At 39.8% G+C, this 121896-nt stretch overlaps 1 protein-coding gene across 5 annotated transcripts; it reads right to left on the bottom strand.

The window, feature by feature from the left end:
- Positions 1 to 1740: 1740 nt before the first annotated feature.
- On the bottom strand, positions 1741 to 102968 carry GAB1 (GRB2 associated binding protein 1). 5 transcript variants are annotated; one of them, XM_074867386.1, is made up of 12 exons: positions 102251 to 102968; positions 45557 to 45851; positions 33987 to 34200; positions 30722 to 30802; positions 26226 to 26830; positions 23975 to 24060; positions 23466 to 23769; positions 9539 to 9628; positions 7320 to 7413; positions 6836 to 6959; positions 3884 to 4006; positions 1741 to 3632 (listed from the first exon to the last, which is right to left on the bottom strand). In XM_074867386.1, the coding sequence occupies exons 1-12, from the start codon at positions 102320 to 102322 to the stop codon at positions 3474 to 3476; spliced, it is 2247 nt and encodes a 748-aa protein (XP_074723487.1). In that variant the 5' UTR covers positions 102323 to 102968; the 3' UTR covers positions 1741 to 3473. The 5 variants fall into 5 exon arrangements, with proteins under 5 accessions (XP_074723487.1, XP_074723490.1, XP_074723489.1 ...); XM_074867389.1 differs by lacking the exon at positions 9539 to 9628 and having other exon boundaries at positions 102251 to 102963; XM_074867388.1 differs by lacking the exon at positions 30722 to 30802 and having other exon boundaries at positions 102251 to 102961.
- Positions 102969 to 121896: the final 18928 nt, after the last annotated feature.

The raw sequence follows: 121896 nt of genomic DNA, 5'->3' as shown, positions 1-121896 counted from the left end.
CCAGAAAACACGTTGTTCAGATTATAGCATGAAGTGATACTAAGTCATCTTTAGAGTCAATCTTAGTGCATGAGGCACTAAGTTTTTCTTTTGATTTTTGTGAGCAAAATTTTGTGTATTTCTAAAAGACCTATTACACATATATTATTTGCAGTTCAAAATGACTCGTTTACAACACATACAGCAATGAAAACTATATCCACAACTGGCAACGTGCTGTTTTAGTGAAACAAGAAAGAACTTACCTGTTCGAAAAAGAACACTTGACATATGCCACTCACAAACTACTTCTGCATCCGTATCTACTGGAGTTTCCACCACCACCCATCCCTCTAACTAGAGCATCCTCACAAAGCTAGTAACTAAAAGATATACAAGGTTAACATCAGTTTAGCTTTCTTTCTACCACCTATAATTTTAGGATTCACATTTTCAGTTTAATATTCACATCCTTAGACAATCCAAGAGCTCAGACAGACCTGCAGCATGAAGTCTCACTCTAGCTTTATAGGTGAAAATGAGATGTATCATCCAGAGTTAGTATCACAGCTCTGATTCTGAACATACATATAAGTAGAGAAAATGTATTACTGGAATTAGGGAAAGAAAACTGCTTAGAAGTCTAATTAAAGAGAAATTTTAGACTATTACTTAGAAAGCATTACATTGTCTGTACAGGCTAGAACCTGCTGTTTTCCTTAACAGAAGTAGGGGGAAAAAAAACTAGAAATTAAGAGTGGATTCTCAATCATAGTAACAATTAACATTGTGAATGCTGCCAAATTTAAAATGAAGAAAGAGTAAGTGTTGTCTGAAAACCAAGGACTGATATCAGCAAATTTAGAGGAAAACCAGCTCATATCACTAGCTCAACAAGAGAGGCCAGCCTAGGATACCAGTTTATACTTCATTACCAGAGATGCTCAAAACATCTGAAAAAAATAGTATAGATATCTAAATGTAAGTATCACTGCTTGATTACAAAAACCCAAATAATTTTAAAAATAATACATAGTTGTGTAGTTGGTAAATGTTTCAAGGACAGATAGGTTAAGGATAGGTAAAAGATGAGTAGCCCTTCCAAACCTTCTCCCTCAAATTCTCCCGTCTATTGAGAGAATATAGAAACACGAGTATGAAATATTCCAAGATCATCTTACTCCTTGGGTGCACACACGAGTACAGGAGGCCACAGCACAGATTCTTCTCCCCTATGGCAAGCACCAAAACAATTCTGTAGAATAAACAGCAGAGTGATTATCTAACCACATCTGTTAACGAATTACAGGCATCTCAGCAGTGGAGATGCACTGCTGTCACTGCACGGATAAAACGCTTAAAAGCCGGTGTCCTGAAACAAAACCATCATTACGTTAGTCACCAAGTACTCGCCATGCCGATGGGTGCTTCAACTGTAGCGTCAGTGAAGAAGAGGTTATCACTGGATAGGAAGGCCGTCACAGCAGAGTTGAGCTATGGCTCCAGAATCTTTATGGACTTGAGCTACTTTTGATTGAGCCATCATGGTCCCCTGGCTCAAATCACTTCTGACTCCCAAAAGACTGGGAATTCAGATTATTTAGCTGCTTGGTGCAGAGATGCATTCTGAAAATTGTTTAGCTGTACATTTTTTTTGAGAGGTATTAATACAATTTTGAAAAAGTGTCGTTCGTATCTAGGCACCTTCATAGACGCATCAACATCGGTTTGCCGTTTCACAGGACTGAGTTTACACATCAAAACTGAACAACTTGATTTATTTAAAATTCACCTCAAAATGCATTGTGTTTAGTTTCTTTTTTTTAAATGAACATTCAAAGCATCAAAATATTACTAATTTAAAAAGAACCTTTGTTAAGAATAAGATAATTTACATACTGTAGGTTGTGGCTGTGAGGGGAGAGGAACAACCAATGGTAGATTAGGCACAGTACTAAGGCCAACATGCCAGAAAACAACACAGCTCTATGCACAACTTTTAAATGATCTGGACAAAATAAAACGATGGGGCGGGAAAATAAAACCAAACGCTTACTTGAGGGTGTTTGTGTAAAACAAAAAAAAGTGTTAGTAAGTTTTCTACCTAGACCTAACTCATTCACGTATTTAAAGAACTCTATCTTCTTCCAAATAACAAAAAACATTTCTAAACCAAGGCAGATTATTATTTGGAACTGGCATAGTAAAATAAAGGATCACAGTATACAGAGCTTAAAATCCTGTACCAGGAAAGAGCAACAAGTGGTTTACAAGGGGATCATTTAAGTATATTATCTAATTTTTAAAAACAGAGATATAAAATATCAGTTGCATAGGGATTTAAACATAAGGCCAAGCAGGAGATTAAAGTAAAATAGAGATCATAAGAAGGGCACTATGGTGTCAAAACATAGTATTTCCATTTGAATTAATGTCTAATTCAAAAATCACAGTATTTTGCTAGTACTACAAACAGTGAATGTCAAACTGTCCCATTAATCTTGAACTGAAAACTGACATTAGAACTTCTAAACAGTAAAAAACTAAAGCTCATTGTCTAAACCTGATCAGTGTATTAGCACAATAGTGCTTGGTACGTACCTGATTTATATACTCTACCTTCTGTAAATAATATAAAGGTTATTTCTTGTTAATAAGTGTGAGATCACAATATTACTGCATGCCATCAGTGGTTTGCAGGCTTACTTGATATTTAATTATTCAGTCTTTAAAAGTGTAAGATCCCACCCTGCAGAATCTTCACCCATTGAACACAGAACACTGTCATTAATAAAATACAATAGAAGTTCCACCACTAACAACTAACATATAAGCCAGGATTGTAGGTCTAAACCCAGTACAGTTCATTATTATTAACTCACAGCAATTTTTGTTAGGAAGGTAACCTGTAGACTTCCAGATAATCTTGCGTGTATTAAATATAAACAAGTATGTAACTAACGGTCGTCTCTTGGCATTTCAAGTAGATTATTCAATTGTGAAAGTATTTCCGCAAAATCAATTTTAAGTTGTTAAAATGAAGTTCAAATATTAATTTCTGTATCTACATGTAGCTTAATTAACCTAAAATTGTAAGGAATAGTAGTGTAAGGAAAAAAAATTCTCCAGATGAATTAGGTGTTAAGGTACACTAACTGGGAATACCTGAACCAATGTTGTAACTGAAAAAGTGCATAAACATAGTAATACTACAAATGTGTTAACTACAGAACAAAAGGTTTTCTGAAAGCTAAGCGATACTATTTTACATGTTATTTACAGGTTGCAATTTTTCCAGAGACCACAGAGCCAATTTATGATCTTAAAATTCCTCTGATCTATTCAAAGTGTCCTTTGGCTTCCATCGTACTCAGTCAAGAACCTATTCACACACCAGTGAATCAGGTACTGTACGGACGAACAACACTGCCATTGTGGTTCTGTAATTCTTCAAAATTCACTCCTTTCTGTTCTTTGAAGAAAAAGCAGTATTTTCATTTCACGCTTTTTGTAGGTGTTTCAGATTCTGTAGACTGTCTCCCATCAGTCCATGCCTCTCGCGTGCTCTTCAGTGCTAGCGTTTTCTGCTGGTCGACTACAACGTAATCAACTCTTTCATCTGCCACGCTGCTGCCTGAACCACTGCTCTTTTTCTGGGCAAGGCAAGGGAGAGTGGAAAAAAAAAAAAGTGAAAATAAATTAACAACAAAAAGTAAGTAGCTGTCACAGACAGATCTACAACAAGCACAGGTTTCTCTGAAAGGCCCAGCATAGGTGCTCCGATTGACCATTTGACAAGCTAGTTAAGATGATCTTGCTGGAGGCTCCCTCTTTCCCAGCAACTATTTGTGAAGAAATTTTAAACTCTTGATGGAAGAAGTGCAAGAGTTGAAGATATGCTTACCTTACGAGGTGGGGTAGATTTTCCCGAATCTAGGTCCAGATCTAAATACTCTACTTGTTTATCTCCTTTAGGTTTTACCACAGGGCTGCTTCCTCCGTCAAGACTGTTGCTTCCAAATAAATTCTGAAAATATAATATAAATAACTTCAGCTACAAATGTACATGTTAATGGTCCACGCTATCAAATACACTTCATTATAAACTGCCAAAATATTAAAGGTTAAAGAACTGTCTGAGAGCTCTTACAGTCAGTTAAACCATGCAAATTTCATTATATTGTATAACAATATTGTATAACCAACCCCCCAAAACGTAAGGTTGCCACCAAGCCTTCCACCTAATGTCCCTTTCGTATCATGAGATAAGAATGGAGTGTGCTTTGCTCTTTTAAATGGTTACATCTCAAATTTAGCATTACTTAAGTACAAACTTTTTTATTTCCTTAAATTGCTCTTAAATACCTTACAAGAATTTCAGCCTTACAATAATGTCAAAACTTCAAATGAAACTTTCACATTTCATTCAAAAGCCATCATGATTAAGCTGAAAATCAAAAAGTATTATTCAATTGATAAGACCAAAAGATTAAAACTTTGGAAAATTTGTGTAGGGCTGCCTGAACTGAAGTTGCATTATATATACCTAAATTTCAATTAGCCCAGACTTTTACAACCTCACCTCCTCTGTCCTCTCCCAGCCTGATCCCTCCCTCTTAACAGGTGTTATAGGAACAGTACAATAGAAGGACTCTTCTCTAAAAGATAAAGAAAAAAAAGGAAGACAGAGGGCAGCAGTCAGCAAAAAATGAAGAGGAAGGCAGAAGGAAAGACAGAAGGGTAAGGCTGACAGCAACTTGAAAGAAAAAGCAGAATATTGCTGGTTTTATTAAATTAAACAGAAGTATGACATGTCCAAACAAGATGCTTCAAAGCTGATGACAGAAAAAGATGAAAAAGTATGGACTTCCTTCTAAGATGCAGTTGGAACAAATAAAAATTTCCAAAACATCCATGTAATTGGCACATTTTAAAACAAAGGCCTTCAGATATCTGGAAATGTTCAGGTTCTCTAGGAAATAAAATATTTTATGGGTTAAAGCTTCATGGGCTGGGCTTTTTAAATTGAAGTTATCCATTATATCTGTATCGTCCAACTCATTAAGTGATAACAAGGACAAACACAAACAACACAGACAAAGTTCATTTTTGTTGCCCAAATTCTCTAAACAAATTTCTCCATATTTAACATACAAAAATCAGGTTCTGTATCAATGTTTCCAGCATAAATAAAAAGCTGTTACTCTTTAAACAGAAAATAATTGTTATTTCAAGCAAACTAGACAGGCAGAACATATGCATTAGAAAACAGAAACTTTAAATATATGAAAGTGAAAGGAAATCTGTAGAACAACCTTAAAGAATGAACAGTGCAAGCAAACAGAAGATATTAATGACAGGCTGTCTGAGCTGTGATATTAATTATACCATCTTGGCACTGAAGTTAAGTCCCTGAAATGTCATTGTAAGAATCAACAGAAATCCCCAATTTCAACTGCAATTCTGCTGTGGGGAGGACTGTGGGCATAGGCGATTCTAAACCTTTGTGTAAAACGGGATGTTTCTTGCATCTGTAAAATGGGACATTACCGATTACTTACCAATGCCTCTTGCAAGAGAGGAGCTAAGTTTTTAGGTCATCAGCTCCTCACTGCTGAAGCACCCTTGACCTGGGAAGCGTGCCTGTGCTGCTGGCAGGTCAGAGCACGGGCCAGGATGCTCTGCGGGCTCCTGAGCTTGCACCCAGCCCGAGCTGCCGCAGAGAAGTCGGCGGGAGGGGCTTGCTCAGGGGGGACCTAAGAGGGAGCATCCAGAGGCAGCAATGGTGAGCTGGAGGGGAGAGAGGCTAGAGGAGATCGGGGAGGGTATCCAGAGCAGCAAGGGATGGGGAAGCAAGCAGCACTGCGAGAGGACGGGAGCCCAGGGCATAGTGAAATGGGCTAGCACATGCCATATAAAGAAGGCAGACAAACGAACAGAACAAAAAGGGTGCTAGACAGGCCCTCCCCAAAGGTCTTTCATCATGCTTTAAAGATGAAAAATGGTGCCGTATTCCCTACTAAGACGGGAAAATGTGGTGAATGAATTGAACTATACTGAAAAGCTGAGCTCAAGATACAGGTTTTCCTCCAGTGCTTCAGGGATATTCTGGACCACATTTCAGTTTAGGCCTAGGTCTACTGCTACTCTCTTACTTTAAAATACTATTATTGGTTCTTCTTCTTCTCTCTCTCCTTCCCCCCAAACCAAACAAAAAATGCAGCATGCACCATTAACTGTTCCTAACTATCTCTTCATCTACTGCACTGCAAGCTGAATCTCTGAAACTTTAGTATCTGAGAAAATTCTCCCCCAAAGAGGAAAAAATACAGATACTCAATACACAAAGACTGCTTCTACCCTCTTCTTTGAAAAAAGTCTAATAAAAGTACACATAGCTCAGTTTTTATAGAACGTAAACAACAAATATAAATCCTTTTTTTCCCCTGTTCCCTCCAAATTTCTTAGAAGACATCCTTTTCATAAAGGTTTTTAAGCATGTCTCAGAGGTCCTAAGACAGTTGATTTCCCTTGATGTCATAATATTGAACTGGTGCATAACCCAGGACAAGCAACTACAAAGAAGAGGCAGTTTCTAGGGAAGAAGAAAAAAGGCACGTATTGAACTGTTCTGTACAATAGATATGGATACTAACAATTCTCTTTATGTATGATTATGCTCTTAACTTCGGCAGTGAAATCTTACCAAAATTACAGTTTTTCTATGGAGATTTTTATTATTATTTTGATCTAGAATTATAAAGGGAGTGATGTTGAGTGGAAGGATCTGTGTTTGCATGATTTAAAAGTAAGGACTGCACAGGAAGAGAGTAGTTAAGATGTAGATTTTACATACTGGGTCTTCAGTGGACTGATTTGGATTCATGGATACATAATTCTCTTCACTGTCGTGCGAGTCACTGCTGGAAGTTGTGCTATGAACTGAATCCGGTCTGGGAGACATGGGAAACCTGGAGGAGCTAATTACCAGGAATTATTTTACAAACAATACATCTCGAATATCTTAAACCTCCTGGTAAACAACAAAAATAAGCATATTAGAGCTGAAATTTTCACGGAAGTTTACTAGAGTGTCACATTTTTTGGTTATACACAGTCTCTTATATTTAATATTACAAAATAACAATTCATATGGACACATTTTGTTTCAATGCACAGGAGCATACATACGTGCACACACACATATACACATTCACTTCCAAAGGAAACCTCAATTTGTATTACACAGGCTAAAAATATAGTACAGATGTACACACATTTACTAACACTCTAGTCAACAAAATCAATTAAACCAAATGAGGAAAAGCTAAGAAACTTACTCTCGTGCAAAGCTTCTGGTGATAGGAGATCTCACTGGGGCTTGTAATTCTTCCCATTCAGGCAGAGGTTTTATTTCTAGTGGAGCTGGTTTTGCTATATAAGAAACAGACAATTTTAAAGCACAGAACATTCCTAAACAAATTTAATAGCTTTTCAAAGTCTAAATACCAAAAAAATACTGGTTTTAAAATTACAAATACTAGTTAGGAAAAGATGACACTGTTCAGTTATCGAAAGTCATGATGTAGTAACTTATATTTTTAATCTTTCCAGGTACTGAAAAGGAACATCAATTAGAAAAAAAACCCCACAATTTAAGAATTTTGCAATATATACTTGTATGTAGTAATTCTGTTTTGAAAAGAGACTCTGAAAATGGCAAGCATCATGTTCTGTCTTTACTCTTCCACAATGACTTGTTGAACTGACAAGCCCAGGACAGGGTTGATAGACTGTTTCAGCAGAGCCAGCTCTGGGTCCTTTTCTTGGCTCAGGGACAATTATTATTATGCAAACTCTGCCCTCGCTGCATACATGCGCCCTTACTGATGAGGTTTCACTGCTCAAAGTGTGAGCAGAATCTGCAGCTAAGACTAAGTTTGCAAAAGTGAGAGATGAGCTAACACCCAGCTTCAATTCCAAGCGCTGCTCGGCTTGCTTCAGTGCTTACCAACAGACAAGCAGAGTAGCAGCGTGTCTGTGCCATTAATGACAGCTAACGTTGTTCTAGAAAAGGTGCCATTTTTAAATTCCATTTTCAGAACAGAATCACAAATAGCATATTAGTGAGAAACACATTATCCCTCCACCCCAGCTTGTAATAGTTCACCCCTCCTAAACGTTAGGAAAAAAAAGTATAAAAGGACTTGTGGAAAAAAAAAAAAAAAAAATCACATAGTCAAACTGCTGTCAGTTTGAATATCAACTTCACCCTCCCTAAAACTGATTTTAGAAAATAAAATGCAATGTCATTATAACAACACCCCTTCCTCTCCTCATCTTCCCCATCAGTTTGCTGCCTATTAGCAGATTTTCCAAGATCAAATGTCAGGCATGTAGCACTAGTTCATGTGGAGTAAGAACTGTCATAAGTGACCACATGAGGAACTGACAGAAATCAGTTGCTTAATCAGTGTAGTTGTCTCACAAGAAAAAAGCAGAACTGTATTCATTATACTTCCATTATATTCACTCTTCAGATTGAGTTTACTGAAAAGTCAGCTATCATATATTGAACATAAAGACTCCTGATTCAGATGTTCTGGGTAAGTATGTCTTTAGTATCCCAGTTTTCTCCTTTTCTCTGTTAAGAAGCCATAATTACACACTCTAAGCATATCAAGCCTACTCCACTAATTCTGCCACTTTAACTCATAAAAAGCTGTCACCACAGACTCAGAAGAGGAACTACAACTCATCTGTCTCAAGATATAAGGCATCATATGAGATAAGAGTGGCAGAACCAAACTTGACATAGGCAAGATGATACTAAAGCATGAGTGACAAAAATGATCAGCTTGGCTCAAGTCCTCTGTAAAGGCCTGAGACTACCTGGCAGGTATAAATGGTGGGCAAGGTACTGCTCCAGCAGAAATAGTCAGGACTTTGTCCAAAGCCCACTGAGAACAGCAGAAATATTTCACCCAGTTGCAATGGGCTTTAACAACCAAAAGTAATGATCAATGACGCTTCTGTGAGATTTTTAACATTGTAATCTCCTCTGCTTCTTGTGACTATATAAGGCATGAACTCAGCACCTTCAACAAAGCCCATCAGACTAATTGCAATGCTCATTAAGATGCATAAATAAATCTCTATACTAGTAAATGATCATAGGATCAATATTTTGCTTTATTTCAGTGTTGCCAACAGCAGGAGATCCAAGTAAACAAAAGTTACTTCAACGAACTTACAGGTAAGTCATATATACTTGCTTCTAAATAGACAAAAGTAAATCCAAAGTATGAACAGCTACAACTTAAGAGATCAGAACACCCATGTAAATGTCAAGGAAATGTTTCCATGAGCTGTTCAAGCCAGAAGGACCTTAATTCCTCATATAGGAAACTTTTTGCTTGGCAAGGAAAACACATCCATGATCTTAGATTATAACAGAAGACTATACAAGAGTTACAGTTATTCTAGAATAACAGTTGTCTTAATTTTGTTTTACTTATTTTTATAAAGCTCCATATACATACAGTGCTAAAGTACATACCCTTTCTTCTTGTAGTAAAGTCACCTATGGTTTGTGAATCAGTTCGCTCTAAACCATGTGGTTTAGGTCTTAAAATTTTAGGACTTTGACCTAATTGGTAAAAAGAAGACTCTCTTAATAATATTCTATTTGTAACTGGAAAATGGAATTTTGTAAATAAACAGCACAACCCCCTGCAGAAAGGTTAACGCCACAAGCATAAGCAAGCTGCTGAAGGAGAGTTTTACAGTCTAGCTAGGTCTCACACTAAGGGCTTAAGCACCAAACCAGAAACAAAGAAAACACTGCATGCAAGTAATTTGTTGAAGGCAAGCATAAAAGGTGTACAAAAAGGCTAAAAAGTGAATCAACAAATATTGTAACTGATCATTACTATTAACTGGTTTCAAATTGCATTACATAAAAAAATTCCATATTTGAGGAACAGCTAGTTTCAGATGCAAGTTAAGAAATTAAATCCTCTTTAGTCACAATATTATTCTGCAAATAGTGATACTCTTGGGACGTCTCCTACCCACCGTGCATCTCCCACTTGAGAAGCCCCAAGAATCTTTTTCCACACTGTATTTGTTAAACTTGTTCCCCAGAGGTCTTTATCTGTCTGTGCCAAAACCACCTCTGACCTTGCAGACACAGGGGGACTTTCTTTCCAAGCTCCCAGCCTGCATACTGTCCCCCTCCATGACACAACCCAACCTTCAACACAAATGACCCTGTCATAAAATCACCTCCTCTAAGCCTTTTTAAAATCGTATATACCTATATACAAGCGCAGTAGATGCACTAATCATTCCCCAATATGTTATGCTATCATGCTATTAGCATAACATTCCCCTATGTTATGCTATCACACAACGTTAACACTCTAGATGAATCTGGTAACAAGGTGGAGAGTACAAACTAAGAGAACAGTAGAGTCAATAAGCTCCTTACAGACAATAATATAACCCCTCTCCCAAAAAGGAAGTCCTTGGCCAACTTGACCAAACTCGAGTGTTTCAGGTCACACCATCTATTTTAAATAAATATGATCAATAATGCATAACAACCCTAACCTTTCATGAAAGTCTATCTGACAAAGTGTTGATATTAGAAAAGGCGAGTGCCTTCAAGCGGTACACCAAGAAGCCATATGAGAGGTAGATCTTTACAATAAGCCAAATGAAAAGCTTAAGTCTGATTATGTTAGAAAGTTGCCCTACAGCACAAAATGGAACAGGTCTGGTACAGACTCACATGTGGGCTGGTACTACCAGCAACGAGTGAGAATGCTTTGTGAGAAATAAACTTGGCAACAAACACCAGAAGTTTGCAAATCTCTACCCCAAGGGTTTTGCATATGAAGTGCTCTATTACTGTTATCACTGAAGTATTGGGAATAATCAAGTAACAACAAGAAAGGTAAACAGAAAGGTTTTTTTTACTGTATCTTAACTTCTACACAGTGCTTCTGAGATACCATGCAGGTTCCTTAAAAAGAAAAGGTACATGAAATTATTTTCACACAGACAGTTCTTTTCACTCTTTCAAAAATCAGATGCTCCCTTAAATGGCTCAAAGGGCCAATGAAAAGGCCAAGCAGTTGGGCAATGGTGACCAAAGACCCAGACTGTAAAGTGGTACAGAAAGCGTTTCTGTAAAGTATGCTGTTGACTGGAGCTAAGTCAAAAGCACGACCCAACATGTTGGCATAGCTCATTCTGAGCTGATTCAATATTAAGTACCTTGCCTACAACTCTATGATAAAAGCTTGCCTATATAAAAAGACCAAGATCTTAAAATCAATTGAACAAATGTAGAAGTTAAAATTAAAACACCTTTTATTAAGAACAACTTGATGCTTCATATAACTACCTCATCATATTAATTTTGTGTTCCACAGTTTTATAATCTGATTTAAAAGACATCTGTCCCAATACAACTCAATTTAAAATGCCGATCAACGCATTGACGTACAAGCACAGATAGAAAGTACGGTGAGAAATCTAGCAGAGGTAATAGGATTAATGAAATTATTTAACCAGTGTGTACTTTAAAACCTCTCTGCTCTTACAGCCAAACATAGGCTGAAGTGCCTGAAGCCCATAATACAGAAGATAAGCGCAAGGAACTCAGGGCTATGATTCATTATTTCTACTCCTGTTAATGATGCTACGTGGTCTTGTGCAGCTAACCTTCCTGAACTATGATTATCCCCATTTGAAAAATGTGGATATTATGTAACTGCCTGCCTCATACTTAATTTAGCACTTATAAACCATTCTGACACTTTCAGAGAAGCTATATAAATAAGGACAGTTCCCTACAATTTCTCTTCTGTATCAGACAAGAACATACAAAATGTTCCAGCATAAAATAAACTCACTGAGCTTTCATTTCTTCCTGCTGAATGACTGTTCAACCTAAATAAATTTGGTGGCAAAACAGCCAGCCACCGACCAGCCAGGATAATGCAATTCCTCTAGTTTAATATGTCACAGAGAATTAAAATGTTTGTGCAGGGTTTATTTTTTCTGCCCTAAAAAACAAAAAACAAAAGGCCTAATCTCTGTTGAGGGGCTTATTCTGTGCAACAGAAAAGACCCTGACACCAGGCAAAGGAGAAGGAGAGGGGGGATCACAATCACAAAACTGAGGTTACTTATTTGTGTCTGTAGTGCAGAATTCCTCCAGCCTGTTTTTGCCCATTTAAGAAGATAAAGTAACGCAAGCTAGGGCACAGAAAGTCCTTAATAATATCCCTCACTCCCTCAAGAGACATAATTTTAATAAATCCATCCGAAATTTCAGAAGTGCCATTCTTTATCTAAAAATTGACAGTTGTCACCATCTGAAGCCAAATCTGTGAAGAGAACTACGTATTTTTTAGAACTTTACAACTTAAGTATTGGGACTGAAATTCCTGAGTAACCTCACTAATTTTCTCCAAGAGCACGTCCTAGTACTTCTGAGAAGCAGCAACCTGAATACAATGCGGAGAATGAAGTGCCTCACACCTGTACAGCAGACTGGCCTCCAACATCTGTTCTATTCAGAAATAATCACTAAATGCAAGTGTCGCAGGGTGTGAAGCTCAGTGAAGGTGGAAGGACAGTAGTAGGTCTCTACGGAAAGCCTGGTTCCATACAGCATTCCAACGTCAGCAGTACTGAGGAACACATTTCATGTGGTTTAGGCTCACAGGCCCAAATTTCATAGAACCACAGATTGGTTTGGGTTGGAAGGGACCCTAAAGACCATCTAGTCCCATGCCCCCTCCCATGGGCAGGGACACCTTCCACTAGACCAGGTTGCTCAAAGCCCTGTCCAACCTGGCCTTGAACCCTTCCAGGGAGGGGGCAGCCACAGCTTCTCTGGGAAACCTGTGCCAGGGCCTCACCGTCGTCACAGGAAAGAGTTTCTTCCTTATATCTCATCTAAATCTGCCCTCTTTCAGTTTAAAGCCATTACCCCTTGTCCTATCACTACACGCCCTGATAAAGAGTCCCTCCCCATCTTTCCTGTAGCCCCTTTATGTACTGGGAGGCTGCTATAAGGTCTCCCCAGAGCCTTCTCTTCTCCAGGCTGAACACCCCCAACTCTCTCAGCCTGTCCTCACAGGGGAGGTGCTCCAGCCCCCTGATCATCTTTGTGGCCTCCTCTGGACCCGCTCGAGCAGGTCCGTGTCCTTCTGATGTTGGTGCCCCCAGAGCTAGACACAGCACTGCAGGGGGAGGGGGGGGGGTCTCACAAGAGCGGAGTAGAGGGGGAGAATCCCCTCCCTCAACCTGCTGCTCACACTTCTCTTGATGCAGCCCAGGACACGGTTGGCTTTCTGGTCTGTGAGCACACATTGCTGGCTCACAGTCAGTTTTCCATCCGCTAATACCCCCAAGTCCTTCTCCTCAGGGCTGCTCTCAATCCACTCTTTGCCCAGCCTGCATTTGTGCTTGGGATTGCCCCGACCCATGGGCAGGACCTTGCACGTGGCCTTGTTGAACTCCATGAGGTTTGCACGGGCCCACCTCCAGCCTGTCCAGGTCCCTCTGGATGGCACATCCCTTCCCTCCAGCATGTCGACCGCACCACACAGCTTGGTGTTGTCGGCAAATTTGCTGAGGGTGCACTCGACAAAATTAGTTTATCTAGTGTTTAGGCACTCAGATAAGACAACGCTTTTAACTTACAGGCCTATTCTTGGAAAGATAAATCTGGGTAAAAAAATATAGGGTTTATATATATATTTTTGAACTCTAAAGGAAGTAAGTTGTGTTGCAACACTACTGGATGCAAACCTACAAGGGAAAAAAACCCCAAATAAGTTATGGCAAGTGAAACCAACCAAACAAGAAGTGAAAATTAGATGTTTTCACTGTTCAGTCAAGTCACCACCTGTGAAATGCAAAGTGCTACAGCCAGGAGAGAGAAGCTCATCTTCTGCACGTTCTATCAGACAAATACTGTGCAAGAGCACTCTGAGCTGAAAAAATCACTAATGAAGTCTATTTTTCTAACAAATGGATGCTTGTAAAAACTGCCAAGCAGAACAAGTGATTATGGATCTAGCATTAGAGTGCACTCAAATGGCATGAATTCTGCTCCTGGCATTTCGGTGTGTGTCAATGCTGCCTTTGTCTGAGAAGACATCAGGAGAAGAGTCCATTTCACATGTTTGCTTTTGTTTCAAATAATGGTTTAAAGTGAAAAACCTTTTGGTTTTTCCATCGGCTAATGTATTCTTCTCTTTTTGTTTTCCATAAAACACTTGGAACATAATATTGGGGGGAAAAAGGGGGTCCCACTGCAGCAAATTCCTGCATCAGTGTAGGTGGGTCCTAACATTTTTGGCTTTGAGGATGTAAGCTACTCACTGAAGAGCCTCATTTGTTTTCAGGCTATCGCCTTGAAGCTCTAAGCACTAAACAAGATTTCTGTTAAGAACACTTCTTTTCTGACTGGCTGCTTGCTCCATGGCTTGCTGGCAAGGGATTTTACGTCAGGAAATTGCAAACATCCTCACGAAAGAGGCCAACGCTCTATTTAAATACCAGTTATTTAGGGCTTAAAATTTTAAGGTAAATCCACTAACGTGACATAAAATTTAAGAAATGCGTGATCTTTTAATGCCGTTTCCTGGCCAACAGGACTAATCCTCATGAGATGAGGAGATCAGCCATAGGAATGCTAGAGCAGTGCTTTACTTAGAATAGGAGGGGGAGAGCAAAAGGCAGAAACAGCCACATAAGTGCCCTGCATCCACAAAAGTACTTTCAGAGAAACATAACAACAGTTTCTTGTTTCCATTTAAAAATACGCATCTTTCCACCTTTTCTCTGCAATTAAAGGAAACTGAAATTCGCACTGAGGTCCAAGAATTCCAGTGCTCAGAACCACTGTAAATTTTCCCTTAAAAAACAAGGCTGAAGCTCACAGTCTTACTCCCACAGGGTTTATTATTTGGTTTTCAATTCTGCAGAATAACCTCCCCCTTTCCTCATCCTCCTCTTCCTCACCCCAGTGAACTCTGATTCCCGAGTATATGGTCTTCAGCACAGAGCTCTACAAATATCCTGAATTTGCTTTTTCATCTCTGTTTTTATTAAGACTATTTCCTGCCAAGGTACTTCTAATTAGAAACATGTATTTAGTTATACAACATTCACATCCATTTCCATACTAGTATCCAGCAACAAATAGGAATATCAATTGTGTGCTTAGTTCTGGTCAGTGATACCACATGGATGGGGATAACTAGTCTCTTTAGGACAGTAAAAACAAGCTGAAATCAACTTATTATTTCAATATTAAGAAATATAAAAAGCAGTCATCTAAAGAGAGGCTCTTCAGTTTTCTTAGCCATCTTTATCTTCTCAAAGTAACTTCTCTCAGAGCACTGGTTCTTAGAATGCTCCAGAAATTAAGAATGAATTGGAAAAAAAATCTGATTATAAAGAAGTCCAACTGCATCTGACAGCTAAAGTTCACTGGTATTTATAAAATATTTGCCAAATGCCATAAAAACTATTCAGAGAATACCAAAGCTATTAATCATCCAAATACTACTTGACTGCTCTAATTTGCAAGTAACTCTACATGTCTGTATTTAAAAACCCCCCAAAGCACAATGAACTAAAAGCATTCAATAACTAAGACAGTGTTTTAAGACCAAAGTACAATGTTCTGGTGTGTTTATTGATTAGTAGTTTAAAGCTGCAGTAAGATTCATTAAGTCCAAGGGATACTACTTGAGATCACTTTCCCTTTTTTTTTTTTTAAAAAACAAAGCACAAAAAACTAACAGTCTAACTTGTTCAGTGGAAAAATCAAGCCTATCATTAAGTCTATTAAAAAAGTCAATGCAATAGCAATAGGTATATCAAAAACTGTTTCCTTAAAAAGGCATTAAGCACACAGTAAAGAAAAGAAAAGTTGTATGGAGGGAATTAAAAATAGAGTATTATTACCTGGGTTGTCATCTTCCTGCTTTCCCTAGCATCCTTGGAGTTCAACACTACCATCTCTACTGCTAGTATCAGAGCCAGTCTTGCAGTTTGTCTTTGGAAAACTCAGATGTTAAATTTTTTTAAAACCATTACGTTCAGTAGACCATAGCTTCCTTTGCAGCTGTGATACAGCCATCCAAATGAAATCTTTTACTTGAAGTTATTTGTTGTTTCAAGTTTTGTAAGGCAAATCACAGCTGCAAGTTAAGGACTGGTGTCTCGTAGCAAAGAGCTATATAAATTTCATTTAAAGCTAGTAAGTAAAAACTAGCCTTGTAGAAGTAATTTAGTACAGCCATGGAGGAAGTGTAATTTTCAGCTAAATAAAAGTCTTTGGAGCTTGTGGGGAAAAAAAGAAGGAAAAAACCCCAATAAATTTGTATTCAGCCTGCTTTAGGAACTCTGAAGAAGCACCAAAACATCCCCCAAAATCTTATTTTTTTTTTTAATTCCTATATGGAATGAACAGGAGATGTAACTTCCGAGAGTAAATGGAAGGATTAAACGCATTGATTTCTTAAAAGTAAAATGAAGAGTACTTCTGCTCAGAAAAGTCATCATGAAAATTACAGTTTCCTTTTCAACAGATCTTCAGTTAAGTTCTTGTTGCTGATTAAAATCACCATTCACAATTTTTCAATGCCTACTTGTCCTAAAGCCTGAGAAAATGAGTGATTCTTTATTTAAGAATATGCAAGACAATCATGACAGTGTAGAACACTGCAGTGTTGCCAATTCTAATTATTATTATTTTAAAATAAATGTCAGCTCCTGTTGTCACAAATGCCTTAAGTGTTTCTCTGAAGTTTTATTTCAGGATTATGTGGTGCTCCTGCTATATCAGGATGTGCAATATGCTCACATTGTCCAACTCAGACGCTCAAACACGTAAATATTTAACAAGGGAACCGTTCACTAGGCTATTTATAACTAACTTCATGATTAATGAGGGTTCTTAATTTCCTTAACGACCACCTATTTTGCTTGGGATTTTTATAGCATCATACTACACTACAACAACGAGTGATTATGCCGGTCATCCAGAGCATCACAGTGGGTCCTATGGGGGCCAGAATGTGGCAGATGCTTCCTGCCACATGAAAGCTCTGTACACAATTACCTCTTCAAAGCAGGCCTATGCTCTTAAATAAAGAAAATCGGAATTTTCTATAAAGTTCATCTGTTTGGGAGATGCTCATGAGTAGTCATGGCAAAGATACAGCCATATTTTTATAAGCAGTCCACATATTTGCGGCTTAACCACACAAATTATGTCTTGTAACATCTTAAATGAGAAAAATCCATGAGAAAAAACAACCAGATAAAATTTTTACCATTTTTAAAACAATCTCAAGTCCCAACTCTATGAGAATTTTTTTCCTCTCCCTTGGTTTCTTTTGTTTGTTTGTTTTGTTGTTTTCAACGTGCAACTGGGTATTTTGTTGGCATGAAAAGAAATGGGTGCATCACCCGCTGTCTCTAAATCCTAGTTTACCACTTGCTGGGCTGAAAATTACCAGGGCCAAGCAGCAGTCTCTTTTAAAGGCAATCATATGGACTCAACTTGCATGAAGCATCTCAGACTAAATGTGGATATACTTTTGTTGAAAGAGAAGTCTTCTGTAAAAAACATAAAGGTGAAAATGCACTACACTAGCTATTGGTTATTTTTGTCATTAGCAAAATAATCTGTGCAATCCAACCCGAAACTAGGACTGAAAATCTTGTTTAAAATAGTCTTGAATGCAATTAACTTCTAACAGTATTCGGGCAAATACAATTGCTATTCAAGACAAACGGAGCCAAGTCCAGTACCATGTTGCAGGCTGAGAATCCCAAGTTTTTTACTGTCTCTGTCAGCATTCTCCTTAGTGATCCTGAGTGCATTGTACTATCACAGCTCCCATGACCCTGGACTAGGATCTGTGCTAAACTGAACACTCTCGTAAAGTGTTTTTAAGTACTATGGACCCAGAACATTACCAAAAATGGTAGTGTTACACTGTATTTATATGAATGAGATTTAACTTTTTCATTCTATCATGGTTGTGAATTGTTAATTCAGACATATTCCCACGGTTCATATATTTCTTTTCAGAACCTTGAAAAACCTACTTTGGTACAGAGACATGCTGCCCCTCAGAAAAGAGAAGTTACCAAGTTACAGTATGTAGGGCATCAAACCAAGAGTTTGAAGAAATAAATTCCTCCATCACCAATTCCATCATTGACTTAACTGTTTGATTCAGATATTGAAAAACTATGTTTTGTCACTCGAGATGGCAAGCACACATTTCTTACGAGCTTCAAACTTTACAGCTGAGATGTACACACACACTCTAAATGTTACATAGCTATAAGGAGTCCTTCTAGCGAGCTCCTAAATGAGTACTTTAAAACCCCATAAATCTTACTTTGGAGTTGTTTGGTCTCAAAAGTCTTCCTTCCTATCCCTGGAAATAAATCATGGGGCAGTAGGGGGTCATTATCATGTGCAGAGGCTCAGACACCTCTCATCTCTCAAATGCTGCTGCCTGACCTATAAAAACCAGTTCACACCCTACCCCTTTTATTTTCAACAATGCACTTGCCTTGATCTGACTTACATCACGTTTGTACTGAAGATTAAGATCGTCTAGACTCACAGACCTCTGTCAGGCCTTAAAACATTCTTGTGGACTGCCAGCACAGCCACCCTGGACCTGCCTTGCTACAGAGCGGTTCCCTGTGGAGCAGCAAAATGTTCACTAGAGTCCTGCAAGCTGTCAACAGGATGGAGATCACAGGATCCACTGCCTCGTATCACAACCCTTTTCAGATATTTTGAAGAGCCCCAGGGAAAGCACGAAGTGGAACAGAAGAGAACTTGGCAGTTCTTTGCTGCCTTAGCTGTCTAGGGAGTCTTTGCTTCACTGCATTTGGGCACCTTTAATTCTACCACTCCTTCTTGGATAAATAGTATTTTGAGGAAGGAACATGCGACCATCAAAACAAATGTCACCTAATCGCTCTGTGGCAGAACCAGTCACAGTCTTTGAACAATTCAGGGAATAAGACCCAACTGCATGGATGAATGCAATATTTCTTCTGCTTGAAGCCTTTTGCTAGCAACAATGCTTCTAATTTTGCATCACAGCTACATGCAACTGTGGCAAGCTAAAGCAGCCAAAAAGCAGAAACAAAATCAATATAGATAATGGTTCTTTATAATCAAAGAAATAGCACCCTGAAAAATTAAAAAAGATATTATTTTTGTCATTCAAATACAGGTGAATGCAGAAAAGCACCTGGGCAAATGCTCTCCATTTTGTCCCAAGCAATATATCACTTACCTTTTGGTATGCTTCTCTAAAGAAATAGTAAAGCACTTTGATTCAAGTTATTGGGGCAGGAAGCCAACACCATGTTTTGATATTACTTTCAAGACTTCCAGAAACTACTGGAAGCTCCCCGCACTTAAAGAAGCAGCTGTGAGCTAGAAAAATGAAACTACATGAAAATGTAGTGTAATCTCAAGGCTATATATTTACTTTTTTTAAAAAAAGTAGTTATTTTTTAACCCGTTTTCTAGAACGAAGCTCTTCTAGAAACCAGTGGAAGACAGACACAGTGTATCTCACAGCTCACCATGGCTCCTGGCCCAGGCTACTCCTTCAGGCAGGAAGACTAAAGAGCCTCAGGCTCTCACAGCAGGGCTGCGCAAATACCCTCCTCGGAAGAACATGCACATACTTTAGTGAATTTTAGACCTATTTATTACCTACATTTAGTTTACCCATGTTATTGATTTTTCATAACTCAGTCCTCTGTCACAGTTGCTACTTTTACGCATTCTATTCTTAAAAATTTGGAGGATTTTAACAATTTAGTAAGTTAACCGAACATCAGGTGCTTATATCAGAGCTGTGAAGACACAGACATTACAGTCACTGCTGCTGACAGACAGATTGCCAGATCCTTGCTGCCTGACACATTATTCTTCAAAGACAGCAGAATCAGAAGTAACTTGAGTATGTGCTTCATCTCAGGTTTACAAAACAGAAACAGCAGAGGGGAGAGCAGGCTATATGCAACAGAACGGCCACTGCCATCACCGAGCCCTCCATCTTCCACCCTTGTCAAACTATACTGCCTGTAAGCAGTAAGCCCTTAAACCAAAGAAAAATAGAGAAGATGCTAAGCGTACAGATTTGACAACAAAAGGCAGTGCATTCTTTATGGGCTAGTTTCACTGCATTATTTGTCAAATGCATTTTTAGCACTGAACATAACAAACTTGCCTGGCCCACACAGAAATTACCGAGCTAGAGCTAATGCTCACGTGAAAGGGGATGGTGATATTTCTCATAACAAGGATAGCTACCAAAAAGAAATTGTTACATGGAGGCAGTGCAAACACTATTGTTGCAGCCATCTGTAACCAATAAAAAAAGGATAGAGCTGCTTCTTCAGAGAGAAGATGAGATGGGCACTCATATAACTGAAGGCCTTATCACCAACACGTCTGATCTCTGCAATAATACCATCTTTTAGAGAAGCAGCAGTGGTTTTCAACAGAAATTCTTGAATCAATGGCACACTAAAAAACCCACAACATTTAAAATAGTAATAACCAGAAGGTAACTATTTTATGTACTATTTCCTCCCTTTCTGTGTCTGCCAAATTTTATTGAACATACTGCCCAAACTGATACTTCTTCCTATGCGCTAATTTGTAGCAGACCATTGTAGTACATTTATATTAGCAGGAATAACCTGATAATAGAAGTTGCTACAAGAACTTGAAAGCTCAAAAGGCAACATAGCAGAATATAAAGCACACACTCGTTTTAGTTAGGTAAGAGTCCGCTAAAGCAAGAGTTCTATCATATTTTAATTCAAAAACAACTGCAGTTTTGTTTTCCCAAAGGTATTTCTGGAAGGAGCTATTTGCATCGAGAGCTCAACTACTGAAATGGGAATATATTACCATCCTGATGTGTCATCGTATCTGCTCTTCACAACAATGGAAGACTCGCAGCAGTACGCTTGATAAACTTTGTGAAGATCTTGAGCTACCAAGAATAGTAATGATTCTGATTTATCACTGAGGGCTTTATCTTAGTAACACACACACACTGGCTCACTCAAATGTTTTTTTGAACCATAAGCATTTACTATACAATATTTACTTTTGGGGACAGTTTTACTTCATAATTACTTTATCTTCTAAATTATATTAAATAATCATATTCTTTTACAGCTTCTAAAAGTCTACAAACAAAAAATACAGCCAGTCAATCTACACTCATTAAGAGGCATGCCAGTACATCTAAAAATCCTTTTCCTGATATTAGCTAGGTCTTTCTAGCTGTAAAGCATTTGAAGACAAGAGCAAAGCAGGAGTCTTACATGTCATTTCTAGAAGGCAAAACACTAATTCAGTCACAAGAGAAGATGCAAGAGCAACAATGCTGCCCCAGCAGACATCTGTGTGACTGATTTGCACTGCCAACAGCAGAAGTGAGAAGCTTTTCAACATCAAAACTTACTACTTTTGAAGGTCAAACATTTTATCAGTAAAATACACAAACTGGCCAGTCAGGGAAAATATTTTAAAGCAGTTCAGTGCTTATTTTGAGAATATTTTCCAGTATCAGCTTTCATCAATCTGTTACTGTCCAGTATTTCTTAAGAACTAAACAAAACTACTGTCTAGTAACACAGAAACAACTAGACATAGCAGAGAGCCAAGGTCTTGAAAAAGGCCATGCCTCGTTTTCTGAAGATGGACAGCCAGAATGAGACATGGTACTTCCCATTTCACACTGAGATCATCTAGATCAAAATGATATTATCTACTTTGCTTAATTACAGGCTGTTTTCACTTAGGGTAAAAATACTAATTTAAAGGTTTAGTTAGCAAATATTTTGGATCATCTGAATATTTGACATCGAGTTTTCCCCAAAATGAAGTCAGCCATTCTCAATGTAAACAAGTAATTTTTCAAGTACATAGTTTAAAAATAGCAATTACTCGAATACAAAATAGTGCAGACATTTGACCTAACATTCTTTAGTTCCCACTTCTACAAGAAAGTTAGTTATTTTGTCTAAAAAACTGCGTAGTAGGGAAGTAAGTTCCTTAAGTATTTACCTCTATTTCTGATAGGCTGGCTGACAAAACATTTTAGATTAACTGGAAAATCTAAGCTATTTATTAGTGATTCTCTATACAAGTACCTCTTATAGACACCACAACAGTAGCATCTTCTTTGTTTCTTAAGAACACCGGTCACCCAAATAATCCTTATTTTAAGGAAGAATAAACCCAGTACACACCAGATTCAAGAGATTCATTTTTTCAGGATAGCTTTGAAGGGGCCCTCTAGAATTTCAGGGGTTTTTTTCAATTTTGTCCTCGAAGTTGTTGCAGTTTCCTCAGACTCCTAAAACAGACATCTTCCTCACATTCAGCAGTTTAAAATGTTTCCACATAAAGCTAGTTTTCCTTTTGCTTTATGACTGTTTATTCTACCACATATAAAGGTAAGGAAATTTTCACCTACTACAGTTTATACAAATTTCCATATAAGCATGGCACCCAGCTCCTGTGATAAAACAAACGTATCTTAAGAGCTGGCTTGAATTAGCAGTTTCCTCCTTCCATTTGGATCCCAAGGAAAATATATATGGTAGTTTCACAGCCCACATGTTAAACATCTTCCCATGACTGCCCCATGTGGCCCCTAACACTTAAGTATTAAGCAGCTCAAACATCAAATGGTTTTCATTGCTTTTACAGACTGAAATGAGGACTTAATGTTACCTACTTAGTAGTAAACACTGTTTCTTCTATCTAATTCTTCCTTCATTTGAACACATTTGTAAGCATTATTCTGTGTAGGAATTTGTAAGACCATTGTATACTTTTGGGAAGGACTAAAAAGCAGCACAATATACAACTCATTCTTGTAACAATTCATTTTCTCTAACAATGTTTATATCAAAAGTAAATACCTAAAATAGTTAAATAAGTTATTTTTAACTTTTATTTCATCCAATGAAAATGTGTACTGCTCCTCTACCAAGCACTGTTATGGCTATGAATTTGTATTCTATCCAATGCCTTGTGTGCACTCTCTCCATCACAAGTCTGCTAGTTGCCTTCTATGTATAAGGATTCAAACTCACACTTCTGACTGTTAGCAATTCTGTGTCATTTTTTTCATGAATAACTACAGCAATAAAATTTAAACCTGTGCTTGTATTTGGCATTGTTATTGTGATGTTTTAATACGGTTAAAAATAATCCCAGGATTCCTTTTTGCTATCACTATCTCATAGGATAGTAAAATATTTTGTTAGAATTTCTAAAAATATAATTTTCCACTAATCAGAAGTTGGGAGAGCTAAGTTATTTTCTTAAATGGTAAAAATCAACTTCTATTGGACATTTTCCTCACCTTTTCTGTCTGGTTTGAGGTTCCGATCCACTGGCGGTGGCTCACATTCTGCAACAGGTACTGACCGTCTGGGAGGGGTCTTTGGACTGGACCTGAAACCCATGTGAGCAGGAGGAGGGACTTGCTTTCCAAATAACGGAAAATCAAACGTGCCTGGTGTCATTGGTACATAATTTGTTTCCTGGATGGGTTCAGTGAAGCTGCTGGAATGCTGTCGTGGAGGAGAGTTGGGATTCATTGGGACATAATTTTCATCTAGTTCTTCACTTGAAACACTTCCCACTGTCAACATGCTTCTGTTTTTCTAGAATTAACATATATTTCCTTTAACAAAATAAGTTATGCAATCAGCTGTGAATCATATGAGTTTTTTTAACCTAATCTACTCAGATTAATATATTCTACTGAAACAGAAAAATCACAAACACTGTACAGCTTGCTTTTTTACATGGGAGCAAAGCATTCAAGCACAGTCACTGTCGCCTCTCATCAGATCAAGTCATACTTACAAAGTGGTTATGGAAGCCCTCCAATGAATTAGATCTGTCATTCGGAAACGTTCGTGGAATATCATAACAGTCTTGAGAACTAATTTCTAAAGAAACAAGAAGAGAAAGCAGCTATTTATCATCCCTGCTCCTGTCACTTGGCACCAAGCATCCAGAGTCTGTTGTTATTTATGTCTGCTTCTGAGAGCATACAAACACACCTCCCTGAAGCTGTGGCCCATAGATTTTATCTATATACTTGAGAGGACTATGTTCACAAACAAACTTAGCACTCATCAGTCACAACCTGAGGCTCTTATAGTGGCAGTTTTCCATGGTAAGAAAAAGAAATTTTTCCTTTTAAAGAAGCAGCAAAGTCTTCCTTTCAAATAGGCAGGTGTAAGAGTTTAGTGTAAGAGTGGGTTTTGAAATACTGGGCCCTCATGAAAAACCTATTCTAAAATAAACAAACAGCTGATGTAATTTAGAGTCTGGAGAAAGGTCTTCTGACTGAACACCCTTCCCTTGGGAAGTGCTGATTCAACAGGATTCAATCTGTTGCTCTCAGCTCCCCAGTGCGATCTCTGGGGGCCTTCAGTTTGAACAAACTGCTACAGAACCAAAGAGCTCTCCATTTTTAGGGTCCTGGCTCTTGGTAGTCTGCAGTAAGAAGGTCCTCAGCTTCACGGATGCTTCTCTGGTGGACAGGGGTGTTTGTGAGACATCTGGCTCCCGTGACCCATGTCCTGCTCACCCATGCAGGCGACAGGCGTGCCCCCTCCTCCTGATGCCAAGACAGAAACTGCGGGCAAACTCTGGGTTTTATCCCCGCCTTGCCCTGAAAAAAAGCTCCGTAGTTTTTTTTGAGATTTCCACCTCAGAGGAAAAAAACCACTCCTGATATTAAACACCAAATTAAAACAGTATTTTCAGAAAGGCTACTTTTCCTGAGGCTGACAATCTCAGCTTTAGTGAAGGAGTACTCACTTATAAACTTAGCAAAATGAGAGAAGATAAGCAAAGTGAAGCAAACAAGAGTCTTGCAGAGCGTTACTTCATAATTTTAAAACACTAACAACCACCAATATTATTATGCTTAGCCTACAAAATGAAGGACAAACAGGGTAATATTATCTGAGCGCCTGTATGATCACACTCATTCTGTATATTGCCTCCCTTAAAAGTCCTGTTTCCATTCCCTTCCTTATTTCAGCCTCCCATCCTGTACCTAGCCCAACTCAAATAATTCTCTTTTAAAATCCTCTCTAACATTAGCATCAACTCTAACCAGTTTAAAATTTCACTTTAAACATAACACTGTAATGCCCGCCTGCCTCAGGATCCTGAAAAAAAAAAAATGAAACTCTTAGCCCAAGAATGGTTAACAAGATTAGAACAACTGTTCTCTGTAACAATAAATATCAGCTTCTCAATCTCTACCTTGCGCTGCATTTCTTGATTTTAAATCTGAGAGAATAAGAACAGGAACAAAAAAACAGGCAGAAAAAACCCCAAGAAACACCAAATTCTTTGAGTAAAAGTAGCTCCACCAGATTTGCTAAGACTTGAAATAGACCCAAGCTGCTAAAGGAAAAACCAGTAAAAAAAATGCACTAGCACATCTGGAATACCAACATTTAGGTGACTATAAGGACAACTTTAATTTTACTTAAAAACTGCAGTATGCGTATCTATCATAAGGAGAGAAATAAAGGCTGGGGCAACAATGACCAGATCAGGGGTGACCTCAAAGCTCTGGGTATACACCAAGTCCCAATGACCTTCATGAAACGCTTTCTAGCTTCTGCAGATTTGGACCACTATACGCTAAACATTACTTTGGTTGTTCGGACAGACTGGTAATGACAGTATTGAACTGTCATTTTTTTATATATATAAAAAATAAGCTATGCGAGCTTATTAGCAAAAAACCAGATGATTAGTTCTTCCCTGATGTTTTCTGAAGACGAGTAACTATCAATATTTTTAGCTAAGACTGAATGCTACAGTGCAATATACATCCCTTATCGATGTTCTGTGCTTTGCTGTTTCGATGGTTTCCTTTAATAATCTTCACTTTTTCCTTTCTTACGTATTTTAAGCATTGTGACCAGCCTGCTTTGTGAAGGGCTACACACTTGTTTTTAAAGGCTAGAAACGCCCCTCATATCATTCAGTCCATTCGTATCATTCATATCACATCATTCATCACAAGATTACATCATTCAACACAAAAGTTCTCGAAGAGCAGGATAAAACATGGAATACTGACCTTTACGAAAGATATTCAAATCTACAGTTGAAATGGTATTACTGCGTGAGGGTGGCATTCCTGCTGTAGGGATGCAATAACTAGTATCAGTGTCTGAAGCAGTGCGACTAATGCTACATGTTTCCACAGGTGATCGATCTGCAGCATGGTGAGGTTTCGGTGGACGAGGAGGAGGAATATCTGGAATAGTCTCCAGTTTTGAAGTCTGAGACAACGTTCCCTCTGGAAAAGTTCGTGGAATCTGGTAAGTACCTCCAGGTGTGGGGGGAATGTCATAGCTAATAGAGATGTGTCTCATCTGTGCGTCTAATGAAGATACTGCTGATGGGGTATTGAAAACATGTTGCTCTCCTTCTGCATCAGTCCCAGATGGAGATGCTGCCTTCGGTAAAACATCCTGCGAGTAACTCCGAGGCAAGTTATAAAGGCTGCAGTCTGCCAGTGTCAGTCCAGTACGAGAAGGCGGAGAGTCATAGACACCTTGCTGCTGAAAAAAGCCATTCACAGCATGCTTGCTCGCTGATGGAGCAGGATTTTTGTGGGAGGGCACGTTATCATTGCAGTCTGTTTCAGAAGAGCTGGATTTTGCCGAGTCAGCATGAGATCTACACATAAGATTGTAAGATTGAAATGTTGATGAACATATACACAAGCATTACAAATAATAAACAGAATATTTAAAATGTAAACAACTAAAAAGTCTACCAGTCTCTTCCAATCTTTTTTTTAAATGAAATGCAGGAACTCAATTATTAAACAAAAGGTAGTACATAAGAAATATCCTAAGTAACTACATACATACAAATCCATGCGTGTCAAACAGATAACACAAGTGGGGAGCTTCAGCAGCAGCTAAACAACAAGTTGATGTTTCACAAAGCAAGTGATTTCCACCACATTGACTTGGAGCAGAGTTTGTTTGGGGACTGGAAATCTTTTTATTTTTTTAAACCCATGCTGCAAACCAACAGCACTTTAACAGCACTGTTAAAGGTAAAAATAATACACTCAATCCTTGGGTTTACAGTACTTACTAGTTCTAATCAGTATGAAAAAAACATTAGAGGAAAAAAATGTGACTGATTGTAACACCCTTAAGTGCATGCCTAAAGTTATCTACTGACCATATAAAACTGGTTTGAAATACATAAGGAGAAAGAAATAACAGATAAGAACAGAAATAGGAGGAAGATAGCATGCTCTCTGGGGGAAAAAAAAAAAAATCCATAGGATGTATCTGCAACAGAGTGCTTTTGTCTTGAACGCAAGTTAAGGCAGTGTTGTTACATAAAACTGCACAGTATTTTAACTTTGATTTCTTTGGAACTTCCATCTTTTCTGAGAATAGCACTCATTAATACTAGTACTAACTGGTACCAGTAAACTTACATGGAAAGTAAACACATTGCAACCTTTTTTTTTTTTTTGGGGTAAGCCTCCCCAGTTACCTTGCTCCAGGCAGAGAAATTCTGTTATCAGTCTGACTCCTTGCTTACATGAAAGTCAAGACAGTGGCAAAATACTAACACAGGTGGAGTTAATGCCATCCACTCTTTGATCAATCATTCCACGATATCTCCTCTTACCACAGTACCATACCATTGTGTTAATTTATACATATGTATGTAAATATTTCAGCATGCATGTGTATCAATGAATAGCTGCTATACTACTCTTACTAATCTCTATTAAGCAACTGGATCATGCAGTTTACAAAACTTCTGAGGAATAAAATACATAAAAATCAACAGCATGACTACCACAAGAAGCATTTTAAGAGGCTTTCTACATCAAAGTGATCACAACCAGAAGTTATTGTTCAAATTTCAACTTGTCACTTAGATCACACAAAACTTTCTTTCTTAAGGGACAGCTGGATTTGTCTCCTGGGGTTCTGGTAACCTGAGGAGAAAGGAATCCAGTTTAGCTATTCACTTAGGTTTCCTCTGCAGTCATTGGTGAAAGAGACTGTGTGAAACACAATCTGTTCTTCTTAGATATCCATCTAAACCCGATGAATCACTCCCGAAGTGCCTCTCTGCCAGCTATCAAGGGAACTGATGTGATTAGCTTAGACTGGACATCTGCAGTCAAGAAAAATGTTATTCACCTATCCAACTTGTTTTTGTTCTGTTCAATAGCAGAGATACAATCTTCCATCTGTCCGAGCAGCTTATGAGAGTTCTCCAGCCTTAATTATATCACCTTATTCTATTAGCTTGTTCTTAGTTTTTCTGGTGTGAGTTTTTTTCATTAGAAAAACTATACTAGCTCTGGCTAGTATTTTAAACGTAGATTTAAGTTCTGTCTCACTGGTTGGAATTGGTTTCTAGGTGACTCTGAACATTAACCTGCATTTAGTTTAATAGACCCAAAAAAAGAGAAGATAATGTTCTCATTAAGTATTTACCCTTGGCACAACCAAGGAAGTGAAACTTCCTATATTCCTTACGATGCTGACCATCAAAAACGTATCTCTTGTTTGCTAAGTTTACTTCCTTTGCCTCAGAGCTTCAGAAACCACTGGAAGTTTAACACACTCGCAAAAAAACAAAGCACGCAGAACTGAAGGAACGACATGAGGTTACAGTGCATGTTAAATTGTGAACATACTGTGTGACTAGTAATACTCGAGCTTAGCCCCTGTTGCAGCCCTTGCTCTTTACTTGAAGGATTCATTTAGTTCCTCACTTTCTAAACGCACTCTTCTAGTCCTGTGGTATTCATTCAGATCAAGGTCCCAGCAAGTGTCACGTGTATTTTACATGAGCAAGTATGGCAAGGATTGTGATCTGTATTTTATATGCTATAAAAATAAAGTGGGCAGTCTAGAGAAGCTGGACACTTACAATCACTGTGGAACCAAAATTATTAGTTCCAATTCACTAGGATATACTTTAAAATGAAAAAAAGCTACAGAAATAAAATACAAACACTACATTTATCTTACAAAAACATGCAAGAGTATAGAACCAAAGCTCAAAATGCAACAACAGCACATGTACGATGCCAGTGCTTAACGATTACCCATCATATGCAAGCAACAAATGCTATCATTTTTAAATTTAGGAGTTTTTCCTGGGTCTAACTGAATGCTGTTTCCTCTTTCTTGACCACAAGCGCTTGTGAAAACAGAAAACCTTCAAAAACCATGACATAAGGCAGCCAGGCCTGTCATTTGCTCAGCTGATGGCAACAACTTACATTTCTTGTTATAAGAGGGCATTTCTGATTTACTTCACGTTTTTAAAAGCAATCTTTTGGAATCAACTTCCTAGTCTATTGAAATAGATTTCAAAATATGAATGGGTTATAACCAGTCTGATTTTGTAAGACCAAAAGTTTGAAGACAGTCTGAAACACAGGCCAAGAAAGCGGTTTATGCCAAAACGAAGACAGGGAATTCAGCCTCTGAAGTTTAACTAGTTTTCAAAAGTCAGTATCAACCACTGATCATGATAAGAACAACATGTACAATTTTGAAAATCTACAAGGCATAGCTGATTCATGCTACCTCAAGGAAATTTAGGTTAGGACTAGCGTTCAGGAACAGACTTTACTCCCACCTTTTTTTTTAAAAAAAAAAAAAAAAAAAAGGATTTCAGATGCAGGATGCTTGATGACTTCTACACTTAAAAAGTTACCTGACATTTTTTTTTCCCCCATGCACTTCAGAACAGCTCAACAAAAAAAAATCAATTGGCTTAAGTATTTCATTAACAATGGATTAAGGTAAGTATTAATGGCTTTTTACACCTCGGTTTAAAATAATGGCAAAGTTGGATATAACACAATGAAAACTCCTCACTATTTATAAACAGAGGATGACTGTGACATGAATTCAGTGTTATCACATGTGGGCATCACATATCTGCAAATTACGCTAAGTGGCCAAACTATTCCTTACTCAGTGCTAGGACTGGACACATCTTTCCACATTTCAAGAAGAGATAACTGTACAGCCTGCTAATCTACAGAGACCGGACATTAAAATGCACAGAGAAGAGGTTGGGATATTGAGGCAGAGGGAGCCAAATAAAAAGCCTGCCTCCATATACTAAAAACTACTTGCTGACAGAGACCCAGAAAAAAGTTTTTAAATCATTTTAGTTGAAGGGTAATCACGCCATTTTTGAATATGCTGTATTCGGTCTGGCCTGACCACTCATCCTTTTGAGCTGATTCTTTTTCCAGCTTCAGGAATCGATATGACTGATTAACAGAATACTGTGAACAAAGTGGCAGCAAAACTGCTCTTGTGTGCCAGCAATCTGGGACAGAAAAAGCAAGCCTAGTAAAAATGTGGATAGGTAAATAAATAAATAATAAACCAGCTTTACTTCCAGAAAATGGAAGTCAAAATTACATAGTTTTTCTGTTAAAACTCACAGAACACCATGCAAGACGCATCTCAAACAAACAGTATTTTCAGGCAAGTTAATGACTCTGTGATTAATTTCTCACACATGTTCCAAGAATGGCTACTGTTCACTCACTGCAGTGGAATCTTTTTACTTTCAAAATCTTCTAATAGCAGGTATTCCTGCCCTTCTTCTGAGAGAAAGGGTGACCCTTGGCTGGTTCATAAACATAGAAAAGATGAGGAAGACAGCATTTAGTATTTCAATATCCCTACTGAATGAGCCAGAACAATAAGGGGTTTGGAAACAGTCTTGGGTTGCATTTTCTTATTTAGGAGTCAAATATGAACATTAAATTCTTACTAAACGGTACAGATGAACAATGCTCTTTCTCAAGTCAACAGTGATCAGAGCATGAAACTATTAGACAAAATACAGCTCAATAATTACAGCTCGAAGTGCTGCATCCAAGATATTCTCAAACAGTATGTGGTGCGTTGCATGACACCATAATGAAGCATTTCAAAATTATTTGTTAGTCTTGAAACACCACAGTTCTTAAAAATTTCGAAGAGGCACCTGGGATACTTCCTCTGTGTTTCACAGTTACCCGCCTCACCTGGCAAAGAACCCCAAATCCTTAAAATAAAATTCAGTAGTTCCCAGATTATCTATAAAGCACCATGCAAAATTAAAACAGAAAATGTTCCCTCTGCATATTGGCAACTTTAAAGTCTAAAGGGAAAACATCATAGAAACAAACCATTCAAGTAACAATACCTGCCGATTTAATTACATCGATTAAGCTTTGCACTTTACACTAAGGAAAAAGATTGCATGGAATACACAGGTAAATTGTTCCAAGTCTGGATATTAATAGGAAATTAATGCAGCCATTTAATTTTTTCTTCACCTGTAAGGATGTGGATTGGGGTAGTGCATGGAGTGCCCTCTAATTGATCATCTTATTAACATGCTACACGGAGACACAAAGCTCTAATTCCGCAGGAAAAGGTCTATATCCTTTACACTCAGGCCCAAATCCAGCAGAATACCTACTGTACCAGACATGTAACATAAGCAGTCCTTTTAGGTGGAACTAGAGCTCCAGCATAACTATTATTCTGAATTTTCATTATTACAGTCTTCTTAATAAAAGGCGATAGCTATTTAGTGAATTTAAATATAATACTCTAAGCCCATATAATTTCCAAGTAATCACAATGCCAATGTTTCACTGTCTTCAAATACTCCTATAAAAATGTCATTCATTTAAACATTCTCTACACTCCCAAAGATTTTGCTGAGTTCTTTCTCAGTTCCCTCATCATTTTATCTCCACTGGACCTTCTGCCTTGCCTACCACCCAAATACCTTCTCTCCTGTGTCACCAGTGTCTTCCTCAAGAAATTCTGCAGGCTATTCATAGACTCTGTACCTTGATGCATTTCATGCCCCCTTTTATGGTCTCCTCAGACTTTACTCCCTTTACTTAACCCACACATCACACAATGGTGGAAGTCAGGTCAGAAAGTCATTATATCTCAGTCTCAACCATGATCACTAGTAAAAACAGGATTCATATGGTGGTGTTAGACCCTGTGTCCACCCCTCGCAGAGGCCAACAGGCACTCACATTTCTGATGAGCCACAATGCTGAAAAGAGAAGTCAAGATTTCTCTGCCAAGCCGTTCTGGAAGCAGTACCAAATTTTTTGATAGTTTCTGGCAGGAAGGGTGGCATACCTCTTGGGCACCATCAACTTCTAAACATCACTAAACATTGAAATCTTTAACACTGAGAAAGCAGACAGTGCATTTCCCCTTCTCTTGCAGGAGGCTCTGGGCATGCCATGCTGACTGTAACCTGCACATTCCATACTCTGGGGGAACTGTAGGCTCATTCCTCCGTTTTATAAGAAAGATTGTAAAGGGTGGTTACTTTTCTACCATGTAATCATCAGTAAACGGAGCAGGAAACTCCTCAGGCACAACAGAGCAAGATAAAAATGCCAAGGGAGCGGAGAGCACATGGCACAGGTAAAACTGGCAGAGCATCAAGGGGTTGATGAAGAAGGCACCACCACTAAAAGGTATGGCCCTAAGGGAGTATGCAAAATACTCATGAAAACACTTTCAAAGGAAGCTTTTCTCAGCCTTCCATGTACTTGTCTGCAATCACAAAAAGAATATGACGTTTTGTTTATTTTTCTGGAAATACCCCTGCAGATTTTATTTTGAATTACCGCAGAAAAGAAGCTTGCCAGAGAGATTTATAAGATTCTCCCACAGAATACTCAAGGTTGGAAGGGACCTCTGGAGATTATCTGGTCCAGCTCTTCCAATAACTCTGAGCAAACCCAACTTCAAAGTCAGGGGAGGCTCCTTAGGAGCTTGTCCAGTCAAGTTCGGTTGTTTGTGGTTGTTTTTGTTGTGTTCTTTAATTTTTTTAAATCTCAGAGGACAGAGAATCCACTAAGTCCCTGGGCAGCCTGCTCCAAGGGATGGCCACTGTGATCCATTCTGAAAAACCACAGTGATATTTCCCAAGGAGCTCCCATAAACATCATATCCTCCTATGCAGGAGGAGCTGTACATCTATTTAAGTTACAAGTAGCAGTTGGAGAAATCAATATACATTTAATTCGGTAGAAGTTCTCAATTATTTCCTTAAAATTTCCTATTGCACACTTCTCTGGAGAACTGATTGTGTGGGTACTCTTTATTCAGTAAGAATTAAGGCTTATTTGAGGTTGTTTTTAAACATCTGTTATTTGGAAAAAGTTAAAATTCAGGATACAGAAATTGAGTGGTTTAAGTCTCCTGCACTCTTAGTTATCATAAAATAATTACCTTTTACTCTTGCTTGAGAGTCTGAACCATGATAGTAATAGTCAACAAATACCATTCAAGGATTCTATATTCAGTGATGTGGTAACCTGGCAGGTAATAATAAATATTAGCATGTTTTACTGAGTCCCTTCCATGCAAGCTTTATAACTGGCAAAACCAGAGCACCAAATAACCAGAGAGGAGAAAAGCTAAATTTCTCCATTTTTTTCTAGTCCTAGACTGAAATAAACACACGAAATTGTGGCTAAAGAAAGGGTATTTCTCTGCTCTGTGCCATGCATCACTCCAAGCTACAATGAAATGCTTGGATCACTGCATTTATCTGATACTTCACATTGGCAACTGCTGTCCATGCTTTTGAAGAACACAATATGGGTGTAGCGCTGATCAAACAACTTACTATTGCTGCAAAAATTCAAGCATAGAAAGAAAATCAGATTACGTACATCCAAACGTTCAATGACTCTGCAATAAAAAAAAGTACTTTTAGCACAAACATTCTTGGCCTGTAATACAAATAAGCGTTATTAAGAAAAACTGTCACTTACCTCATAGGTTCAGGTTTTTTACTTTGACAGTTTATTAGCAGTAGGTAGTCTTGAGGATCTTCTTGACCAGAGGAAGACTCCAGTGGGGGGATGTTAATAAGCTGATAAGGAGGAGGTAGGGAAGATTCTGCTTGCATGGAAGGCGGTGAAGTGTTGATGGGCAAGGGTAACTCAGCAGATGGCTGTAAAGAACTGACTGGTGGCTTCACAGCATCTGCAAACATAGAAGCAAAGCATTCTTTTTACAAGGACAAAATAGTCTTACAATACTATCAAAAAATTTATTAACAGAGGATGAGAAGAGTCAGGGGTTTTAATTCAAAATTTTAAAATCAGTGGACATTAGAATATCTGGATATTAACACTTGTTTCAGAGTATTTCTATATGAAATTTTATAATGTCTTTGTATTTTTTCAAACTGTAATCAATTTCTTAAGCATGCCTTGGAAACAGAGGTTATGCCTTATTTAATGACTTATTTAACCTGTTTTCTGGTCACAGAAAGAACAAAGATGCTGACAGCTGCAGTAAGACAGCTAAGAACACAAATCTGTTGTTTTCATCAAGAGCAAAGGCCCATAGGTTATTACTTGAATATGGTAACCTGAGTCAGCACTTGCATGTATTCATCCCTTTTTAACCAAGGTCACTTCGACATTTGAGATTAGTCACCAGTCAAGAACTGGCCCCTCTCAATATCTGAAAAGCAACAGGAAAAATACTGCCTGTGCAATGGAAGATTCCTTAACGACCATAAAAATAATGCAGTGCTACAACAGGTACCATGTTCCACTAAGCCCCCTCATTACATACCCCAACTTCTTTTAGTGCAATAAATGAGGTAGGTGTGGCTTGTTATTATTGTTCAGACAGGGTTTTTTGGAGGGGAAAGAGGTGATGCTGTGGGGCGTTTTTTTAAATAACCTTGTCTTTATAATTCTTATCCACTTCCCATTCATGTATATTCTATACTAACTTTTTTCCTTTCAAATCCATGTATCCTGACTATTAAATTATCTGGGAGACTGGAAAATATTGACACTGTCAAACATTAAACGATCATTTAACTTTTTCATTGTTTTAATGACACATTGACTAAGAACAACATAATTAACCAAATTGTTCCTCAATTATCAAGGCTCCCTTGTACTTGCAACTCATCGTACATTCCAACTTGCACATCCCAGGAATGGACGCTGATTATTAGCATTGTTTAAATGAACATATTATTATCCAGTGCAGACTGCTCCTGTTAGGCTTACAGGCCAGTAAAAGTAACTTACTCGAGCTTCTACTTCCCAGCACTATCCTGGGAAGAACAGATGAGCAGACCAGAACAGAGCCCTCCTGCTTCCAGTTCTGTGTACACTAGGTACAAGTGATTTAGACGTGGAAATAGGAACAACAGTACTTGCTTTGAACTCCCATGGCACTTACACAGGCTCACAAATTAAACCCCACCACACCCATGTGGGTGGAAGAAGTCTAGGTGTATGAAAATTCCTCAACTCAACCTACCTGAAAAGGTAGGATAACCTAAAAAAAAAAGTTTTTATACAAGGTTGTGCCTGACTTATCCATCAAACTAGTTAGCAGAACAAAGGCAAAACCAGACTGCACCCAGTGATCACACACACACACACAAATAAAATGCCTTCTTTATTACATGCTTAAGTATTAAAATATGAACAATTTTCTATCATATAGGAATTTCAAGAGCTTGAAGGAGCCTATTTGAGGCTCCTACTGATATTTCTTCATTCCCCTGATGTTGGGGTTCAATAGCAGGAACAGAGAGGTGCCTGAATAGACCTACCAGGCATATATTTCTTGCTCCTGGAAAAGATGTAGTCAGAGAAAGGACAAGTAGCTCTCTGTCCTATCCCCTCCAGAACTGAGGAATGCAAATAAATTTATACATGAGTAAGAGCAGAGAAGAAAGGTTTCCTGCCAGATACACTATCATACTTCAGCCACACTTACAGACAAGATCCTCAAGGGCTTCAGTGTACCACAGTCCCCACCCCTGTTCCTTGTCCCTGACTACACACGACCTTCATGTCATCAGATCTGCTTGGTGCCAAGTTTACACAAGGGGAAAAAAGAAATCAAACAGGACATCCCTGCAGCTTCCAGGGAAGATGGGTGTGTCCATTAGACGACAGGTAGTCAGGAGAGCTCAACAGGTATACAGTAAGATGCATGCCTACGTGAGGCTGATGCATCTAAACAAACCATGCACTAGCATTCCCAGGAAGAGTAACCAGACTCAAGGGTAACTTTCCAGAGAAAAATAGAATCAAGAAGCTTGGAAGAGGACCAGTGTATCCACCAAGTTTGGAGAAAGAGTTACTTCCCTGGTGGAGTAAGAAAAAAGTGTGTGTGCATGTGAGAGAAAGAAAAAGAAGTTAAAGGCTGTCTATAAATTGTAACTGGTGAAAAGAGACAAGGTGGTGAAAAACATTGGGCTGAATATACTGGCTCAGACCTCTAGTCTCTGAAGCCCACAATGCCACCTCTGATGGTGGCCTGCTGCAGACAGACTGAGCACAAGCAGCAAGGCAAGCGTGCCATACTGCCCCAGCTTCTGAGGCCCTACAGCTTCAGGGCACCCCAGTCCAGAGGCTGCATCCACAGTCTATGCTGACCAGCCTCTGACAAACTTTTATCTGGATTTGTCCTACCCCTTTTGAGTACATTTTATCTTTTTGACTTCTACTACCATCCTGTGGCAGGCAGCTCCACACCTTACTATGTATGGCACGAAAAAAACCACTTCCTTTTATTTTAAACCTGCTGCCTGATAGTTCCACTTGATATTCTTCAGCTCCCATCTTCAGAGAAACAGTGAACAATTGCCTCCTATTCACAGCCCCCATTCCTAACTTTACACAACTCTGTCACAGCTTTAGAGTTGGTGCTGCTTAATTTTTCTTGGCACAGAAGCCATTTCAGTGCAGATCTGGTTTCCCTTCACCCTCACCTTTCCTAGCTCTACTAATTCCTTCCTGAGAAGGGAAACTAACTGTTGCATAAGATGCGTAAAAAAGTCTGGGACACACTTACTGATTTACAAAGACATAACAATAATTCATTCTGTTCCTATCCTAAGCATTTACCTTGCGACTGAGTATTAAAGGTGACACTGTCCAACCTTCCATTAGGTTCATGATCTCTTCTCTGAGCAAGGATTTGGAGCCCATTAATGTCAATGGATTGTTAGGGATACCTTCCTTGTGATGAGCTGCCTTATTTATTTTGACACAGATACCACTTGACAAAACCTCTGCGTCCTCCTACAGATCTCTTGTGGGGGTTTTTCGTGTGGTTTGGTTGAGATTTTTTTTTTTTTTCCTAGTGGATAGAGCAATAAACTACTAAAATACCAACTTTCTGATCTGAAATTCATCCTCAATACAGGCATTCTGTATGTGTTAAATAGCGTAGGCTAATGCCTGGAGCAACTGAACTTTGTCTAAAGCACTTCACTGCTGGGCTATGTCTTATTTGCTTTACGCATTCAAGCTACTTCAAATATCACTACTAAGAAAACAGTAATGTTAACGACTTTCATCACTGAGCAAATGAATGCTGTTTGCCTATCTGTACCCTCTCAAACATTCTCTTTAGCCATGTACTTCAGAAGCTGATAATGAAGGAAAGAGTTTCTCCCAGCAGCCTGTTACGATTTCAAAGAGAACAATCATCAACTTGCTCCACTTTGGACTAGCAGATTTTTAGGGAAGGGGTCATCTGCACACCAAAGAGTGTTGTAAGTCATTTGATTTGTTCCCAGAGCTCAGACACTCGGACTGCTTTGAAATAACTGGGAGCTGGAAAAACATCCAGAATATTTAACATGCAAATGAACATAACAAGAATCCTGTTTTGTTTTTATAATTCCTGCATTCAGTACAGCTAGTACAAGCAGCTTTCTCAAAACAGGGCAAGAGTTTTATCATTTTTCAGTTGGTTTGTTAAGAGCAGTTACAGGCATCAGCTTTGCTAGAATTTATACTTTTTTCCTCATAAGCATTTCTGTGTTTGCCTCACTAATAAAACAATCATAAAACTAATGAGGTAAAAAGAACATTTACTGAACAAGAATAATAAAAGGCTCCCCTCTCTTCCTTCTTAACTACATAAAGCTTCTTTATTTCACATGTTCCTATATCTGTGCTTTATGAACAATCCAGAAGATTTGAGTGTGGGAGTTTGCATTTAGGATTGGTTTTGTGGTTTTCTGTGGGTTTTTTTTTTTTTTTTAATGTGCAAAAATCAAATTGTTTTCTACATTATGATATATAGACTCTTAATATTCTAATTATGTAAATACTTGAAATGTTCTCATAGTGAACAAAACACACAAGCCTCATTACAGCAAGCATTTCTTTAAATGTCAAAATTGCAATCAAAGAAAATGCATTCTTTGCAGATCATAGGTAGAAAGACTAAAATAGAAGCGGGCTTCTCCCATTGTAACAATGAATCAGCAACAGTAATATAATCGCATGACTCTACTACTCTTCTGAGATGTTTCATTCAATCCACTTACTATGAAGCAGATGTTATCATTAAAGCAACCAATGGCCAAAAGATATTGGAGTAATAGCCTCGAACAAAAATTTATAGATGCAGTGGGAGCCAAAATAAAAAAATTACTTCACTTTAATCCTTAAAATGACTTTTTTTTCTTTTTTTTTTTTATTAAATTAAGTCTGTTAAGTCATTATCTGTGCTGCTTAATGTAATGAGACACATTCTTAAATACGCTGCTGGAGTTTCCTCTAGTGTCAGCTTCTACACCATCTCAAGTGAAAGATCCTGTAATCAAAGGGCCGCATGTGTGCATGTGTACACTGATGCACACAAACAAGCACTTGCTCTGCTCACGTATTCAACTCAATAGACATGAGGCAGATCCAGCCCAGAAGATGCATGGACATGTTATGCTGAAAACCAAACCCAGACTAAGTGATCTGCTTACAATCGATATCAAAACTATGCAGTGAGCCTCAATTCTGAACCTTTCTGCTATACCCAGAGAAAATCCTTTAACTTTAATAAAAAGTTCCTGCGCATTTGGTAAGTTCGTTTTCTTAGTTTAATATAATCTGAAAGTATCTCTCTTTTTCTGAAGATAGATGATATCCTATTTAAAGAACACTAACAAAGAATGCATCAGTTGCTCAGGACAACGCTGCCTCCCACTTTCGAACTAGAAGCTTGACCTACTGTTCCTGGTTCCTATGACACACTGAAGTCTCTGGCTTTCAGAGCTCATATCTAACATTTAGTACTTACTATCTGCAGTTCATATGTAATTTTAAGCTGCACTTTTGGTCACCCATTTAAAATTTGAAAACACCAAAAGTATCTCCACTCAGAATTTCTTCCCCCTCTCCACCTGCAATTTTCTTTTGAAGACTATTCATTCAAAAGGGGGAAAAAAAAAAAAACAACCAAACATCTGTAGCCTGTTCTCTCAGTCTTCAGATGGTACACAGGCTGGGTGCCGCAGGAAAAATAATCAAGGAGTCCTGTTATAGACTAACTTCTGTAGGTGCTTGTGAAGAGAAACAGTGCAGCCCACCACATTAAAATGTTTGGGGTTTTTTCTTCACTAAAAGGGCCAGAACTCTCCTGGGCTGCAGCACGCTGTCTGAAGCCGTAGGGCCCTCTGCGCTTCAGAGAGGTTTTCAGTGCTCCACATACTGCCTCACAGCACCTCACAACTTCAGAACTAGCACTCTGCAGAAGTTTTCCAACCCACCCTCTCGCAGCCCCCTTCTCCTAGCAAGTCATCAGGTGACATTAATGCTACAGAAGGTGTCCAGCAGGAACCAGGGAAAATTAAGTTAATTACCTAGGCGTATTAGATTCAGTTTGTCTTTCCTCAAGGAAGAGTAGAATCATCTTCCATATGAATTTTTGTCACATGCAGCTGGCAGCTTAAGATAACCCCAACCACTTAAGATTCTGATCACAGTCCTGACAGTAAGTTCTATCTTTTAATATATACATATATATTTTTTTCCCCTCACATACTTGTAAGAGAAGACCTACTGTTGCAGATTTTGTGCTCTATTCATCTCAGCCACCCATCCCTTAATCACGTCATCTGAAGTTGAAGACATCTTTAGTCTTCTCTTTCTCCTTTGGATAATGGGCAACGATTATCTCAGCTTTGCCTCCCTTTACTCAACTCTTTAGTCACCAGCTACCACCTCTATCAAACCTGCTATAACAAATCTCAGGTCCTTCTCTGGTCCCACTTCTTCTAATTTTATTATTCCTCTGCAATTTTGCCAGATGAAATCTTGCAACTCTGACAACTTCCTTCACACTCTATCCTCACCTTCCTCTCAGCAATTCCACCAGCAAAAAAACTCATGTTTGTACATCTCAGTAGCCTTTACCCCCCACCGTTACTTCCTCAAAGCAACTAACCAAAAAAGCCTCCACAAAAAGAGATGTCCTCCTGCCACTATTCCCTCTAAACCTACTGCCTCACTTCTAAGACAGGAGACCCACAATCCTTATCTGGAGAACCTCTCTCCTAATGCTTAACTCAGTCCTTTCATGTTATTCTTTAGTGCACTCCAGGTCACCAGTTACTCATCCTCCTGGTATGTCATCTTTAACTAGAAAGTCAGCTCAATCGTACCCAAGAGACACAAAAAGTCTCAACTCATCATTAAGTACATCATCTCTATGGTGCTACTTTCTTACAAAGACTTTTTTAAAGCTTATTACTCTGTCATTACACTTCTCTCTATGATCCTTCAGAGTCTTCCTTCCTTCATCTAAAAGCTCATGCTATTTCTCCTCACTTTTGAGCCCTTTCATGACCAAGGTCTCTAACATTCATCGCGTGTTACCGAGACGGTGATTTTGATTTGCCAAGTGTGCCAGTCTCTATCATCCACTTGTTAAAGCTGTCAAAGGAGAACATTTTTATTCCTTACAGGCAGACCCTTCATGCAGGAAGGGCACTCTAAACACCACTAATGTCCACTATTTATTTATCAAACACCCCCTGAAAAATTCTCCTCAAAAATCCCAGAGTTCAACAACAGTCCAACAGCTGAAGCACTAAGACCACTTATCTGTCAATGGCCATAACCACCTTACTTGCTTTCACTTCTTCCCACGTCTCCCATCAACATGCTACGTTGATGTCTCTTACTGCAGATAGTAGTAAGTTCTTAGCGGCAGAGCATGTTTTCTGTTCCACGTTTGTGTTACAGGCAGCGCGGGGGTATCCTGATCTGACAGGGAGATCTCCAACACCGTGTAGCAGCAGGGATGCCTCACCACGCAGCATTAAAGAGAATACAAGGAGTCAGGATGGGAAGGTGAAGTTACATTCATCCTGCCAGTCACTCATATGGCACCCAAGCTACGAGCAACCCGCAGTGCAGGTATTATCAGAACACAATTTAAAAAAATTGTTATCTGAATATAATTTTACTACTCAAAATGCAGAAAGCATGAGGGGCATACACCATATAGCAGCTGCCTGAACAGAAATACTGCAAACTTTGAAAGTCTGCGTATGAAGTAAAGTAAGCTGCAGCTCTTTTGAAGTACGGTCCTTATGACGATAGAAACTTTCTCTACTACTGTAATTATTTGTGTAAATGTAATTTCAGATGTCAATGTCTTGTTCTTCTCTTTTCTGTTTTTCTTCTGTTTTACTTTGTTATTTCTTTTGGTTTACTTTGTTATTGCTATCTTTATTCAAATGAATACATTCAAGTAACATGTTTGCATATAGTAATTATTTCCTCCTTCCCCTGCTCTGCCAAGCACACAATTGACTAAATTACAGAAACACGGAGCTGGATCACATATAAAACATCCATCACAGATATCTAGTGAATTCTAGGGAAGGGCTTTCACAGCCTGCGCTTTTAATATCCTTAGAAGGTTTTTCTCTATCATTACATCACTCACTGAAAGAAACAAGTTACTTCTCTCTTCAGGTAACAATTGATGCACCTCTTGCTTATAACAGCTTTTTACACTTTGGAAGTCAGCTCTTCCCTCAGTATTTTCTTCCTGGGAAAAACAAATCCTTTAACTTTTCTCATCAATCTTTTAAAAAAATCCATTTCCTTTATTTCTACCATTCTTTGAATGTTTATCCCCACCCTTCTGGAAGCTCAGGCCACAGTGCATCATCTGAGGTCTCCACAGCACCAGGCAGAGGAGAACAGTCACTTCCAATGTCCATTTAGTCTCTCCGTCCCAGAACATGTCTTTTTAGCATTCAAAGCACATGAAATACTGGCAACACATTTTTGCTTATAGTTACATTTCAACCCCTAAATGACCTGTTATATTATGACTTTACAGAGAAAATATGAATGTTAAAAGTGCAGTATGAAACTCGGTGGTAAACTTTGCACATGCATTTTAAAAAGAAAGATGCTACAGAAACAAACGTTTCACAGCTTCCAGTAGAAAACATCAAGCATTAGCTGAAGAAAACATAAAAGGTACCCAGAAAATTCTTTACATAAGTATAAAAATTATTTAAAAAAAAAAAACTTCCTTCGTGTTTCTGTCTTGTTGTAAGTTTAAAAGACCTAAATCACTGTAAACCGTTCCTTAAAAGAAAGTCCCTATAAAAAGCCACATAATGTAATTGTAATGTAATCATTACACATTACACTATACTATGATGCAATCAGAAAGCTGAAGACTCAATGGCTTGTAAATATGACTAAAGAACAGAAATTTATCTACTCAGTCCAAATACAAATGTAACATTGCCAGTCTCCAGAATGAACAGATTTCATCTGCATAAATGAATTTCTAGGTGGAAGGTCACAACAAAACACTAGTTAGAAATTACTGTGAATACTAATTTTTAAGAAAAGGAATAAAAGAAAATAAAAACTTCGCATCATAGCAATTTCTGAAGAAGCAGCTCAGAGCTAGTCTAAAGTGATTTATTTTTTTGGTCTCTCCACAGCTATGATTAACTCTTTCTCCCTCATTCCTCCCAACACCAAAACAACAGTTCCATATTCATTTTCTAATAGCACTAACCACCACCATCTCATCTTTTTCTTTGTAAATCCAAGGAGGCAACTGGACTGAGCTTCCAAAGGAGCAGCAGCAGGAGCAACAGACCAGTGGTGCTGCCAGTCCTTGATTGAGCAAAGGATGGCAATGAGTCACGGAATTACAGAATGGTTTGGGTTGGAAAGACCATCTAGTTCCAGCCCCCCTGCCATGGCCTGGACCAGGTTGCTCAAAGTCCCGTCCAACCTGGCCTTGAACCCTTCCAGGGAGGGGGCAGCCACAGCTTCTCTGGGAAACCTGTGCCAGGGCCTCACCACCCTCACAGGAAAGAATTTCTTCCTTATACCTAATCTAAATCTACCCTCTTTCAGTCTAAAACCATTACCCCTCATCCTATCCCTACACTCCCTGATAAAGAGTCCCTCCCCATCTCTCCTGCAGCCCCCTTTAAGTACTGGAAGGCCACTATAAGGTCTCCCTGGAGCCTTCTCTTCTCCAGGCTGAACACCCCCAACTCTCTCAGCCTGTCCTCACCGGGGAGGTGCTCCAGCCCCCCCATCATCTTTGTGGCCTCCTCTGGACCTGCTCAAGAAGGTCCATTTTGTCTCAAAAGACCCTTAACCAGTCTGGCAAGAAACATTTAGTCCAGCTTCAAAGAAAACTATCTTCTGCTTCTCTAGGCTAAAGAGAATTTTGGTTATGTCCCATACAATCTCTTTGTTTAGTTCCATAATAAAATAATAGTGCTTTTTTACTGTCTGCAGTGAACTTCATCTATTTAACTCCTTAAAATAAACTGTAGGTTAACACAGATTTTATAAAGTATGTTTATGACTTGCTCTTCCATTAGTAGGAAGATTTATCTTGTGAAAATAAGAACTTGGCAATAAACAGACACTCAGCAACTGATTTTCCCATTTTCCTTTTTTAATTCTTCCTCAGTGCATTGCAAGACATCACTAAACCCATAAAACAGACAGTACTATCAACTCTGTTATGTAAAGGTGTTGGAATAATTCAGACAAAGCTAAAATGCCAAAGATGAAACATGCAATGTGAGTATAGCGGGGATAAGTTACTGATACAATTGCCTGTAGCAAAAACCATCTTTGGTCCAAAATGCCAGTGAGGGCATAGTTAGTGCTCTCCACATTCATAGCATTCTTCATCTTCAGTTCAACAGAAGATGTAACATCAACAGAAAATTAAGGACTAGCAATACACCAGCTCTCAGCAAGGAAAGGCCTCATGGTTTTGACCCTACCTCTCCATTCCACACAATGGGCACATGCTCCTTTGCACTCTCACATACACAAGAGCTGCCAGGGAAACACATTTCCTCCTTAATTCCCAGATTCCAAGTTTGTCCCAGAACCAATGATTCCTGAGCACCCCCTGCCTGTGACTACACTGGTACACTCGTGTATCACCCACTGAAAAGCAACCACCTGCCTATCTCTCGCCCGTACGTAACGGATGCCTGGCAGACTGAATACTGAATCACAATCGCTCTTAGAAGTGTGCTGTGGGTGGTCTTGGTTATATTCAGGATGTCATAAAAACATGCTGGAATTGTCAAAACAAGTACCCTTCACTGAATTTGCTATCAGAGTGGTAATTTGTAGACAAAGTTTTTGTGACAAAGTTTTAGTTCAAAACTGTAATAAGGAGAAAGAAAAGGGCCTCTCTTCAGAAAGCAACAATATTTTCCTATCATTTTTGAAGATCTGGCTGGAGTAGAAGAGATGCAAGCCTTCTTTTCCCCACCTTCCTGAATCCATAATCCTACAAAAAACAGGGATTTAACTCTAGCCCCTTCAGTCAGGCATGCTTTACTTATAACCCTCTTATGGCTCCTATTTAATCTTTTCGTGGGACTGTGCACAGAACTACAGCAAGTCATGCAACCCACTAATCTCCACAAGGAATGCAGAAATAATAAGTAAATAAATAAGGATGGATTCAGGACAAGCAATAGCCACAAGGTATTTGTAGGAATTAAACACACCATCCTATTTCCTACAAGCTGCCTTCACACAATGTCTATTTTGGTAGGATTAGAGCTGGATAGTGGAGAACTACAAGTTATTTTTTGTTTGTTTCGGCTGGTGAGGGGCGGATTTTTTTTTTTTTTCCAAGTTGCAAAGCAGACGGAGAAATGGTAATATTAGAAACCTGACATTTTGTACTCATTCCTGCTTGCATAACTGTATGTTTTTATACCAACTGGGATTCCTTTGATGATTGTGATGATCTTCTGTTTTGCATGATTTTACTTGAAGATTTTTCCTATACTCTCAAGACCTAACATCATGTAAAACAGGTGAGCATCATCCCAGTTCTATGGCACATTTAATTTGTAACAAATTCTTAATATCTCCTCTGTTCTGCTTACTGTTTTTCAGAGTAACAAGGAAACTTCATAGCCAATGCATACAAGTTTTAAAACATATGCCAAAGATAGTCATCTGATCTTTGAAGCATTGTTCGCATGTAGGCATCGCACTTTCTCAGAAAAACCAACAGAACTTACCCTCATCTGTAGGGTTGAACCCACAGATATCACAGATACATCGAACCCACTTATTCATCTCCTCCTCGCTGTCTGCTACCAAATAGAAAACTCTGTCTATAGTGTTGATATCAAAAATATAACTGTTTTCAAACTCTTTTTTGTTGAATGTCAATCCAGCATCTACTTGTTGACACAAATTTAAGTCAATAATACGGATAGGCTTCTTGGCATGGTCATTTTTGTAGTATTCCAATACATCTGGGTCCCCTGTTAAACGGCCGCTGCGAAGCACAAACCATCTCCTCTTCCATGCCTGAAAATCAGAGAGAGAGAAAAGGGAGAAAAATTAGAAGGAAGAAATCATACTTTAAGACTGTTACCTTTTGTGTATGGTTTCAACCTAGGCTGAACCGAGTAATAGTAAGTAGTTCAATTATAATTTTAAGAAATTACACACCAGTAACCTATATTTAACAAAATCTATTTATGTATTGTTACAGCAGTGGACTAGAGGATTAGTGAATTTGTATTTTAAAGTGTATTTCTTCTGTATTTATTTTTTAAGAAGGGGACATAATTAAATCACTGTTTACAAAATGAAAAAGGATGAATCCAATAAAGAAAAAGGAGGTGAGCAGACTAGGAGAGGGAAAAATGCACATAAAAAACTTCTGAAGAAAGCTGACATAGGCATGGTGAATACAAAATAAAAAATAAATATTTAAGTGCTCCACAGTGTCTTGTTTCCAATATGCTGCTTCGAGCTGATGCATTTTAACTCTGAATTTTTCACTGATACTCAACAATAGCGACCTGCATTTACAGAACAGACAATGCTCACGTCCTACATTCGCCTTGATATTAGGGGAACTCTGCACTCAGTGTCATAACATTTCTACAATAGTACTTCCCACAGAAAAAGAGCTACATTATTATTCTGGAAACAGAGAGATGGGGATGGAGGGAATGACCAAGCATTAGTTTTACTGCATAAAAAACAGTCTCTGTGGAAGGCACGTCCACAGAAGAAATACATTTCACTGTCTGACACCATGCTTGTTATACCAGCCTTCCCGCCACTGCAGGAATAAGCTGGTCCAGGACTAAAATGCCTCATCTTTCAACTAATCCTCAGCTGCCTTTCTTTTCCATGGGCCTCCGTCACCTGGCGTAATTCTCACCAAAGATGCTTACTGAAACCAAGAAACAAAGTTGTTTGCATACAACTGTCCTGGTGTTACCAACAGCATCTTTATTGCTCCACTTAGCTGCATTTTGGTTCCTCAGCTCCACCAGCAATACGGCATTCTATACTATAAGCTTCCTTACACGCACAAATTCCAGAATAATGGGCACAGTAGAAGGAACTAGACATACTGTCATTGCCCACTAGAAGAGCTGCACTGCATTCACAGTTAGAAATCTGGAAGTAGAGACTAGACACAGCGGGGAGCCATCACTGTTTTGTCCATTTGTTTTTACACTTCTCAGCAAAGTTGGAGACCAAGGCCGATCAATGCAGTAGTCAGGACACTGCGCTTACACCTCAGACTCACACCATGCCCCAAGGCACCCCATTTAAAACTTCATTAGGATATTCCAACAAGGTTGCCAGCAAGTCCTTTGGAAGGTCAAAAAAAACAACAGAAGAAATAAAAAAACCCGAAACAGGTGAGTTCTCCTTTCAGCCAGCCCTGGCTGCATGCTAACCAAGGAAAAGAATGAAATCAACAAGGATGGTCCCAGAAGAAGTCAAGACATGTGATGTCCTTTACACACTGAGATGTAGCTTTGAAAAACAAGAGTTTCTTACTATGTATTAGGAACGGATTCAGACCCATTTTCTTGAGGCAGATGAGTGTTTCCATTTGATTTTTATGTAGCTGTTACCTTCAAACAAAACTAGTGGAGGGAGGACATAAAGGACAAAGAGCGAGAACTGCACTGCTATCCTCCAGCTCCGAACTAGCGCCGTCAGCTTTGCACTAGAGACTCACAAAACCCTTATTGTCAAGTGGACATGCCTTTTTTGGGTATCAAGCTTAGGAAGCTATTATGAAAAGATAATACAGAAAACAGGAGAAAGGGAAGAACGCCAGACAGCTTAATTAAGGCTTGTGATCCATCCCCCAACTACTAAGCCTCTAAAAGTTATTTGATTTTAAGATAACTTTTATAATTTATAAAAGAAGTATACGTATTGTAGTTGTGAACACAGCATCTGCTTTTAAATGCTGAACTGTGTGAATGAAGTCAAGGTCTCGGGCAACTGTTTCCACGGTAGCAGTAAGTTTAACTGGGTGAACAGTAAAACATAAGTCCATGTAACACTGATGAAACCCCTTCAATTTATATTTCAAATGTGAGCATCTTCTAGTAGCACAGCTGATAAGCCCTGTTTGACAGCAACCCAAAGGCACTGGCAAAGTTTGTTTTGTTTCCTGTTTCCAAATCAAGCAGCAACTTAGATGCTGGGATAACAGGAAACTTCAATATCAGCAGCTCTCTCTCCAGACAAGGTCGATCTCAGATAACTGTTACGAACCAAACTGCAAAACTCTGTTGCTTCAGCTTTATCTTTAACCTCAGCCTTCAGTCATTCAGATGAAATTTTCAAAGCTTAAGTCAGGAGGAAAGAGATTAGAGATAGGAGAGGGACAAGAGCAATTGAGAAGCATAATGCATTTTTGTCTCACAATTTGTGTAACCAAAAAAAACAAAACCTCAACTATATTAATGAAGCGTGAGTCTTCTAGAAGGTAATTTCTAGCACTGTGCTAAGGAGTGAAAGATTCTTAGCAATCCTGACAATCTCTGTTGAGCATTAATGAGTAAATAGGAGTCCTAAAAATTCAGAGAATCAACCAGCTAAATGGAATTTGCTTTCAGCCCCTCAGGCTACAAAATAGCAACTAGAAAGTACTTAAAACATTGAATTTAGCCTACCAGCACCTGCTACTATTTTTGAAGAGTGTTCACATAGTGCATATGTGAACATTTATTTCAGTCATATAATGAGTCACACTTACTGAAACTGGCACAGATTATGTTCAAAAACAAAAGCAATTCCATAAACTACACACTAATAAGGCAGATACAAAGGTTCTCTGGATTACAGTACAAAGCACAATTTAGCAGCAGAATAAAGCTTAAAGCTAGACAAGCGAACTGACATCAGCACCCTTGCTAATCATAGTACAAAAGCGCCTCTATATTTTGTCAAAGTGCAAAATGAGCCCACATAAATCACTCTTTGTTATTTGAAAATATCTGGGATTCTTAAAGCTTGATCTATTTTTAACATTTCAGTATTTGTCGTTGTAACGAAAGCTGAATGCTGCCTCACTAAGTACAGAATAGTGTGCTATATGTGTAAGGAAGAGAGCTTCTTCAGTAACGGCTTTCCAAAAAGAAATCTCTAAAAGAGAGCATGCACGCGTACAAATACGTGTTTATGCAAATTTAATTTTTTTTTTACCCCCTTGGGCATTCTTATTTGCAAATTTTGCATCTTCTTTTACAGAGCATGTTACAGACTATTTCTTATAATCACCAAAAAAGATGCAACTGGATTGAGTCACAGAAAATTACAGGTACTAATCATCTGTCACTTTACTGATGTTATCAGCCATACATTATCAAACACTGGTTTTCTGTGCTAAAAGTCAACTGCATTAAGTTTAAGAAGTCAAAAAAACCAACCAGTATGGGATTTAAACGTTTTCTCCCAATACCAGTATCATTCAAATCTGGAAAGATAATTTGAGCAGATAGAGAAAAGGTGAGTTTTTAAAATGAAGGATTTTCTCATATATATAAAATGTGTGTTATTAATATAAATAGGGTTTTAGATATATATTTTATAAATATACTAACACCTAAGTACAAAACACCGCATGCAGATCAAATACCTAATTGTTCCTTTAAAAGTGTAGTATGGCAAACGTCATGGGAATCAAGTTCACCAAAAGCCTGTGTAGGCTTTGTAAATTATTACAAAACGAGGTTTAACGAGGTTTGCTGCTTTTGTTTCAGACTAAGAAAGGCCTTGTGTGCCTCTCAGCTTGTTTTCTCCTTTGAGCTGCAAAGCGTATCAGCTGGCCTAACATAGGACATCACCATTCTTGCCAAACATTGTCCTGTTTGTATCATGAGACCATCGTATCATGAGACCTTCATAACTATAGAAACAAGCTTGTTTGCTTGTTTTTGAAGTAGTCTAAAATGTGACAAGCTGCTCACCCACAGAGCATCAAATGATCAAAGGAATAGTGGAATTCTGTATTTTTCACACAGCATTTTGAGTAGGTTACAAAGCAAAACCAAGAAATTCCTACGATTAGTTTTTCCACTCACATATATGCAAAACTTCTGATTTTAAAGCCAGTGAATCAGCTAAGAAATTGGCAGAAAGAATCATTTAGCACTGTTAGGGTTTGTGGGTTTTGGGGGTTGTTTTCGTTGTTTTGTTGGGGGTTTTTTTGTTTTTTTTTAATGAAAGACTGTAGCTAAACCTGTATGCAGTACACAGGATTTAGGATATAATCTCCTTACAAGAGGTATCTATTGAAGAATTTTTAGGTATACCTCCCTTAATATTTACATTTATGGATTTTTTTTTTTCCCCCCAGTCATATATATTGGAGATGTACCTCATTCAACTGCTGGCTGTAGTTCAAAGATGTAGGAAATAGGGGATGCATGTGTAAATGGAGAGGGAAAGGAAGGAGGAAGGGGCAGGAAAGAGTAGATAATTTACCTTTATATTTTTGAAAGAATTTAACTTTCCATTTGGATCCCCTCAAGCTTTTACTCAAGAGGCCAAAATAATTAAACAAAATGCTTAAAAAAAAAAAGCTTAGAAATGTTAAGTCAAAGACAACTTTTTCTGGTCAATTTTTTTACAGCATTTGCTCTCACATGGTCAAGTAACTGCTTACTGATAAACTGGTCAATTGTCCTTCTTTAGTTTGCTAAGTATTATTACCCATAATCCTCATGTCATTGAAAGCTGATTTTCCTCTTTTAGCATACTTACCACCTTTTTTCTCTTGGTTAGCATCCAGTCAAAAAACCTCCGCAACTGTTGAGCACTGGCTAAGCCAAAGAGGGTATCACTTACAGCCCGCTTCAGTAATACCACTAATAAATCTTTCCCCCATGTATGACCAGTAGACCCAGGAATAAATTTACAAATCTCAGATCTTCCTTCTCATCTCTCAAGCGTGCAGACATTTGTGCTTACGCTTTCATCTCCGTATGCCACAGAGTACTTTAAAAGGGCAGTATTCAGCATCCTCCCTTCCCAGAGAAGTCAACTAAGAGTTGGAAGAAGTGACTTACCCAGGGACACAGGGAAGGATCCAAAAGAACACTTGATGTTTTACGAACACATGAGAAAACATTTCCTTGCTCCAAAAGAACTTATAAAGTTTGTAAGTAAAAGACATACAGAGCATTAACCAGAAAGAAGTAGAGGGAAAAAAAAAAAAAAAAGACAGCTTAAGGTCACTTCAGAATGCTGTCCTGGACATTTAAGTCCTAAACACACTGTTGAGGTCTTTTCACTTCTCTGGTGAAATCAAGATTTCATTTTCTTTATGCTTTTTGCTCCCATCTATCCCTCCCCCTTTACATTTTTTCCAGTGCAAAGGTTAGACAATAGTGAAACATGTCTGACAAACAACTGGAAGACAGATCACAAACAGAAGTTGAGTATTTCTTCTCCTTTTTGCCTCCACATTTCTAGTGTCCAGATGTTCTGTTCATCACAGGAGACAAACACACCTCCGGCACAGCTTCACTGAGCAGCAGACTTGTGCTCTGCAACCCATTAGAAACTCAAATGAAATAAAAGTAAGTGTTCCTTCACACTATGATTTTTTTTAAACCCTGTTTGAGGTAGGCATAGACTAGTGACAACTGTCACTGATGAGCTTCATCCCACAAGGCACATATCTGGGAGGACTGCCGGGAAGTAGCCAAAAGAGGTCACATTAGGTAACGGTACTTCAAGTACAAAACTTTACTTTTTCCACTTGCTACCTTCTGGCTTGCAGAACTACCTCCAATGTGGTGAAATTTCAAAATTTCAGCTGATGTCTTCCCTGAAAAATTAACACTTGTATATGTCTACATGGAAATAAATTAAGGGGTGTTTTTCAGAAAGCACAGTCTGGAATCTTTTAATTTTTTTTTTTTTTTTTTTTAAAAGGCCATATCATTAGCACCAGAACAAGAATATGTGATTACTAGCTACTTCTGAAAACCATTATCATAACACCTACTGGCAACTGCCATCCTCTTACATTTCAAAAAAAAAAAGGGCATAATTTTTATGGAAGACAGAACAACTAAACTGCACACAAAAAAGCATGTTTAGTGTCTTAATTCTAACAGCAGAAACAGCAGAATCTGCATTTCCAAGATCTGACAATAGTCCAAACATTCTACTTTTAGTAGCGTTAAATACTAAGAAGCGTAAACAGATTCCTGCAAAATAAACAAATGTGATAAGAGGAAAATACTGAATACATTACAACTTTCTTTAAATACTTAAGGCTTGTTTTCCAGGAAGCACCATCCTTTCTCACTGAGCAAAATAAGGAAAAAACAGTCTCAGTGGAAGTTTCCACTCTCCTGGCCATCATCCTGATCATCTGTTCCGAATACACACAAGGCCAAAATTTCCTGTTTTCAAACTATTGTCACCATTTTCTAGTCTTGTGCTGTCGATTCTAACTTTAGCTTGTTAAATAAACAAAAGAAAACACTGAAAATACAGCAGAACAATACTTCCACACAATTTACTGTGAGCACTGTTTCATAACTGACGTTTCAGCATGTGAATTGGTCTTCCAGCATTACACCGCTAACTAAAGCATCAAAAAGGCACAAAATATAATTCAGACAATGTAGCACTAACCGCTGCTTTGTTTTGTGAATCTAAAACTAACTGAATATTTTCATAGTCCTTTTCATTTAGCATGGGGCTTCTTACTGTTTTCTTTTTCCCACCTTCTCTTCTTTAAAGCCTTATGTCTATTCCCAGTGTAAGTGTGCAGCCAGGTCTGTACCATCTAATTCATATTAAATTGATCCTTATTATGACTGATAGCATCAGTAACTTCAATAAATACTTAACTTTTACAACGTGTGTCAGAAGTTTTCTAATGTCAAGCACAAATTTCTCTCTGCCAGACTCCTGCATACCAGAGAATTATCATCATCTCTTCATCAAAGGAGAACTGATTCAGAGAGCTATATAGAGCAATAAAGCAGGAAATCTGCAGCAGAGCCAGGACCTGAGCCCTCATTTCACTGTCTCCAAGTTAAGACCAGTGACCAAATCATCCCTCTGTCTTCCTACATCTTCTTATCCACTCCTTGTGCCTATAAATACTCTGCCACTTCTGATCACTTGCAAACTTACCTTTTCACTTCTAGTTGTTCTACTTCACACCACCCACCCTATGTGGCTAAAATATAAGTCCCTAACAGTCTTGCCAGCAACATGTTCCCTATCACAGCTATTAGTTTTGCCATCTCCTCTCACTGCTTTGTCAGCAACATAACACTTGTCGTGGCATGACGCTTGTCACGGCATAAGAAGTATATGTGTTGCAGGTTCCTTACCCACACATCTACGTGGTCTTCTGTTTGCCACCCTGTTTCTCAGAGCATTTCCAAAATTTGATCTTTTTCTCTGTGATCATGAGCATCATGAGCAGCATCATCTCCCTCTCTAGTCTTTCTCATACCCATTCCATTTCAAATAATACTGTCAGGACAATCTCCCTCCTCCTCTCATTCTGCATCTCGATCTCATCATCACCTGTTTTAAAGTTCTCCATTTATTGACTTGCTTTATTGCAGTTTTGAGCTTCTTTTCCTATTTTTAGGCTTTTTCTTCTTTGGAAAGTCAATGCACTTACTTGACTCCCTCCCTCTTGCAAGTCACCTCCTACTCCTTTGCTCTACCAACAATACCAGATTCAGCTCATTTTTCCTCCTCTCCCGTGTCGCTCATCTTTCTTCAACTTCTGATGGCTCGCCGAATCAATAAGCAAGGGCACAACATCTCCTTCCTTCAGATTCCTCCTAAAGATCAACCACTGTGATAGTACATAGAATCAACCAGCGAGATTAAAATTTGGCTTCACATCAGATGGATGTATTTAAAAAGTAATGTTTTTGTGTATTCATCAGACAAAGGTTTGTTTGTTGTTTTTTTCTAAAGTTGCTTCAGCCTTTTCATCAGTTCTTAATTAAAAGTCACTTCCCCCCACAAGTCTTAATCTAAGAAAGCAAAACATTCAAGGTAGGTTCTGCCCTTTCTTTTAAAGTGTCTGTATGTTACTTATCACAAGGATTACTTCAGTGCTGACAAGACCCCCTTAACAAGGCAAGTCAGAGAAGACACCAGCCGCACTGTGTTTGACTTGAGTTCCACTATCCTGAGCTCATGAGTGTACGTTGTGACAAGTGGCGTGAGGACAATGCACAGAAAAATTTAAAAAAACCATAGCATTAATAAAGACACAATAAATCTAAAGCTGAAACGTCTCCATCGATATCAACAGTTGCTTTGTCACTAATGGCCAGGGCTTAAATATTTCACGATATATTTTGGGCTATTCACTTCTCATTTCCTAGCAGGACAGTCATTTTGAAGTGGTGTTTGTAACAAGGTGTGAAAAATCCCCATTCTTCCAGATCAGAAGCCTGTGCTTTTTGTAGTATTTGGTACAGCTTTACAGTTTTCCTTCCCCCCCCCCCCCCCCCCTTACTTGTCTGTGTAGACACCTATTGTCATCATCTTTGAAAGGCTTATATAAAAGGAAAACCAAGACACTAGAACTGTTTAAAAACATGTAATTCCTGACACTACTTTGGATCCTTTAAAGGACATTGCAGTTTCAACAAACATACAACACATGCTTCACTGCTTCATGCTTGGATCACTCAAGCATGCTCATGCTGCATACAAAATAGATTTCTACAGATGACAACAGAAGCCAGGTATGGTGCACATCAAGTCTTCAACAAAATATTCATAGGCTTAAATACTGTGTTTTGTACTCCCCATAAAAGGGATTTGCGCTACGAAAGAAGCGGTTTCTCCAATTTCAAGAGGGAATGATGAATTAAGGGGGATTTAGCAATGAATTAAGGAGGACAGTACAAAGATAACCCATAATTTCTACAAATTGCCTCCCAACTAAATAGCGTGGTTTAAACTACTAGTTGTGTGCATAATGAAAGAAGCTCCTACACATGCATTAACACACATGGAAAAGTCTCCAAAGGAAATTCCAGACAATGTTTTAAATAATACCTACAAATTAAATTTAGGACATGTTGACACTCCATCCTTATCCATTCCTTGTGAGAGCAAGGCTGTACACTAGCTGGCATTTTTGCAAATCAAGTATCTGTAGACCAAAGCAGAAGTCTCTTTTGTAAATGAGTCAGCCACTATTACAGCAATGAAAGGACTGATACTTATTCAAGCCATTTTAGTCAGACACAGTAAAGGGAAAGCTAAGGGAAATCTATTGTTCTCCCAAGGTATTACAGGGAAAAACAACACAGTACTTCTTCAATACTGTGGGGCACTGCAAGGAATTCCTTATTCTAGGAAAGGGGAAGAATTAGGAAGGGCATGCTCAGTGCTTACATTTTAGGACCAAAATTATTAGCTTTTCCATTACAAATCATCAGATCTGCAATATGCATGAACCAACTGTGCAGATATGGCAGGAAGAGCTGCTAAGAAAAGTAAAGGCTGAGGTAAAAGTCAGCATTGTGTCTCACTTGACTGAGACTATTTACCAACTAGCCTCAGCAGAGCTTTTTCTGAACAAAAACACTGACCTGAAGAACTCCAGAAAAAAAATAATTTTCAAAATAAACAAGCACAAAGTCAAAATTCTTTGCAAGACATTATGATATATAAATTGCTTTTGCTATGCTAATTAAACAGAGTTTCTATTATAACAAAAATATTGTTTTTCCAATGCTACAAACGATATACTTTTAGATTCAAATAACTTACTGGTAGTAACAAAATGGTTAAGAAATTTAAAAACCAGCTACATCACATACCAACAGCAAATTTAACTACATACCAGCATACCTGAGAATTAAGATGCTTCAGTATAATTACTTTGATTAGCTTACAAAATGCTCCTCTTGCTCTCATCAACTCACATAAAAATGTTTGCTACTGTTTCCTAGACTGTAATAGTACCCTCATGCCATATATTATTAGGATCAACAACTTCGTAGAATTTAATCACCACAGCCAATTAATTTTTTTTTTTTTTCCCCCAACCCCAGAGCAATCTTCTGCATCAAGATTTGTTCCGAAGGCAAATCCTTCGGACGGTGTTGCCGGGATTGCTTACCACGAAGGTGGCACTGCCCCGACGGAGGAACCTGAGCCGGCCAGCCAGCCTCTGCTCACCGCAACGCGCTGCAAGCCGCCCTGTTGACAAAACTGAAGTACTCTCACTAGTGCTTTAACAGCCAAGAAATTACAGATGGTTCTTGAATAACGATACAAATATGAAGATAAACTGAGTGTTTTAGAGGGCTCTATTAACACACCTCCGTGCACCCATGTATGCCTGTAATGTAACAAAGTGATACGTGCCAGAGCTTTTACTAGCACTTCGTGACATAAAACTTACTTTTAAGTTAGTGATACAAGTGAATAAACAGGTAGAAGTTTAGGCTCGTGCTTCAGAATTTACCAAGCCAACTTGTAAATCAAAACAAAAGCTACACCTCTTTTTGAATAAAAAAAGATTTTTCAAGTAAAAGAGATAACATTCTTTAAGGAAATCCCTGTTTACTTACTCCAATTCTCTCTCCATATACCTAAGTTACAAAGCAGAAAAGTAAACAACATTGAGAATAGGGGGTTTTTTTGTAATTTACCTCTTCAAGTCTTCAGAAAATTTAAGCAATCTCCTGTCCATTTCTGCAGTTGTGTCTACCCCAAAATAAGCAAAGCTTTCTTTTTCCTGCTGGCTTCCCACCTCACTCTACACCACCCTATCCTCATAACCTTTGACCAACAGGAAGCAGACACAATGGACTGAAAATAACAGCAATTGTAAGATTTCAAATGATTTAATATGTGAGGGGTGGGCTTACGATTTGAAAAACTTCCCTTGCTTTGGTTTTTCAACAGTTGCTTAAAACATGTTATGTACACAGACTTGCAATACATGTTAGAGATCCTAGGTTGAACAAGGCTAAAAAAAAAAAACCTATGAAACACTATTAAGAGCACAGAGGTACAAATTCTTGCATATGTTGAGATTCTGCATTTAAGTCACAGTCATAAGGCTATTATATACAATGAACTTAATTTTCTGACAGTGTAAACAAGAGCAGTAGAAGTTTCTTATAGCATTATGTCTTTTCAGTCAAATATTTTTGTTTATCTGGCCTTTTAGATCAGTAACAGGTATAACTGTATGTCCCATAGAATAATATGGCATTCTGGTAAGAAACGTAACCCGCAGTCTATTTAAACACTGAAGTTAAAGCTATAAAAAAATGTGGTGATGAAAGTCACAGAACAACCTGCTAATATGAAAAGGACCTTTGCTAATTCTAAGTAGCTGAGGTGCACTTTGTGGTGTAGAAGGAATGATCTTTATCTTCTCCTCACGTGAAAGCCCAAGCAACAACCCCACAGATATCTTCACTACCGGTAAAAAATTCATGTGCTTTAAACTGTACTAACATCTTGGCATGAACACTTGAGAGTTACAGATTCCAAAGTCCAGATAGGCAATTAAAGCATTTCTTTTTATTAGTTTTAATGATTTTTGTCTTGCACCCCAAGTACAAGCTGATGATTATTTTGCAAACCCACAATCACATCCTGTCTCTGTCATCCCTCCCCAAAGCCCTCAGGTTCCTCCTTTGCGGTTACACCACAACACATATAGGTCACGATGAACTAACTCAGAGAGGGACTCACCTCTTATATAAGAGCTATACTCTTGTTTTCTGAAGAAGGGAATGGGGGGCGGGATAAAGAGTCAGTGTCATTTTTACCCAGGCTCCTTGTCCCGAACACAAGCCAACTAATTCAAAGGCTCTTCCACAATCACAAAAGCTGGTGACGTCCTCTGCCTTGTAAACACCAAGAAAAATTTCAAGCTAGGAGTATTATAGTCGAATAGTTACAAGCATGTCTAAATGAAAGGTCATAACAATGTTCCAACATAATTTTGAGTACGTTTGCTACCCCATACACATACTTTATCAAGCATTCACTGCACCTCTATTGCACATTAAATGCTGCTTGGTTTTAGAGGCATTTTCATCAAGGAATTACACTAGAAACATTTTTTTCTTAGCAGGGGAAGCTCAGGCACTGCATTTCTGCAGGATAAGACTGGATCTAGCTTGTCAACGCAGTATTTCATTAAGGTCTGCAAGTGCTCAAAATAACTACAGAGAAGCCCCTCATGATATATTTCAGCACGGTATCCACAACATTTCCAAATATAAGACGTCCATATTGCACACGAGCAAACTTTTGAGCATAGCAGCAGAAGCCACCGCTGATGCGTTATAATATTAGATTGAAACACAAATGGTTCAACAAGGGGAATAAATACAAGGTTCTCTCCAAGCCTGCAGTTTAAGAGTCCCTTGAAACCACTTTGTCTGCTAGTAGGATCCTCCTTTTCCCTTCCCCCATTTTAAGACACAACCTGGTGCCATCACACCAAGGAATAACAGAGAAAGGATATCCTGCCTAGATTTTCCATTATACAGATCAAATCATCAATCCAGAGAGGTCTTTGCTTAGCCATAGGATAAAAAGAAGATGCTTCCAACTGATAAACCCTGAGAGGAAGCAAGGTTGGCTCCATGACTATTTTTAAGTAGTTAGCATTCACACAATGGCCTAAAATTAATGGCCAACCCCAAGGGTCCATGAAGCCTTCATTTAAAAAAAAAAAAAATTAAGGAGTTAGCATATTTTTGAGAGGGGGGAACAAAAGAACTAAAAGGTGGCAGATATAATCACACTTCTTCCCAGACTCACCTTGAACTAAGTTTGTATGCCTACTTTAAGTGAAAAGATAGAAAGCTTTACGCTGTTTTCTCTAAAAACGGAGCACTTCCTTCAACAATTGCTGTCAGAAATCTTACTTCACAGCTCTTCTCATTTTCACTAATACTCTTTTGCTGAAAGTATCATATGACAAAATGTAAGTAAACACAGAAAAAATAATATCTTTATGTAGCTGTATCATGAAAGAAGGAACTTGTTTCTCAGCCCTAATTTCCAAGGCCAGCTACCACAGCTGTGCTGCAGCTCCCAGCTGAACAGTTCCCTACATCTCGCCACCTAATAGACAAAGGGCATTTAGTTTACCAAATGGCCAGTGTTTCACATTTAGCTCAGTTAAAAGCATCCCACATCTAAGGCTTCATCTAAGCATGATAAGAAAAGTCATACTTTGTGCATCTGGACAGATGATGAATACAAATATCTTTGGTACCAGCTAAAGATAAATAATTTAAATGGCATAATTTCAACATTAAATGCACTGAAAATGAGATTCTCATGCCAGGCATTTCTTTGGATAAAGAATAAGATGAGGCAAACGGCCCTTTAAGATCACCTTAGTAATCTAGGAAATGTCCAGAAACTCGAGACATCTTAAATATTGCCATTCATCTCCACCTTTTAGTGCTAAGAAGGATTTCTTCCTATAAGCATTTATGCTTTTGGAGTTTTTGTTGTTGTTCTTTTTAGTAACAGCATCCTTCTGATGAGTAACTAAGAGAATCATGGAAAATAAAAATCGCCTAGAATTTCTGATCTCATCACAAACTATTCCCCTCCTCCTCTATGCACTAGATAGAGTGAACAATTAGCTGCTGTTTGCTCAGTATAGTGAGATTGTTCATTTCTCCATTTGTATCAGATCACATCACGGACTAGAGAAAAAACATTAAAAAGAGATTAAACAAAACAAAAATCTATCATTAAACCGCCAGCACTGCTATGACAACTTAAACCCTATCAGATTTATTGTTTATTTATTTTGTAATTTTGAGCAGATTCAAGCATTACAGTCCCTTTATCTTATCTGGCTTGCAAAGTACCTCACATTTTTAAGCTTTGCTCTTTGACATGAAAAGCAAGCACTGCAGTATCCAACAGCTTTTTACACCTTTTTTGTGAGAGTTTCATAACTAGTTTCACTTACTATAAAAATGTTTAATTTTTAACTTACAGGCAAAGGAACTCTAAAACTGGATGCCTCGTTACTTTATTTATTGGCTCCCTATACATCTAAATGGCATCTACTTTGTTTACTGACTGGAAGCTCTTACTACTGCCAGCACTTCAGGAACAATGTAACCGTGGAAAGGGGAAAACATGTTTTTCTACATTTTGTTTGTCATCTAACAGAATTATAAGGTACACATGTACCAGTTTGAAAATATTTTTAATAGCTGGTAACCTCAAATGGACAAAACAACCTACCTCAGCAGGTACTTTGTCTGAACTCATAACTTAACCCTTTTCATTCTGGAGCTATTTATGAGTAATAATGGCCAGTCAGATTTGCTATAACACTAAGTATTTTTCAGTGTCTTTATCATGACACTGAAAAAGCATATTCTATTTCTAAAGATGACCGTTTTTTAATCCTTAAAATGGGAAGAGCTTTGGGGCAACAGCAAGAGGCATGAAATCAGAAATAAGATTTAATACCTTGTACAAAATTTTCCAACTCTTAAAAATATGTATCACAACACCATTTATATGAACCTGGTAAGATAGGCAACTGATTTAATCTGAGATATACCACTATAACAACATATCAAACTTCAAGTAAATAACGGAGTTTCTCATTTTTCCCACCACTTACAGTGGCATCCAGAGTCTCTCCTCCCCTAGGGAATTCTGGTGCCACCTGTACAAGGTTGTGTGACATGGATCCACTTGCAGTGGGATACAGCGAGGTGAAAGGGATGCTGCTAGCCACTCACCAGGTCCTCCAAGCATGCCTCCCTCCTGCTCACCAGCACTGCCAGCCATCCTGACATGAGAGTGGCCACAGTGTTCAGAGATTTGGCAAGAGGAGTGGACTTTTACATTCAATGTCAGGTCTCACAAGGTTTCCTAAGCTGTCGTTTACCCTCAACGCTAAACAGATGTAAGACACATACTGAGGTCTCCAAGTGGATGGTTCCCCTACTTCCACAGACAATCGTCTACCCTCCCTCACAGACCTGAAAGGCTAACAAAAATACAGAAAAAAAATTAAATAGCTACTCTAAGCAATACTCAGCTGACCTTCACGTTTGATCACGTTGGTTTTGCCTCTGCTGCAAGCCTCTTTCTTCTAGAAAGCTGCAGAGCTGAAGCTGCTTATTCACCACATGAATCGTGACAGAAGGACTGGTAAGACCAACAACAACAATGTCAAACCATAATTTTAGAAACTGCTGATGTAGAATGATTATATCTTCACTGTCACCGACTGCAAAGACAAGACACCTACTAACATCACATTATTTGTACTGCTGCAGTCAGCTCCCTACCAGGCAGGTGCCACTTTACTGAAGCTACTACACAATTTGAGAACACTTGTTCTTCTTGATAGGCAGGGAGGCCAAAGACTGAGCGATATGGAAACAAATACTCTCACTTTTGATAACAGGCTGACATGTCAGAGTGGCAGGAACGTCCATTCTTACTCTCCATTATAAAATTTTTCAGAGAAAATAAGACAAATTTCAGCAGATTGGGCAAGTCAACTCAGATTTTACTAAAGCAAAATTATCTCACTGCACAGTGAAGATCAGAACATCTTGAGGATGGTATAATAAAGTGAGAGTGTTTAAATTTTATTATCACTTCATTTTGATTCAACATGCATTACCTTTTTTTTTCTTTCCAGAAACTACAAACTTTAAAATACGAGTCCCCATGGTATGTGAAGAGTCTAAATACTGCTAGGACCACTCACATCAGCTACTGATGGACACCATCCAAATTGTTTCAATTCAGACGAATATTTGGCCATCAAAGTAACAATAAAGAGTACTTATACCAAAGTCTTGGCACCTTAACCAAAATATGCTGATCAATCAACTTGTTACTTACTTTGTGGCTAATATGTAAGTGTAATCAGTATTAACTGTGTGTTTTCCGCCTTTTACAACTATGCTCAAATACTGCAATAAAAACACAGGCGAACAGTTTGTTTGCTATACTATGACTGCCCTCCCCACAGCTGCAGGGATAGATGATTTTCTGCAATAACATGTGCTTGAAGTAGATATACAAATTAAACACCTTCTCCCTGAGCAAGGTGATGACAGCATGTGATGCTGCTTCAAGGAACAGCTATAGTTGAACTTCTCTGAGCATTTAGAAGAGGTATCACATCATACTGACAGAATTGATAAAATTCCCACAGAACGTCAGAGAAGTTTCAGTGATTTTATCAGACACAACAGAAATGAGCTGGCAGGGTAGAGAAGTGTATCCAAATGACTGCTTTCTCTTTGATTCACAATATTTAGTTTGTTATTTCCAGCCCAGGTTAAACAAATTGGTGTTATGATACTATTGTTAGGCTAGATGTATAAACACGCTCATGCACTTCTGGAGGCAGGCCAGCCAGCTCCACAAACAGGTTACAAAAGAAACAGCAAAGAGGTAGAACATGAGCTGCTGCCTGGGTTCACCCACCAGGCTGTTATGGAGACAGAGCAGGGGGTGGGAAGGAAGAAAACAGCTCAGAACAAAAGTGGAGCAAAATATGTTGTGAACACGCTATTTTAAGAAGTGTAGAAGGTTTCTTAAAAAACAAAAAAAAACCAAAACAAAACTCAAGAGTTGGTTCATACTCAGCAAAATAACTCCTGAACATTTCATACAGAGACATACAGCAAGCAGTTTCAAACATCATGCTTAACTCAAGGCAAAAGAAACAAAGAAACACTGGATATAGATTTCCTACAGTGAAAGGAAAATTAGTGCTCAAAGCACAAATCACTGACAGCAAAATTTTACTCAATAGAGAAGACTGTTGGTTTTCTTTATGAACAAAGGATAAGGCCAAAATATTCTTTCTGGGTAGTCCAGATCTCCCATTTAGTCTCTAATGAGAAGGGCTCAGCCTTATCCCCCCTCTCTTCCGCAACAGCTCACGCACTTGACCCCAATTCTTCATTCTACTCGACAGTTATGTAAAAATTGACATTAAAAAAACCCTTCTTTTTCCTCATTTCAATCAAAGAAGAGGTGTTTTGAGATGGGTTATTTACAGTTGTTTACCAGGGCACTCAGTTTACACATACAAAGTTGAAAGCAAGTATATATGAACCAACAGAGATTATGGATTTTTCAAATATTACAACCAGCCTATGTAAGCAGAAAAGGAGTTACATTTCGACATAGCGCTTAGGGATATGGTGTAGTTGGGAACTGTCAGGGCTAGATTAACGGTTGGACTAGATGATCTTCAAGGTCCTTTCCAACCTAGACGATTCTGTGATTTAAATAAGAAGGGCCAAGTAACAAACACAATCATGGATTAATCTCCCTAGTTTACACTCTGCTTGGGGAACCTGAAGTCACTTACCTGTTCCAACAGCCAACAGGGCCGAGATACCATCCCTGAGAGTTCATTTTCTAAGTGGACACAACGTGAAGAAGAAAACCGCATGAAGAAGTAAAGACAGTAACTTATCACTTTTGAAAAGGGCCTTGTGAAATTTCTCATTTATGATTTGCTCTCCTCTGTTCATAGCAGACACTATGGAAAGAGTGAGTTGGGTTGCAGTCATATCAAAAGAGATTTCTATTTTCATAATCAAAACACTTGTCTTGTTCCACTGGAAGTACTCCATAATTTTAAATTCTATTCAGAGGAACAGGTCCTTTGCCAGCAAAATACAACTGCGTACCAAGGCCTTTCTTTGCCCATAAAGTAAAAGGTAACTGCAAAGTAGTGGCATGAACTGAGTACCCTCAAACATCTCAGGCAATGTCAGGACTTGATCAAGGTGTCTGAATAAGAGATCTTGAGATACTTCAACTCAGGCAGCACACTTGGAGAGCAAGTTAAAGCTGAAATGGAAAAACATATCCATACCTATACATAACACACATTGTAATAGTCAAGTAATTCGCTTCAGTCTACTATAAAGATATACTTAACTACACAAAAACAACACTTTGTGACCAGTTTAAAAGAGGAAAAAATACAATATTTTTAATGCTTGCCGGTTCATTTACTTTCTTAAGTGTTTAGTATATGATGAAACTCAACTTGATTTTTGCATATAAATTACTGGCATATCACTGATATCCAGTATAAACTTGAATTTTGAAATCAGTCACACGAGATGATGTCTCCTATCATCAAGTTATGCCATTTTTACTAAACTAGAAAAATTAAACCTGAAAACTTGCTGTGTGCTTGCTCTGCGGATCACATTTCACTGACTACTGTTGTCTATAACCTGTTAGTAAATACACATGAAACATCAAAAACACATGAAAGAACATTCTCCTCGCAGTGTGCATATTTCCCCACTTCTTCACATGCTGGAACAGGTTGTAGTTGTGGGTTTTGGTTTTCGGGTTGTTTTTTTGTTGGTGGTGTTTTGGGGTTTTTTTTTGACACCAGATCCTAAATAGCTCTTAGACAAAGATCACTTCCTTGCAGAACTGCTGAATAAATAGACCATATCTGACAACAGAGTGCAGAAGGTATTACATTACTGGGGTTCCTCCCTTGCCAAAACAATAGAGTACCTGTGTTTTTGTCTCGCTGGATGTGCACATGTGCTTATTAATGTCATACAGTACTTTCTCTAAGCAACAGAAATGGATCAACTGCTCACAACACGCAATGGAAGTTAGAAACGTTTCTTCTGTTTGTGTGTTGTTGTCCCCCAACAGATTAACTGGGCTATTCTTTAATACAGAAGAATCCAACTATACCGCAAGAGTGGTTACTCTGCCAGTCTCAGAACAGTAGTCTTGACCTTCCAAAATTCTGTTCTAGCAACCCTCGCATTATAAATACTGTAACACTAGAGTCCCAGAATAGAAACATTTGTTTTTCATTTTAGCTTGCTACCAAAAACAAAGCTCAAGTATACCACTAGACAAGTATACCACTTTTCATTTGAAATTCCATGTTTTTCTATGAGCTCCTTAAGCAGCATACCGCCAGGTTCCAGTATGAGCATGTGCTGCCTGCCACACTATTTGTAAATGGGACAGACAAGAGGATAAGGAGTGCCGCTTATACTACACCTCATCCTAGGTCAAGACAAAGGCGACCTTCAGAAAAAACACACTTACTTTATAAAAACAGAGCTGTAATATGCACTGTAACATTCCCCTTTGCTGTAGGAACATAGGAAGTGACACAAAACAGAAACATATTCTTTTAACACTAATACTGCAGAATTTCACAAAGAACAGCAAAGCATGATAAAACCAAATCAGCACAAGCCTGACACTGACTTTAAAAGAAAATTACATCATCATCTGGAATCTTACTTTAAACCACAGAAAGATGGAACAGCCTTCATCAGCCTCCAGCTGCTGCGACTTTTATCCAGGAGAAAACCCCAGAAAAATCTCCATTTCAGCATCACTCCAAGGAGAGCAGTACACTTATTTAGCATCAGTTCCCAACAGCAATACAACTGAAAGCTCTGCAATCTGGTAGACTCAATGAAGGTTTTAATCATCTAATGAGATTACCTCATCCGTGTGTGGTTTCACAATGCAGTCTCAATGGTAGCCCATTATGCCAGTCCCCTGACATGCAGTATCAATCATGCTAATCGGCTTACCCTGCTATCACTCCTACAGCTAGATGACTGCCACGCACAGAAACCAAAACCGTAGAGTTTCTACCTCACAGGAGAAAAAGAAATTGTGAACTAAGTGCTGCCACAACAGTACAGAAAACACTGCTGGCTCCAATCCTAAAATTAATGTCATTTCTATCAAACAGGTTATGAGCCACGTTCCATTTTTAAATCTTATGCACGTTCTGTGCAAAGTACAACAGCTCCCTTATGGAGAACATGAAGTTTACATATAACAATTTGCATGTTTACAGTTAATAAATTTCACATTGGAAAAATCATAAAGCTTCACAGACCAGTAGCTGCCTTTTCTGAAATACAAGCTTCCCCAATTATCATCAAATGGAGCTCACAAAGCACAGCACAGTGGGTGTCTTACTGTTACCAATATAAAAATGTTATAGTAATTAATGCCATTCATTTACCAAAGCAAGAAGCATCCAACCTCAAAGTAACATAAGGCATGTACAAATAAAACTTGTTCTATTTGACAGATAAGGCTAATGAGAAAATCTAAATATTAAAACTAAACTTAGCCTATATTTTGCTCTCTGATTGCAATAGAAAAAAAAACAGCCCCAGGTTCTGATTCTTCTTAGGTAACACAGGGATCCAGTTGTTGCACACAGTTAAAGAAAAAACTGGCCACAGTACACAGCTTGAAAAAAACAAAACAAGGCCCTCTAGTATCATCATTTTATACAAAAGAGATTAAGCAGCTTGCCAAAGAAGCACAAGAATCGTAGGCAAAAACCTAAGACAGACCTGTGAAATTAGTACTACCTTATCACAGCTGCCTTTACCTCTTACACTTTTCCCACAGCACTTGAAAATATTAGTTCTAACAATTTCAAAACATCTTCATTCAATGCAAGAAAAAAAATACACACAAGCATAAGCACAGGTATTAACACATAGTTAATGTTTGGCTTTTTAAAGGCTACGCATATCTAGACTTGACTGGGGACTCTAAAACAGGTCTCCCTAACCCGAAACACCTTCTCTAGTGTATCCTTTCACCATTAGCTGCTTTCAATAACATGAAGGAAAGAGAAGGGAAATTAAAGGAGACCAGATGAGTACACAAGGCTATAATCCTGTCATATTTCATAAGGCTATAATCTTGTCATATTTAGATTGGAAATACAAAGAACCACTTAAAACTTAACACAACCTGTAAAAAGCAAGAATCTCAAAATAAAAAACCCAACCAAAAAGACAGAAAAACAAAACCCACAACTAGTACAGAGCAGCTTTAGGCCTTTACAACACTGTTGCTGATTATCAGCCCGTTTTCTTAGACAAAGTATCCCCAAACTCTTCTGAAAGCATCTCAATCCACTGCCAGGATACTCATTTAAATGTAAAAAGGGAAAACCATCACGGCAGTGTGGGGGAAAAAAAGTCTTTTGATCTTGTTATCCAAAATTAACTGCCTTGTAAGCCACTGACTCAGTTGGCTCAACTGAAGCCGGGATCTGACTTGGGACTCTGGCCTTGCTGAACAATAACTTATCCCTGCTACCTAAATGCATACTAACCCTCCAGAATAGAATATACAAGTGGGTCATGCTGATTCTCTCACCCGGACTTGATTACTCTTATACTGAATTAACACTTTTGATTTCTCAAACTTCCAAACAAATGAAGGACAAGACTATGATCAAGAGTAGTCAGTATGGATTTATGAAAGGAAAATCACGCCTGACCAACCTGATTAAATGACTGGATTAGGGGATTACGGGCGAGCAGTGAATTTTAATTATCTTGACTTCAGGAAGGCTTTCAGCACTGTCTCCTATGACATCCTCATAGACAAACCCAGTGATATATGGGCTAGGTAAGTAGACAGAAAGGTGGACTGAAGAGTGGCTGAACTTCCAGGCTCAGAGGCTTGCAGTCAGCAGCATGAAGTCCAGGTGGAGGTCAGTTACTGGTGATGTACCCCAGGCATCAATACCAGACCCAATATTGTTGTATATCTTCACTAACGATGGGACAGCGTGCACCCTCAGCAAGTCTGCAGATGATACAAAACTAAGAGGAGCAATTGATACACCAGACAGCTGTTCTAGCACTCAGAGGGACCTCAACAGGGTAGAAAAATGGGCCAGCGAGAACTTCATGAAGTTCAACAATGGGAAATATAAAGTCCTACACCTGGGAGGAATAACAGCAGACATCAGTGCAGGCTAGGGGACAGCCAGCTGGGCAGCAGCTGCATAGGGAAGGCCATGGTAGACAAACTGACTGTAAGTCAGCAATGTACCCTCACGGCCAAGGAAGCCAACAGCTTCCTGGGCCAAGGCAGAGCATTGCCAGCACATCAAGAGAGGCATCCTTCCTCTCTACTCAGGCTGGTAAGACACAGCCTTCTAAAACCACTATGTTCCTTCCCACCCCCCATAAAAAGTTCCTGTTGAAAAATACTGAAATGTCTCTCAGGGTCTCTCAGCCTTGCTGCTGAAAGAATTTAACAGGGGGGAGAGAGCAGGGAAGGACATCTTCCTTAAACAAACCAATAATTACTTAATTTTCACTCCTTTTCTCACGCACAGTCAGCTTACGACAGATATCCAGGACAAAAAGTCATTAGCACAACCAGTTAAAACATGATTTAACTAAGACAATACTATAATGGGAGATATTAAGCAACCTAAAACTTTGGAATTCATTGGTTGGTCTATCTTTAATAAGATTCCTGATGTTATTACGTTAGTTTCCATAGGGATCCAAAATACTAACTAAATGAAGTCAAAAAAGTATGAGTACTCTCAGTGTGGAAGAAATACCAAAAAGAGACCAACTTAATATGAAGCTTATTTTACCATGCATCCCAAGTTTGCTTAATGCCTCTGATGTTCTATAAAATTGTCATTTAGATTAAAATAATTCTAAGCCCAGGTAGGAGAGTCACATAAAGCCTAGGGAAGCTGCATTAGGATGCAAGAATTCATTTCTAATAGTAGAGTGCAGACTTTATTGGGTTTCTGTCACTCATTTATCAGTAGTACCATTATTTTCGCACAATCGTTTTTGTTATTCACAGCAGAAAGGCACACACTCTCAAACAAGCACACTGCATTGCTGACTAAACCCAGTCTGAGCATCATACAGATATCCAAGTACTTGTTCATAATGGTAAAACACCAGTGAATCACCAAGGGTGCTCAGAGGACAAAGAAGGAAAAGAAAAATATGTTGCCCTGGAAAAAAAAAAAATGAACATATCAAGTCATTATTCACCTTCTGCCCATTTTTCTTGAGGATTTGGAATGGGGGGGGCAGGATGGGGGAAGAGCAGTAGGTAAGAATTCATTCCGCAGGTGACCTACCATTCAGATTAAACTAAGACTAAACCAAGAAATAGCCTTTTTGATAGAAACTAAGTAACAGATCCATTCAATTCCTGAATTTGCTTATTTTTAATGATCTCCTAGTTCCTAAAATACTTTTCCTACTGCAAGGTATTCTATAAGTATGCTGAAACTGCACAAACACATAAGTAACCACCAAATGGGAAAGCGTGAAAGACAGAAACTGATTTGCAGCACAGGACAAGCAGGAAACAGGGATTTGTGAACTGCAGCTTTAAAAATAATTAAAAAGAGTTTTCCAATTACTACCATATATCAAGAAATTATTATCTCAAGCTTGGTATGTAAGACCATAATAATGCTTGATGTTTGAAGTCATTTTGGGTCATAAAAACATGTTATTTCTGACACATTTCTTGTTGGTCAGAACATACAGATTGCTCCACACTTCTAACCAAGGCATTGCAATAGGCACAAATGTTGAAAGAAGGTTTTAAGAAATATCTTCCCACCTGACAGTAATTTCTTTCTGACTCCATTATGATGAAGCAGAGTGTGAAGCTGTACTGGAACTTACACCCACAGAAGACTTTAAAGATGAGAAAATGCTTCTGGAGATGGACATTTGACCACATTACGTATGGGATTGGGGTTGTTTGGGTGTTTTTGTAATTTTGCATATTTAAAAGAGTCTGTCCTGGGAAAGTGCAGGTGCTCCTTAGGCCAGCATGCTTTCAAACCTCACCTACAGGATTTACAATGGATGTAGTTCAGAACCACAAACCTCAACATATATGCTGTATGGCACCGCCAAGACCACGTCTGTAAAAAGGCGTATCTCAGCCTGCCCTTGCAGTTAGTTCCTGTCTAGTGTACTGAAAAACCTAAATGTTTTTCTAGACAAGATACACACGCACACATATATAGGGAGGCTGATAAATACACTGTATTCAAACAGCTCAGAGCAAGGAAGCCTGATCACTTCTACTGATATTATTCCCTGACCAACTCTCTCAGACAGCCTAGCAGTGAACAACCATTATCAGGGGACAGACCATCTGAAGAGTAACAAGCTCCAGGGTGTTTTACTAATAGTCAAAATAAAAAGCTGGCCTAGACAAGTCTTCAGAAGCAGCAGAGCTCTAGCAGAATGAACCCTACCTAGACCTAAGACACTGCTAATAAGCAACCTGTGATATCTTCTAATCTCTGTAGTGCAGATTCAGGTCTGAAAAAGAAGGATAACATCTCTTTTTGGACTCTGCCTCCTGCCCCTAATTTCTGCTATACATTATTACATACAGAGATACGGTATGCATACATCAGAAACAACATGACTTTACAATTATAAATTACCAACATTTGGTAAGACAGTGATTTCAACCTTTGTTCCACGAATACCAAGTAGTCATTTATTAACATATGAATTGAAAGTACATAAGATTTTATGGTATAAGTTTATAATCAAAAAACAAAACAGAACAGTCTCACTAATTTAACTTGATTAAAAGCACACTTGAAATATTTCACAAAGTACAGTGGGTTTTGTGGAAGAGGGGGAAGTACTGAAGCACACACATGAAACAAGAGACAAGGCATATGTATTGGTAAGCTGTTCCAGGTGCAAAGTATCATGGAAGAAACAGACCTGCAAGAAGCAGGAAAACCAATTAATGAGCCCCAAGAAAGACCCGATGAAATAACTTAGCATTAGCAAGCAGTAATACACCCTGTGCATTTGTGCAAAGCCCTGCCTACACAGGACCAGCTTTGTGCCCTCTCCTGCTCTGGAGGGAGATATGCTGCAGCACACACCCTGCCACTTACTTCTAGGGCCGCAGTTTTCAGAGGCCATCTGTCGGAAAGCTCTCTGTATAGATAGCACTAGGCTATACCTTTGATACTGTGTCTTCATGATTCTGTCTTTAAGGGAAAGCCAGTTGTATTTATTCATACTTGATCAGAGGCACCTCTTAAGATCACAAAGAAAACAACTCTTGTTCATCCGTCAAGAATCTCCCGGCAGCTGTGGATGGGTGCACACATGCTTGCAAACATGTATTTTGAAAGGAGAGGGAGAACAACAATTGGTTTCCTGCAAGTGTAACATCCTGTTGTTTTTCCGAGGTGATCTAGAGAATTATCACAATCCCAGATGTTTACAAGGGGAAAGAAAAACTGTATTAACTTTGCACAGGTTGAGACAGTTGACTGCCTAAGCACAATATTCTAAATGCAAATTCAAAGCTTCACTACTTCTTCTATAGGGGGTCTCTGATCCAAATCCTGGAATTGCAAGCTGTAGGACATTAACAAGCATACATTTGAGTTTCCAGCCTCTTCAACTGTGTATGAGGCAACGAACTTATACAAAGTATTTTTAGACTTCCTGCAATCAACTGTCCTCCCAGCATTGCTCAATATGACGCACAGTTGTCTGAATTATGCAGTTGTGCTAACATACACTCTAATTTTAAAGTTTCATTTCTGTGTTTTCCATAAAATAAGTACTGTCAAATTTGCTCATGCAAGAAGTTGAATCACAAGTGATTAAGGGTCATCTAAGCTAAACCATATTGTGTAAATGCTTATTACATTATACTTATAAAAAGTAATTTGTTTTATCTACATAATTGTGTAAACTGAACAAAACACTAGTAATGATTGGGTGTGTATAGAAAAAGAGGTGGCTAAATTCTGCACAGTAAGTTTTGCCATTACAGAGTCACACAAGCCTAAGGTTAGTCTTGCTTGGAGATAACATACATCTACTGTAAAGGAAAATAAAAAAGAAAATGTTGCTTCAACTTTACAGATCCTGCAAGATAGAATGGCCAAACTCTTTAAGAATTGTCCTACTTCCTGGCATAGTTTGGAAAATATTGAATTGTTTTGTGGAGTCGTCAGGAAACAGGGTGACTGTATCATCTATGCATCTCATGTATCCATGAAAGGATCAAGTTATAGCTACATCAGTGCATGTATGACAAGCCAGACAGCAGTATTCCAATACAAGATGTTCTTGCAAGAAATAACGATGGACAGGGTGATTACTGGAACAACCTAATTATTCAGCAGAATTGAGTAACAAATCACTATTTGATGCAGCTCCAGACTATACACTATTATAATAAATACTGTCATTAACTATGATTATGCATTATCTCTAATGAAGAAGCTTCAAATGAAGAAGCCTGCAAATTAGCTGCAACCTACATCTCAGAGCCAACAAAGGAATCTTAGAAGTCTTCTGCTACCAATTTGCAGAAATGGGTGAATAAGACTGGTCCAATAAGATGCTGATGACACTTCTTCCATTAAGGGAACAAAAGATGCCATCAAGATGTGGTGCTGTTATTTTAAACTGTTACTGATGTGTTTCTTTTGGACTATGACTGTTCTTGGTGTACTTTAACACCATGACTGTCATTTACAGAAGAAACTGATAGCTACTTTTGGCAACTGCCTCAATTCATCATCCCTCTCATTACTACCATTATTATTAGAATACTAAGTCATAGAAAAATTGATCACACTGTCCCAACTATTCAGAAAAAAATGAGAATAAGTTTCAGACTAAAGCTGATGCAGACTGAACTGAACTGCTTTTGCTTCAAGGCCCAGTGAAATTGCAATGCAAAAAAAAAAAAAAGTACTTAAAGAGTAAGTTTTCACAGTCATGTCCTGTTAGAAGGAAATTTGAATTCTTTCTGAGGAATGAAATTACAATAATCTCAGTTTCATGTTAATAAGGATGACTGTTTTCCTCAGACTAAATGATAACAGACTAAGAATTTAGATGAAGGAAACTGTCTCTGGAGGGGTGTCCTCTAAAAATGGTGAAGAACTAATCAAAACAATCAGAATTACACTGACTGATTCAATCTGCTGAGGCTTACTACAGTATGTGCCAGTGACAGTAGATCTTCATATTCCTTTTTTCCAGTTACAATCTTGGTCTTGATAAAACCAAGAATAGTTCAAGGACCTAAAAATTAAACCACATAAAGTTAAGGATCCTCTTTTTAGTAAGCACAGAAAACATTTCTGGTTGAAATAAAAAGGCATTGGATTAACTGTGTAAGTAAAAAAAAGGCTTTTTTGCCATTTGAGTTTTTAGAACTGCTCTCCTCTTCTGTGCAGCACAACCAGCAGTTCCACAAATGGATTATCCAAAAAGAAGCTTTGCTCATTTGAACAAGTTTCAAACATTTGGTAAAGTGTAGATGGCTCTTCATTGGGCAACACATATGCAGAAACATTCAAAGAACTTTTTTTTTTTTTTTTAAACACACTATTCTTTCCCTTTTGCGTCACACGCAAAGAATTTTCCTGAAATGTCCTCTGAATGCAAGACTATTCTTGCTATCACCTGCAGGTCCAAAAGTAGCTTGGTAATTTCAAAGAGCTCTTGCCCACACCTGTGAATTCCAAAATTTTGGTTATAGGCCACTGCTTTTACCACAGACTTGGTCCGTTTTTAGACATTCAGCAGCCCAAACAGCAGTAGCTCCAAGAACAAAGTTCTGAGCTTTTCAGAAGTCAAAAAAAAAAAAAAAGGAGCAGAAAAAAAAGTCAACAGGCAAAAATTCAGCTGCCATATTGGCTTTGGGTTGGCACGTGTGGAATATCAACAGTGACAACAAAAGGTGACACACAGAGTCCAAACTGTAACACCTCGTGCATTTGGATAGATACTTCTCAGCTGTCATGGTATTAGCCAAGTGACTCACTTCAATCGCTAGGAAACACACATCTAATTTACTAGAGATGCATTAGGAAAGACGGAACCCATCTTGACACTGTAATGCTGTCAATGTGGAATAAAACCAAGTTTGTAGATCAAACAACTGAAAGGAGTCAATATGAGGAGAAAGTATTGGTTCCCGAAGAAAAAGCACCAAGTCCTGTCATGCATCACATTTCCTTTGTCTTTAGATCATGAAAGAACGAGAAGAAATACCTCAATAGGAATTATGTAAGTGTTTTAACAGGAAATTATAATCTGAGAGCTACAAATAATTAATCTAAGAACTATGGATAAAAGCAGAGCATAAATAAATTTTTGTTGATGACAAATCCATATTGGGGTGAAGCAATGAGGTTGGTTTTTATGCCAAGAGTACATAGACTCTTTGTAATAAAGCACAAGAGATATTCCTGGTACTCCTAAGAACTATTATAAAAAAAATATATATATATACACACAAGCAGAAGCATGCACACAGAAAATGTTTAAAAGCACAAGAGAGCTCAAACATTCAGTTTTATGATATCTGGTCTGACAGATTGAGAAGGTGAAACGCCTTGCCATCTCCCCAGTCCCCTCTGCTTTGCCATTTAATACTCTGTATTTCTTTTTATTAAGCATACAGGAAGACTGAGTCACACTGAAATAAGTGACTGGAAACTATTTCACTTCTCTCTACAGATATTCCCATTTTATATTACTATCAGATCCTGACACCTGAATAAGAAAGCCTAGTTATATTTCATATGGCCTTCGAGAGACCTACTACTCAGAACATACTTTTTAAATTATTCACCTGTGCTTTTAACTGGATAATTAAATGCAGCCAGAGGGAAATGTTTGTTCAAGCCTTATAGGAAAAAAAGGCAGTTACAGGTAAAAACTGTATGTATAAAATACAGAAGTTTACACAAATCAGGTAATATCTCAGATCCCAATCTTACAAGCACATATCCAAAAGTCTACAGTTAGAAAACAAGCAAATAAAAACCAAAACAAACACACACACCAAAATCCCACACAGCTTTTCACATGAGTGTTACTGATAGGCAATTTGTTGGGTGAATTTGAAGGCACAGTCAGAGCAAAGTTCCTCCTTCAAAGCAAAGTCAGTACAATTACTCCTAAAAGCAGAAATAGTGCAACAGTTAAGTTTATTTTTAGTATGAGAATACCAGTACCTGGAACATGACAGCAGCCAAGGTTAGTTTTACCTTTCCTCACTCAAGGAGTGAGCACATGGTAACTCTGGACAATACATTATCTCACAGTGGTTTCTTTAACACAGGTGCTGAATAAGGGGAAAAAGAAGTCTGTTCTTCACAGGGAGAGACACAAAGTGTGCAGGACATCTCCAAAACATATCTTCCTTCCTCTTTGTCTATCGCAGGGTTTTTCTTAAAAGCACAGAGTCACTTGACAGATACATCTATCTAATGCACTAGGAAGAAACAAAATGTTTTGCAATAGTCTTGGTAAACTAGTAGTCACAGATTTAAACACAAATCACTGCGGTATCATACAAGTTTAAAAAAGTTACTTTAAAAGCAAAGACTGTATTTTAATTATTAGGCTTTTTCAGATAGTTATGAGAATCTAGATGGTTACCAAACCCCCAATAGGATTTTTTTTCCCTCCAAGCTAAATGTTCTAAGGAAGCATAACCCATTGGGGTTTTTTCATTAGCTTTCTGTGGTATGTTTTCAAACATTCTTCCTTTTTACTATTATAGTTCTTGTGGAGAGCTCATAAAAAGATTATGAGGAACTGCTGCCTCTAAAAGTTGACCAACATTGTTTCAAGGAAAAGCATATTAAACACCATAGTAAATCCAGTTAGTGTTTCACCTCACATTTAAAGTCTCATTACATCCAAGTAAAAAGTCACTGAGATTACAAGCAAAGAGAAATACCAAGTTCTAGGCTTGTGAAATGGGTTTACTGAATTATGACACAAAATCCCTGTCAACATGACTTCAGTTTTCACATGATTGTTTCACCCGTTTAGTAACCTATACAATATTTTAGGCAAAAAGCTTGACTCTTTCCAAAAGAAAAAGTAAATAAAGAGACTTTCAAGATGAACCGAGTTGCTACTTCTATTTATTTTACCCGTAGCTGTAATGTGCAAAGGAACTCTTGCTACGATTTTAAAAGATTTGGCTTGTATGATATGCTTATAGCTGCACACCTGCCCTTTTGTTACACAGAGATACTCCACTGACCTTAAACGCCAAGTCTGTTGAACGAGACTTTCATCAATGAAACGCAGTTGCTTAATGACTTAATGGAGACAGACCATTAGCTTACAAAACAGCGTCCGTTTGTCTAACCAGAAAGTAAAATTATCCCAGTGGGATGGAAAGGCAGGCTAGTAAGGAGAAGAAAGGAAATGTCAAGCGCATGAGCAGGATTTGGATACGCCAAAGACAACAGGACAGAAAGACAAGACATACCTTTCCCTCGGCGCTGCCCCTCTCTATCTCTGACTCACATCACCACTCTGCGCATTAGAGTGGTCTTCACAAGAAGCTGCACATACAGCACTGGCTGGCCCACAGCCAACTGAGTGACTTCAACTGCTCCATATTAATACAGCCACAGAAGCAATAGGCAGGGGACAGCGAGAGAAAATGGAGGGGGTCACACCCTCTGCTCAGCCCCCCCCCCACCACCACTGCCAGAAGGCAGCCGAGCAAGGAACCCACTCGCTCTCATGGGACCAGCACTGGAGTGTTATCAACACCAGCACCTGCTGTGCCACCTAACGCAGGCCAAAGTTTGGTTCAAATTAAGAAAAACAGACAGACAGACATCCTCCCTCCCTGCTGGGTAGCTGTCACTGTTCAAACACTAAGGTATTTACAAGGCAACCGGACCCAGCCTCCTCAGTCTCACCACAGTAAGCATGCTGAGGCACACCAGCCACATGATCGAGCACCTCGAACGGACACTTGACAAGCAGAACTTCATGGTAAACAGTAAGATTAAAGACATGGGTTTTAAAAACGGCCTTGGAAGTCTCAAGGAGTGATAAAATGCACTAAATTCCTGCAATAAATTATCTTGCACATTCTGAGCTATTTCCTGATACACGAGCTGTTCAGTCAAAAACTTAAAAGGTCAAATTTGCATCGATAGCCTCGCCAAGAAGTTTTCTACAGAGAAAAAGAGGGGAGGAGGAAAGACCAGAGAAGCAGACATGACATTAAGAAACCAATATCTATATTTTACACAAGTCACATTCAGTGCAGAATCAGCCTGAAGAGATGAGTTATTAGTCTTGTTTTAACCAATATTCTTTCTCTTATCCTTATGTCTTTCTAATTAGTGATATTTGTTCTTTTCTCCAGTGTTACTTGGAAAGCCTTATCTCTTTAAAAAGAGGGGAGGGGGGTTACTGTCTCAGTTTTAATCCTTCCTCACCCTCCCACACAGAACTTTTTTTCCTTAAGGACACTTCACAAGCACTTCATTATGTCAGAATTTTTTTTCTTTTTGCCCAGTATATATAAAACAGCTCTCACCATTTTTAACTCATTCAAGCTGCAGCCAAGCACCCTGTCACAGAAGTTTAAAACTGCATTGCTGTTACGAGAAAGATCTCTGAATGCTTAAGTTATAATAGGATGCTTAAGGAAGCACACACAGGTAAGAAATTACATTTGGCATTTTCATACGTCACTTGCAGATTTCTAATGAGCCCACATGGGTTTGGGTTTTTTGGTCTACACTTCCTTTTAATGAGGGAGAAATGCAAGCACCTGTATCTTCTAGGACCAACAACACATACCAATAAGAAAACTTAAAATCTTAATTACTCAAACCTGTCTAGTTCACAACTAATCAAGAATGCATTACATTAAAAGGTCCCACACTCAACCAGCTGCTATTTTAGCGAGATCATATTCATATTAGAGCTGATATGCTACTACACTCAGATGGGGAAGGAAAAAAGCACAGCCACATGCATGCCTTATTTTCACACCTCATACTGTCAATAAAGCCTGTCAAGAACAAAACACTGAAAAAGGAAAACCCTGCCTCTTAATGCAACCTGGTACTGTGATTTGCAAAGTAAACAGAACAGCATTTAAAGCTGTTACAGCTTGGTACTAGTTTTGCAGTGATCAAACCATAGTGAGCCATGCACACCTAATACCCAAGAAGGAAGACTTCTCAGAGGCCCAGCTTCCAGGCTGCCAATCCATCCCCTTCAGCTTCTCCACCTGAGAAAAGCTGCAAGGTATGTACCCAGAATCACTTATGCCTGTCATACACCAGTGCAGCTGTGCTGTCTGGTACACGAGGCACAGAGAGCCTTAACTCCATCCAGCTCTTCCCTCATCACTGCAGAAGTAAGGGAAGACCAAGAACCCAGCACCTCTTCCACAACTTGCTTCAGCTTTCCCCTGCAAGGTCACCATTTTAGCTCTGAAAAAAATCCTTGTTACCATCAGGTGCTATGACCCACCAGAAAGTACTACTGAAATTCCCCAAGAGAACAGATTCAGCCCAGCTGACAGCAACTGTAGGTCTGAATGACATATTAAAAAGCAATCAAGCTGATTACATTATGCATGAAAACATTGTTAAGTGGTACAGTTTTGCTGCAACATTAAAAGAACATCTGATCTTCCTCTGAAGAAATACGGTTTAATTGTCAAGATACAGGCAAGAAAGAGAGATAAAGACTGCAAAGGAAGAAAGTGTTTCTCTTCAGTAGTTTCTGGATTATAATGCTGAGGCTTCCCATACCAAGTGAAAGCTTTATGGAAGCGAAGGGTGAATTTAGTGACCTTGACTTTGGCAGATGAAGAGACTGTAACCTTACTAAGTTCTCCTATTCCTTTGGGGGGTTTTCTGTTTGTTTTCTTAGGTGCAAGTTATTCCTGCCACTCCCTTCTCACCAGGTGTAGGTTCACTTCTAAAGCTCCTTGTAAACCACCTCTCCTCTCAAGCACAGTCTTTTTGCTGTTGTAGGCCAGCTACTCTCCAAGTTTCTATACTGAGAGACCAAAATATGAACAAAAGCATCTGTCTGAAGGAGAAACATTCATCAAGTCAAGAGAAGAGGAACCCAGCAGAGATAAGCAACAAAGGAGAAAGAAGTCCCTCTGCATATCTTGTTCTACAAACCCATCTTTTCTTAAAATGTCATTCAACAAGATAGCAAAAAGCTCCACTGTGGATGTGCTATATTTCTGCTGCACACAAAAAAATACATACACACACTCCCCCACAGCAACTATAAACTCTGGGTGGGGACAGACTTGTAGAAGGACCCATTTGCTCCAGAAAAGTGAGGAGAAGCTTACGAAGAAACGACACTGTCAGAACTCCACCTGCCCTTCCGAATGCACTAGACCAAGTAACAAATTTTTGAGCTCTGGTAAGTTCAACCTAATAGAGAAGCATCTGCTGGAGATTCCAGCCAGCCACCAACAAGATGTCCTGAGTTCCACAGCATGTTGTGGGTATTGTCACTGTTGCTGAGAAAGACCTTAGATAGCTCTTGCTTATCCAGTTTGACAGTATAGTGTAGTGATTTCAAAAGGGAGCTCTCCTGTTATTTTTAATTGAAGACTTTCCACTTCAAGTTTCCTCCAAGTTTTGGATGTTTGACTAAGGGAGACAGTATTCATTTAAGTCAAAACAGCTGCAGAGAGAGACACACACATTACAAGTTTGTACACACTTCTGCATACCTTTGCATTAGTACTTTTAACTTGGTATGGCTTTTTTTCTTTGAAGGCCTAGCAAAACTTACAGAGTAATATTGTGAATGTTAAATTTATGCTTGGATTCAATGCAGGGTAAAGATTAATTAGGAATATAAAAGTATGCTTTGCTGGACCACCACCAAGTCTATCTGGGAACCTCACAAAGCTCCAGAACTGTACTTCTGAGGCTCCACTATTGTAGCCCAAGGGACAAATGAAGTGGCCCTCAGGTGGTTGGCAGCCACACATTAAACAGTACATCCATCATTCACATGGCATTTCGACCAATGAGCATTCACCAGCCCACAGTCTACTTTTAGAACTACATTTTTTTTTTTTTTGGCCTGTTTTTAACCCAAAAGGGTTTTGCTGATTCCTCTTATGAAGAATGTCACAAGACAATTCCCAAGACTAAGGCACTCTCTCATAAGCACTGCAATTCCAAAATGCAGTTCATAGATAGCCAAAAAGATACAACAGCAATGAAACAGATGGAACAGTTAACATAAGACTTTTCTCCCAACATACTGTTATCACTCTGTGGGTCCTATCAGAGCCTTGCATCACATCTGTGGAATAAAAAGCAAAGAAGTAATTTTCCAAGGAAAAAATATTATGTCCTGCAAAGCTCACTGCAGACAGTAGAGGAGTGGATGTCTCCTCTTCCTACACAAAGAGAAAGAGACTACCAAAGAAGCGGTTAAGTCAGTCAGCATGCCAACAGGAAAGGTTTCACATTTCAGCATTGCAAAAAAAAAAAACCCAAACAAACACAACAAAAAAGGAAATTCTGCTTCCATGCATCAGGCCCGAGCAGGAATATCCACTAATGAAGGCTTCTGAGTCAAGTAATAACTTCAACAGAAAACTTCTTCCAAGTGAGTTTTTGAGTTATTCAGTCAAAAGTCTTTGCATTTTATATCACGATCCAACTAATGAAATTCCTTCCAAAACCCCACCCTTCCCTCCATGCCAAAAGTTCACAAATTTGAAATTCTAGCCCCATCCTGGATTCACTGCTCTATCACCAAGTCATATTACGCAACCAGCCTTTAATGTACTTGTAGCAAGAACCGTCTATAAAATTCTAAACGGCCAAGACCTGCTCTGATGTTCGCACTCCACTTGCTCCCGCTCTCATTCAAGTCTCCAGTGCAGTCTGAAGGCAGAGACACTGGGAAGGGCATCTCTGCCAGGAGTCCCGGTATTTTTCTGCTATAGTTGCTGAGGTATCTATTGATTTAAATTGAAAGATTCACAATGTGTAAGTCTGAAACGGAATCAATAAAGTTATTTGTCTCATTTCATTCTTCCCTCATGAATTAAGGAAAAGGAACAACTATTAATCAGAGATCATTCCACCAGGATACTACTGTAAGATGCTGGAGATCATGTAACTTTTGGTGTATACACTGATAATAAATGAAGAAATCTTCCAGAGCATAGCACTCACGGTTAAAAAAAATACATAGTTTCTCTATTCTAAGCATGTGCTAGTGTCTATATGTTCTTAAATACTTCTAATTTTATTTCTGTAGATAAGTTTTTTCTGAAAAGGTTTGTCAATAGTAAAATTGATTTCTGAACATGAGGAGAGAAAGCTGTAAACAATCTGAAATGTAAAGACTAATAAAGAGCATTTGTTTTTAGGATTTCTAATTATTTTTTACATGATCGTATGAAATTCAAAGACAAAAAATTTTAAATAGCAAAGCTGTCTAGAAGCAAAGCTCTTAGGAAACAACATGACAAAGGAAGTGTATTTATAGGTCTGCAAATGGAGGGGGGAATCACTGAAGCAGCTGCACAGTTCTTGCACAGCAAACAAAAAAACAATTGAAAAGGAGGAAAAGGCAAGCAGGGAAGAAAGTAGTTTAAAACAAAGGCTCCAGTACTTAACTTATTTCTGTCTCAGGTTATTGTGAAAGTGGTGGTTTTGTTTTGTTTGGGGTTTTGGTTTGGGTTTTTTTGGTTTTTTGGTTTTTTTTTTTTTTTTTACTTTAAAACTAGTGCTTTTTTTTTTCCCCTACCTGATCCAGTTTTCATAAGTGCCTTTCCCAGTTTTCATAATTAAACCCATTAAATAAATAATTATACGGCTATGACGCATGTTGCTATGGCAAGGATTGCGATAGCAAAGATTCAAGCTTTTATGACTTCACTACAAGGTCACACAGAAGCCTGTGAGCAAGAAAAACGTGTGGCGAAAAAGGTTACTTCCATTAACATCAACTGCAAGGAAAGATACTAAGATGAAGTATGTGTCCGCATTCTGTAGAGTGGTCTGAAGCACAAGCGTTTCATTTTTCACTCCAGGCTCTGCAACAAGTCACAGAAGGAAGAGAAATGTGACTACTGACTATCTCATCCTTCTGGTTTTGTCTGAAAGGTATGTTAGCACAACCCTCAAACAGCGCACAAGGCCCCAGGGCCACATACATTTATTTGCCCGCTAACCCAGTTGAACGCTCTTTTGCCTTTCAAAGTGTCCATAAAAATACTACAAGACTATGATCTTGAAAGAGCGTGCATTCCTTGCCAGCTACCTTTAAAGTGGTGTTCAAGGAAGACAAACACCACAGCCTGCCTTCCCATAGGAACACGGGCATCTTCCACGCCCGCCGTTCCCACCAGCCAAGCGCAAGTCCAGCCCAGGTGGGAAAGACACAAAGTGCCTGAGCAAACCAGCGGTGCCAGCCCAAAGCGGGTGGGCAGGCACATCCAGGGGACTCGGGACAGCCGGCTGCACTCAGTAGCTGTGCGGCGGTCTCCTCGGAAGGTGACATCCAGGGTAAGACAGAGCCCCATCGAAACCTTAGCTGGGGAGGGAGGAGCAAGGAGCAGCCTTCAGCCCTACACTGGACAGGGTTTAGGGAGAAGAAGAAAACCAGCCCTCAGATTACTAACCCCATTTCCTCGCAGAACAGTTAGAAAACCCTGTGCTTCACTGCCAGTGAAGGCCGCAGCTTATATGACAAGAAAGTTGCCCATTGGCCAGCGGCTATTCACAGCACGGTGCTGCTGGCCCAGCATCGGCCCTTTGGGTGACAAACGCTGCCACGCCTCACAGATGCACAAATGCCAGTTTCGAATGAAAAGCATAACTAAGCCAAAGCAAGGTGTCTCTATCTTGTTACTATTTTTACCAGTAAATCTTGCCCTAAAAATATTTACGTGGGGGAGGAGAAAAAAGGGAGGATTTAGTGGGGTGTCAACTAAAAAGTCTAATCAAATACATACATGTATTTGAAGGCAAATAAACCGCTTTGATGCTGCTCCATGGTGAAGTCTACAACTTAGCATAGAGGACGAGGCAAACAGACTTTTACATTAAGAGAAGAAGGTGGGAGATTTAAAATTACAGATGAAGAAAGCACACACTTGTACTGAACTTTCAAAACAAGTTATTCCAGTTTAACATTTTTCTTCCTGAACTGACGTAGCATAAATAAGAACCAATGAACTAATGAAATGCAAAGCTTATCCTGAAGCATGAAAGTATTATAATTGTGCTGTGCTTTGCTAATTTTAGAAGACGAAGAAGAATGACTATACTATAATAAGTCAAATGTAAATATACAAGGCCATCTAATCACCTGTAGTGCACTTGGCCCACATTATTCAGTTCTTCTCTGCGTCTTCTGAATTCAAGGCAGCAAGAACAACAAGGAATTCCTCTACGACCTCCAGTTTGCTAAACAGATGTATTCTATCTCCAGAGAAAAGATCACCAGTCACAGTCTCCTTTACTTCAATGCTGAACTTCTGCCTGTAGCTTTCTCCACCCAAGACACGCAGAAATGTCAGAGAGCGCAATAAAGAAGTGTGAAGCATAGCATCTCCACAGTGCTCCAAGACTCTAGTTGGCTCCATCATCATCTCTGGATTCCAGGGGAAAGCCAAATTTTCATCACTATGGTACCCACACACTGGGCTAAAATCAGTGTAGTCTGAAAACTGCAGTTTCTTACATGACACTCGAAACAACTGGACTGAAAATGGAAATAATGAAAAAAACACGTTACTGGGAAGTTTCAAACAAGGGAACATCTTCCCTTCTAACCACTATTTCCAGATAAAAATCACTATGGTTCATGGCCTCTCCTGTTATAAAAGCCAGCGTTTTCCACAAACCTTCTTCCAGTAACACAGATTAAGGTGGCCAGATAACTACGCCGAAAAACTGAGTTTAAGCCACAGCATAAGCAATACATGAGCATGCTTACTATCTCTGCTTTAAGTTACCCTGAAAAACTGTGGACAGTCTAGTCTAAGCAAACCATGACATGCACATTAGGAAGGTATCAAAATAGGAAAAAATCAGGAATTCCCAGGATTATGAAGCTGCATTTCCTTCCAACATTCTGGGAGAGTGGGGAGAGCAGAAGGGAAAAAATAATCTGGAAATATTTTGTTTCAGTGGAGCTGTATTTCCAGTCTCATGAAGGAATATTATTGTTTTCATGTTAACATTAAAATATCTAGTTTTTCACTGTGACAGGAGTAACAGTTAAATATTTCTATTTTATCAAAACAGTTTTCTACAAAGGTCATTAAATCAATGGGCTATAATGAAATACTTCATCTAGATAGCATTTCTGATATGACTCTCTTGTTGGAAACTTCAAGTTTCTTGTTTGAGAAACTTCAGGTTCTTAGAAACACACAGATGTTACCTTCTAGTGTTCAAAAGAGACAACAAAAAGCAATTTTAAGCATAAAACCAAACCTTTTACAACAACCCAGATTCTGTAGCTGAAGCAGTTCTCATTAACAAAACTGGCAAAAAAAATGTTAACTGCAGAACTTGGTTCAAACAACAGACTTATTCCATGTTATTCTGTTTAACAGATCAATTTACAGTAGCTCTGATTAACTGGCTTACTTGAAAAATTCTTTACTAGTTTTTGCTTAGTATTAACTCATTAAGCTTAGTCCAAGAGGAAAAAAATAAAACACAAAAACACATAACTGGAACAACTTTCCTTAGCATAGAAAGTGTTATGCTGAATGACTATTACATTCTTTTCACACTAGATCTTCTCAGTGAAAGAAGTTGTTCATAGTAGCTATATTATATGAAATACCAAAAATATTCCTATGACGAACTCCAACAGCTCACCAAAAGTTCAAGGCAGCAGTGAGCTTGGGGGCAGAGAGGGGAGAGTTTAAAAAAAAAATAAAATAAAATCACCTCACTTGATACAAAGTGTCCATCAATACAGACATTTTCAATTCATTTCAGAACAAGCCTAAAGACCACTGATAAGAAAAACATGAACTTCCATTCACCTTCCTTGGGAACTCATGTTCCTGCCTCCCCATCACCTTTGGTTTATTTTTTTAAATACATAAGGACGGTTACAATATTTTTTGAGTATGTCTGATTTCCCATAATCTGCAAAAAAGTGATATCACCATTATGAGGTGTGTCTCAAAAGCATATAGATTTCACATGCCATTAATGTGTCATACCACAGGGGCATATTTTGTTAGTGCTATGTAAGATATTACAGTACATTCACTTAGCTCTGCAGATTTTAACCACACTCACCCAACAAGACAGGCAAGTTTGGCTTATACAATACGTAAACAAGCCTTAGAGCAAACATGCAGTAGAACAAGTTGAAACATTGGTTACATTAGTTAAACCTCATTACACCTGAGTAGCCTCTTCATTTCCAGTTATTCCCATTAAGAACACTGCAGGTTAGCAAGATCAGAAAATAACAAGTCATCATCTCCTCCATCCCCCCGTTCCAGGAATGCCATGCACAGAGAGATGCAGCAGAACAACTGTGAGAGTGCACAAACAGCTCTGGACCACTGCCAGGTTACTTTCACATCTATACGCAGACAGCTCTATCTTCTTCCCCCAAGCACTGTCATTGCAAAACTCAAACATACATGCTGATCAGTTTTAACTCCAGCAGCAGCAGCCATTGGTACCTTGAACTATGTCAGTACGTGAGGGACCCTGGGGAGGTGGCTCATTTGAACTACTTTTGCTTGGACAGCAACAGGCTTGGATCACATTATGGCATTTGGGATACAGAAATTCCCTCCTGTGCAGTAATTAAGTCTATTTTGTCACACATCATCTTTAGAGCATTTTTAAAGACTTGTGAAAACAGAAAGCAGTAGTCCCAGTGGTCATATCACCCCTCTAAAAGTATCTCCCAGCTCCAAATCACTTCAGACTTGCCTGACACAGGCTGGGAGAAGAGTATCTGACAGGGGCTGTGTCCAGGGAAGACAAGACTGGTGCTGTAGGAAGCACTCGAAGACTCCAAAGCTTTTTACCCGCTTCAGATGAGGGACTGCATGTGGTAGATTCTGCTGGCTTCAGGTTGGTTGGTTTGTTGTTGGTTTTTGCGTTTTGGGTTTGTTTGGTTTTTTTTTTTTTTTGGGGGGGGGGGGGGAATTATATATTTATTTTATTAGTAGTGAGATCATCAAACAAGAAAATTTGGCTTTATAGTTAAAATTGCATTCTTTCAGGGGTCAGCTTTCATATTTGTGTTTGCTTTTGTATCTCAATGGAATTTGAGTCATGTACACTATTTGGGGCTTTACTGAAGGATGACCACAAAGAAACTTTACAGCTGATACAGAAGACAGTTTATCTTGGCAGTGCTCCTAACAGAGCACAGATAATTCTCATGCTCTCCACTATGTATTCTGTGAATTGTTTCTATGCACAAATTCAAGCCATTTCAGCCTTAATGGATATAGGCAAAGTCCTAGCTACAAAGGAATCTCTCACTCTACCCACATTAGACTAAAAATGAGCATTTAAAGCCTGCTATATGCTTTCCAAGCAAAGAGAGAGATGGGATCATTTCTCTGCATGAACTCTCCCGAAAATATCATCCACAGTTCCTTCCCTCCACGATGTACAATCTCAGAAAGACGGAAGACAGAAGAAAACGGGAAAAATAGTTATTTTGGTTATTTTGCTCTATAAGGCATTCACATCCATTGGGGGAGGGGGCAGGGAATTATAATTGTAATTTTTAAACATGACAAATAACACATCAAAAAATAACATGCCCAGAGTAACAGGTATCTTCACCGCTAACATCTTCTTTGTCCAAAACCAAACCTTACTGTTCTAGACACGGGAGCATTTCACAAAAATAAACAGATGAATAGAATAACCTACAAATCTTTTGTACACGTGATAGAAGAAATTAGCCTTAATTAAGAACTGAATGAAAAAAGCTCTGAAGTTCTAATATTTCAGAAAACAGTTTAATCAGTTTGCTGCAAACTTAGCACAGAGTTTAAAAACAAAGAGATAAATCTGTTAAAGCAGACAGGATAAATAATGAGATATAAGTCTCCATTGAGCTACAGTGCAGTTATGAAAGGCTTTAAATACAACTAATCAAGTAGTCCAAATTCAGTGAATTTATGAAGAAAATAGCTGTTGCATTTAGGGACCTACAATACGGTTAGCAAGCCTGACCACCAGCTGTAGTTGGTTCTGTCTGGAAAAAGTCTACATGCCCACCCAATGGCGAACGTGGGCCATGTCATCTGCATGTTCCTGGAATAGGCAACTCTAGTGGTCAAGAGATTTAATCGTTAGGAAAATGTGGGTGTATTTTAAAGGAATAGAGAACGCAAACTGCAAAGGCAACTTCCAAGAAAACAGAAGATATACCTCATTTGGTAGTGAAACATTAATCACAGCAGTATACAGAAGACAAGTCAGAGAGGAAGAGGCAGCAGCATTTAGGAGCAGAGAGGCTGAAGCATGTGCCATTGATGTAAAACTTACATAAAGTGAGCGTGGGAAGTCATCCATGGACAGGGTTGATGGCAAGAAAGAGCAAAGATGAAGGGATACAAGCTAACACAGAAGTGCAGATCCCCAAGGCAAAGTGAGACCAAAAGGAAATGGGGGGGGGGGGAAAGAGAGAGAAAGAAGAAAGTAGTAGAGACATGAATCAAGTTACCAGAGTAGCAGGGTATAGTGTCACAAGGCTAAATACAAGAGCTCAAGCATGGAGTTATTGATTGTTTCTAAAGTGAATAAAGATGAAAGGGGAAAAATTATAAAAAATGAATGAACTATTACCACAAGAATCAGCTTGGAAAAGGTCACTTGGAGGCCTCTGCAGACATCTCTACAAGTCATGAGGAAAGACTGAACCAGGCAGAAGCCAAGGCTTCCCAAACGTGGAGATGTACCAGTAGATAGTTTTCTGTGAAGGCTCTCGGCTCCGAGTTTTACACCCTCCTCCCCCTTACAGATGACCTTCCAGGTATACTGCAAGACTTATTTATTTACCCAGGTTTTTGCCTGAAGGATACAGGGATGGCTGTGAAAATTTTCCTACTAGGAAGGCAAAAAGATATCTTATGTTTCCACGTCACTAATTTCTAAGCTGTTTAAATTGTTTTAATTACTACATACACACCAAGAGGTTATGGTAAAAGCTGAAAAATATACATTGTGCTTTAGTATATGTAGAATGTATATTGTTGCGACATTGAGGTAAGTTTTACCACACTCAATGGAAGTTCAACATGTTCTTTCAAACCATTTCATTAACAATACTTAAAATTTAATCCTGAACTATAAAAAAACAACTTAGGGGACTCTCTCATTTTGTCTTTTTGTGTTCAGAGATAATGCGTGACTAACAATAGCTAGGGTTCAAGCAATATGTCCTTGTTATCACATACAATAATTACATGAAACAAAGTTTCTGAATTATGCTATTGTAACCTTAAAGATTGGTTGGGTTCTGCCTAATCTTCACAATATGCCCTTGGGCAAACCTGTGAAATTATCCTTGTAAATCAAAAACTACAATCCTGCAATTACATCTGGGGACCTTCTGCAGATGAATAAGAAGTTGTTTGAATGCTACTGGGGGATAACTGCAGTTCAGAGGAACTACATCTAATGACCTCAATGAACCTTCTTTCAATCAGTCTCTTTTTACCTATGTAGCTGGTAGTTTAGGGATCTGTTAAAAAAAATAATTAATCAGTGTGGGATGCTGCACTTCTTCATGAAAAGCCAGGATTAACACATTGAGTCAACAACTTCTATTTTGAAATATTTTAATTCTCTAAGGAGATGACTGCTTTCCCAAAATGATGCAGACGTGTCTGCTGTTGTCTGGGCCAATTCAGAGGCTTGTTATTCACTACTCGGCTGATTTCAAAATCAGACTACCCCTTCAGAAAGTTACAAAGACTATGACATCACATTTATGATAATTTATTGCACAATTACAGTGGCTACATCCCTGTATTTTATTTCGTGGGAAAGCATGTTTCTACTACAGTCTCAACCATTTTCTTGGCTTACTCCTGCTCACAGAGTTACAAGTTTTGGTATAAAGCTCAGCGAGACTTTTTTCATAACACTATAAAGGTGTTTTATAGCAACTTAAGGCTGTGTAGTCCAATTGCCTAGAGAAGTATTTGCACTTTAAATTGAGACTTACTGGCATTTCACAAGCAACTCACAAAAGCACTGCTTAACTATTTGCTAGAAATCATACAACTCTCCACCAGATTTGACTTTACTACTACTTATACCTTCTTAATGAAACAAAAAGCCTAACATCCTTTGAGGCGGCAAGACTGTCATCACCTTAGATGAATGACAATAATGCAATCACTGAAATTAAATGCAAGAGTACAATTTAATAACCTCAAGTTCAAATTAAAAGATTTGCATACCAATGTGATATTTATTGACTAGAACCGATAAAATAATACTGTGAAACATCACAAAACAACTTAAAGTAATGCAAATGATTGAAAAATTGGGTTTCATTATACTTTGGTCAATGTTATCTTCATTCTAACCAGAAATACTTTATATTACAAGCTTAAATTAAAAGGCAATAGTAGACAGATCCTGTAATACTATAATTACAGGACCCAACCCTTAAATTTTTGCTTCTGATTCAGCAAAACTTTCACCATACAGTGTACAAAGGACACAAAAGTATTTTCTACATTATTTAACACAGCATTTATTTGAATGCACTATTTAGTTTCAAGAATTCCAAAATGCATGTAACAAACTGATAAAATAAAAGTATTTTCATATAGTTGTTTCCACATTCAGTTCCCACATGGTATACTGTTATGAAGAAACAGGTTGCCATCACTTTAGACTAGATTATATTATAAACAGGATACCGTCTTCTATCACACTTCTCCCCAATTCCCTAGCACTGATCATTACGCAAATCACACCCCCAAGAAAATGACTTTCATACTCCAAATACAGAAAACTCATTTCAACCCCAACCATAGGAATCAGTAACTCCTCCCATATTGTGGAAAGAAATGTAAACTCTTTCCTTACACACAGGTAAATAGCGTAAGTAGGTGATGATGACAGAAAGGGTATCCAATCCATTCACAACTTCTAAGATCAGCGACCAGGTCCAAAATCTCTCAAACTTATCTTTCTGAGGAACTCCATCCTTTCCCTTACTGACCGAATGAGAATAAAGGCACAAAGGAAAACCCTGTTCCCCTGTGCATATGCAACCTCAGCCAGGAGAAACTGGAACATGAGGCATTCCTATGGCATGTAACAGCAAGGTTCTTTTGCACTTCAACTGTCTTTTCTGAAATTGGTATTAAACTAGGCTAGAGTAATATTCTGTTGCTTTGTTTTATTGGCACAACCTGCCAAATTTTTTTTTTTTAATCATCTGCATGGAGAATATGCTTCCCATTGCTATACGCAACACAGTCAAAAATCAAGGTAAGTTGTAACTGCTGAAATGAAGGCGCTCGCTCTCTCTCTTTTACAAGAAAGCACAATTAAGAAGTCGGTATGTTCAGGGTGTTCTTATCTCATCTAGCCTGTCCTAAATACATTTGATTTAGTCTCACCTTCTTCCCATCTTAGTAGGAGGAATCAGAGAGGGAAGTGAGGATGCACAGATGGATGGGAAGGTACAAACAAAAAGGTACCAGAACAAGGACCGGATCTTTCCTCTGCTGTCTCCATTTACCAAGTTAAGCCCACTTAAGCGTTCCACATGTAGTTGCAATGTAGGGGCTGTCGTGTTCAGCACACTGTGAGGCTGGTCTGTCACAGTTCAAGATGAATTTTCCCCATAAAGGACAGAAACCAGCAAAGAGAGACTGCAAGCAAGTCAGGAGAGGTGGGGAATCCCCATGGGTGTTAGCTGTGTCTTCTATGCATCATTCTGGAGTCACAGTCAATTCAAAAATAAAATGAAGGATTTTCAAAGCTTAGAAATAAGAGTAATAATAGCAACAGTGAGGATACAACATTCATATTTTGCAGGTTTTACAAATATGGCCTAAGAGGTCCAGAAGGCTGATGGAGGCAGACCACGTGCCCCAAAACGCCCTGTGTTATCTTCTTGCCTTGCAGTGAAAGAATCCAAAACATGAGCAAAGCCCTAACGTTAGGCCAGGGAGCGCTTATCACAAGCGATGACTGGTTAAATGGCAGACACTGTGTATCTCAGCAGCGTACATACATGCAAGGTATGAGAGAGAGGAGAGGCAACACCAACAGCAGGAAGACTTCAGGCAACCTTAGTTGCTGATGTCACCAACTTCAGAAGCTTGTAAACCACTGTTTATACTCTGTTTTTATCATTTGCTACCATTCACCTGCTTGTCCTGATCAGCCAAGCAGCTACATCAGTTCAGAAGATTGGAAAGACAAGGGAATCAGTTGGCCACAGAAGCGTGCAGTAAGCAGCTTATCCAAGCTGTACACAAGTGAATTAGCTTCCCAAGCACATTGCCAGAGGGACCCCCCCACCTTCATAAATACGATTTCAACGTTTGGAAAGGTGCCAGGAATAAAATGTTTGTTTACTGCAGGCAGGAAGAGCTACCTATGATTCAGACATTAGGAAGTGACACGAAGGACTAAATTATGCAATTTAAAAGTAGGAAAATAAACACAAAATAGCTGCAACGAGAGGAAGGAGGAGCAGGAAAGGACATGAGACACAGAAGTTTTGGATCTTCTCTCTCACTTGTGCAGGGCTGAAGCGATCATCGCGGCAGGAAGCCCCCATAGGATTTCTTCCCCTTTTAACCCTCATCCTAGAGCCCCTAGCCAGGGACTTTCCTCCTTAGCACTGAGTAAGAAACATCTGTCCAGCTCAGTCTCCCATTTGGAAAGGACAGATCATGGTCTTCCTTATTCCCTATTTTGTTTAAGCAGAGATTTCAGAGAGAAGCACTCCATCTGCCCTCCCTTTAAACAACAGCTACCAGAAGTAAAGGATCGAAAGGCGCACAGAAAGAAGGCTCATTTTTCCAGCCAGCTAAGGGAGGTAGGAACATACTTCAGCTCTGTCAGATGCCGGTTGCAGAGATTGATAAGAAAACCTCTTCCCGTAAGCAGAAAGCAGGAGAAGCACCCCGATGGGAATAGCACTGCCTTCCCAACAGTTCTTGGAAGCAATCAGGCATCTCAGCAGTGTTGCTTAGGACTCTGCACCTCCCCTCCACAGTTCGTTAGATCAACCCTCAGCAGTACGTATCTAGCAAAAGTTGTAAGTTTCTTAAATCGCAGTAACAGTCTGCATAATTAACGTGCCCTTTCCAAGGCTAAAACAGCAAACAAGAAGATTTGAGTCACAGTCAGTTATGGCTGCACTGTAAAACACCACCAAAGAACACTATCAAATTTATGTAATGGTGATGGTGCCTCCCTTATACAATCAGTAGATATTCCTGCCACTCTCTTTATAAATCAGACAATAAATTCCTCTTTTTTTTTTTTTCCTGGAGCTGTAGAGATTCAAAGACAGAGCCGGCAGATCAAGGAAAAACGCAAAGGAGTGTGAATAGCACTGAAGTACACACCATAGCAGAAAACTCTGTAGTTACTTGTCTGAGGACAAAATTACCCTGGGATGAAACCAGGGTTAAGTTTCCCAATTTACACTAGTGAGTCATTTGAATGCTACTCTTCACTTTACATCTTCCCCCTGCCCCATTTCTCCCTTCCCTCCCCAAAACTCCAGAGAGGCAAAAACCGGTTTTATCTTAGTACCGACTGACTCCTGAGAGCATATAACTGTGTTCTGCCTGCTGACAGACCTTCAGTAGTTAAGAGTAACAAGTTATTTTTCATAGTGCTGACAAGCTTATGCAATTTAACTTCATTTGTGCACAAAGACAACTGTATTAGATAGGTCATAACTACAAGCATGACATGACCTCAGCTTTGAGCTTTAAGGGCATTATTTCACACTGAGTAACAAGTCATTAGACTGCAAAACTTATCCACGTAGCATGATGCAAATAATTTCAGCAATAATTGTGTAGAAACAGTAAATGGGAATGCATTAGAACACGCAAGATACAGGAAGATACACTTACTGTTATACCTTATACCTACTCTTGCACTTCTTTACGTTATCTCCCTTAGCAACAGGATTTTGTAAACAAAAAGTTTATCTAATGCCACCATGTATAACACATAACTGGATGAAACATGTCTTAAACGAAGAGCACCACAAGAAATCATGGGATTGTATGACAAGTTATATATTCAACAGGGATAAGTTTTTGTCAGTTTGTGGCTTGTATCTCTGATCAAGTTCATATAGATCACTACCTTCTAGGAAAGCAGAATTGCCAGATTAGGTCACATCCATAGCCCACCTCTGACACTTCCCGCACATCAGCAGAACTAGGAAAAGACTGGATCGCATAGGCGAACCAAAGGAACCGGTTACAACATGACATTTTAGAAGTCTCCTCTTATCACACCCCAGACCTCCAAGCACTCACGCTTACAGCTGGGGGATTCTCTCCAAGCCCCCTGGAATCTCCTGCATTCCCGACGTGGACACCACATGGCAGAGTGCTGCCTCATCTATCCTGGGAAACTCCAGCCGCTCCTGTTTCAAACTGCACTCCATACCCTCCCCTCTTCCCCACTTTTTTAAAATAAAATTGAACTACACAAGGACAAATTGCCGATTGACCTCAAGTCCATGCGTTACTTTGACATCCTCCTTCTTAGCTGTTTCTTGATAAAAAGAACACAATAACAATCCTTACAATAACCACTGTGAGCATCAGAGAAATTATCCCCACCACTTCTTTCCTAATTTTCAGTGTTTGCTGGGAAGGGGCAGGCTTTCTGTCAGTATTTCACCATATTTTTAAGGATCACAAATATTTATATGCTTTTTTTAAAAAAATCATAACTGTTTGCTAGATTCTGTGTATAGACTTCAGAGTTCATCAAGATTAACAATTGCTCACATGCTCTACACAAACTGGTTTCAAAAAGCAGTCCTTCCAAAGCATCAATCCTGCCCTGCAGCATCCCAAAGCCAGGCGCAGCTTCTTTACCACATCTGATCCTGCTTAAGAATCTACATGGAAACACAAACGTCAGAAAACTATAAAAGAAGCATGCATTAAGTGTGAATGGGAACATTTGTCTAGCACATTACGTGACTCAGTGCAGTTATTCTTCATACAAAAGGAAAACGACAAACTGACACATTTTCAGAATTGCTTTTTTTATATATATGGGTATCATTCCGTTTTGATACTTAAAATCAATTTTTCATCTGATATCATGTGTATTTACCCTTTTAATAACTCTCCCAAATGGACTGTAATTCTTGTGTGTTGATTGCATCAAAGGTCTATTTGAAGGCAGGGGTATTAACTGTGTTTGAATAGCTTCCTGTATTCTTATTCCATACCCCAAATCTAATCCTGTGAACTCCTACTGTCAGCAATAAACACCTACAGAACGTTTATTTTGTTTTTAAATCCCAAGCCCCAGACAACATCGAAAAACAAACGTTGGTTTTCCTTTTTTTTCCCCCCTTTTCTTTTGAGGCAGAAGTCCTGAAGAGCTTGGCGGTAACTCTAACCCAAGAGAGAGGAACGTGCTGGCCTGCACCACTGAAACCCATCGCATTCCTCCTGGGGTGGAGACAGGCTTACCCCGGAGGAAGGCAGGCAGCAGATCTGCCATCACCCTGCCCCAAGGCTGGCTGTGCTGGAAAGTGGGTGGGGAAGCAGATTTAGCGTGTGACAGCCACTATCTCCACTGTCACGAAGGGTTTATCTGGCCTTGTTTTCACTTATAAAGCAGCAGGACAACCCACACATGACCAGTTAGCTGGCTGGAAAACAAGCAAAGAGACAAGGTGGCTTTTCTCCTGCTCGGCAAGGTCACCCCAATACCGTGCCGCCAGCCACAGCCACGGGCCTTGCCTGCACATAGCCCAACGTGGAGGCTCCTCATCTGAGCTAGCCAGCATGTGGCAGAAGACAAAAATTACCTCCTTTTTAAAAGCAGAGAAGGCAAAGCTTTCTTCTGGCTTCCTAGAAATTCTCAGAGAAAAGAACAAGGACAGCTCCTGAAAAAAGCATCTTTTTTTAAAAAAATCACTCCACCAATAAATTGCTGTACAAAATAAGAACAAACAAAACCTTTTCATTTAATTCACTTCTTGACGTGAGACCTAAACTCAGCTGTCCAGAATTGACAAGCTGGTATACTAATTTGGCAGAGTTTTATAGCAGAAGTATCAACTCTTTTTCATGGTATGTTTTTACACAAAATTATTTGTATTATTATGTACAGTAATACACAAGTCATATGGACATAACTGCCTGACTTTTTTTAATTATATGTTGTTATAACAACAGTTTCAAGAAAGACAACTATCATGTTGTCACTTACCCCAAATAGCTGCCTGAAATAAAAAAGGAAAAATGTGTCACCATAGCCTCAGGGAGTTTAATCCTAAAGTTATAATTTTGGTGCATAAAATGCAATGAAATATATTCCTTCTCCTCAGTTGAAGAAAAAAAAAAAAAGATATGGCTAGAGAGGTCAACACTTAATTCAGTCTCATCTCACAGAAAGTTACCTTACAAACATTTCCCTACTAGATACTGCTAAGGAGAGAGTCAGATACTACATAACATGAGATTACTTTTTATAATTAAAAGCTGTGTGGCATGTTCCAAAGAGCCTCAAAAGTTAATAATGAGAAACAAAACTTTTGTCAACAGCTGGAAGCAAGACCAGGCACAAAAAACAGACTACGTAACCTTTTATTGGAAGCCAGTTTTGGGTGTTTTTTTTAAAAAAAGATCAAAAATACAACTAGCATATTGCACTGTGCAATATTTACAAAGCTAACACTGTTTGTACAACTATGAACACTTTTCCTAAAGCAAACAAGACAGGGAATTCATAAAAGAGTAACTGCAATAGCCTAATCAAGAATTGATAAAGGGGGAATTGAGAATAAACAATACTTTATTTCAGTCTGGAGATGGCAGAATCCCCTCCCCCCCCACTCCCCACTCCCCCCCCCCCAAAAAAAAGAAAAATGTAGTACTGCCTTAGAAATACTTGTTTGTACATACGAGGAGCTAAAATCACATTGGAGTCACTAAACCAGCAGCAAATTACATCGGACTAACAATATTCACCTGTACACAACACGTACCTGCCTTGACAAGATTATCCCTTTCTGTCTGATCTTTCTGTCTGCCTTGCTCAAGTAATTTGCATGACATAAGGTCTGTCCCTCCTAATGAAATACTGCAATTAAATTGCAACAGTTGAAATTGCTTCTATTGGCAATAAAATGATTAGTCATTGAAGCATGGAAAATTTTAAGGTCATTTTGAAAAAGTCTGAAGAAGTGTGTTACTGCAACATTACAAAAGAAGTTGGAATGAAAAAAACTAAGGAGGAGCATCTTTGCTTTATGTTTACTTGCTCTATGTTGAAACAAAACTTGCACCTCATCAGCTGTATTCCCCTTCTTAATTTAAGAGAATATTTCACCCAATATAGTTTGGTGACATCTATTTTTAGACTAGAAAAAGGTGATAGCAAGGCTTAAGATGCATGAGATACCCAAACCAGAGCTACCTACAATACACAGAATTACTCTCTCCCTTAAAATTACTACATTTTGAATCACTAATGTTCCTTTCACTTTTTGCCAAGAGTTTTGTCAAAGTCGTGAGCTAAATGTAATGGGAAATAAACGTGTTCTAAATGTCCATATGAGATTACATTTGATTCTAATCATGCGATCCAAAAGTCATGTCCAAAAAAAAAAAAAAAAAACCCCAACCCCATCCCTCAGAAGTGTCCAAACCATCATTCCAAGGACTTTTAAATTTTAAAGAGAAAGAAAATTACACTGGAAACAGTTTTATGTCTGACACTTTCCTCTCTCTAAATAAGGAACTGTTGAATAGAAAAAAAGATGAATGAAAATGAAAGGATTATCTCTCATTTGAAAGACCGATCTGGTCAACCAAAGGCCTCCAGAATTAATGCTCATTTTGACAGTCAAGGCCTATACGTTTGTTGGGTAGTTGGTTTTTTTAAGCTAAACCGTCCAATAAAAACATTCTTTTCTCAATATATTTTCAAACAGCTGCTTTGGGCTCACGATTAAGAGGCATGCCAAACAGGGTCATCTGCGCATAACTGGAAGTTAAATTCACGGTATTTCATTATTTCCTCTGGTTAGTACATGTGTTGCTTATACTGAATGTTCAATGCTGCAAGACTTTGTGCATACATGGAGGAGCAGCCACTATGCAGCATCAAGGAAGTGGGAGACATTAATCTTTTTCCCACTTCCTCACCCTGCTCCCTGTTAGTTCTTCAATGAATTGTAATCCCTCATGATTAGCTGCACCAAACCTTATTAACGCACCTACTAAAAGACAGAAGCATAGTGAAAGGGTATCCGCGAGCTGCTATACATCCAACTGAGAATGATCTTCACCATCACAAAAAGTCAAAATTTGACTATTTCCTCACCTCTCAGCTATTATGGTACCAAATGAAGGGTTGTTATTTTACAGCTGTTAAGAAAAATTGTTCACATCAAGAAACATCTTTAGAATACCTGGCTTATTTCGTACGTCCAGTACTTTACCTGCACTTCAAGAGGAACGGGACAATTTCTGTTACTTGAGTCTCCAACTCTCCTATGTACACTAAGAAAAAAAGAATTCAAGCAGTTCAGGCACTGTCTGACCATCCAAGCTCGGAAACATTTAAATTAACAGTGTACATCAGCGTGGTATACTACATGAAAATTAGAATAACTAGCGGAAGATACTTCTCTTATTTAGTATATGTATATTAGACTTCTTAATCTGTTTTATATACTGTCATCTGCTCTTACCCTCTGAAACCATCCACTGGTAGTTAATTCAGAGCGTACACTATAGGTCAAGCACTTGGAATGCTGTAGCTTTTGCAGCAAAGTCAACACCAGCTGCTAATGTCCTGTCAAAGATGATAAATACTTGTACAATGAGTTCCATGCTCCCCAAGCAAGACTCACAAACAGCAAGCTTAGGAGGTAGGTATACACCCAATGTCATACCCAAGATCGTTTGAGCATCTTCAGTCGGCACACAAAACAACGCAACTTCCTTCAACAAAAACATTAAGTTCAGTCATGCTTTCAAATTCATGGTTCAGGGTTTACTAACCCATGCTTAAAAATATCAAAATTCAAAATACTGGTTCCTGAACAGTGCATAGCAGGAGGGAAGGGACAGACTTCCTTCCAGAAGGAACGGTTTCTGCACAAACACCAACTCCTGCAAGGTCTTCAGCAACTCCTGGAGGAGCACAAGCACAACCAAGTTCAGAATATTAAGATGTCACATAATGTTACTTGATTACACTCATCTGTCTTGAGTTAACTTGACCCAGCTCTACAGGGACAGCACTGAATGATGTCAAACAAGCTCATCTTGTTTTTTTTCTGTAAACCAACTGGCTTCTTGAATTTGCTCACTACGCTGATGCAAGATCACAAAAAAGCTTTAACACAAACAGGTGCCTTCCAGAAAAAGGGCTTTTGTCAGGCACTGCAGCTTTTACCAGATTACAACTATTCTGCTGAATAAAACATTTCTTAACACCATTACATATCTTAGCACGTTTAAGTATTACTCAAGACAGAAGAGGCACCTATGTGATTAGTGCCAAAGAGCAACTGCCAAATAAAACCACAGTAAAATATTCCACTTCTATTACTTTTGTACCTATACCGCCTGAGCCTATAGTCCAAACATCAATAACTAGCTATTTAATAGTCTGGCACTTCTTTAGCACCATCTACAATTGGGAACATTAGAATAAGTAAGAGGATGCCATATGTAGCCTTGTCTGAATTTTATCAGTGACCCTTATGTCCTGGAGAGATCAAGCCTATTTCTCATTTTTAAACTCTTTGTTTTTAAATAATTAAACACACAATCAATAGGAACAGTCAAACAACCACGGGAATTTTAGTAATAATGACATCAAAGTGAAGGTTTCCTAAATTACTTTCAAAATCATCTTATGAACTCTCCTAAGTACAGGGAAGCCTAACAGATGCAGAAAAATCTGAACCAACTTACCCCAAAAAGTGTTTTCTCCTTTACCAATATCGTTTATGCAAGAAGGTTTTGATGAAGTCTTTTATCAAATAAAATGTATTTCACTCTAAGTGGGACATGTTAGAATACTGAGAATTACTATATTACATCAATAGACTTTCTACAGACCAGTTCCATAAACCAACCCTCAATGCTAAAATCCCGATTTTAAGCACATCCAGTTGTCATGCTGAGCCCTAGCCATCCCCCAGACAAAAGCGTAGTAGTTCTAGGAGGGAATTTAGAAGACTTATTCCCATTCCCTCAAGCTTTTCTCCGTTGCTTTACCAAGGACAGCTGTGTTTAAATATCTGGTGGTTTCTTAGTATAATGGCAGTAAAAAATCCTATATGCTGCTACCACAAAGAATCAGCTATTTTAACTGGCACGTGCACAGCAGAGCTGCAGCGTAGCAGAAAGCCATGAAGCCAAGGTTTACTACGACTTTTTAAAAGACAGATGGGGAGAAAGGGGCTTTCCAATCACATCTTTAAAAATAAGGGGACCAGAGCAGTCAAAGTACAGTAAGTTAAGGTAAGGGCATAAACATTTGCAGAGTTGAAGGCAACAGAACAAGTGAGGGAAAAAAACAATAAGGAGGGTAGCAGAAGCTGAGAAATTGAGCAGTCCTCCACCCTTATGCACAAACGAGTTCTTTCATGTACTCGTGCAGCCACAGCATGGGCTGCGGAGTCCTGTGCAGGTTTTAGCCCCAGCTCCTTTCCCATTCTCCTCTACTAAATCCACATCCTCATCTTGGAACCCCAGCTGACACCAAAAGTTACTTGTATTTTCCTGAGACCTGCTGCTGGAAACGACCAGTCTATTCCAGCAAACAAACTGTTCTGAATACCAGCTCCAGGGAACCAACAACAGGTGCCAGTGGTTATCAGAAAGTTTCTTTCGTACCAAAACCACATGAACAAGACATGAAAACAGGATTCCTTTTAAGGGGGGGAAAAAAGACACCCATGGCAATAAGGCATATATTCAAGGAAATCTGATTTTTCCACCTGCAGGACAGGGTTATTGGGTTTTCTTCTTTTTTTAGCCTCAAAATGATTGTAAGATAGCTTTAATACCGTGTCCAACTGTTTCAAACTAAAAATTGAAGTCCCTGTGAAACACATGTCTACGTACTAGCTTCAAAGTGCTCCTTTTCACCCTTCCTAAGAACTGAAACCATATTTAACTGCAATTTCAGACTTTTTATCTCCCTTCCCAGATGGTAACCTGGGTTTGCCCCAACACTTGCATGCAAAAAGTAATAGAGCGTGAAGTTACAATTTTCCATATATATATGTGAAAAGTATGCGTTGCAGAAAAGCAGTTTCCTACTGAAATCACTTTCCCATCTTTTCGTCTGATGCAGCCTCTTGAAATATCACCAGTATAAAATACAGCTTTAAAAAACACAGCTCTTCTGCGCCTTCGCCTGAGTGTGGAATTACAGAGAGCATAAGCCAACACTTCAATCAGTGCACTCAGTTAAAGTTCACCGTCTTAAGTACGTCAACTTTTTGTTTGCTTGAAGATGGCGATCACGATGTCAAGGTCACTTTTAGGTCTTTGAAGTGAGCGCGAACCTTCAGCCTACAACTGATCAGGCACTACAGACAAGCAGGAGGAATTTTACTTTACATCCTCCTTTTATACAAGCAGAAAACAGTCTAAAACAGCAGGCAAGACTTAAACTTACGGCCTTATGGCCTACAGTGCATGAAGATGCTAAACCAAGTCATGCTCATACAAGCTTGCCGGACTACCACTCCGATACTCTGCCTCCTCAAAAAGCAGATCCCCCTTTCAAGTAAAAATTAAGGAATTACTTCGTTAGGACGGGGAAACCACTTGATCAACGCTGCAGTCAGGGTTCTCCCCTCAACAATTCTGATGTTATTCCAATATGGAAGTAGAGCTATAAATACACTGACGGGGCAGTTACGTGGAAAAAAGCTAGCACATTTAGGGACTGCTTTATGGTATCGATTTAGGAGGGCAAACTCTTGATTACAACTCTGTCCATTAACAGACAGCGTCACTGCACGCAATTTAGAGTTTGAGTGGGAAACTTATTCAAACTTTAAAAATACTAATACTGCTCTTAATTCCTACACATGGGTAAAGCAGCATCCTGTGAATATACCCATACACACAGAGGATCAGACAAAGATACAGCCCACATCCAGTTCAGCAGGGAAGCACAGCCCTGCCATGACCCATCAGGACATTCTCTTTGCAAGTCTGATCCTGCGCCCTTCGCACGAACAGGATTTTTGCCATTGGGAACCAGAGAACGGGCTATCCCAAATATTATTTTTTCATTTAAGAAGAGTCTCATTTCACCGATTTCCTGGCATTTATAAAATTGTCTGTAACAGCAACAGCTCTTCGAGAAGCGGTTGTTAATCGCTAACAGATGAAAATAACACGGTCACATTAAGACACACTCACAGACTCTTAAACGAATCTGAAGGTTTGGCTGCTTAAAAGAAAAAAAAGAAAAAAACCACTGATAACTGCAAAGGCCGTTTCTATTTAAATACCACTTAACTGGCTAAATGAAGATTAAGGAAAAAAAAAAAAAAGAAAAATAAAAAACCAGCAGGCCCAACATTTTGTACCAATGACACAGATGCAGTGAAGCGGCCCCGGGTGCCAACGGGTAAGGGCTCAGCAGAGATGACTCCTGGCATCACCCCTTCCTCCTACGTGACCTGACAGCCTCTCCGCCAGCACCGCTGCGGCCCTGTCACGAAATCTGCCCTCTCAGCAAACGCGCTCCATTTTCCTGCGAACTCAGTGTCAGCCCCGCTACAGCCTCTGCTAACGTATTTACTTCTGAGCAACAGCAAGGCTGAACTTCACGTTGGAAAAAGGCACTTTTCGTGCAACTCCCTCCTCTATTTCCCCCCCCCCCGGCCCTTTTTTTTTTTCCCCGGTGCAGAGGGCTCCGGTCCCAAGGGCAAAGCCCCCCCCCCCATCCCCGGCCCCAGCGGGGAGGGCTGCCGGGGCATCCCCGGCTCCCGCCGTCTCCGGGCCAACAGCCCCGGCTGCTCTCCCGCCGGGAACCGCTTTCGGGCCGCCGCACCGAGCCCAGTTACCGGGCGCCCCCCGCCCTCCCCATCGGTCAGGCACCAGCACCGGGACGGCAAGTGTTTACGTTTAAAAATACATCTATACCGAGCCCGGATCCAAAGGGAAGACGGAAAACTCCGCCCCCCTCCCTCTCCCGACTCCCTCGGAAAGGCGATAAAAGCAGGGCTGAAACATCTGACCGCTCGGCGCTTCTTTTTTTTAAGGGAAAAAATAAAAAGAGGGGGGAAAGAAAAAAGAAGAAAAAAAAAAAAAAAAAGAGAAAACAAAGAGTCGGGAAGCCCCACGGGACGCACCGGGCAGCAGTCCCGGCCGAAACGGGGAGGCGGCCGCCGCCGGGCCCGGCCGGGAGGGACCGTGCGAGGAGGCCGGGCCGGGCCGGGCGGGCGCGGGGAGCCCCGCCGCAGGGGAAGCGGGGAGGGAGGGAGGGAGGGAGGGAGAGGGAGCGCGGACCGCGAGTGGGAGCGGGCACTCACGTAGCGTTTCAACTTCTTCTCCGGTGGGGACTTTCGGAGCCAGCCCGAGCAGACCACCTCCCCGCCGCTCATGGCTGGGCCGCCTGCCCGCCGGGGCAGTCCTCCTCCTCCTCCTCCTCCGCCGGCGGCGGCAGCAGCGCCCGGGCCGGGCCGAGGGAGCCCCGAGCCGCGGCGGCAGCACCGCGCCCGCTCCGGCCTCCCGGGGCTGCGGGGCGAGAGGGAGCGGGGTGTGTGTGTGTGTGTGTGTGTGTGTGTGTCTCTCACGCACAACAACCAGCCGGAGCGGGGCTGAGGCGGGAGGTTCCCCCCTTCCTCCTCCTCCTCCTGCTCGCCGCCGAGTCACACGAACATCGGGAGAGACGACAGGGGCGGCCGCCGCCCCGCCGCAACTTCGGCTCCGGCGTCCCGGGGCAGGATCCAGCCACCGCCCCGCGTCGGTGGCACCGCCCCCCGCGCCGCCGGGACCCTCCCGCCCGGGAAGGGCCGCGGGGGGCTTCCCTTCCCCTCCCCTCGCCCCAACGCCGCCGGGCCGAGCTCAGCGCCGGCCGCCGCGGCTGCCCGGGCTCGCTCCTTCCCCTTCCTCCTCCCCCTGCGCCGGGAGGAGGGGATCGCCCAGCGCTCCTGCCTCCTTCGCCTTCACCTCCGCGGAGGAGGGGGGGGGTAGCGGCTGGCTCCAACCCCGGGCCGGGTCCCCTCCCTCCCGGCGAGCGTGGGAGGGGTTTACCCCGGTATTCACGGCGTCGTGTGTTCCCCCCAGCCCTCCCAACCCACTTTTCCCCACGGCCACCCGAACGGCGGCGGCACCTCCCCGCCCCGTCCCGCCCCAGCGCCGCCCCGAGCGGAGGAGCCACGGCGCGGCGGCTCCCCCCGAAACTCCGCCGGAGCCTTTTCAAACAACAAGGGCCGGGAGGGAGAAGACGGAGAGGAGGCGGGGGGGGGGGGGGGGGGGGGGGGGAACGGCGCTTCCCAGAGGGATCCTGGGAGCTGTAGTCGGCGGGGACTGCGGCGGCGCGGCCCTCGGAAGGGCGGGGCGGGGAGGGGAGGGGAGGGGAGGGGAGGGACGGGCCCGCCGTTAGCCGGCGGAAGAGAAAGAGGGTGAGGGATGGACCCCGACCCGCCGCCCCAAACCCGCCTTGGGCGGGGGGGGGGGGGGGGGGGGGATTGGTTTCTTTTCAGGTCCGAAGGATAGGGCTGCGAAGCGGGTGGGGATATGAAAATCGCGGCCGAAATGGTGATTCTTTGAAACCCATCGCAGAATTGGAGGCGGGGGGGGGGGACACGGAAAAACAACGCCAAAAGCCCTATAAAAACTGCATGAAAAACAACTCGTCAAAAGTAAACTCCTCTTAGCGAGTCTGAAACTGCCTTAGCAAGAGTAAAGAAAAATAAATGATTAAAAAGTTTAAAATGCCAGCTGAGCTGCGGTCCCGCCCGGAGCCAGCCCCCGGCCCGGGGGGGCGATGGCGCTTCCCTACCGAGAAGCTGCAGCGAGGGGCCGGCCCGGGGCAGCCGGCATTGGGTGTGTTAGTGGGGGGAACCGTCGGAAGGATTTTAAATCCCCCCTGGAACAACCAGCGCCCACCCGCGTGGGTGCACCCCCCTGCAGGACCCCCCACCCCACCCCGAGCCCCTCAGCTCCGCCCTTCTCTAGGGAAAACCCACCAAAAAAAAAAAAAATATTAATCGAGTCTCGACTGCTCGTGCCTGCTTAGTGATCCGCGGCACTTGCGGTATTATTACTATTTAAGTGACGTGTCGGTGGGCTCGGAGGCTGCCCCCCTGGGAAAGGGCCGTAGCTCCCGGTGCCCGGGGGCGGCGGGGATCGCCTCCAGCCGGCACAACGCCGCGGGCACCGGGAGGGGGGCTCCCCTCACCCCCCTTTTCCTCCGAGCTGAGGGCCGGGCGGTGAGAACCTCGGGGCAAGGCTTTCTGGTCTGCGCACAGATAAAGACCCCCAAAATAAACAAACAAACAAACAAAAAGTGATATATATGCAGGGCGACCTAAAACACTATTCAATTAAAAAGGAAAGACCGTACTCATTCAGCATCTCCGCTGTTGGTGCTGTCTCTTCCACTCTGTCAGAAAAGATCTCCAAATAAATATATTCTCTTTTTTTAAAAAAAAAAAATTTTGTTTTTACAGATCACTTAACTGCAGGCCTGTGGCATGGGACCGCTGGGGTAGTTGTTAGCACCGGTGCTCTTCCACTGCAGAGAAATAGTCCCCCTAGTGTGCTGTTGTTGAAGGGAGCACTGCGATGCTGCGATGTATTGCGTTAAAAAGTTACAAAGCACAGGCTGTAGCGTTTTAACAGGGGCATTTGCAGAAATCACGGGAAAAATAAAGGTGAAAGCCTAGAGACATTAAAATCAGTGCATCAATTTCACCATAACTCTTTTCACAATAATTGTGACTATTCAGCACTAAGAGAAAGCTCATCAAAGAAGATATTTTGCCAAAAACATTTGAAAAAAAGAAAAATGGTGAATGTTGGCCTTTACTAATATCAAAAGTGCATAAATCCTAACATCCAAACCATCCTCACGTACATTTCTGCTCATCATTTCAGCTGCCTCAGTGGGGCTATTGGGAAGAGTTAAAAAAGTGATTTGATGCGTGTGGTTGGTAAGCATGAACTCAAATTGTACTGTTAGGTTTAGATTTCAAGCTGGATTTCAGTATAGCTCTTTTGTTTAAACCACTAATACCACTGTTTAAGAATCTCAATATTTGAGATTATCCAAGTGTGAGGTAAGACCGCGAAAGATTCCAGTTTCCCTTAGAAACCTGGAGACAATTTAATACCATCAGAGCAAGAACATGTAGAATCAGTGTGAAATTACTAAAAATGCCATTGGCATTAGGGTGTTGTAGCATGATCCAATGGTTCATTTAAATCTCATTAATTAACCCATGTCTTGAGGGCTAATCAAAGAAAGCCAGAGTCTTTTGGCTTAAGCAGACTCTATGGAGGCACCGACCAAACAAGTTATCTGGCCCAAAGACACAAAATTGTCCCTCAGGTCAAATTTCAAAACATTACATTTGTATTTTAAAACACGCTGAAACCAGTGTCAGCCTGGAGTCCAGCATTAGTTTTCATATATTTGTCATATATTTGTTTGTCAATTCATTTTCTTGAAAATAGCTATCCAGAGACAGATTTTGTGTGTGGGTTTCAGCCCTGCCATATAATGATAAATCATAGGTTAGGGTAAAGGAGTTAATGTCAAGAATAGTGATAAATAATAAGGAATGAAAACTGCTTTTTAGACCATACCTTGTTGTTAAGGATAATGACAAGCTCCAACAATGGACATAAAAATGATTTATTGGATTGTTGAACTGAAGAAAACAGAATACATCAAAGAAAGATTTCCAAATGACTAGCTAAGATGTTGTCTGGTGGACTGCTCCCTTTCTAGTCCTGGCAGTAGTTTTCTTTTTCTGGTCTCAACCGTTTGAGTTGCCCATTCACAGTTCCACCGGTGCTTTCACTAATCATCTCAAGAGAGGCCTGCACATAGCTGTACCTCTCTTCCCAAGTAAATGAACAGCTAGCAAACCCGAGAATATTAATACTGTGGATTTCTGCGTGTAACCAGCAATGCTCTGCAGTTCATAATTTAGATACCCTGTATTAGGGTAAACCGAAGCAATTAAGAACACTAATGAAATGCATAAACAGCACAATATTTAGGTCTGACTCTTAGCATCTGTGTATTTACAGCTGTAAAACTGTCTATGAAGAGAGGTTAGTGGGCACAACTGAAATAATTATGCCAGCCAGTTTCTCCATGTAGAAAAACTCTTATACTCAGCTAAATTAGGCTAGCACATAATTTCCTGAAATTAGGATAAAAGTCTCAAAGACCTCTGTCAATAATGAGTGTTTCAGCTAGTTTGCCTGCTACAGTTTTGTTCTGAAAGTTTAAACAACATGAAGCGTGCGCCATTTTGAAATTCTCCTGCAATATGACTTGTGCTTGGAAATACCGAATACCCCCGGGTAGTCACTGCTTGCAGGACTGCTGTAACCCTACGTCAGGATACCACCACCCTCTCCCCTCACTTTGTCCCCGCAGGTTATTTCTGTACAAGCATACTGTTACTCAGGAAGCCCAGAGGATAAAGGTCCTTTGAGCTCAATTAATTGTACTACGGAGGTCTTTGTGTTTCTGTACAAGGCCAATCCTGGAGGAAAAAGGATTTTCTTTGCTTTTCCAGTGTCTCAGAGACGGCCTAAAAAGCTGCAGAGCTCTCGTTGTGCCCACTAGGATCAGTTTTGCTCTGCAAACAGAGTTCGCAAGGAATTGCCATCTTATTCTTCACACGAGGTTCCCTTGCTTTAGACCCTCTTTTTTTTTTTATACTAGCAGCAAGAAAACAATCAACGGTCCTCAGCCATTTTGCAGCTGGTTGGGTTACTGAGGTGTTTTTTCCCCCATCTTTAAAAAGGAGCTTGCAGTTGGCAGCTGCTGGTGGTCAAGAAGAGGATGTGTCCAGCAAGAGCAGCTGGAGAAGGGAGCTCAGAAGGGATCCATCCTCTCTGCCTACAGCGCTGCAACCCCTTCGGACCCCGCTACCGCACCGTTGCGCGTGTTGCCATTTCCGAATCCTGCATAGCTCTTGCCGTCCAAAACAGTACCTGTTTTGTGATCAGATACCGTGACCAACTACACAGTACACAAAAAACTGAATAAAATGCACTTCGACCAGCAAGGTGACGCCATGCCCTGGTGTGACAACTACGTGCACAGTCACGGTGCCTGTGCCACCTTCCAGCTCACTGTGCTGGAGTTCAGGCTCCTCTGACAGTGGTTTCGTCTCAGTTACCACCTCCCTTCCATGAACACATGCAAGACACCTTCATTCCTCCATTGACCTTGTGTTCTTTCACAAGTGTGTTCCAAAGTGTTTCAAATGGGTTCTCTGAAATTTTGGAGCAGACCATTTATGTATCTCGCCAGATAAAGTAGGTCATGTGGAAATCCATTTGCCTCTGGTTTGCCTGCCAAGTCACCTTGACAAAGAAAACAGGAGCTGATAGAAGAGGAGATTAAATTCACATGGGTTTGTTTTTAAAAATAAAAATGACGCTAATTTCCCATGCAAATAGCTTAGAATTTCTGGACTCACATAATAAGACAGTGCTTGCTACAGCTCCCAGCTTTGTATTATAGTATGAAAACTTGTATGTTCCTCTGTGGTTTCACATTGCAATCAGTCAGCTGTGGATCCTGATAGTGATCCTTAGACTCTTCTAAGTGTGCCCTTTGCTTACATTTGAAAACCAAATTTGTGCTTTACTATGACACAAGAGACTTAACACTCTAATAAAAAAACTGATAGAAATTAATTTAATAAAAAGTTTTGCATGTCAAACCCAGAACATCTTTAGGTATTTACTCAACAATGAATCAGTACAAAAAGACGGGTTCTTTTAAGCTTGAAATAACCCTGCATTTAGACATTTGTTTTCATCTCAGATATTTCCATTTTGATTTCAAAATTATTCCCAGGTAAATTTAATCTACAGAGTTATTTTGGTCAGTTTTGGTCAGTGTGGATGACGTTATCTGCTGTTTCTTTCAGATTGTAGATATTTAGATTATTTGGCAAAGAGATTGAGGAAAGTAATACCAACGGTATGTCCACACACTTTAGGGCTGTTTACTGGTTGTTAAACTACCTCTTGTCTCTTTGTTATTATTCCTTTTAATATTGATGTAAACGAACAAAGAAAGGCAAGGGTATACAGCCGAACTCATACAAAAAAGGACCACTTTTCAGTTCTGCGTTGGTGTAATATGTTGGGATTTCCTTTGTGATTTTTGTAGAAAACTCTCCTTCACACTTCTGGAATGGAAATTCACTGGTAAATGTTTGTCCTCTGTTTTTTTGCCAGGGGATCAGTTGACTCCCTAACTTCATGCAAGGGAATTTCCCTTTTCTTTCTAGACTAGGCAAGGAAGAAGGAGCAGGCTGGCTGGTTGGCCAGCCATGCAGAAACTTCCTCAGGTCTATGCTGTTCAAAAATTAATCAACAAGATTTTCCCTCCGTAAGGACAATACCTTTGTACCTATCCTCGTGTACTGAAAATGTGTGGACTTTTTCTATCCTAGGAAGCATTTTGAAAGTTCAGCACAACAGAAACTTAATAGCTCAGACACATTTGGTTTGGTTTTGTAATAGAAATAAGAATTAATGTAGAGGTGACCACATTTTCAGGAAAAAAAATGAATGCATGGTCATATAAGAGACCAATACTCCAATGCTGTGCATAGTCAAGAAAAGATCATCCAAGCTGTTTGTTTGAGCACGGTTTGTCCTCCAAAAATATAAGGTGGAAGATATATTGAACACCTCCCAAAAGGTAAATTAATTGCAATGTACAATACTGGGGAGCAAGTAAATGCTAAGAGGCAGCAAATATGAGGACATTGCAGGCTGGTGGTTTCTGTTACAGCGTAAAAAAGCAAGCTCATATCAGAGAGTATTTTGGTTAGAGAGCCTCTTCATACAATACAACAATTTCAAGAATTTAGCTTCCAATGCAAGTATAATAAGGAGTTATGTCAACTAGATATTCTGCTTTTTCTTACTTTTTTTTGTTTGAATCTTCAAGTTTAAGCAGTTCCTTGCAACTGGTATTCTGAAAATAAAGTAAGGAAATCAAAAGATTACCTAGAAGTATCTGAAGAAAGAAGGAAAAATGTCTGAATGCCAGGCAAGGTTAAGATGTGTTTAGCTGAAGCTCCTGTCTCCCCCTAACAGATTAATTCTAGAACTATTCTGCAGTGCTCCCAAATTAAAGTTTTTAAAATAATTTAAACCAAAAATTAAAGTCACCAGGTGTCTTGGAATATTTTTGATACCCGGTGGGAACATACGGTCAAACCCAGGGAAATTAGGCAGTAAAACAAAATGTTTTTGAGGAGAGGTCCATCTAATCAACGCAGAAATGACTCTGAAAATTGCAAAAAAAGGACCTACCATCACAAGACAGAGATGACAGAAAGAAGGTGCCTTTCTAACTTGATCTCAGACTACAGGGTGACATGTTAGGGCCCAAACTCACATTGTACTTTGCAGAGAAATTAGCACCACTACAAATTACCTTCTCTGCAGACTTCAGGATGTCTCCATCAGAAATGCTTAGCCCTCATTCTAAGCAGTTGCTTTTCAGACAGCCACTTTTACTTATCTTTTATCTTACTAGAAGAATAAGAAATGCAAGACTTTCACAACACTAATACTTTCTGCTGGAGTAAGGGCAGTTTCAAGGATACTCCTGACACTTGCCTGGAGCCTCCGCCAAAGGGGAGTCCTACTACGTTAAGCCAACTAGCAGTGCAAGTCATCCCGGCTGGGATTTATCTTGCTGTAGTCACCTATAGTGTGGTGGTTTGCATATGAGCTACTCATCTGCGCCTTCTTTATAGGCAGTGGTGAGATACAGGCAACTAGGACATATTTCATCTCTTCCAAAGTCTAAATTAATTAGGTGAATTGTGTTCTTGAAGTGATTGTTTATCTCCATTGAATATAAAAAAGAGTCTAGACAACTAGCTCAGAGGTAGGCAGCCATGCGTGTGACATGAAGTTCGGTAAGATGAAACCTTAGCAAGTAAGTGAGAAAAGCAACCATATTCTCAGACTTAAATGCCAGTCCCAAACAGGGATTTTATTTACTTATTTATTTATTTCAGTAGAGTGTTTCTGAGAATTTAAGAAATCCTCAGCCTATATCAATAGAAAGGATAGGAGGTCTAATGAATTTACAAATTGGATTAAAAGGTCTGAGAGCCAGAGTCAAACACTTAGCACTGAAGGCAGGGCAGTCTTGTCCAGGCAGAGCGCACAGGGGAGACGTAGTCTTTCTGCAGTTATTTATAAAACCTTGAGCGCTTTAGTTTGAGACTTCCAGAGCCTGAAGCTAAGGAGATTTAAGTGTGTCTCTACCATTATCACTATTTTAGCAATCTCTACTGTGGTATCTAAGATCACTATAGCATTTAAAATCCCCAAAATACTAAACAGGAAGGTACACTGCTTTTCTGCCTTTCCAAACAGGGTAACATGGATCTTTTTTCTTTGCAAGAATTTCAGTGCTTGTCAGGCCACACCTGGACTACTGTGTTCAGGTTTGGTCCCCTTTATACAAAGATGTGGACAGGCTGGAGAGGGTCCAGAGGCAAGCCACGAAGATAATCAAGGGATCGGGAAGCCTGCCACATGAGAAAAGGCTGAGAGAGTTGGGTTTGTTCAGCCTTCAGAAAAGAAAGCTTAGGGGAGACCTTGTCACCATGTTCCAGTATTTAAAAGGTGGCTGCAAAGAAGATGGAGACTCCCTTTTTACAAGGAGTCACAGGGAAAAGATGAGGGGTAATGGGTACAAGTTAGTCCTGGGGAGATTCCAACTGGACACAAGAGGAAAGTTTTTCACAATGAGAACAATCAGCCACTGGAATATTCTCCCCAGGGAACTGGTGGATTCCCCAACACTGGGCACTTTTAAGATGCAGCTGGACAGGGTGCTGGGCCAGCTTATCTAGACTGTACTTTTGCCGAGAAAGGTTGGACCAGATGATCCTTGAGGTCCCTTCCAACCTGGTATTCTGTGATTCATTATTTCATTTTGGTTTATTTTAAGAGTTTTCACACTGAACTCTGGCTCCATTGGAAGAATCTTTTTCATAGATCTGAACTGTTTCAGCCTCGATCTGAACTGTTTCAGCCTCCATCTGACCTTTTCTGGCAAGAATTATTATCTTGTAAGGAGTGCACTGTAGTGGAGCAAAGCAGACTCTCTCAGCTAAGTGAGTGGAGCATACCATATTGCCTGAGCTTCAATTACATCTTCCAAACGTTTCTGTACTCCTCAAGCCAGAAAGAAAAAAATCAGATTGGAGCTGGCAGGTCAGAGAGCGTGTGGTGCCACTGTCAAAGGGAGAGAAACACTTGGCCCTGTGGTCACACAGTGTCCAAGACAACTTAAACACATGTAAGAGAAACAGGATGGCAGGACGACAGCGAAGTCACAGCTGCTTTTTCAGGATATCTCAGGCCAAGGGGAGAAAGAGATGTAATTTTACAAGTAGCATCAGTGATCAGATTAACAATTTAGGGAGATTGTTCCTTTTCTCTTGCATTATTTTCAGTATTTCTGGAGGACAGTCAGAGTTGTCAGTAATACACAAAGACATGAATCTGAGGGATAGTGGCGAAAAAAGTTCAAGATGGGTATGCAGTCATTCTTGCCAACACTGAAAAATTCAGACGAAATCTGAAGAACTCAGCAAAAGTCAGTAAGATGAAAACACTTTCCTTTTTCTCGTTGTTACAAAATGATGCCTCTTTGGCATTTTTCAGTGGAGCTGGAGTGTTAAGAAGCTTTGTCCCTTCTGCAGCTCCTTAGTCATGTAACAAATGCCACGATCCCCTCGCTTCTTCCAGGCACAAACAAATATTTTAGTTTTAAAAAAAAATAAAGGATGGGGAAAAAATTTCTACATTACAGGTGAATAGAGAGAATGTTCTACTTGTATTTAAAAGCAAAAATTTAAATTTCCTAAAAATAGCCATATATTCTTTCCTATCTCTATCCCTCCACCTGACACTGTCTCCTTGATGGTAACAATATCCCAGTTCACTGATTAGGCCATTACGTTGTCCACAAGGCCATCCAAGGTGGTGAGAAATAAAACTGTTGCTTACCTGAGCAGCCACACAACCCCAATATTGATATGGGAATAGTCACCATGAAGAATTCACTAGTGAGTCACAGTTCGCAAAAAACATGAGTTAAACTGTTCACAGGAAACTTATGATTGGGTGAAAGAGCTAAATTTGACCCCAAAATAAGTATTTTCCTCTTATTGATTTGTCTACCTGTGCTGGAGACTATTAGATCATATTTTAAAAGATTTACTGTCACCATTTTTTCTAGAGTATAAGTCTTGTGCTCATCTGTAAGCTGTCCATATTTGCTGTGGGCTTTCACAGACAGATAGTGTTTTTTGTGTTTTTTGAGATGTAAGCCTTAGTAAAGGATTTGGAATTTCAGGAACAAAACATTTGTCTTTATAGATTTTTTATGGCATTGCTATTATGGCATAATCTTGAATCAGTTGCTTCATTTGCTGCATGCTGAAATCTGTTCCAGAACAGTAACTGTTGCAGGCAGGCAGGCAGTCACAGACATTCCTGCCATTCAGTATCTATTACACAAATACTGTAGGAAAAAGGCACTCCGCTGAGGTTCATCCTAGGGCTGTTGGTGTAGGCTCAGGTATCATTAAGGTCTTTCATCACATGCACTGAGTATTTCACACAAAGTGTTCCTCTGGTGTTTTTGTCCTGAGAAAAAAAAAAAAAAACCAAACTTTTAGAGTTTGGATGTTAAAAAAGCAATTCAAATAATAATTTAGTTAAGTAGTAATTAACAGGGCTTTTTAAAGGGTAGCACCACTAGAATTCTGTTTTAAAATGCTAATGTTATTTTTTTTTAATGCTGCTTCTTCCCAGTGTTTTTAGATTGCTTGAAAGCTTTCTCTGGGTATTCCTATTCCTCTGGAAGCAGGATGTGCTGGCAGTGTTTCCTTTATATGTGGAAGAAATCAGTGATCCAAACAAAATGCTAATGGAAAACAGAAAGAAGGATGCAAACAGAAACACATGGGTAAACTGTGGTTAACTCACCTCCTCAGAGTGTGGGAAGATGGAGGGAACTGGAGGGCTGTTGTGACCTGATCAAAATCGTGCAAACCGGCAGCTCAGGACTGGCCTGTAGGTAACTGGTGTTTTTAGCCAGACTCGCAGCAGGTAAACCCTTCCCGTGCCAAGTTCTCCACCGCCACCAGAGACTGCCACCTAATAAAAGCAGGTAATGTGGTCAGACATTATTGAATTACTTCTTTGGTTCAATCACAATGTTTCTTCCAATGTGCTGCTGCTCAACACTTTAGGCAGAAGGAGAGAAGGAAGAAATAGCTCTTTTTGACACATTAGTTCCCCAAAAGGGAGAAGCTTACCCATAAAGGAGAACAGCTCACCCACAACCCCATATGCAATATGTTGTCCTGAACATAAAGATTTAAGACCAGCATTGCACTCTACCCAGTGGGTAACTTCACAGACAGTGTGTCTGTTTGTCTGGCAAAGCACTGACTTTTTCTTCTTCAGAAAGTGAGTTGAAGACAAAAAGTCACTATTACACTTGTTGCTTCTTAATATTTGTATTGTGTTAATTTCCTAATTTCCTTCTTAATGTTTCTAATGTGTGAATTTTCTGTATAGAGGCAGCACAAGGCTTTTCAATAATGTAGACAAACTCAAGTTTTGCCTTCCCACAAATAAGGACAAAAATGACTTAGACTGTCTTCATCCTCCAGTTTAGCAGGAGAGGTAGACTGCATGCCGAGAATGAGGATGGGTGTCTGGGAAGGCTCAGTGGGAAGTTTCAGGAGGCCAAGAAACATTGCTGTGGATGGGAAGGGACGTCTCCCCTGGCTAAGAACTTTTCCCATCTCATTGGAGACACTGAAACCCAAGGTAGAGGTCAAGGGAAATAAAACTCCAGTTCACTGATCAGGCCATCACCTTGTCCACAAAGTCTAGGTCATTCAGCATGGTAAGAAGTAAAACTGTTGCTTAGTTGATCAGCTACATGATTCCAGCATTGAGTGTTGGAGAGGGTGCGTGACAGGGTGCTCATGGCCCCATGCCTCGGGCCGCGACTTGCCAGGGGTGTGAAATGAGTGTGGCACCTTGGCTCACTCCCCTCTGGAGAGGAAAACAGAGGTTTCACTCTCTTGCTGTGAGAGAGGGGTGTTGTGATCTGCAGGAGGAGAGTGGGAGGGTGAAGGGGCCAGGCACACGTAGCGGGGTTGGAGCCAGGCATGTAAAGGTGGAGGGCGATGACACATCTATCACCATCCTGTTGTCCCAAGCAACTGCGCAGTCAGCTCGCTCTCTGAAAGCTGTCTTGCCCCTCATGTTTTAACCTGTTGTGAGCCTTTCCGTGAGAATAACACATCTGTTATTACATGTATGTAATACCTCAGTCTCCCAGTACACAATACTGCAGTCACATAGAAGGAAGAATGGAGTGCGCACCACTAAATTCTGTGGCCTCACACAGGCAGCAAATTAGAAATAATCAAGTGTTGTGATCAAAAAGGCAGGAGGTCAAAGACCTCTTTCTGCAGACAGCTTGGGTAGAGAGAGAGGACAGGTAACACAAAATAACCCTGCAAGGTTTCAAACTTTTGGCCAGCTACGGCCTCCAAGAGAATAGGAAAATTCTTTTTCTTTTTTCATTTTTGGCAATGAGCCCACAACTTTTGCTCCACAGTACCAAGACTTTTCCAGGAAATGAGGAGCTTTGGCATGCCCTTTCCAATACACGCAGCGTCCCTTCCTGGTGCTCCATAGGATGAAGGCAACTGGTCACATGCAGTGGTACCTTTTCTCTCTTCCTGGCCCAGCTTTGGCGAGTTTATGGTAGTAAAAAATGGGGTTCTTAATCCCATTTGAGAAGTGCTCAACACACCTAGTTGAGCAAAGCCAGATAGAGTAATAGTGATAATAAGCTAAAGTCTGATTTGTTACACGCATGTGCAGGCTTGTCAAAGACCTATCTACAGCCTAACCAAAGGTTAAAAGTGACTTGAAATCACTTCACATGATAAGGTGAGGAGAAGTATCATAACCTCAGCCGTATTTTATGACCTTGATCGCTTTTATGTCTGTCAGCGTTTATACATCTCCATCTCTGTGGAGGAATTAGGCCCTTTACTGCAAAACGGCAAAATTTACACCACCACATTTTGTTCAATAAAGGTTTCACTTGCAAGAAGTTGTTCTGTTCTGGGTATACAGTTAATCTCTTTCAGCATAACACAGTATCTCGGTTCAATATAGCACATTCTTCCCTTTGAAAATCATCTAGCTTCTACACTAAAATTTTCTGGCTGAAAATTGAAAAGCATACAAAGTATATATCATTCATATTTTCTTATGAATGTATAATTACAGACTCCCATAAAACAGGTTTATGAAATGTGAACTGTTCCTGACTAGTAATGTCAAAGTTGTTGCAATGGCTTATTTCCATTAGTTGCAACATCCTGTAATCTTAGTAAAAACACAACGACTTAAATATCTAATAAAAACAGAGCATGAAAGCATAACAGAAAACGATTTAAGAGTCTATTGATATTAATGGGCAACAGTGATTTTGCTTTAGTTTTATTCTGTAGTAATCTGGATACAACATTCACAAAACCACATTGCATGCAGGTAAGGAAAATATATTTACTATAGGACAAGTGGATGATGTTACTATTCAAGCAAAGACAAAGACAATGTAAAAACCAAAAAATGGAAAGTAAGGATGGGGAAAAGTAAATTGAGCTGTAAGCTGAAGGAGAGTGCAGTGCTTGTATTGCCCTTGGGTTTTTTTGTCTTAGGTTGCAGTTTTTGAGACAGGGAGTGTTTTTCTGCCCTGTGTTAAGATCTAACTCCAGGACTTCTCAGGCATTAAAGTCAGTTTAATTTCTCCCAGGGTCACAGGAGGGTTATTAAGATAAAGAGCCATGGGGCAGAGTCCTGGGGGCTCGTATTTGCTACACCTCCTAGCAGACGCCGGATTGGGGGACCATGTTGGAGGTTTTTCTGCTTCAACCCCTTTCTAGCTCACAGCAGGAATTTAGTATGACACGGTGCTCATTATGGTGTTACAGAGAAGTGGTAGAGAGAAAATATGTTATAAAACTGTGTCTGTTTTGCATCTAGATCAGCCTCTTGCCACAAGCTACTACCAAATTTTCCCATGCCTACTCTCACACTGCCTGTGTTTGTCCAGCTCAGTAGAGTCGGTCCTTGTTGATACAAGCATGCAAACAATAATCAATAACAATGTGGCCTCTGATTTTGAAATGCTTAGAATAGTAATGTTTTGGGAAAAATCTCAGCCAACATGTAAAAATGAGGCCTAGTGCTACAGGTCAGCTTTGTTGACTTTAAAGAGTGTTGATGAATCTTGTATTTGACCTTTCCAAACCTAATGAAAGATTTACTCTAGCACACAGATACCTGCTGCTCTGTCACGCTTCTCCAGATGGGCAGACTTCAACTGGTATAAGGTGAGCTATTGTGGGAGAGCACACTGTGCCTTGCAGGACTTGGGCACTGAATATGTGCGTAACAAACAGCACGTACACAGTCCCAGTTGTACCAGTGGCAGATGCTCTCTTGTGTCAGCTTCGTATCTGCATAAGCAACTGAAAGAGCTGTGCTTGCAAATATACATATTTATTCTACTTAACACTCTCTGAAAAGCCCAAATGCAAGGGGATGTTATGATTATGAAGTTAAAACACTAAAAAGTCCATGTGCTACTATAAATCTGCTCTTACATGACCATACATCTGTACTGCTGTTTCCACAAAGGCCCTGCCAAAATCTCAGTTTAAAAAAAAAATACCGTGCAAGTTGCTGAAGCTAGTGGGAATTGAGGTAATTTTGTACCATACTAAACTGAGGGTGGAAAGTGAGGGAGGAATGTTCTTCAAAGCTGCATAAAAAGAAAGTGTAAATTTAAATAAGAGACCATATCATCGTGCAAAGTTAGTATTTGATCTAAGCAAGCTGTAACTCAGCATTTAAAAAGTGCAATTTCCTAAGTTTCTCTGAGGGAAAACAGCAAAACAAGAAACATGCTGCATTTGCTCTTTCCTAGTCAAAGTGCCTAGACAGCAGCAGAGATGGGGAAGTGAAATTGCTTGGGGTAGGTGGATCATACGTTAAAAATATTATAGAACATGGTTGAAATGTCTCGGATCGCAGGCATCCACTTGAGTCCTAGTTGCTGAGTGGTGTACCTGAGTCTATTTTGAGGATTTAGACAGACTCTATGTGGTGGCACAGGCCTCATCCTAGTGCTTTTTATGGGGATGCATTTCATCCCAGTTGCATAACTGTCAACAGCTGCAGTCCATAATAAATGTCATATATGACGGTTGTTAAATGGACCTTTCTCACTTGTTGCAGTGTAACTGGCATGGAAAAGGTGGAAGGCGCAGTAACTGGGGAGCAGCAAGTAACCATGTAACACTTCAGTTGCTGTATATATCTTTTCCATGTGAGGTGAAAACGTTTTTCACTTCAAGGCAGTATATATACGCTGACAGGAATTCAGTTTAAACAGGAGATGCCATTGGTAAGAGGCCACAGATACAAATACAGGCTCGTTGTGATCTAGCTTTTTGGAATTTGTGACCTTCAGCTCCAGAAACATGGGCTTGGTAAGATAAGAAGAGCAGCTCTCCTAGCTTACCCGTAGATAGGGAACTGATAAACACTAAGTAGTTTGGCATGCCTTTCTGCAGAGTGCAGGGCTATGCATACATATGATATAATTACAGCGCAACTTCTTACGCTGGTAGTTTTCATAAACCATCATCAACCAAGGCAGACCTTCCACATCAGGAACGCCTGTACGTCACGGGAATCAGCAACATAACTTCGGTGAAACAACACAGTTTAGAACATCAGCAGCTTTCTGAGAGATCCAGTAAAGCGAGTATCACTTTGATCTATAAGTCATAGCAATTGTATGGAACACCACCAAGGTGCATGTGTGAGTATATCCCTAACTATATTCCCGTAATCTCCCAGAGCATTACAGAAGGAGTTTTGCCCTGTATAATCTCCTGGGTTTAAAAGCATTTTCAGTATCTGCAGGTATAATGAGCTTAGAAGACTGAAATAATCAATACTCTTTATTTATGTTTTTCTCATACACTGAAACTATTAGTAAAGGTTTGTAAAGCCTTTGTGGGTACATTGTTTCAGACATAAAGACCTGCTATTGCTGATGCAGCAGTGCAACTTGTGGGAGGGGAGGGATATACCCCTGTAATGACGTTTCCTCAGTGGTGGTGAATATACCATAGAGCAATCAAAATTGTAAGTGTGCATGATACCAAATGATAGTGAAACGATTAAGTGTGAGTACTATTGCAGCATGTCAGTACTAACAGTAGTAGCTTTATGCACTGTTCTGCATTGCTTTATATCATTTATAGATCCTTCGGTACAGAAGTAAGGCAGTGGTAACCACATAGTCTCTCGGCTCATGCAGGCAGTGCTGGTTTTGCATTCAAATTTCAGGTCTCCTCCCTCTGTTGCCATGAATGCCCTGCACCCTGGGGTCTACTGTGGCATGTAGGACCTAGAAGGCAAATTGATGAAAGAAGAGGCTGGCTGGCGACACAGAGCTGTCTTCTGCAGAGGTTGTGGGGAGCTGGAGGTGCTCCAGGGCAGCTTTGCACCACAGCTTTCACCGTAAGGTGAAGTTCCCAGGATGGATCCATCAACCCCAGTGAGAATAGGAAGCAAAGGCAGACAGTCCTTCACACAGCCTTTGAATCCCACTGATCCCATGTTATCCTAGTTGTACCATGAGCCTTAATGATACCATAATAGCTTTTGATTTAGTGTCATGGCAGACTCAGATATCTGTCATCACTAATCTTCCCAAACAGTAAGCCAAGTCTGAAGTGCTGCTCAAGATTATCTCATTAGCTATAAACATTCTCTAAAGCTAGCATAAACTCTATCACATGCCATGTAATAAGTTGTTCTACCACGTTATGTTATAAAGTGCTTATGGACTAAGGCTCATAACCAACTTCAAGTTGCATCAACTCTTCTTTTCCTTTCCAAGACAGAATATCTTTGCTTTGGGTGAATGAATTACATATTGGCAGAGCGGGTGATAACACTCTCTAGCTCTCTCCATATAAAAAATTAACACTGTATCAGACAGTTTCTTCAGCAGAAGGCTTAAAAATGAATGTCATTACTACTGATCATACAGACTTTGGCATGCACACCGGCAGCGCATTTACACACAGTGCAAATCCCTGTTGGCAGAGGGTTTCACAAGACTCAAATTTTGGGAAAACACCAGAGGAGAAACATCTTTGTGAGGAATCAGACAGATCTAGGAAGCTGCAAATCTGTCCTCTGAGCTCTGGTGTGAACAAAATGTGCCGGAAACATGGGAACATCCAGGAGCCAAGATTTCCAGGGCAAAAGGAGGATTCAGTTGCACCTTCCCTTAGGTCTAGCTACTCCCTCCACTTGCAACGGGGAAGGAGCAGGGCTAGGAACAGCCATCTGACCTAGCTGCCACTAAGGGAGCTGCCTCCACTCACAGGCAAAATTTTACCTTGTGTTCCACTGATGCAGTGGCAGTGGTCAACTTGGACTTGTGCTCTAGACCCACTATTTAGACCACTGTGATTCATCGTCATTTGAACTGCAGGTAGCTCAGTTTCTAGGCTTCTAGGCATAGGAATAATGCAAACAGTAATAACACCTGCCAGACTAAAGTAGCATTTTGTTCTTGCTGTGAAAAGTACATATATTTCATCTTTAACCCCACCACGTTTAGCAATACACCGTACATCAAGATCCAAGCTGCACTGGCCAGACATGTCCTCTCTTGATGTTCGTACCAGTCTTAAGACCAGGACAGATCAGGCCTTAATAATAAATGGGATGACAGCAATAAGTAAGACCAATGTTATATAATTGTATTTGGCTTGGCAACAACGTGCAGGTTGTCTGTGTATGCAGTGGTTTCCATCATCCAGCTCCTGTTGCACAGCTTGATTGCATCCCAAATCGGTGTGAGGACAAGGCACTCAGGGCTGCACAGGAGCCACATCCCCTGGATGGGAGACCAGAGCGATGGGACTTACCTGCTAGCGCACCTCCCTTGAACACAGATAAAGCACTAAGTGCTGTATCCACAAAAGAGGTGTGTTGCTCTCTGCCAAGATGGATTGGTTCTTTTTTTCTCATTCAAGTCATTGGTTCTTTTATGTGAAAGAGATCAGGATTGGGCTTTTTGGAACTGACTTAAAATAGCAAAAATCCAACCTAATATGAATTTTCCAATGATAATCACTTCACGCCATTAATGAATAAGCACTTCTATACCATTTTGGAGAACTGCCACCATTAGGAAGTCTGCTTTCTTCAGAAGGAAGACTATTCACTAGGAAAGGAAAGGTCAAAGGCAATTATTTTGTCTAAATGATCATGACTATTTCTTTTGACAAGCACTATAACAATTTCTGGCATGGTCCTTGAACTGGATGAAAACGTAGCTTGAATAGCCTTATCATTGAATGTCTAGAGTGTAATTTTCTATCCTGAGTCTTTATTTTAGACCAGTATTGGACATGAAAAAATAATGCTGTCTTGTTTCTTCCTGAAATGTACTAGCCAGTATCTCAGGACTTCACAGTTCCTTTCTTCTCCTATTACTGTCTGGGCAAAGCTTTGGAAGAGCTTATTTACTGGGAAGGGGAAAGTCTTTTTCAGGCCCTTCTAACAAAGAAATTCCTGCTTAGTGCAACAATACAAAGTAATTGGCAAATGTTCCTGATGGAAGACCATTTGAGACTATCTCAGACCATCTGTACTAGAGACCTTACTAGCACCAATACATTTAGGAATTTTGTTAATTATATGGTATTTAAAACACAACTGAAGAAGTAGCAATCGCTTCTAAAGCCCTACCTGACAGTTCTCTGCTACTGACATTACCTGCTTCTCACTTTGAAAATTGCATAGTGGTAAGCTTTGTATGAGCTTTTTAGGTATATTCTCCCCATGTAAATTTACTGAAATACAATGGACCTCCTCCCCATCCAACGTGGGGAACAGGAGCAGATCAGTCTATCTCCTATCCCCAGGCTAACCTGAAGCCCAGCTGCATTTATGCAGAGCAGCCCCAGGCCTGCCCTGTGCATGGCTGCACTCTTGCATGTCCCGGTGAGCAAAAAAGGCTGCAGGAGATCACAGAGAAATGGACTCCGTTGAGCCCTTGACTCTTCTGTGAGAAAGAGCAAGTGATGGCAGTGACAAGCAGTATTGTTGCAAAGAAAATCTCAGCAGAAAATGCTTTAATAATAATAATAGTTTTTTACAGTCAAACAACCTGGGATTCTGCAGTGATCATAGAACTGTGTGAGCTGCTGTTTTCTTTTCCCAAAGGTTTTCTATTTCTTTCATCAGCTGTTTATACATGAATGCTTTGCTATAAGAAGCCATGGGAGGAAGGTAATGTTCAGTGACTTCTACATTACACAAAACCCGGAGCAGTAGCTCGCAACAATGTGTTGCACGAGACATCTGCTTTGGGGTATGACAAACTTCTTTGATTCCTATTTCTTGATAAGAGGTGGGAAGAGGCAGTACAGATTCTGCTGTAGGAAGAGTTGCAAAGCAACCAACTACTTTGCCATTCGCTTCCCACCCCCCTCCTTCTGCTCAGCATCCCCGATCCCTGCAAAGGTGTACCTAACAAAATAGGAATAATAAAACCAACAATAAATAGACACTCCTTCACACACAACCCTGCGAAATTATATAAAGCAAGCCAAAACTTTAGAGGACAGAAAAAATCAAGGACAGAATAAATAGCAGATGGGAATGTGGTTAATGGAGAGGAGTATGTTTTTGAGATGGGAAGGCAGCCTTGCTAAATTTTTGATCAAACATATCTGCACTTTCAATAGAAACCAAAGTTAGGGCGTGAACCCTCAGGCAATGTGTG

Source organism: Strix uralensis, chromosome 4, assembly GCF_047716275.1.
Source record: "Strix uralensis isolate ZFMK-TIS-50842 chromosome 4, bStrUra1, whole genome shotgun sequence".
NCBI lineage: Eukaryota > Metazoa > Chordata > Aves > Strigiformes > Strigidae > Strix > Strix uralensis.
Note: the sequence above shows the minus strand (reverse complement) of the source record. Positions and strands in the feature narration are given on the sequence as shown.

Coding starts and splice junctions, on each gene's coding strand:
- GAB1 (XM_074867386.1), bottom strand. CDS start 102,322: ATGAGCGGCGGGGAGGTGGTCTGCTCGGGCTGGCTCCGAAAGTCCCCA. Junction 23,770..23,974: donor AGGGCTTCCATAACCACTTT/GTAAGTATGACT, acceptor TGTTAATTCTAG/AAAAACAGAAGCATGTTGAC. Junction 6,960..7,319: donor ACCAGAAGCTTTGCACGAGA/GTAAGTTTCTTA, acceptor CCTGGTAATTAG/CTCCTCCAGGTTTCCCATGT.